This window comes from Crotalus tigris, unplaced genomic scaffold (genome assembly GCF_016545835.1).
Source record: "Crotalus tigris isolate CLP2741 ecotype Arizona unplaced genomic scaffold, ASM1654583v1 scf7180000019120.420415, whole genome shotgun sequence".
In the NCBI taxonomy this organism is placed as follows: Eukaryota; Metazoa; Chordata; class Lepidosauria; order Squamata; family Viperidae; genus Crotalus; species Crotalus tigris.
Window position 1 is genome coordinate 81,809 of NW_024097386.1, and position 108,490 is coordinate 190,298.

General features: G+C 37.5%; 2 protein-coding genes across 5 annotated transcripts; both read left to right on the plus strand.

Annotated features, from left to right (window-relative positions):
• The first annotated feature begins 21,618 nt into the window (after window positions 1-21,618).
• LOC120315438 lies at window positions 21,619-48,070 on the plus strand. 2 transcript variants are annotated; one of them, XM_039359767.1, is made up of 6 exons: window positions 21,619-21,942; window positions 25,827-26,009; window positions 29,605-29,844; window positions 42,844-42,981; window positions 45,055-45,174; window positions 45,762-48,070. In XM_039359767.1, the coding sequence occupies exons 1-6, from the start codon at window positions 21,873-21,875 to the stop codon at window positions 45,950-45,952; spliced, it is 942 nt and encodes a 313-aa protein (XP_039215701.1). In that variant the 5' UTR covers window positions 21,619-21,872; the 3' UTR covers window positions 45,953-48,070. The 2 variants fall into 2 exon arrangements, with proteins under 2 accessions (XP_039215701.1, XP_039215699.1); XM_039359765.1 differs by having other exon boundaries at window positions 21,626-21,942; window positions 42,841-42,981.
• Window positions 48,071-57,207: 9,137 nt separating this feature from the next.
• CD2 (CD2 molecule) lies at window positions 57,208-100,875 on the plus strand. 3 transcript variants are annotated; one of them, XM_039359762.1, is made up of 6 exons: window positions 57,208-57,341; window positions 57,475-57,550; window positions 67,025-67,333; window positions 69,383-69,640; window positions 70,116-70,244; window positions 72,331-74,347. In XM_039359762.1, the coding sequence occupies exons 2-6, from the start codon at window positions 57,493-57,495 to the stop codon at window positions 72,531-72,533; spliced, it is 957 nt and encodes a 318-aa protein (XP_039215696.1). In that variant the 5' UTR covers window positions 57,208-57,341; window positions 57,475-57,492; the 3' UTR covers window positions 72,534-74,347. The 3 variants fall into 3 exon arrangements, with proteins under 3 accessions (XP_039215696.1, XP_039215697.1, XP_039215698.1); XM_039359763.1 differs by lacking the exon at window positions 57,208-57,341 and adding an exon at window positions 99,802-100,875 and having other exon boundaries at window positions 57,414-57,550; window positions 72,331-72,533; XM_039359764.1 differs by lacking the exon at window positions 57,208-57,341 and adding an exon at window positions 59,225-59,344 and having other exon boundaries at window positions 57,451-57,550.
• The last annotated feature ends 7,615 nt before the right edge of the window (window positions 100,876-108,490 follow it).

The following is a 108,490-nucleotide window of genomic DNA, read 5'->3' on the forward strand; positions in this document are numbered from 1 at the left end:
ATGAGATTTCAAATCCAAGGTCAATTAGCATTTTGCTGGAACTCTAGAATTTTTAATTCATAATAATAGAAAGTCATCAGCTTGGGGTAATTCAGCTACCCACATATAAGCTTAGCCTATATAGTAGCTTTTTAGAGGTAAAAGACCTCTCTTAGTGGCTCTCTCTAAGTGACAGTTGTACTTTTTTTTATACTTGTATGGCTGTGTCCCATTCATGGTAAATGAAATTGCATAATCTATCAGCATAATTGACCTATTGACTAGGTTCATATATCGTAATAGACTAAGCTGACTATAATTGTGATTTGATGGACAAGTGAGAAGTTTTTATTGCCAACATACTATACATACTAATCCATAAATATACGAATTCATCAATCCATACATCTAACATACTAATCCATAAATCATAACATACAAATCATACATTGCACTAAGCCAACAATACATTATGCGGTATCATGATGTGAAAATAATTGATACAATATGAATATACCTTGAGAGCCCCAGGATAGTGTATCTTTTACTTAATGAAGTGATGAGGGTAATGGATGCCTGTTAGACCTAAATGCCCATTATACCCAAATAGGGTCTTACACATGCATATTTTTCATGTACATATTCAATATAAAATAGTGGATTTTGTCTTTTGCAGCTGAGGGCTGCTCAAGCTAAACCCAGTAAACTCAAGGTTTTATGTGCTATCATTTGCAAGGCTTCAAACCAGCAAGGCAATACATTTTTACACATCAGGTAGTTAACCTCATATTCAGAGTCTTATAGCAGAAGTTTCAAAGATACAGCATGGCTAAATAAATTGTTTTATTGTAGATAAAATGTTATATAAATGCAGAAGATCTGCTACTAATGAACCTAAAAATTAAACCCTGGGTATAAATGTCTTAATGTTTAACTTCTATCTTTCTATCCTGATTTTTTGAGTCAACAGACTTCGACCATTCTTTTTCTGGTCTTAAAAATTAGACTACTGTACTCCAATGAAATCTTGCTAGTTTCTGCTCTTACACCATTCCACTTGGTATCCCTTGGTTATAATGAAAAACAGGAAATACATTTTCTAAACAATCAAGCCATCACATACATATGTTCTGATCCTAATTAACCTGTAGGATCAGGCCTTATGGAAGGAAAGTAGCATATGCTCTCCTCAAGATAATTTCATATAGACTGATTCACCTCAATAAATCACTGCTGTTTGTAATTGCCACTTACTGTTGTAGCATATTCCATTCTTGAATGACAATATGGTATTTTTCTCAGAAGTGACCTAGTAATCAGAGAGGATACTCCTTGTGGATCACTCCAATGGACAGTTTCATTCGGCTGCCCCTTAGTTCTACCTTATTTTAAAGAAATGCTTTATACATTATTAAGGATTTTTCTAAAATAGGGTTGGTTCATGACTTCTCCATGATCCAATAATGACATTACTGGAGCTTCCCGTTCTCCAGCGTTTTGGCTGGGGGAATCCTTTGCCTGAATCAAGTCTTCACTATGCTATTTTTACTGATAACAGAGAAACATTTGTGCATTCTCAACAGGGGCTTCTACTACTGAGTTATCAGAGAACCCTGATAGGAAGTTGCCTTTGGGAGATGACTGCTGATAAACTCAGCTTGACACTGAAGGAAAAAAAACCAAGGTCTTTTCTTTAATCACATTCATTCTGGGATGTCCCTGTCCAGCATTAGGAAACCTGGTTCAATTCAAAACTAGCTAATCATTCCCAAATACTATTTTAGGCTTGAGGTGGGCAGCCTATATGGATTGTGATATATGTAAATTCATAAGGATTATATTTCTACTGCATTTAATAAAAATATAATATAATGTAATATAATAATGATGATGATGATGATGTTGGAAGGGACCTTGGAATTCATCTAGTCCAACCCCCTGTTCAGACAGGAAACCCTATACCATTTTAGACCAATGGCTATCCAGTCTCTTCTTAAAAACTTGCAGTGTTGGAGCATTCACAGCTTCTGGAGGCAGGTTGTTCCACTGATTAATTGTTCTAACTGTCAGGAAATTTCTGCTTAGTTCTAGGTTGCTTCTCTCTTTGGTTAGTTTCCATCTGTTCCTTCTTGTCTTGCCTTCAGTTGCTTTGGAGAATAGCTTGATTCCCTCTTCTTTATGGCAGCCCCTGAGATATTGGAATACTGCTATCACGTCACCCCTTGTCCTTCTCTTCATTAAACTAGACATACTCAATTCCATCAGCCATTCCTTATATGCTTTAGCCTCCAGTCCCCTAATCATCTTTGTTACTCTTCTCTGTACTCTTTCTAGAGTCTCAACATCTTTTTTACATTGTGGTGACCAAAACTTACCAAGGCATTTTAAAGTGGTATTAACACTTAATGTGATTTTGATTCTATCTCTCTATTAATGCAGCCTAGCACTGTGTTGGTTTTTTTGGGAGCTGCTGGCTCATATTTAAGTGATTGCCCATTAGGACTTTGAGATTCCTCTCACAGTTACTACTATTGAGCAAGGTACCACCTATACTTTACCTGTGCATTTGTTTTTTCTTGCCTAAATGTAGAACCTTACTTTTTTCACCATTGAATTTCATTTTGTTAGATAGCACCCAATGTTCAAGTCTGTCAAGATCCTTCTGTATCTTAAGCCTGTCTTCTGGAGCATTGGCTATTCCTGCCGGTTTGGTGTCATCTGCAAATATGTAGCCAACAACTTTAAGCTGAATATTATAAGCTGCATATTTAACTTAAAACATTTCAGAAAGTTTCAAAATAAATATATTTATCTGAATGCACGTGAGGACAATCTGGCTGCGACATCCTTCACTCCATTGACTGCCAGAATTCATTTGATATTTATCTGAAAAGATGGTCATCTGATACCACACGTAATTGTGCTGGATGGACTTGCATTAGAATACATTTACACTGACTCTGTTTTTGTCTCTTCAGTTCCTCAAAGTTGGCTTTGAGAACAAAAATAATCACTTCTTAACCTGGGCTGTGGAAAGTATTGGAAAAACAAACATCCCTTCACATGTATGGGGCACAAAAGAGAAACACATTAATTCTTACAAACATACATGCATATCATCCATGGATTTATTTTGTTTACATTTCTATGACCATATATTTACTACAGGGGTATCAAACTCGCAATGTCACGTGACATGTCACTATGTAGCGCAACTTCCCCCCCCCCATTGCTGGCAATGGAGTGGGCATAGTTTTGACATGACCATCCAGCCCGTGGGCCGACAGTTTGATACCCCTGTTCTACTATGTAGTCTTTCAAAACCATCAGAATAATTAAAAAAAATACCTAGGATGGCTGAAGCTCAAATCCTTCTAATGACAGATGGCTTGCTTATTCTCATTTAAAGGAATAGCATTGCAAAACAGACAAAACTCAACCATTTTCAGTCTCAAGCAAACAAACTTGGCTAATTTCTCAAAACCAGATGCCATTTTGCAGATCCAAAGCTAGTTTTAATTTTCAGACTGATCTTATGAAAATTCCTCAATTTACAGAGAGCACCGTTTGCTCTCTGTAAACTTGAGCGCATGCATTTTATAATATATTCTTAAGATTACAGCACCATCTTGTGGTCATACATTAGACATTTGCTTATGCTGTTGCCTGTTTGGAAGAGCAACCTTACTGACAAGTAGCAAGAAAATCCTGTTGAAATAAATAGGAAATACTTGGAATCAGTTAATAAATCAACATCTTTTTATTGCTTCCTAGAGGTAAAATGTGTAGCAAATTCCTACTTGTCATCAAAAGTCACAAAATTGTTAGTAAATACTGAGAAAATTGTTACATTTTCTAGTGTAGAGAATATGCATGGATGACTTTACTTAGTTTGGTAATGAAACATCTGTAAGAAAACAACCAAGCTCAGACAGCACCAGAAACCCACAGTGGTTTCAGTGCCAGGATAAGCATTCCCCTGTAAATTAGTTTAAATCATTATGTTTGGAAAGATATCAAGTGGGAAATAAAAAAAAACTAAGATTGACTATTGATATTCATAAATAATATTTTATATGATGTAGACAATCATCTTAGTTAATTGGCATCTTGCTGAGTTTTATACTCCTTCAATATTAATTCTTGTACCAGAAAATGTTTATCTCAGAATCTTTCAAATCCAAAGGTGATCCAGCTAAATTAATACACTCCTGTTGCATTAACAAGGATTGGAGGGTGGAAGCAGGGCTGTGATGCCAATTCCTACTTCATTTTTTTTTACTTTTAATTAATATGGGCTATAATGGGTCCTTTGGATTTGTGTAAGAGCAGTAGAACTGAACTTCTTTACCAAATGATACACCTTTGTATACATGAAAACTCTGCTCCATCTGCATGCAACTGAGTCTCAGCTATAAACCAATGCTTATCATAGAATGCAATATGATTCATGAATGTTGCCTTTTTACATCCATAGAGAATGTTTGAAGCATTGGGGGCTGATAATTTCAAAAGGTGATCTCCCATCTAGTATTACTGTGCAATCATATCTCTGTGGTCCTTATCAGGCTGGCACAAAAGTGAAATAGCAAAATCATAAAATAATGTGAGTAACCCATCTTTCCTTATGCATTGCGTGTGTTGTCTCTATAACATGAGGAAAGGCAAAACACAACTAAATCTTGGGAAATAGACTGCTTCCATCATGACTTCATCTGTTGAATAAATGATTTTATTCAATTTTCATTCAATACTCAATTTGGGTCATGAGAGATTGGAGTTAAGAGAAGGGCAAGCCTATTCCATTGTTACTCCTGACTGGTAGCATTTACTCACTCGCTGGTTCTGAGATAAAGAGGACAGGCAGCAAAGCTGGAGGTGCTTTGCTTATCACTTTGTTTATGGCAGGGTGCACATATCCCTGATCAGGGCAGTACTTTTCAGCAGTGACTTGGAACAGAGGTAATAATGAAGGACATAGATTTCTAAGGGGAGCTGCAATTTTCATGTAAGTTTTTTTTTTCTGCTGACTTGAGGATGGATGGATGGATAAGCATTTAAACTCAGAAGTGGGGTAAGGACCTATAATTCATCCAGAATTCATGCTGGGAAGACTCTAACCAGACTGTGTCTTGTCTGTTGGCCAAGCACTAAATACAGAGTGAGTGAGTGAGTGAGTGAGTGAGTGAGTGAGTGAGAGAGAGAGAGAGAGAGAGAGAGAGAGAGAGAGAGAGATCAGGCTAAGCTAAAATGTGATAATTTTCTCGGGATTTTAAATGTTCTGTGAATCTAATTACTGTAGTCTGTAAATTTTGATTTATGGTTTGTGTGTTTGGTAAACCTAGCAAATTATGTACTGCTCAACAGACCACAGTTAAAGAAACCATATATGAACTTAGATATTGAGTTAATCAACACAACATAAACCATATTATAACATATTAAAATATATGAACCCAATCATTGTGGCATAAGCTACTTAGGGAAAAAAATCTCCCTGTCTCTCTTTCTCCATGTCCACAGGGTATGATAAAAAACAATCAAGATGGCAATCACAAGAGTATAATCAAAGTTCACCAGTTTTTTTTTATATACATCGCACATGGAGACATCTGCATGCATCTTGCAAACACCTATGTTATCTATTATCTATTTTACAATCACAGAACTAGAGGAAATAGTAGAATCATGGTTTAACCCTTCTGATGCAAGAACACAACTGTTAATACCTCTGTGGTAAGAGACACTTGAGGGCCTTGTTGAATTCCAGATGTTTGCAGTTGGACAAATATTGTCTCTTGTTTTTTTTAAAAAAAGAGGACTCTGTCTGAGATGCTTTAATTTGGTTGAACCCAATAGCTTGAGTGTTCTGCTGAGCAATATGGTTCATCAGGTTTATACATTAAGAGAGCAACAAAGGAAGATAACTATATTGCCCAGGGCTACTAGTTAAGGAGATTTTATATGTTTAATCTTGCATCAGAAAAAATATGCCTTACAGTGAAGCAGATGTTAATGTGCTTGGAAAGTGGAAGATTATCTTTATAATTAATCACTGCGGTGCGATTATTGTATGTGCAAAAATGGTAAGACTGTGAAATAGCCACAATGCTTGGTGGAGATGACAGAAATAGGAGAGATGGCATAATAAACTTGTTTGCTTAGAGAAATATCACTAACTATAGATTTCACCACCAAGTTTTTGATTTCTTTTTGGTGGCTCCTAATCTCTTGAAATTTTACAACATAAATTCAGCAACTCTTTCCTTTCCTACAACTTGTTTTTAATACAAGTACGCTAAGCATAAGAGTCCTAAAAACAGACCAAAAGTAATTTATCTTAACTAATCTAATGGAGCATACACATATAAAGAAATAAAAATAATTAACTTTGAAACCACAACTAATTCTGTATGCAGCAGCTTGAGGTAAGAGATAGAAAGAGTCTATAAGCCATTCAGAGTTCTGTTGAACACCTTACCTGCTATATCTTCCACAGCCTTAACATGTGCTAATGGGCTAAATTATTCTTGCAAAAATGATTATCAGCCCAAGTGCTAGGGCTGTGTATTGTCTCTCAGCTCAAGGCTTTATTAATTGATTTGTTATTTGTTAATTTTTTACTGTTGAGGTAAAGTAATATTTCCTTTATGCGATCAGTTGATGAAAATATTAGGAGCAGAGTTCTTAATTTAAATTATTTCATTTAGTCTGTTGGGAACAATTTAAAATAATTATTTTCAGAATATGATTCTAATTCTAAAGAAGACAATAATTCTAATGAATATGATGACATCTTATTAGGCTTTTATTTTACAATATTTCTGATGGCCCTGAACTCATTTGTATATAATTTTGGAAAAGAGAAAAGGAAGACAGGTGATAAGAGTTGTGGATATCAGTGGAAACAAAAGTAGGTTGAATGGAATGAGGATTATTTAACTAAGGTTTGGATAAAATGAGATATCCTCAAGAACAAATGGATGTTGAATGATCATAGACTGAATGCAAAGGTAGTTAATAAAAAGCTTGGTCAGATGAAAACAAAGAGGATCAATTTGCACAATAAGTATGTAAGAAGAGTCAATGAGTTCTTAGGAACATGAATCCTGGGAAAGTCATGGTTTCATACAATTGATGAAATCCTCAGAAACAGAGAAACAAAAAAGCAATGTATGAAGTGTGTGAATATGCTAAAAGAAAGTATGGCTTGCAATATATTTATATGGGTTAAGGTCTCTGAAAACAAGCAAGACTGCATTATGGAAGTGGGAACAGAAAGTTTGTGTCACACAAACTGAAGGAAAATAAGTCAAATTGTGGTGGAGATCCAGCTCTAGGCTCCTATTACATGGGGTACCTCAGGGCTCAAATCTCTTTCTGCTCCTATTTAAGTCTATATGAAGCTGCTGGGACAGAGCTTCGGTATCACCAGTATGCTGATGATACCCAATTATATATCTTTTTACCAGCCAGGAAAGTAATACTGTTCAGGTGCTGGCTCAGTATCTGGGAACTATAAGGGTCTGAAGGGAGAGAAACTGTGATTCAATAGCAATGACACTTAGACTTATATATTACTTCACAGTGCTTTCCAGCTCTCTCTAAGCACTTTACAGAATCAGCATATTGCCCCCAATAATCTGGGTCCTCATTTTACCAACCTTGGAAGGATGGAAGGCTGAGTCAATCTTGAGCCATTCAGAATCAAACTTCTGTAGTGAGCAATGAGTTAGCCTGCAGTACTGCATTCTAACCACTGTGCCACCACTCTTAGAGTCAACCCTAGAAGATGGAGTGATTGTAGGTTTTTTGATTTCCCAGGATCAGGACAGTTGCCATCTCGGGCTCTGGACAGGGTAACATTCCCTTTTATAGTTCTGGTACAGAATTTGGGGGTTTTCTTAAAGTCGCAGCTCCTGCTAGAACAGCAAGTGGTGGCCATGACCAGAAGGGTCTTTCCAGAAATCTTCCTTGTGTACCAATTGTACCCATTCCTTTACTGGAATGTGAGCATCCATGCTTTAGTCATCTCCCATTGGATTATTGCAATGTGCTCTATATGGGACTGCTCTTAAAGACATATAGAAACTGCAGTGCAGCAGCACATTCTATTACAGGTCCTCTGTGACTCTCCCAATAATACTAGTGTTGTGTGAACTGTATTTGCTTTCCAGGTGCTGATTATACTTTTAAAGCCCTATATAGCATAGGCCAAGTTACTGTTGCAACGTTTCAAGTTTCAAATACACAGCAACTAAACCATAAATAAAACAGCTGCTTCTCAAATGTAGTTAAGATATCATAGTTTCATCACAAAAGTCTAGAGCCACTTTTGTACTGCACAAAAGTGCACAACAATTTTATGTAGCCCTTTTTATCTCTTTTCCAAAATGCCAATCCATTTTTCAACTTGTATAGATAACTTCTGCTTAATCAATTCTTGACTCAATTTCCTATCTCCTTTACTCAAGTTTTGGTCTTTTTCTAAGCTTCAAATAATTCTTCCCCTCATATCAAAATAATTCTACTTGGTCTTCCATCTATTTGTTCCTGGGCTTTTTGTCCTTTTGACATCATTATCTTTCTAGGGTCTCTTTCTTAAATCCCAGCTTGTGTCTATGTCCTTTTAATCTCAATCATATCATCCCCCCCACTTTTCCTTCCTAAAAATTGACTTGCCAACTGCTTTAGTTGCTGAGCAACTGAACTGTTTGTGTATTCCTTATATCAGTTCAGCTAGAAGTTTTATTCCCATCAAACAGAACAAGTAATTAGATGCTGACCTGACCTAAAACCTGTCAACAATTTTATCAGTTTCTATTCTACTGGTGAGTTCTACATTTTGTACTTGTTGAGATACATTTTATGCTTCATTTGATTAGGCTTTTCCTCTTTGATGTTCTTAAAAATGATTTTGGAAAGCCTTCTTCCGAATTCTGCTTCTACTCTGCTAAATATATAGTAATGCTAATTAGCACTCATATCAAGATTCTTTGACACTTGCAATTCTTTTACCACATTCAGCAGATATCATCCTAGAGACAAACAGTTAGAAAAAAGCCTAAAATGAAATGGAGAGACAGAATCACTGAATATTTTAAAGACTCATATTCCAGATTCATAAAAGAACATGAAAAAGCCTACATTTCTACAAGAACAGTTTTGGAAATGTTGAAAAATTTCCTGCTGGACTAAAAGAGAAAGGGATAACATAACATATTCACTGACTTTGTTAGTAATACTATTTTAAATTGAAAGCATATACCTTAATATTGAGGCATAAACAAAATAAATATAAGTAAAAAAAAGAAATATATATGTTCATTAATGAAATGGCTATTACTCTTTACAGTAACACATTTAAGGTTGATGAATTGAGCAAGATCTAAGTATCTCCCAGCTTTTTTTTCTATAGGTAATGCTTGCTTATCAGCCAGCTGCTTATCAGCCAAAATTAAAACGGAATCTCCCAAAAGATATCTATAACCTGATTTTGAAGTTCCGACAGCCACCCGCCTAGCTGCTCTCATGTGATCACATTTTGGGTGCTTGGCATCTGGATGATATTTATAGCCATGTGACTGAGATCTCCAGCATGTTTTGCTGGTTTCCAGTATTTACTTCCAGTTTTTGGCAAAAGAAAAGGCTACTGGATAAAATGGATTCCTTAACAACCGCAGCATTTAGTTAACAACTGTGACATTTGCTTAATGACCACCACAAAAAGGTTGGGCATTGGTGACCTGCTTAATGACTGACTTTAAACCATAATTCTGGATTCAGTTAAGGTTGTAAGTCAAGGACTACCTGAATTGCAGTCTTATTGCCACCAAATTGGAGACAATTAATTAGAGAAATAGTTATGGAAAGATTGCATCCCTTTTTTTCTGAATAAACTTTCCCAATCAAAATTTCAACTCCTGAAAGAGAAAAAAAAAGCATTAGAGATTTTTTTCCTCTTTTTGTTAATGATAACCATTGTCACATGGGACACATTTGGATTCATTTTGTTAAAAAAATTATTTTAAATACTTCCATATTTAGACGAAAAAGGCTTTTTTGTGCCTGGTTTAAAACTGAATTACATTTTTTTTAAAAAAGCAATTGCCGTTGAGGTTAATCTCCAAGCTTAAATTCATAAATGTGGTTGTGTGATTGTTGTAGTCAATGGTACTGTCTAATCTTTCTTGAGTAAGGGATCAAGGTTATGATTAAATCTACTATTAATAATATTCATTGCCCAGAGCCTTTAAACTTGTCTTCTGTAATCTGATTCATTTCTTGATTTTCAAGGCTATTAGTAATTACTGATAACAATAACTCTATAGTACAATAATCAGTAACACAGTGCCCAGAGACACCAAGGCTGTGCAATGTCACTAGATAGCAATATATGTAAAATATAAAAAATGACAAAGATCTTGCAAAACAAAAGTTTGAAAGATGTTTGTATTTTTTCATGAGATTTAGGTCACTTTTATTATTTTAATTAATTGCACTTCCAACATGGTGGGAGATGAAAAGATTGTTGATAATTGCTATGTTACCTTCACAGACAGAGGGACCATTTTTATCAATATCTGATGTTGGGGTACACAAGCAAGAATATGTTATTTCATCCACAATTTATTGGTTGGTTTCTTTAGAAAACAATGTTTTCTGAAGTTCTCAGTTCTCCCTTTATTCAGAAATAGTCACAAGTAGTTACTACTTAAAACAGACCAATAAGCACTCTGGGGACAAATCAACAAATGGGGTCTCGCACCCAGCAATCTGCAGAACATCACCTCTGATACTACCAGAGACTTTCAGATAACAATTACCATATCCCTGCCTTGGAATCTTAGTTATACTGTAGGGCAAATCTGAGAGAGGAAAGCCCCCCCTTTAAGCCCAGCCAGGTTTCAGTAATCCATGCCAGATCAACCCTATCATCCATGATCAAGTCACAGATGAGGAAGGCCATATTACAGATTGACCTGGAGTTCAAACTCCTGCAACTGAAAGACTGGGACTCTGAGGGTCTGTTGACTAGGAAATGTGTGCTTCAAGTTTGTGAAATATTTTTTTATCATTTGTCCTAATTTCTGAAGATAACAAAATAACTCCTTTTACAGTTTTCAGTGAACAGAGCGAACAGTAGAATATTAAATTTTTTAATCCATTTGGTCAGGAATACAAAACTGAATCCCAACTTCCATGCACCTTGAATGGGATATAGTAAAGCTCTGTAAATTAAAGACTTGGAAATAGAAAATTAAATGGAGTTGGAAATATCCAAACATACCACAACTGTCAAACCAGAATTCCTGGAGTTTATAGTAGAAGGGTAGTCTAAATTAAACTAAAATCTCATCCTTGGGCATATCTCCAGTTCTTCTACTCAGCATGGGATATGATCAGGCTAAATCACTCATTAAGAGCATGTAGTAGACATAGAGTACTAATTGGACTTAGCCAGGTTTATCTTTATTGCCAGTGAATCCAACAGGTACTTTGCCTTCCCTATGTCATGTTTAACTAAACTTGACATACCTAAACACTGGAGAACCTTTACTCTGGCACATTGTCATTCCTTCCCCTCAGCTGTTCCTGAAGGCCAATACAGGAAGATTCCTTACCCAGTGAAACAATGACCCATGACTCTGGACACACAGAAGCAACACAGCCTGTGCTTCCCCAGTGCCTACATTATAGAAACAGTCATACCAGCCTCCTCTTAGCATTACTGCACAAATACCCGTACAGGACAATTCTATACCTCCTTGCTGTTTTGAGATATCAAGCCTGCTTCAACATACAATGTTGCCAGCTCTGTGCAGCAGTGCTTAAATTTTTAATATGATGATTGATACCATAAATAGACTTAATGAGCACCTGCTTTACTATGCTAAATTTCTCTATAATTTGATATCGTTTTCCAAATACAGTACTAGCCTTTATGCTCCCCTACATTCATCTAAGATCCCCAATTCTCCTTTTAGACTTTTGTTTTTTATATATAATTTCTATTTTAATATACATATTTTTATATCTTTTAGTTTTTCATATTTTTTTAGATTCTTATGTATCTTCTATTCTTTTTAATTGACGGTACCCTGATCTATGACCATAATAAAGATTTGATTTAATCCTATGAGTATAATTGGAAATATCTCTTTAATAATAATTCAATATACTTCTAGAATAAGAATAGAATAGAGCTGAAAGGGACCTTGGAGGTGTTCTAGTCCAGCCCCCTGCTCAAGCAGGAGAACCTATACCATCTCAGAGAAGTGACTGTCTAGCCTCTTCTTAAAAATCTCCAGTGATGGAGCGCCCACAATTTCTGGAGGCAAGCTGTTCCATTGACTAATTGTTCTCACTGTCAGGAAGTTTCTCCTTAATTCCAGGTTACTTCTCTCTTTGTTCAGTTTCCAACCATTGTTTCTTGTCCTGCCCTCTGGTGTTTTGGTGAATAACATGACCCCCATCTTCTTTGTGGCAGCCCCTCAAGTACTGTAATACTGCTATCATGTCTCCCCTATTTCTTTTTTCTTTTTTAGATTAGCCAGACCCAAGTCCTGCAGTCGTTTTTTGTATATTTTAGTCTCCAGGCCTTTGATCATCTTAGTTGTTCTTCTCTGAATTTTTTCCAAACTCTCAACATCTTTTTGTGATATGGTGACCAAAATTGGCTGCAGTATTCCAGATGTGGTCTTACTAGGGTTTTATAAAGCAGTACTAATACTTCTCATCAGTGCTTTTTTTCTAAAAAAAAAAAAAAAAGGTGCCGGAACTCACACATGTCATACAACCGGCCTTGCCTACCCTACAAGGTTCCATCCCAAAAAGGTGCCGGAACTCCGTTCTGGGCGTTCTATGATTTAAAAAGCCCTGCTTCTCGTGATCTTGATTCTATGCTTCTGTTTACACAACCCAGGATTGTATTAACTTTTTTGGCTGCTGCTGCACACTGCTGGCTCATGGTCAAGTGATCATCCACTAGGACTCCAAGGTCTCTCTCACAGTTACTGTTTTTAAGCCAGGTCTTGCCCAGTCTATGCTTGTACCTTTGATTTTTCCTGCCTAAATGTTGTTGTTGTTAATTGCGAAGTCGTGTCCGACCCATCGCAACCCCATGGACAATGTTCTTCCAGGTCTTCCTGTCCTCTACCATCTTCTGGAGTACATTTAATTTCATACCTACTGCTTCAGTGACTCCATCCAGCCATCTCATTCTCTGTCGTCCCCTTCTTTCCCAGCATTAGGCTCTTCTCCAGTGAATCCTTCCTTCTCATTAGGTGGCCAAAGTATTTGAGTTTCAACTTCAGGATCTGGCCTTCTAAAGAGCAGTCGGGGTTGATCTCTTCTAGGACTGACCGGTTTGAACGCCTTGCAGTCCAAGGGACTCGCAGGAGTCTTCTCCAGCACCATAGTTCAAAGGCCTCAATTCTTTTGCGCTCAGCCTTTCTTATGGTCCAACTTTCACAGCCATATATTGCAACTGGGAAAACCATGGCCTGGACTATACGCACTTTTGTTGGCAGGGTGATGTCTCTGCTTTTTAGAATGCTGTCTAGATTTGCCATAGCTTTCCTCCCCAGGAGCAAGCGTCTTTTAATTTCTTGGCTGCAGTCCCCATCTGAGGTGATCTTGGAGCCCAGAAAAATAAAATCTGTCACTACCTCCATTTCTTCCCCATCTATTTGCCAGGAATTGAGAGGGCCGGATGCCATGATTTTGGTTTTCTTAATGTTGAGTTTCAAGCCAACTTTTGCACTCTCCTTCTTCACCCGCATCAAGAGGCTCTTTAGTTCCTCTTCACTTTCTGCCATTAGAGTGGTATCATCTGCATATCTTAGGTTGTTGATATTTCTCCCGGCAATCTTAATTCCAACTTTTGATTCATCTAGCCCTGCCTTTCTCATGATATGCTCTGCATATAAGTTAAATAGGCAGGGCGACAGTATACAGCCTTGCCGGACTCCTTTTCCAATTTTGAACCAATCAGTGGTTCCGTGTCCAGTTCTCACTGTTGCTTCTTGACCCGCATATAGGTTTCTCAAGAGACAAATGAGATGGTCTGGTACTCCCATCTCTTTAAGAACTTGCCACAATTTGTTGTGATCCACACAATCAAAGGCTTTTGCATAGTCAATGAAGCAGAAGTAGATGTTTTTCTGGAACTCCCTAGCTTTCTCCATGATCCAGCGTATGTTGGCAATTTGATCTCTAGTTCCTCTGCCTCTTCGAAATCCTGCCTGTACTTCTGGTAGTTCTCGATCCACATACTGCTGGAGTCTAGCTTGTAGGATTTTAAGCATAACTTTACTAGCATGTGAAATGAGTGCAATGGTGCGATAGTTTGAACATTCTTTGGCATTGCCTTTCTTTGGAATTGGAATGTAAACTGACCTTTTCCAATCCTGTGGCCACTGTTGAGTTTTCCAAATTTGCTGGCAAATTGAGTGTAGCACTTTTACTGCATCGTCTTTTAAGATTTTGAATAGCTCAGCTGGAATACTGTCACCTCCACTAGCTTTGTTGTTGCTCAGATTTTCTAAGGCCCATTTCACTTCACATTCTAGGATGTCTGGTTCGAGGTCAGTGACCATCTCATTGTGGTTATCTGGGATGTTAAGCTCATTCTTGTATAGTTCTTCTGTGTAGTTTTGCCATCTCTTCTTAATCTCTTCTGCCTCTGTTAGGTCTCTGCCATTTTGGTCCTTTATCATGCCCATCTTTGCATGAAACGTTCCCTTCATATCTCCAATTTTCTTGAAGAGATCTCTGGTCCTCCCTATTCTGTTGTTTTCTTCTATTTCTTTGCACTGTTCATTTAAGAAGGCATTCTTATCTCTTCTAGCTACTCTCTGGAATTCTGCATTCAACTGGGTGTATCTTTCTCTTTCTCCTTTGCCTTTCGCTTCCCTTCTTTCCTCAGCTATTTGCAAAGCTTCCTCAGACAGCCATTTTGCTTTCTTGCATTTCTTTTTCTTTGGGATGGTTTTAGTTGCTACCTCTTGTACAATGTTGCGAACTTCCATCCATAGTTCTTCAGGCACTCTGTCTATCAGATCCAGTTCCTTAAATCTATTTGTCACCTCTACTGTATATTCATCAGGAATATGATTTAGTTCATACCTGAGTGGCCTAGTGCTTTTCCCTACTTTTTTCAATTTAAGCCTAAATTTTGCAACGAGAAGCTCATGATCTGAGCCACAGTCAGCTCCTGGTCTTGTTTTTACTGACTGTATAGAGCTTCTCCATCTTTGGCTGCAGAGCACATAGTCAATCTGATTTCTATGTTGACCGTCTGGTGATGTCCATGTGTAGAGCCGTCTCTTGGGTTGTTGGAAAAGAGTGTTTGTTATGACCATCGTATTCTCTTGACAAAATTCTATTAGCCTGTGCCCTGCTTCATTTTGTACTCCAAGGCCAAACTTGCCTGTTATTCCGGTTATCTTTTGGCTTCCTACCTTAGCATTCCAATCCCCCATGATGATAAGGACATTATTTTTTGGTGTTAATTCTATAAGGTGCTGTAGGGCTTCATAGAACCGGTCAATTTCATCCTCTTCAGCACCAGTGGTTGGGGCATAGATTTGGACTACTGTGATATTGAATGGTTTGCCTTGGATTCGAATTGAAATCATTCTGTCATTTTGAGGATTGTATCCCAGTATTGCTTTTCCTATTCTTTTATTGACTATGAAGGCTACTCCATTTCTTCTGAGGGATTCTTGCCCACAGTAGTATACCTGATGGTCATCTGAGTTAAATTCACCCATTCCTGTCCATTTTAGTTTGCTGATTCCTAAGATGTTGATGTTCAGTCTTGTCATCTCTTTTTTGACTATGTCTGGCTTGCCTTGATTCATGGATCTTACATTCCTATGAAGAAAAAATCTTTACAGCATCGGACTTTCCTTTCACCACCATATATATCCACAGCTGAGCGTCCTTTCGGGTTTGGCCCAGTCGCTTCATTCTTTCTGGCGCTACTAGTACTAGCCCTCTGCTCTTCCCCAGTAGCATATTGGACACCTTCCGACCTGAGGGGCTCATCTTCCAGCGTCATATCTTTTTGCCTTTTAGTACTGTCCATGGGGTTTTCATGGCAAAGATACTGGAGTGGTTTGCCATTTCCTTCTCCAGTGTGGATCACATTTTGTCAGAACTCTCTGCTATAACCTGTCCATCTTGGGTGGCCCTGCACGGCATAGCTTATAGCTTCATTGAGTTACGCAAGCCCCTTTGCCACGACAAGGCAGTAATCCATAAAGGGGTGCCTAAATGTAAAACTTTGCTTTTCTCCACATTGAAACTCATTTTGTTGGATATGGCCCATTGTTCAAGTTTGTCAAGATCTTTTTGGATCCTGAGTTTGTCTTCTGGGGTGTTGGCTACTCCTGCCAGTTTGGTGTCATCTGTAAATTTGATGAGTTCTTCTTCAATTAGTTACTTAACTAACTAATCTTAACTAAATACTTATTACCTTTCTTCCAAACCAAATATTTATGCCCTGAATTTTGCCTGTGAGTTTATTATTTATTTATTCATTTTCTATAGCTGCCCAACTCAAATAAGTGACTCTAGATAGCTTATAATTCAAAAATTATAAAACAATTTAAAAGCATTAAAACAATAAAAACACCTACAAAATAAATAAGTATAAACAGCAGCGGTGATGCTTAATCAACTAACAGTAAAACCAAGTAATGGGGCCCTTAGCATATTCCAAATCCCAGGCCCAGGTACATAGCCAAGTTTTTAAAACTTCGTAAAAAGTCAATAGGGCTGAGGTCATTCTAATCTCAGGAGAGTATTCTGTAAGGCAGGGGCTACAAGAAAAAGCCCATCTTTTAGTTTCCCCTGGTTGACACATTTTGGCTGACAAGATTTGCAGCACATCCAATCTGTTGTAATAATGGTTTCTGTATTTGTAGAAATAAAACAGTAATTGTTCTTCACATTTATTCAATAGTGCTTATAGATATTTCACACATGACTTTTAATGAAATGGATGTATAGAATCAGGGAAAGTGAATGTAAAAGCCAGAATCTGCCAATGGGTAAAGATTATACAACAAAGTCTTTTCCATATTTCAGTTTTCAGCTGCCTGACTACAGTGCATAAAATGGCTGGAAATAATGCTATCTTAAGGTATCATTTTCTGAATTTCAGCCCCTTACTTTGCTTTGACCATGGCTGGCATAGTAACCAACTGAAATGGAGGGGTTTGCTTATAGGAAATGAAGCACAGCATGGAAGCAGGACCACACAATTTGAATAGCAAAATGAAAAATACTAACTTTGATATGCAGCCACACCGATGGGAATTTCATTAGCAATTGGCTATGAATAGGAATATAAGTGGGTTTAGGTCAACATTAGACATTCACGCCTTTAAGAAATTACCTTGTGCTAGGGAACCTGGAAATTCAGTTCTGAATGAGAAGGGACAGAATAAAACCTAACTATAATCCTACGTTATCTTAGATATAACTGAATTTGCCTTACATACTAAATATTTAGTTCAAGAAAAATCTTATTTTTTTTTGTTTGACATTTAAATAGTTTTTCTAAATTCTTCACCAAGTTTGTTGGATAGAAAAGAGAAAAAAGTAGCATTTCTCCAACAATTTCTCAAGAAAAGCATTCCACTGCAGGATGATGCTAATACCATTATTGAAAAAGGAGAAAGAATTATTCTGTTGGTCTTGGGAAATTAATTTATATGTAGAAAGTTAGGAAGGCTTTAGATCAGTGGTGGCGAACGTATGGCACGGGTGTCAGAGGTGGCACTCAGATCCCTCTATGTGGGCACGCGTGCCGTCGCCCCAGTCCTAGGCCTTCAGCTGGGTTTTATAAAACCTTTTCACTTTAGGCCTCCGCCGCCATGTACAAAAAAAAGAAAAGGTTCAATCAATCAGTCAATTTCAACTTCTCGCAGGAAAAAAAGATCTTGCAAAGTTGGAATTGATTGATTGAACTTTTTAGTCCCACCCAGTCTGCTGTTACCACTGCAGCCACTCCCACCCAATGGGCCACACCCACCTGGCACCCAACGATGCGTAAGTGGGTTTTGGGTTGCAGTTTGGGCACTCGGTTTCTAAAAGGTTCGCCATCACTGCTTTAGACTAACTAAGAGATGAACATGCAATATACTCATATACCCTTTGCCACCTGTTAAGTGCATTTGCACTTAACATAAGAATTATCTAGAAATTCTCTTCTCCCTTGAAAAAGCTTCCAAGACAATTCCTGTCATCAAAAGCAAATTATCTTCCATCAGAAGTAATTTCTCTTTTTGCCATACAAAAAAATGAACAAAAAAATGCTAAGAAAATACAGGAGGATTCCTCTGCCTTATTTTTTATTATCTTTACCTGAAATCAAGAGAAGGAGCTCAAAACTAAGTTTTGTTCTTACAGTATCAGAGCCCACCACCAATTTCATGCAACTCCCTCTTCAAAACTAATTTACATTCTAAAATTTTGAGCCCAGGTACTATATGAACTTCCAACAAGGTCTGTAATGTAGCATTACTCTATGACATTATAACAAATTAAGAAGGCAGCTATCAAGGATGAGGGCTGGTTAGAATGCTACTTCTATGTGCGATTGCTACTCAAGAGAGATAGGAGCTTCTTCCATAGTCCAAAATTTCTTTAGATATGAAGTCAACCTCACTGCAGTCTTCTCTTGAGTCCTTCTTTGATCACCTATATACAGTATTTTCACATTTATGCTTTGATTATTCTGAGAACATATATCACGAGAAGACCAGCAAGAATGGCCTAAAATAATTGCTATTTCTAAGAAATATAAAGAATGATTTGCTCTCAGCGACTTTTTTTAGGATTCTTGGAAGAAAGAATCTATATTCTTTTAATACTATAAAGGTTGAACCAGGTTGTACTTAATTAATCAGTTTCTAAGTCCACATGACATTGTAAATCAAAACATAACTACACATTTTGGGCTGTGCAATAACACAGGCTAAAATGGGATTGGCTCTTTTATAGTTCATGATGTTGCTGTGCAAATATAGGCACAATTGCAGGATCCCATTCTCTTCATCTACCTATTTTATTTAGGATGGGAGAAGAGGAGCAGCCTATTAGCATAGAGTTGGTGCAAATCCAAAATACAAAGGACAAGGGCATCCATGGGTACCTTTCTAATTGCAAATGTCTTTTCTCCCCTCTGTGCTGGCCTGCAGATGTCTGGAGATTCAGATGACTGCTTTTCTCACGGAAGGCTATTTTTGTCACATCTTAGATCACTGGATTTTTTTTAAAAGAGAGAGCAGTAGAGACAAAATTAAGTTATCATGACCTTCAGTCAGTTCTATTGCTTTTAGCAATAGAGTCTGACATTTTGGGGGTTATGTGGGGAATCCACCAACATGCTAACTGTAAACTTGACTCTGCCTAATTGTCTTGTAAAATAGAAGTTTTACCAGGAAATGGAACATATATTATATATAGTACATTGGGTCAAAATATATGCAAATATGGTGCATATTTATACCATACAGATCATTAATATTATATGCACAACAAATGTATATGCTATATTTCTTTGTTGGTCAAAATTACATATTTAATACAGCTGAAATATAAACAAGACTTAAGTTTGTATTAATATTAGAAAGACAATGCCGCTATTACTGTACTATGCTATTTTTCCTATATTAGATTTATCTGGTTGCCATGAAAGTGACAATCATGATAAAAAAGGTAGGTAGGATCTAGCAAAGAAAAAAAGCCATAGCATGATATCCCAAATCCACAACAAAGGGAACCAATTATGTTCTGATGCTAATGCTCCAATCCTTCATTTCTTCTTTGGCTTAATTCATTAATGTACACACACATATGCTCAGATTTTACATGAGGTTAGCAATAATTTGAAGGTAACTACCGTGAGAGATGGTGCCAACGGAGGGCGAGCTGGAGTGATGGACTACAGTGAAATGGCAGTTTCCTCGGAAGGATGGAGCACATTCCAGAAAAGAGAAAGAGAGAGACAAGAGGCAACAGAATTCCGATAGGAGACAGAGGAAGAGGGTAAGGATATCCATGTCCTAGAATCTCCTAGGATGTATTGCTAAGTTGGGAGTAGTAAGAGTTTCAAGATTCCGTGTACTATATATAAGCAAATAAAGAACTGAACACTGGCTAGAATGTTCCATTTTGATCTTAGACTTAGCCTGATAACTACTTTTGTAAAAAATTCTTTCTCTTTTCATATTTTGTCTACAATAATGTTTCTGTTTCAGTCTATAAGAGAGAATATTCATATTCTGTATGCTGGCAGTCCCAGCAGATGTTATAAAATAAACATAATTGTTCTGACATAGACCAATTATAGGTAATCCTGGTTTAATGACCACAATGGGAGACCGGTAACTTGGTCATCAAGTGATGCGGTTGCTAAGTGAAAAATCCAATGACTGCGATTTTATTTCAGCTTTCCTTTTCTCCCACTCTCCCACTCTTTGGAATGCTCACTCCAGTACAGGGATAATAAAAGAAGAGAATTCATGTTTTTATTTACATTCACTATGGAGAAAGAAATTTCAAGAGAGTAAGCAATTACCCAATAGAGAATATACATTGAAGGGAATGCAGGAGTGCTGCTGTTTGCCTAGAATGCTCATGGCTGTGAGTCCCAAGCTGCTTAGGAGGGAAAGAAACCTGTTGGTGTGAAAGTGTTTAAAGTCTGTCAGTTACAGGCAGCAGCTGCAAGCTAACTAATTAAGGACAGAATGCTGAGTTTGTTATCTTATGATTAATACATGTGGGAGAAGTGGCTCATTGTTGAGATTGTTTAAGCAATCTCTACGCATTGCAGGTAAAAAAAATGAGTCAGGTATACAATACATACTAACTGACTGTAATGGTGAGCACGTGACTGAGGGAGAGATGCTGTGAAAGTTGCAAAAACAAGCATTAGTTACAAAGTTACTTCTTCATCACTGACATAACCTCAAACAGTCACTACCTGAAGTTATTGCTAAGCAAGTTCTACCTCTACAAACCAGTCGTTATTTTTGTTCTCAGTTTGTTAGATTGCTAAAAGACAATAATAGATTAATTTTAATATTTCATAAGAAATATTGTTTCTTATGGATATATATATATGAAACCTCAGATGTGTGACATTTGCCATCTTCCTTTGTCATGATTTATGTTTGCTGGAGATGATAAGGAACTGGGGACCAACCACATTTGGAAGGCTATAGATTTCAGCTGTGACTAGTAATATTCTTTATAAATAACTTTATGCATTTTAACCTTTCCCTATTGGCTTCCTTTCTATAGATGTGGAACATAAATATCAGTTCTCCTTCATGTTTAGAATATATTGGCTGACCTCAGATGCAGTATAATATGGATAAGTAAATAGAATTTTGCACACAGTGTTTGCAACTAGCTTTATTCACTGTTTCTAGTCATTTAGTGACTTTAGCTGGATGATACTTTTTTTTTAAATCCATCATTATTCGCTTCATATATTTAAGAAGACTTAAAAACAGGAAACTGTTGTAATGTCATAATTTGCTTTGGTTTTCTTTTTCTTAGCTTTGACCTGTAGGCAAAGATGGTCGTGCTTAGATTACTATTTCATCTCATCTTCTGAATTTACTCCTACACACCCCACTTCCTGCGTATATGGCCATTGAAATAGATCATCTTGCTAATGTGGCTATAGCATGAGGTCAGTCAACCAAACAACCTTCCATTCTATTTTGATTCTACATTAATCTTGGATCCTTCCAGTATTCGTTCCTTTTTTTTTATTTCATTTTTTGTTACTGCTTCTGACATCATATCCTGAGTAGTACATTGGTTTAACAGCAAAGCTAGATCTTCTCAGCATACAGTGCAAGAAGATGTTTAAAATGGATTTCAGTTTTTCATTTTCCCTGCCATGCATGTTGATGATCCTGACCATTATTAGTGGTAAGTCAAACTTTATTTTATAAAATTAGCACGATGCCTATCTGAATGGAAATGGTGCTTTTGTATGGACCCTTACCCCTTTTTTAAAGGTATCAACAAATCTCAGCAAAATCTTGATCTCATCATCATCATCAAAGCATAAAAAGGATAATTAAATCTATTTTTTGTCATGAACTATATTTATCATGTTCTTTTACTTACTGCATTTATAATAAAAATAAAACTGATTGAAGGGCTTTGCATATAATACAGTGGGTAAAAAGGGAAGTTAAACACCTTAATGTTTAGGTTTCCTTCTCTTTTCTCAATATGTCCTGATTCAATATGCTAAAAAAAAAATCATCCCAAGTCACTTAGGCCAGTTGTAAGTAGTTTTGAAAATAGATTTCAAGGTTTTATCATACTGAATTTTTTTTTAATTTGAAACACCAGATCTATTTACATGCTCATTCATGATTCTAGAGTCAGTGGCTATATATTATAAAGAATATTACAAATTCAGATGTACATGTGTTGGTTATGTTCTTATTTATATTTTTATTAAATAATGGAAGTTATTTCTCTCACTGGTTTATTATGTCTGTTAGTGTAAAACTGTGAACAAACAGTTCCTAATTTTTAAAGTCACAATATAATTATATACACCTGTATTCAGTACAAATGACAATATAAGGCCTATTTAATTCCACAAATAAGCAGACAAATAATATATTTCAAATTTTAAATATTTACTCAGGTAAGAGTGATATATAGGTTATAGTTTTGTTTTTAGTAGTACATTAGCAAGTATTCTTGTTTAAATCTTAGATCTGTCAATTCATCTGCTGTAATTTATTAAAGTTTTCAGATATAGATATAGATGAATATATATATATATTCTAACAGTTAAACCCTGTTTCCCTGGATTTTGATGAGGTAAACATGTGAACTGAGAGAAGCAATATGAAGAAACTTTAAATCTGTTCTGAAAAGAATAAGACTATGAACTTTTATATTAGGAATCACAATGATACTTCTTTTCTCCACTGCCAATTTGTATGATATAAAGACAGTTGAGTTAATTAAATGTTTTTATAGCAAGCTTAAGCCCTCAGGATATCCTTGGCTATCTGGGACTATCCTTTGATGTTGATAGACTTAACCTATCAGGATTTTAACTATATAATTTGACTTTAGTTTTGATGTCTATTTGTTTTGGAATGATTGTAGAACCCACTCTGAAAGCAGCAGGAAAGATGTTTTAATGGAATACTTGGGTTAACTAAAGAATTGATGTTTTAAATCAGTTGGTTGCTAATATAGTAGTTGATTGAAAGATGTTGACAGATTGTGTGTTGAGTATGACTCACCTAACAACATTTGCTTGAGAATTAGATTAAAATTGATTATGTGTATATTTCATTAATATTTGTGTATATGTGCGTGTATATATATTATGTGAATTGTGAAGTGAAAAATGAGGATTTTGAGTTTTGGAGAATCAAGAGGTCTAGGCATGAATAAACATCAATTTACCAGAAAATACTCTTTCAAAACTCTCAAAGCAAGTTTAAAAAAGGTTGGATGCCAGATTTTCTGTATGTATGTATTCATGTTGTAAGAAATGTTTCTTAATTTATAATTTGATTGTGCCCAACTTCAGCCTTCTTTTGGTTTCAAATTATATGGCAAAATGTCAATTTGATGTTGAACTATATTCCTAAAACAGGGAGTCTGCCATCTCATTAAGAACCTTGAGTCTATCAAGCCTGAGTACCATTTTTATTTATTTTATTAAATTTGTTCGTTCCCCATCTCACTTTGAAGTGAATCTGGGTGGCTTACAATATTAAAAGCAATAAAAACATAAAAGATAAATATTTCTAAAAGCAATAAAAATATGATTACAATCCAGAGTAAAGGGTTATAGGAAAGGCAGGAGTGAGCAGGATGCATGGGAGGAGAAGAGGAGGGATCTTCTCTTAAATCATCAACCACCTCCAGTGTGATACTCTCCTGTTGGGGCCCCAAGACAATGGGCAGAGGCAGCTCTTCAGACCCTTATGGACAGTCAGAATGGTGGGAGCCAATCTTACCTCACGGGCCAAGATGTCCCAAAGAGCATGGGCCATGGCAGAGAAGGCTCTTCTCCTGCACCCACCAGCTGAAATTCCCTGACAGGCCCACAGCATGCCCCCTCTCTGTCAGCATGGGTGGACTTGATCCATCAGATGAGATGGTTCCTCAAGTCACCTGGACCAATGTGATGCAGGGCTTTAAAAGTAATAACCAACCCTTTAAATCAGGGCTTTTCAACCTTTTCACCCATTGTACCACTTTTAGGATATGGCAATATCTGAGTACCACCAGTCACCTAGCAAGGTGTCAAAAACTTGATGACCCCCCAAAAAAAGGAAAAAAGTGATAAAGTACAGGTAGTCCTTGACTTACAACAGTTTACTTAATGACTGTTTGAAGTTACAATGGCACTGAAAAAAGTGCCCTCTCAAGCCACAGCCGAGCAAGATACCTGCGTGTCCACCCGGTGGCGCTCTTCCTCTTGTCCGAGGTTTTCATTGTTGTGAACATTTCTGTTGAGGATTGGCAGCAGGAGGGGGGTTTGGTTTTTATTCCCCCCCATCTGCTGGGTGGTTGCAGCAGGTTTTGGTCACTTCACATAACCCTGGGACACTGTGACCATCATAAATATGAATCAGTTGCCAAGCATCTGAATGTAAATCACAAGACCCTGAAGATGCTGCAACATTCCAGCTGATCATCGCTTCTTTTGGGCTCAGCAGAAGCACCAGGATCAGTGCTGCTTTCCAGATGATTGGTACTTCTTCAGGGCTCAGCAGAAGCATCAGGATCAGTGCCAAGCTCCAGCTGGAGCCTGGCGCTAATCCTGGCGCTTCCTCTGAGCCTTGACAGCCCTGCAGCTCCAGCCATCTCTCACTCAGACTTGTGCAGTGCTGCCATCAGTTCAGCTCATTCCCCTCCCCCATTATTTTTTTAGGATGGTCGCGTACCACCTGCCAGGTGCCAATGTACCACAGCTGGTATCCATACCACTGGTTGAAAAGCCCTGCTTTAAATTGCACCCAGAAGCAAACTGGCAGTCAGTGCAGGTCACAGAGCAGTGGTATATCATGGGCCACCCAAGAACAGCCTGCACCTCTGCACTCTGGACCAGTTGTAGCTTACAAATGCTCTTCAAGGCCAGTCCCACTTAGAGCACATTGCTGTAGTCCAAACGTGAGAATGTGAGATGATCAGATCTTGAGTGAAAAATCTCTGTTCTAAAAATGGCCAGATGAGACAAAATGGTGATATATAAGAGCCAATTTGGTCTAGTGGTTAAAGTACCAAGCTAGAAATCAGGGGACCATAAGTTCAAGTCCCACTTAGCCATGAAAGCTATTTGGGCCAGTCTCTCTCAGTCCAACCCACCTCACAGAGTATTGTTATTGGGAAAATAAGAAGAGGAAGGTGTGTTGATATGTTTGTTGCTTTGGGTTATTTGTAAACATAATAAAGGTGGGATACAAACAAACAAACAAACAAATAGGATTTAAACATAAATGTTAGGATTAAATTAATGTTATGTTATTATGTTATTGATGCATCCTTTTCTGTAAGTGTTTTCTTTAATCATATTATTTTAATCATTATAATATTTCTAATATATTCACTATTTTTTCTCTGTTAGTGATGTAGATTTTTTTGTGCATTTCATTTTCATTCTCAGTTATAATACTACTTTTTCTAACAGTCTATTGATATACTCACCTCTGTGCCAAGGTTTTTTCTGTTTTCACCATTATAAAGCCAGATACATATACAATCCTCAAAACCAGAATATTGTAGTTCAGTGATGAATGTGTTTCGTTTTGTTTTTATCACAGGCAAGGTTTGTGCTGCCAATAATTTAACCTCTCAGAATAATTCCTCAGAACCACAAGAATCACAGTATGCTCAGCCAGTGAAAGGAGACCAAAATTGTGTGCACACCTGTGACAAACCAATATGCTTGAAGGATGAGGAAAGAAAGTGCCTTGGAAATGAGACTTCCTTTCTTTGTATATGTGGTAAGTATTCTGATTTTGGGGTCAACAATGGCAAAATCTAAGAACTTCATTGCAATTCCTAATGCACTGATGTCTTAAACTTGTTTACTTCAGTTAAGCATCTAATCTTAAGCCCTGATCTACAGTTAAACAAACCTGAATCTGAGTTTAATACAGTGGAGACTAAAGGCTAGAGGACAGAGAACATAGTTTGTATTGACCTAGCATTCATCATCACCTCATGTGGCATATTATTAGTAGGTCTTCTGAACATCAGTCACAACTTCAACTATCTTTATGTTCACCTACCAGATGCCATATAGACTTACTAAATAATGACTGGAGCATATTACTGACATTTCACATTATTGGTTTTACTATGAACCTAAAATAATTTGGACTGAAATTAAAAGTATATAGTTCATCCTAGAAAGATTATGGGGTTTTGTCATCCTAGTTTCTGTCTAACAAGCAACAAAAATGTTTTAGTCATTACACATTTCACTTGACTGTGAAATGGAGGGCATAGAACTTAAAATAAATAAATAATAAATAAATATTTTTTGGCACAAATCAACAGATTTGGAACAATGAAAATACTCTTTACTCATGCTATATTTATGAGTATACTATGTCTCCTCCAACTTTGTGAATATACAAGTCTAACCCTGGATTATTACAAATGATAACACTTCTTTCTTTAATTCAAGTATGATATAATATACTTTAAAGGAAGAAGAATTCTCAGAACAGCATTTACTTTTTAGAATTGCACAGAACAAGCATCACTCTTAACTCCTTCAACATAGGGATAGCACTGAATGTGCAATCTGGATACACAGTTGCACACATAGTGAAGATTTAAATTATAAAGATGAAATTTCTGTTGTCACCAAAATGCAATCTTCTTTCTCTAACCACACATTTGTATTTTTCAATGTTTTTTGCTCATATTTTTATTCTGCTCATATTTTTATTCGAACAGGAATCGAATGGAATGCTCCCATAAATATGCCCATCTTATTTACTAAACAAAACTAACACCGTACAAGAGAATTTTTGACAAAAGTATTCCTATGACAAGCGAGACAAAGAAATATTTGGAAAAAAATCCCTCAGGCATCTGGGAAACAAACTGTGAAAAGGAGAGGCTTTTTATTCAAGCACCATCTCTTCTGTTTCTGCTTACATAGTTCTTCCTTATGATTGTTTAAAAGGCCCATGCCATACCTTTGATTATTACATTTGAATGATGAGGTTCATTTCTTATGTCTCCCTAATATTGTCAAGAATATTTTTATCCATTTCTTTTATAAATATTTATATACATTTCCTCATAACATTGCCTTCATTCATCCTGAGCCCATAGTGATGCAGTTCAATTTATCTTTAGTTTCTCAGTAGTGTATTTCCTTCTGTCATGGCACAATTTCTGTTCTGTACACAATCCAGTGTGCTTCAATGAGCATGTGGTTGATGGAGGAGTTAAGGGAATTTGTCCCACTCCCCTTGGCCACTTTATGCTGCTTCAGTCATAGTCCCTTCTGTGCAGTGGCTGGCCATTGCCTTCTATGCTCATTTTGGCCTTGTGTACAGATGAGCTGGGACATCTGGCTTTTGAACCATCCACTTACAGTATGTAATGCCTGTCCAGGCTTCTTATATACATGCATTTTAGTGCTGTTTTGAGAAAGTGCTAGACCTGAACGGAGCAAAAATCAGTTTAAACCAGGAAAGACAGCCAGGTTCTATCACGAATGAGTGCTTTAGTTTTTGTATTAGTTCTGTTGACAAGGTGTTTCCTGTGGCCATACTTTTACTGTATTTATTACTTTGCTGGCGCGTGTGTGTCTTTTGTGCCAATTTAACCTGCTATTTCCAAATCCTGCAGGAATGGCCATTTGCTGGCAGCTCTGCCGTTCTCTGGCAGTCAAGAATAGACTCTACTCATTATTTATCTTTTCCCTTATGCTCTACCTTTATGTCTGTTAATTCAGTTGACAGTCACAGGCATGAAAGAGGGAGAAAGGAACACCCAGGGGCCTCTCACAATACTTCCTCCTTGTCTTTGACCTGTCAGTCAGGCTATTTCTGAACATGGGTCTATTGCTTAAAAAAAAAAAAAAAACCTGCTAACTTGTGTCCAAAAATAGCCTGGCTGACAAGTCAGAGATGCAGAGAACAGATGCAGGGTGAAGTAGGAGGAACATCACACACTCTTCAGTTTTCTCAACAATGCCTTCCTTGCAACACTCAGTGCTCCACCAATATAGGCGGGGCATAAAATTTAGTTTCCACATATCTCTCATTCCCCATCTCCCTTCAAATCTTTTTCAGTATCTCATTGTGTTTGTTTTCACTGGGAGGCAACATTGGTCATTTAATTTAAAAATGAATGAAATGGTGTTTAGGAGCCATAGTGCCTTGGCTTCAAGTGAGGCAGGATGATATGGGAAGTTCTCATCAACCAGAAACTGCTTACATCCCAGATCAAATAAAATTCTGCAGAATTGTTCTGAATTCGGTAGAGCTGCAGAAACCCAATGACTAGGAGAATGTTCGGTGTGGAGAGAACCTAATTACCCTTCTCTTCAGTGTTAGTGTATGAGCTGTGAACAGTTCAAGAATGTCATGGATATAATTTTAGGCATAAGTGTCTTTCAAAAACTCAATTTTGTATATTTTGCCATTTGGCTAACTGAGGTTCAATTACAGCTAGTTTACAATGGAAATGAGGATTGGAATTGCCATCCCTAAATAGTATGGGACCATGCAGCAGCCCTGGTTGATTTTGTTATACAAAGACCATGCAGGTCATTAAATGAGGACCTCATGTAGCCACAACATCTGACTTCCAGCCAGCTTCCCCATTAAATTTCCTTGTTAAAAGACAGCAGAGACACAGCTTACTGTAATATTGCAGTTGTGAGTGATCTCTGCAGAGATACTGTGATAGCTGAAAATCTGAGGACAGGTCATAAGTACCATTTCTTCAATGCAGTCATAATTTTCGAAGGTTACTGAACAAATTTTCATAACCTGGGGACTATCTGTATTATACCTTCATTGCAGTGTCATTTCATATTTAACTAAATACTATGGTATATTTGGAAATATTGTATTGAGTGATTTATTTTATGATGTTTCTAGATTTCATTTTTCCCCTAAATAACTTGTATAAAAAGAAATATTTTTATAAGCTACTTTTTTTCAGGAAGCAAAGAACAGAAAAGATCTATGGTGATTTACCAAGTAGTATATGTAATTGTTGTTTTTCCATCTGAAGAAGTTGATATAAGTTTTGTGAAAAGTGTAATAATTAGGTGTTGAGTGATTTTGAATAAAGAGATATACCACACATCAGGAGGCATGTCACATGTCAGGGGAAAATCGTACAACTTTTAAATATAAAAATGAATGTGGTAAAATTTTTGTTGGTACATAAGTTTCTTATTTGTAAAACTACCCAGAGTAAAGTTCTCATATATTTTCCTATGGACCCTAAACCAGACTGGTTTTTATTTATTTTATTATATTTTCTATATTTCACACAACATTATTGACATATCTTATTGATTTTTGTCTCCCTTCTGACTGTTGACATCCTACCACTTAGATGTGCTTCCAACTGTTCATATTCATTGTCTGCCTAGTGGAAAAATCAGTCTGTTCTGTGAAACAGGTGGACAATTCAATGACAATGTTCTCTGGACCCTGAATGGAAATCCTATAAGTGATGCTTGTATCAAGGATAATGGCACTATAATTACCTTGGAAAAAGATAAAGGTGGCAAGTACGTTTGCCAAAGAGGAAATCATTGTAAGAGTTCTCCTGTTGAAATAAGATGTGACAATGGTAAGTTATATTTTATCTAACTTCTCTTATTGGAGTTCAAAATGCTATATGGATAAATATAGCTATTTAGATAAACAGATTGTGCTCTCTTCTAATATATACTTCAGGAGGAAAAAAATACACAAATACAGTATATTCAATGCAGATGCAAAGTACATGAACCCATTAGATATGATCATGCCAGAATAATGATGTAATATCAATACCAGCAATCACTCCCTATCCCAGCTTTTCTAAACTCAAAATCCTCTAGCATGTAGTTCCTATGTAATTCATCCTTTATTCCAAACCTAAGGCTGGATCTGGCTACTGCAGTTTATGCATTTGTATTTATTTTCCGGAGTCATAGTTTGGATGTAAGAGAAGGGGAGGGGGAGAGAGAGAAGGAGGCTGCATCAATGGCTCTTTGGATCTGATGTGAATATGAGCAAATCCATTGCAATTTGGTTAGGTGCCAAATGCACTGAAATACCAGGAATCTGTATTATAAATTACAGAGCAATGATTATGCACACACTTTGCATATGGAAGGTCTAAGTTTCAATCCCTAAGAACTTCAAGAAAAGCTGGAGGAAAAAGACCTAAGATTGAGGAATTGAAATGAACTGATGTAGATTAAGCAAGCTACCTAGATCAAAGGTCAAATTTAGTATAAGGCAGCTTTCTGTACTCTTAAAATACATATTCTAGAACCTGAAAATTATGGATAATTGTAAAGATGATAATTATACATAATTCAGACAAAATAGTTTGCTTTTCATTGGTATATTCTATATCAGACTGTTTAAACAAACAGTTAATAATGCCTCGTGCCCTACCAAAACCTCCCAGCTGTAGCATGTGGACTCACTGATTGCTCTGAAACCTCATTTTTCAACATCTATAACAGAAAATAAAATACCTGGCTGTTAATGCAAATACACAGAAAGAGTGAGTCTGAACTGGTCTAATGGTTAAGGTACTTGGCTAGAAACTGGGAATCTAGGATATCTAGTCTTGCCTTAGGCATCAAAGCCAGCTGAGTGTCTTTGGGCCAGTCCCTGTCTCTCAGCCCAACCTACACCACAGGATTTTTGTTGTATAGAAAATAGGAAGAGGAAGGACTATTATGTATGTTCACTTTTGTATTTCGGGATTCAAGGCATTGAAGCATGACACATCATAATCAAGTTTCTTAACTCCACTCCAAGCAACTGCAAAACGGGCATGCAGGCCTTTTATAGTTTTCCAATGCCCAGGCAGTCCAGCCAATAGGAATCCTTCTTTCTTCGTGCCTTGCGCATGCACAATAGTCCGGCGCCAGCCAGTCTGGTCCCGGGCAGCTTTTAGATTGCCCAGGACCATTTGCAAAATTTCTGGGCCTGCTGAGTTTCCTCATCAGGCCCAGGACACAACATTCACCATCTTGGGTTATGTATAAAAATAGTCAAGCAGGTATGGCTGTATTTGAACTAACACTGAGTGATTTCTATAGTTTATGCTATATCACTATAAGTTTGCCAGGTCCAAAAGAGCAAAATAATTGTTTATGAGGGTATTGTGCAGCTGTTACTGAATCATAAATATCAAAGCCACGCACAACTATTTGCAGATAGCAGCTCTGACAAAACATTGACAGAAATTAATCCAAACGCAAAAAACAAACCCAAAGCCACACCGATGATGAGGCACGACCACAAACCAGAAGCCAGACCACAGCTGCATCATTAGCCACTTTAAACCCCTCCAATCCAAACATGAAGCAAACTGACACCCTCCATGAAGAGGAGGCACAACCACGAACGCGAAGCCAAAAAAATAGCAAGGCAGCTCAAAATCTTAAACCCCTCTGCAACTCAGACTAACCTGAGCACAACCAAACAGAACACTCCCCCAGCCAATCAGAGCACAGCCAAGCCCCCCCAGCCAGCCAATCAGAGCACAGCCAACCCCCCCAATCAGAGCACAGCCACGCCCCTAACCAATCAGAACACACCTCCACCCAATCAGAACACAGCCAAGCTCCCACCCAATCAGTTCATACCCCCACTGGCAGTTAAAAGGAAGAAACAGCTAAGACCACACATTGCTGCTCGAAGCACGAAGCTGAAGACACCAGCCTGAAGATGACGAATGGGACTTCGTCGAAACGTCGCCAAGACACTTCCAATTTTACGCGGGAGAAAACCCGAACAACCAAAGACCTACATACAAACACCCGCGAAAACCTCAGAATATATATATATATAAATTCATTAATTATATATAGGGTATAAACATTAAAGTATATTTTGTCTAACTATGCTTAAGGAGGTGTTTCTACAACTGCTAATATTTGCAGATATTTTATAAAAATAATATGTTAGAGCTAAGGAAATGATCATGCCTTGAACATTCAACTCAGTGCTGTTGAGCTGAAGGTATTCTGTCACATTATGATCATGACAACTTTATGATTCAAAGATCTGGAATACAGCATATCAGTCCTACCAAGGGAAATAGTTTCTGCCCTAATGCATACACATACACACAAGCATAGACACACATATGTGCATTCTTCCTACTCTTGCTAATCTTTGAAGACAAAGTTTATATCACAACTATGTATCATCCTCATCTGGTACCCGATTGGGAAGAATCCATACTCTGAAAGTCCTGTCCCAGTTTGGGCATCTAGGATCTGCCTCTCTGTCTGGGGAGGGGAGGTTTAGATCAGGGGTCCCCAACCTTGGCAACTTTAAGACTTGTGGACTTCAACTCCCAGAATTCCCCAGCCAGCCATGCCTCTCTAATGTGTGCTTCGCGGGTTCTGTCACTACCCACTTAGGTTCCATCTCCCCACCCAAGACTTGTACTGTTCTTATGCTGACAAGAAACTTACATACTCATCTAGGTGTTTAGGAGGGGGCTTAACTCGTTGAGACCTTTGCAGGATGAGGGAGGGTGCCTGGCCTGACAGCTCCCCTGCTCAACTGGACAGACCAGGACTTGACCTTAATGGCACCTGGCCTACCAGCCCGTCTGATGGGCTTGCTAGACCAGGACTTTTATGCACAGGTTTTGCAGGTGACCCCTGATAGGACATACCAGCAAAAATGCCAGAGTTTTCCCCAGGCTCTGTGAGAACAGCTGCACTCTCCCACCCTTCTGAGTTGGCTGAGGATTCCAGAACTACTCTGGATGGTTCCTGAGAACCTATGTCTTTGAGCCAGTGACCTTTTTCGGATGTGCCCTGTGAAAAAGGTGTGTGTAAGGGGCCCCAGTATTTGGTGGACCCCAAGGTCAGGCTTGAGGTGACAGAGTCAGGAGAGGCCTCTCTGCTTGCGCCCCTTACATAGGACCTCCTTTTGGAAGCAGTTGCAGAATTGAACCTGCTTCCTGGCTGGGTTGCCAGTTCTTGCGTGTTCTGTGAGTTCTGTGAATACCCCCAGTTATCCTCCTTGTCTGGAGTGTTACTGTTTCTGTATGGAATATGTGGATGCCCCTGGGGTGACTCCCTGGCTGGAGTGCGTCTTGGTGTGTAGCGTAGTTCTCTGCCCCATAAATTCTTGTTTGGAGCACTTGCGGAATCTCAGAATGGGGGATCAACGATCTCCTCAGCTGCCGGCACTGACTCTGACATTGATCTTCAGAATGTATTCTATAACCTTCCTCTCCCCTCAGAGCAGAGCCAGGAGGGGAAGGGTGAGACTCCAGCCTTTTATGCAGCTGATCTATGTGCCGCCGAAGAATGCGGCTGTCTTCCAGGGACACTTCATAGGACAGAGACCCAGAGATATTGCAGATGGCAGCAGATACCCACGGGTGACCAGGCCCGTAATTTCTGGTCCAAACAGGAGCACCCACTTGCAGACAACTTGGTGGCCGTGTATGCGACCCTTGAGATGCCACCTGGTCCGGGTGCAGTCTGTCCAACTTAGTAATGAGCCGGCAACCCCAACGAAGTTCAGCCAGGCTCTTTCCAGTGGCAGTGCAAGGTGTGGTGTGCTGTGCAAGAAGAAAGGCTGCTAACCTGTGATACCAGTCACCATAAGTCAGTTTCTTAAGGGCATCCTTGGTGGTGTGCACCATACGTTCAGCCATTCCGTTCAGCCTCCCCTGCGGCAGCAGGCCTCGCCGCAGCCGCCCACCTGGGCAATCCGGCCTGGCACTCAGCCAACCCTCACTGCCCCGTGTGTGGCTTCCTTTTCCTTCTTCTCCGCTATCATCGCCGCCGCCTCGTCGTTTTCCTCAGGCTCTGCGGCGGGACCTTCTCCGGTGACCTGGGCTCCCTGCGTGACTTCGCCCGCTGTCTTGGCGGCAACTGCCGCCGCTGCGGTAACGGCCAACAACAAGAGGAAGCGTGACAACAAGGCTAGCACCTTCAGCTTCAATTGTACGCTGTTGCTGGGTCCCACCGCGTTGGGGAACGGGCCCTTGGGGAGGCTGTCGAGCAGGCCGGAGGAGCCGGCCTACACTGGCACCCCATGGAAGAAGACGAATTACAGTCCCGCCGTGGCTGGATTGACTTTACACAATTTTTGGATATCCGGAGAAGCTATTGATGAGCTGCACGAGAGGTACTTGGAGAAGTTGACCCAGCTCTTTGAGGAGCATAAGGCCAAGTACGGGCTGCCCCAAGACAAGTACCTAATGATCACCTAGCCGGCCACATTGGACCAGCATGGGACACAGAGGAGCAATATTTTTTAGAGAATGTTTGTTGTGGGTATGTGTATATATGTAGATGAATGGTGGCCCTATTATGTATAAATTTTATTATTGTATTTAGGGCGTGAATATTTTTATTTTTATGTATATAAATTGAGTGTGAATGTGTATTGAGTGTTTGGGGTATGAGAATGGTGGACTCGGGGGCGGAGCCTGGTACCCCCTCTGCTGAGTGCAATAGCAAAAGTGGGGGGGCAGGACTTACCCTTGGGCTTGGTCTGTATGGAAGCTAGTTCGGTCAGGAAGGGAGAAGGCTGGTGAGGGTGGGGGTACTCCAGGGAGGGGAGAAGGTCGGAGCATCCCAGTTATGACTGGGATGGGCAGATATGGCGGGAGCCGAGGGGCAGGCCATCTTTGGGGAACGAGGACTCGCTATATTAGAGAGATTCCTTGTTCCAGCACCTCAAAAGGCTCATCCTGTAGTACTGGTGACAGGGGAGTACAGGGCCCTAGTTGTAGGCTGCTGTTGCTTAATGCCAGGTCCGTTGTCAACAAAGCCCCCCTTGTCCGTGATTTAATATTGGACCTGGCATGTATAACCAAAACCTGGCTGGGCCCTAAGGGGGGTGTTTCCCTCTTGGAGATGTGCCCGGATGGGTTTGTGATGCTTCATCAGCCTCAACATCAGGGCAGGGGTGGGGGAGTGGCAGTCATCGCTCGGAAGTCCTTGAGTCCTCGTGGAATTCCTGCCCCGGAGGTTGTTGGGTGTGAGTCCCTCCTGTTGAAGTTGGGTTAACGGGTTCAGTTGGGCTTGCTGCTGACGTACCTACCTCCCAGCTGCGTTGCAACAGCCCTGCCTGCGTTGCTGGAGTCAGTAGCCGGGTTGGCGGTGGAGTTCCCCAGACTTATGGTACTGGGGGACTTTAACCTACCATCACTCGGCGAACGTTCAGAGGCAGCGCAGGAGTTCATGGCTTCCATGGCAACCATGGACCTGACCCAGGTAATCCAGGATCCGACTCATAGGAGTGGTCACACACTCGACCTTGTGTTTCTCTCGTGGCAATGGAGACATGATCTGGAATTAAGGGGAATAGAGATCTCGCCCTTGTCATGGACAGATCATTTCCTATTGAGGCTGGACTTCAGAGCATCACTCCCCCATTGCAGGGAGAGAGAGCCGACTAGGTGGTTCTGCCCCAGGCGCCTAATGGACCCAGATCGGTTCCAGGAGGAGCTTGGGGAAATACCTGACTCTCTTGTCCACAACTTGTCCGGGTCCCTGGTTGCGGCCTGGAATGAGGCAGCATCCGGGGCCCTGGATCGAATTGCGCCTTTGCGACCTCTCTGTAGTGGTGGTCCCTGGAGGGCACCTTGGTTTACTGAGGAGCTCTGGGAGATGAAGCGCCACAAGAGATGTCTAGAGTGATGTTGGAGGGCCAATAACTCTGAATCTGACCGATCACTATTAAGAGCCTATCTTAGGACTTATTTAGTGGTGATAAGGGCGGCAAAGCGTGTTCACTTTTCCGCACTTATTGCGTCCACAGAATCTCGCCCGGCCGCCTTGTTTAGGGTGACCCGCTCCCTTCTTAAAGTGGAGGAGGCGGAGGAACCGTTGCAGGGGAGAGCTGAGGAGTTTGTTCAGTTTCTTTCGGACAAAATCGCTCAGATTCAGAGAGACCTGGACTCCGATTGGGCAGTGCCAGCCGAGTTGCCAGGGGCTGGTCTTAGTCATGTTATCTGGAGCGAGTTTGAGCCTGTGACCCCTGATGAAGTGGACAAGGCCGTGAGGGCAATGAATGCCGCCACCTGTTTATTGGACCCGTGCCCCTCCTGGCTGGTTTCTGCCAGTAGGGAGGTGACACGAGGCTGGCTCCAGGCAATAATCAATGCCTCCTTGATGGAGGGGTCTTTCCCACAACCTTTAAAGGAAGCGGTGGTGAGGCCCCTCCTCAAGAAGCCTTCCCTGGACCCAGTTGTTTTGAAGAACTTTCGTCCTGTCTCCAACCTCCCCTTTGTGGGGAAGGTTGTAGAGAAGGTGGTGGCGTCCCAACTCTTGCGATCCTTGGATGAAACTAATTATCTGGACCCTTTTCAATCTGGTTTCAGGCCCGGCTACAGCACTGAGACTGCTTTGGTCGCACTGACCGATGACCTCTGGCGAGCCCGGGATAAGGGTCATTCCTCTATCCTGGTGCTTCTTGACCTCTCAGCGGCTTTCGATACCATCGACCATGGTATCCTTCTGCGTCGTCTCGGAGAGGTGGGGGTGGGCGGCACCGTATTGCGGTGGTTCTCCTCCTACCTCTCTGACAGGTCGCAGTCGGTGTTGGCGGGTGGACAGAGATCGACCCCTAGGCGCCTCGATCATGGGGTGCCTCAGGGCTCGGTCCTGTCCCCCCTCCTTTTTAACATCTACATGAAACCGCTGGGTGAGATCATTCGGCGACACGGGGTGAGGTATCATCAGTACGCGGATGATACCCAATTATATATCTCCACCCCGTGTCCTTTCAGTGAAGCAGTCGACGTGATGTGCCGGTGCCTGGAAGATGTGAGGGTCTGGATGGGGGTGAACAGGCTTAGACTCAACCCTGACAAGACCGAGTGGCTCTAGGTCTTGCCTCCCAAAGGTCAACTGGATGGTCCATCATTAGTCCTGGGGGAGGCAAATTTACCTCCCTCAGTGCAGGCACGCAACTTGGGTGTCCTCCTGGACTCACAGCTAAATTTGGAACAACATCTATCGGCTGTGGCCAGGGGGACCTTTGCCCAGGTTCGCCTGGTGCACCAGTTGCGGCCTTATCTGGACCGAGAGGCTTTACTCACAGTCACTCATGCCCTTGTCACCTCAAGACTGGATTACTGTAATGCGCTCTACATGGGGCTACCCTTGAAGAGAGTTCGGAGGCTGCAGTTGGTCCAGAATGCAGCCGCGAGAGCGATTGTGGGCGCGCCAAGGTACGCCCATGTGTCACCTATCCTCCACGAGCTGCACTGGCTTCCTGTGGGTCTCCGGATGCAATTCAAGGTGTTAGTTATCACCTTTAAAGCCCTTCATGGCATAGGGCCAGGTTACTTACAGGACCGCATACTGCCGCACAGTTCCCAGAGACCGGTGAGGTCCCATAGATTGGGCCTCCTTCAGGTTCCGTTGGCCAGACAATGTCGGCTGGCGGGCCCTCGGGGAAGGGCCTTTTCTGTGGTGGCTCCGACCTGGTGGAATCAACTTCCCCCTGAGGTTCGAACTACTCCCACCCTGCCGACCTTTAAGAAAGCCGTTAAAACTCTCCTGTTCCAGCAGGCCTGGGGCTGATGTCCCCGGGGGAGGCCGGGATATGATCGGACTTGCGGTATGATTGTATTATTTTATTGTTTTATTCTTAGATGATTGTTTTAACTTTGTACGCCACCCTGAGTCCTTTGGGATTGGGCGGCATATAAATAAAATTAAATAAATAAATAAAATAAATAAAGGAGCAGACGTTGCATGGCGGATCATGTTGGCCTGGAGGAAAACCTGGAACTCAGAAGAGGTGAATTGAGGACCATTGTCTGAAACGAGAACATCTGGAAGGCCATGAGTTGCAAAAATATTTCTCAGCACCTGGATAGTCTTGGCAGCAGTAGTGGAGGACACAGGAACAACCTCTAGCCACTTAGAATGGCTATCAACAACAACCAAGAAGAATTGCCCCTAAAAGGGCCCAGCGTAATCTATATGTACCCTGGACCATGAGGTGTGAGTTTCCTCCCATCTATGAACTGGGGCCTGAGGCATTTCAGGCTGGGACTGTTGGCACACATGGCACTCATGCACTTGAGCCTCAATGGTTTTATCGAGGCCAGGCCACCACAAAAGGCTGTGCGCAAGCACCTTCATCCTGACTATGCCAGAGTGTCCCTCATGTAAAGAATGCAGCATTCTAGTCCTCAGTGAGGTAGGGATTACTACCCTACTTCCCCATAGCAGACAACCCTTAAAACTGGACAACTCATGTCTTCTTTGCCAGAAACTCTGAAACTCAGTATCAGGACATCTGTCAGCCACGCGTGACAGAACGCGTGTGAGCGTGTGGTCCGTGGCAGTTTCAGCAGCCACATCCCTTGCATTGAGGGGAGACTCAGGCAGCTCTTGAATGGACAGAATATTAATGGCTGGAGCAGGATCAGGCTCCTCGTATGCTGCGTTGGTCCATTTTCCTGTCAGCATATGACTACTCTTTAATTTACAAGCCTGGAAAGGAAATGGGTCATGCTGATGCTCTGAGTAGATTACCCCTTCTAACACTTCTTAATGCCAGCCACAATAGCCAGCGCCTCCCTGTCAATCTGAGCATAGTTGCGCTCAGCAGAAGACAAGATTCTGGAGTAATATGCTACAGGGATCTGTGTCCCATCAGCCAACAGATGGCTAAGAACTGCCCCCACTCCATATGGAGAAGCATCGCAGGCAATGCAAACAGGCAATTGCTCATTGAAGTGAGCCAGTACAGCATTAGAAGTAAGCAAGGCCTTAACCTCATTGAAACTTTTTTTCATGGACCTTAGTCCACTGCCAACAGGCTTGTTTGTCTAAGAGCCTGTGCAATGGCTCAGCTATAGCAGCTTTGTTTGGCAGAAAGGCATGGTAAAAATTTAGTAGCCCCCAAAAGGCTTGTAGTTCCCCTTTAGACTTAGGGCTTGGGGCCTGCTGAATGGCCTTTAATTTAGCTTCAGAAGGGTGGATACCTTGAGCATCTATCCTGAATCCCCAAAAGTCAGTAGAATTGACTCCTTTCTTACACTTGTCCTTTTTTAATTTGAGACCTGCTTCCCTAAAATGAAGCAAGACAGCCCTTAATTTCTCAGCCAAGTTTTCAGGTGATTCTCCTGCAATGAGGACATCATCAAAATATGGACAGACTCCTGGAATACCTCTCAGTATGTTCTCCATAATACTCTGGAAAATGCCAGGGGCTACATTTACCCCAAATTGCAATCTCTTCACTTTAAAAGCTCCTCTATGAGTCACAATTGTCTGAGCCTCAGCAGCTGCCTCATCAACAGGCAACTGTTGACAGGCCTGTGCCAGGTCAAGCTTCGCAAAAATCTGCCCCCCCTTTAGGGAAGCCAGAATGTGACTTACTACAGGTACTGGATAAGCATGTTGCTGTAGTGCCTTGTTTAGTGTGCACTTGTAGTCCCCATTAGCTTGTAATGTCCCCATTAGCCTTTAATGTCCCCATTAGCCTTTAAAGGTGTTACTATGGGGGTTTCCCAAGGACTTGAATCTACAGGCTCTAGAATACCCTGCTGGAGCAATTTGTCCAGCATCAATCTTGTTTTTAAGTGCAAACGGAACTCTCCTAGGCTTGACCCCAATGGGTGCTATGCATGGATCTAATCGTAGTGAAACTGGAGGCCCCTTGTAGGTTCCAAACTCAGAGCTAAACACATCTGCAAATTCCTTGCAGACTTTTGCAAGGCTAGGCGTTTGCAAATGGTGTAGCCCCGTGACCTGGATTTCCAGAGCCTCAAACCAATTGAGTCCAATAAGACTTGCACGTTCACCCCCAACAACCAACATATCTAAAGGACCCTCAAAATCCTTGTACTGTACCTTAAGGGTGGCCTCCCCCTTAACACATACCTTAGAATTCTGAAAGTCTGTAAGTATCACAGTGGATGGCCTGAGTTTCACTTGAAGGCCACTGCTGCTGCAAATCTTCCTGAATGTGTTGAGGGAAATAATGGAGAGAGCAGAACCAGTGTCCAATTCCATGGATAAGGGAACCCCTTGCAACTTTACTTTAAGGGACAACTTCTTTTTTAGGGGTTTATGTGTGCCTGTCCTCAGAATACTTCTGCGTATTGCGCAGAAACCCACCCTATTTTGGCTGGGGACCTTGGTACCTTTCAGATGCAATTCTTCTTTAGGTTGTACCTTCTGACAACTCAGACATACAGCTGCAATGTGGCCTTGCCTTCCACATGCCCTGCAAATGGCGAACCGGAACCGGCAGTCTGCTCTTCTGTAGCGTCCTCTGCATCCGAAGCATTGTGAAGTTATTGAAGCCTTTTCTGTGCAATCTCTCTGTCTCCTTCCGGCTGCCTGGTAAAGCTTATTCACCTCATCTTCGGGAACCTCTTCCGAATCTTCATGCATGTTCTCCTGGTGGACAGCAACAGTCTCTGGATGGCTTCTGTTGGGCCGCATGTTTTTTACTGCTCCGCCTGTTGCTTCCTCTGCTGTAACTTCTCGTAGAGCATCTTGGAATGAAATGTCTTCTTTCGCGAAGATCTTTTGCTGTAAGTCTCTATTTCTCAGTCCACACACAAAACAATCACGCAGTCTTTCCTCTAAATCTTTAAATTCACACAGTCTAGTTGCTCGCCTCAATGCTGCGATAAAGCCCTTAGCAGATTCTCCTGCTCTCTGATCTCGTTGTTCAAACGTGTGCCTCCATGCAATGACGGACAGCTTGGGCTGAAAATGTTCTTTTAGAAGTTTCTTTAGGTCTGTGTACGTTACACCTTCCAGTGAAGCAGAAGCCATGAGGTTTTTAGCAATTTCAAAAGTCTCTTGGCCACATACACACAGCAACGTGGCAGCCTTCAGCCCATCTTCACAAACTTGATTAACCCTAAAATAGTTCTCTATTCTTGCAATGTATGATTCCCATCGTTCCGGGTGTGCGACGTCAAATTCTGACAAGTGGCCGATTTTCACCATTGTAGTACATGCTACACTACTTGCTTCTGCAGGGAAAGGGTCTCTCAGCCAAACTCACCCTCCAGCGACACTGTATTGGCAGGATAGCTGTTGAATTTAATGCCTTTTCCCTTCCAGGACTTCTTTTGGGTAAGTCTTAAAGCTTCCTTCTAGCTTTCCTTGTTAAATCCCACCTTTGTCACCAGTGTTAAGTCCTGGGAGCGATGGCGAATGAAGAATACATGTTTCTGGAACAGCTCTTTATTGTGCTTCTTTCAAACTCCAACAATGAGTAAAGGCACACAGGCCTCCTTTTATACGTCCCCACAACTCTTATAAATAAAATAAAATTAGTCCTATGGGTTAAGCATATAAATTAGAATATATACAATCCAAATCTCTAAAAAAACATTCTTCAAGTGGATTCAAGCAGTTCAAAGCTTACTCAGCTTTATAAAAAAGGTGAGTTTATTTAAGGACAAGGGAGGACATGATAGCAGTCTTCCACTATCTCAGGGGCTCCCACAAAGAAGAGGGAGTCAAGCTATTTTCCACAGCACCTGAAGGCAGGACAAGAAGCAATGGATGGAAACTAATCAAGGAGAGAAGCAACTTAGAACTAAGGAGAAACTTCCTGACACTTGGAACAATTAACCAGTGAACAACCTGCCTCCAGAAGCGGTGAATGCTCCAACACTGGAAGCTTTTAAGAAGAGACTTGACAGCCATTTGTCCGAAATGGTATAGAGTTTCCTGCCTGAGCAGGGGGTTGGATCTCCAAGGTCCCTTCCATTTGCAATTGACTAATAGCGAATTTATCAATGGCAATGGTGTTCAAGTGGTGCTCCAGTTGTTTTATTATTATTATTTAATTTGTTTGCTGGCTCACTTCCAGATGATTATAGGTCAGCAGGAAGGCAACTACAAAAGCAATATTCATGTCCATTATTATCTAATTGGTTTCCAAACATTTCACATATAATGAAAAATGCAGAAACATCTATAAAAAGCAGTGAGTTTCCAGTATAAAATTAATACGTGAAATAAAGGGAGTTGCTATAACACATGATTATATTATATCAAATATATATTTGTTGTCTGCCTGTTATATATAATTTTGTTTAATTTATTTAAATTTAATAAAAAAACTTGTTTTGAATATAATAGCATCTATTTAAGAAGAAATTGATAGATTTGACTACATTCTGAGTCCTCTCTTTTTCCAGAAAAGTATTTTACAGTCCAGAATTCCTTTTGGAAAACTAATAAAAAACTAGTTCTGTGTATATTCATATGTTTTATTCTGGCCACTAATTGTAAATCACCACCCAAAGTCCTTCTTTCATCACTCAGAGTCCCTCTTTGAGGGAGATGGCCAGTTCAGAAATGTGAAAAATAAAATAAATAAACAAATAGATCTCAGTGTTGTGGAACTTGGCATGAATAGGTACATAGCACTAATTTTTATTTAAGGCATAAGAGACATATGTTTTGTGAATCTTTTTCATTTTGTAATATTTCGATGTATATATTTAAACACTAAAAAAATAAAACTCTGCCTTTTTTAGTGTCAAGATGCATTTGACATCAGTTCTAGTTTGGATGTTTAGAAAACAAGCACTCATTTCTTCTACTTTTTCAACTGCTGAAGGCCATCTCTTTCTTTCTAGCAGGGGATCTGCTGCAGCATCCACTCTTCCTGTATGTCCTGACAGCCTGTGGAGGTGGAGCAGTTTTGCTAGCTATCACAGCCTCATTGATCACATGCTGCTGCATGAAAACCAAACACAACTTCGTTCGGGTCCCTGTGGGTAAGTAATGCATTTTCTCTTTGTTGTAGTGTTTCACAAGGAGCCCCATGTATGCTTACTTGAAAACAAGGATTTAAACAAAATCACGAACAAAATCAGAAAAGAAAAATAGAGGGAAAGAGTTTTTTCATTTATTTATTATTTATTATTATCCTTTGACAAATTGGCAAATAACTAGCAATAGCAATAGCAGTTAGACTTATATACTGCTTCACAGTGCTTTATAACCCTCTCTAAGCAGTTTACGGAGTCACCAAATTGCCCTCAGCAATCTGGGTCCCCATTTTACTGACCTCCGAAGGATGGAAGGCTGAGTCAAGGCCACTCAGAATCGAACTCCTGGAGCGAGCAGCGAGTTAGCCTGCAATACTGCATTCTAACCACTATACCACCATGGCTCTTAGCAGATATTTTTGTGGAAGACATTATCTTTGGTGAATGCTGCTGAACACATGTTGTTTACCTCCTCAGACCACTTACCAAGCTGTGTATTATAAACAGAGTGTCCTTCACAGCATTCACCAAAGGGTGATCTTCATCAAAGAAGTTGCCAAATAGTCTGGAAGAGGCGGCCGCAGCTGCAAACTCGTCAAAAACTGCCGTTTGGAATGTTCCTGCAGGCAGTTAGACCTCAGTGGCTGTTCAAAATGGCGGCCGAAGCTGCCTCAAAATGGCAGCTGCAACCATCTGTGCGCCAAAATGACCGTTGAGGAGGCCTGCGAGGTCTGAAGCCTCAGTTGCAATGAGCCCTCATTCCGAAGAAACGCTTGGGCTCCTAATGCGGCTGAGGGTAAATGAGACGATCAGCTAGGCAGCGCTGTTGAAATAGCCGGCAGTTTGCTGTAATACTCGGCCGAGGTCTCTAAATAAGGCCTCCAGGCCTGAGTGAGTTCTGTGCTCGTTTGCAGATCCCCCCTTGCTCATAACGTCTGCTGTGGCCGAGGGACCTTAAAATGATCCCTCCAGGCCTGACGACATGCGTCGCCGCTTGCGGATCCCCCCTGACGATCGGTAAGCTTACCCTCGTCTCCGGAGTCCTGGGAAGTCAGCGAGGCTTGTCTCGTGAAACGGATCCTCCGACGAACAGCTGACTGTGAGGGAGATCGTCTGGGCGGCAGTTTGAAATTCGGAGCCCTCCGACGAAGAGCTGGCTGGTGGGGATCGTGAAAACGGCTGTTTAAAGCTGTTTAATTCACGAAGTGAAAGTTCTAAATTGAGTTGAAAGGGAAGGGCACGTAGAAGGTGCCGAGCCTGTCAGCCCAGCCGGGCAGCCAGGCTTGAGGAGGAATGAACTCCAGATAATTGGAAAAACAGGTTAAAATATATAAAATAATCAATAATGAAATAATTAGTCTAAATCAAAGTGAATGAGAAATTACTGCAGTCTTCTGCTCCAGGAGCGAAGAAAAAACATATCTTTAGAGCAAAGAGACTAAGTCTAAAACTGGGGTGCAATTGGCACAGCAGGGGCGGTACTAAGATTCAGACTTAGTCTAATTGGAGCAGATAGATTAAGACAACCCATCCGTGGATTCTCCATCCAATCATGCTGGAGAACAAGCATTCTCATAGCTCGTCCAAGAATACTCAGGACCATTTGCCAAAAATAGAGGGAAAAAAAATCTCAGCTCTCCTCTGTGTTGTAGCATAATATTATGGGAAAAGCAGAGATTGTCTCTGAAACAGAGTGATATGTAAGAGTATGGTCACACTGTTTCACTTTTAGAAGCAAAGAAACTATTTTGCTTCACAAAACAGCTTCAGAGGATATTCATTTGAACCTTCATCAGCTCAAAGCATCCCTCAAAGGTTCATTAAACCCTGATATATAAAATACATACATATATCTTGATGTTGTAAGCCCCCAGAGTTGCCTTGCAGAGAGATGGTCAGTAAACAAATTTAGTAAATAAAATAAATAAGACAACAATATGGCTGTCATAAAACTCATTAAGGCTTCTTTCCATATACTGTAAGTAGGATATAGGACTGAAGCGTCTCTCTGTTCCACATTAAGAATGAAAGGACACATATGAATTGCAGTTTTCAGGTTCTGATTGTGCTTTTCTACAGAAGATGAAAAGGATGAGGGCATAACCATGTCTGCCATTTCTAGTGAAAGGCCAAATCCTCCTCCTAATGGAGACCATTGTGAAGTTACAGATGTCCTTATTGATAGTACCGCCAATACTAGTAAGTACAGAGACATAATGTTGTTATTATATAACAGAAAGCTAAATGTACCTGTGTTGTTTCTAAAAGCTGTTTTCCCTATTGTCTACTTTGGCATTGAGAAGAGATATGGTAATGAACCATGGAAATGCATCTCTTTCCAATATCCTTTGAAGTAAGCCAATCTTTTACACTTATTACAAGTGCAATAAGAAATCTTGGAACAGTTTCTATGTAGTGATTGTTCTATATGTACCTGTATTGTTTTAAACAATTGTTGGTATAAAGCAAACTTGCCAAAACTTATCAAATGCTTACTCACAACATCAGGTCAAGTAAAACTGATATAGATTTTCCTTGTTAATAATAACAGTTATCTCCTATGATTTCCTGAAGACTTCCTCAGAGAAATGGACTTTAACTAATCCATAAACAGCTTCACCAGAAATAAGCACATTTAAGTTCAAGAACTCAGTTCTTACATTTTAATGTTAGTGTCATTACAAGAATGAAAAGCAAGGTGACGTGAAGATTTGATTAAAGATTTAAGCAAATGTACACAATACTAAATTATATACTTTATGAATTTTCCTGACATTCTTTTAAAGGTGCACAAATCTGTGAAAGTTTCAAACCAGACCATAAGGAAGATCCAAATCCTTCAGTGGGACCCGAGGTGAAGACAGAATGCAGAAGAGAGGAGAAAGTTGGGACAGAAACAGAGTTCCAAGATGATACAATTGACAACGCAGCTCAGGAAGTTATAGATGACTGTTTTCCTGATCCCATTGATGCTTGATGTCCTCCTTTTGCCTTCTCCAGGTCCGGGGAACTGGGTCTTCTTCATTCCAAGCTTTCTCAGAATAATATAATGTCCTTTATAAATTACTTACCTGCTAATAGCATAAGCCTACAAATAATTTAAAATTAGCCCAAATGTGGTTTTCTGCTGTGTTCCTACTTCTAAGGGCATTTATAGAATTAAATATGAGAAATCTAAATATCATATGCCCTTTCCCCCAAACTGGAATAATTTCTCTTCCAAGTCAACATTTGTCCTTCAATCCCCAAGATTCCTGGTTCAACCTAAGTAGACATACAAACGACGAAATTCTTTTGAGGAATTCTAGCTCTTTTTACACTGAAATCACAATCAAGAATTCTGTAGAAAATTCTAGAGCAAGTTTTAAGCTTCCTTGCTGAAATGTTTAGTTGTTGCAGATTTTTGTGATTAAACATAATGTCTATTTACTTCTGTGCTAAGTGTTTACATGACCCAAAACTGGTTCCAGGAGTTAGCAGCAGACTCCTATAGCTATGTTACACAGGATGTTCTCAAACTGCCTATGACATTTTGGGTCTTCTGGAAAGTGGTCTGTTTCAACAGTAGACCATGTACCAGTGTTTGGGATCCAGAGATTTGCCTCAGCCCATAACTTTCAAAAATTATCTGTATTATGAACAAAAAACCTTTCACCACAGTTTTGTAATGCTGAGAGTGAGGATTCTGATCATATATTTCTCTTGGACATTTGAAGAGAATTAGGCAAAAGTATTTTTCTATACATACTCTCGCTCTTAACGTGTGAGTAACAGATAGAGAATAACAGAGCATTTCCCTCATCACCATTTTTACAGATGGTGTTATCATTTTAAGCCGACTGTTTTTCAGCAATATTTTCATAATTTTGCTCATCTTTATTTAAATGAAGAACAGATATCTTTTAAGTTTATCTGTCTTGTGAATCTTGTTGAATGTGAGAAATGTTTATAGAAGGTGCCCTATTGTGGAACTTTGTGAACATGTTTATATAAGATAGGACTTCTAATTACAGTAGCTACAAACTGCTTAAAAGGCCAGTGCTTCATGCTTCTAAAACCATTTTCCATTTTCTGAAGGACAAAACCAGGAGAAGTGTTTGCTCCCATATTGTCTTGTGTATTTCCTGTAAGCATCAGCTCAACCATTTTGGGAACTATGATGCTGAACATGCTTGGCTATTGGTCTAAATCAGCAACAATTTTATGCTGACCTTGCCATAGGGAAAAAAAGAATAAAACTTTTATTTTTTAAATGACATAGACCTTAATTTAATGAAAAACTGAAACGAAGGCTTAAAACTCTTTCTTTTGGGGAAGAAAATTTTTCCAACTGCTTAGCCTGCTATAAAAAAAATAAATACACTTTGCAGGAGTGTATACTATAATATGAACTGGTTGTAGGTGTATCCAGTGCACTTAAAAAAAAGAAAACAAGCAAACAATTTGGTGATGACAAATACAGCTTTGGCATCTATTATAAATGCCCTTTAAAGTATTGTACTCTGAAAGGTTTTAAGAATAATAAACAAGAGGTGGAGAAAAAGCTGTTTTTTTCTTCTACTTTATTGCCATCCAAACCTTGCTTTTTCTTTTTCAGAGAAATGTGGTTTATAAACATGGCATATAATAATAGTTACCTTGATTGTAAAGTATTTTGTACCACTTGCATATAGTTGCAGGATTTTCTTTTTCATCTTCCTAAATGCTTTAAGGTAGATTTGACCAGGCTGATTGGGGATTATACAATAAAAATAGCAATTAGGAAAAAGTAACAAATCAAAATGATAGTAATCTGGTGATAGCCATATCTAGAGAAGCCCCTTGGACAATAAAACAGATGCTTCCTGCTTTTTGAATGAGCATCTTTACCACACTAGAGAAGATGCAAGGAAAACCCAGGCATGAGGTAGCTTTGTCTATTCTGTTGAACAGCTAGAGCTTGCCGCTTTGCTTAATTTTTTTTCCCCTTTACATTGCAATAATACAATGTCTGAAAAACCATTCTTCTGTAATGCTTTGAGCTGTATTCACACTGTGGTGATTTTTTTATGATGCTGTCCCTCATTAATAAAGAGATTGTTTTATATACCTAGAATGAGGAATTGGATTCTTTCTATTACCTGCTTATTCTTCAACGTGGGCTAAAATTCTTACCTGGCAGCATATTCAGCAATCTTGGCATTTCTCTAAACCAGGAGTGACCTTTATCCTCCAGCAATTCAAAGCTGGTTCTCTTGCCAGTCTAATTTTACTATTCCATTTCCCAGAGAAGAGAAAAAATCCTGGGAATTAAGTATAGACAACAATCCTATTCCTGCTTATTCCCTGTTACTGTATGTGTTAACTTTAAATTCTGTCTTCCATCTGGAAATTCAGGGCAGCACATATATAAAAGTCCTTTCACCAATTCTTTCCCCACAAGCATTAGACAGTAGGTTGAGTTAAAAGAGTCTCAATATTACCCAGGGGCTGATGATGAACTTGAATTGGGGTCCTTTCAGTCCTAGTCCAACACCTTAACAAATACTCTACACTAACTTTCATTGTTAAATACACCGGCACCTAATTTCTATTTTAAAACAAGGGGACATACTGATATTTAATCCTTTGCTTGCTTCTCTTTAACTGGCAGAATTGTACTGCCTGCTCAATAAATGAATCAGAAGCTAAATGTACTTAAGCACAGTGAATAAAACTCTGATTGTACCATGATTAATCTTCAGTCTTGGCCCCATGAAACAGCCTTATGTTATTATTAATTGTACCAGTGTTAAATTAGACTAAATTAGACTATTCTATCACAGCTTCATAATGTTTAAAATTGTCCTGCTTTATCGCTTTTTACTTTGAAAATGAAGTCAGGTGATTGTTTGTGTATAATTGTAGGTACAGGTATGGGACTTTGGAAAAATGTAGGCATGCCCTCTTTCTTCTGCTTGTTCTGGCTTCTTCATGGTGGAAGTAAGGACTTAGGTCCAGGTCACTGTCAGTATCTTTTTATGGGAAGTGAAACTGCCCATAATCTTGAAGAAGGCTGACCTGTGCCCCATTCTGAAAGGGCCATTTCTTTTTTTTTTCTTTTTTTAAATTATTTTTTATTTTTCCAAACTCTCCCCCATACATATACCGTGATACTTATCAGATGTTAACATACATTCTTTTTTCATTCATATATAAGATACTTTTAATAAAATGAAATAAATACATACACATGACTTTTGGTGTTGCTTGCCCATTTTCCCTTTCTCTGTATCCACACTCCTTCTTCTCTACCTTCTTTCTCCCTTTCTTCTCTTCTCTACTTCCCTCTTCGTCCTCTCCTCTTCTCTTTTCTTCACCACTTCTCTCTTCTCCTCCAATCTTCCTACTTCCTTCTCCCCTCCTTTACTCTTTTCTCTCTCCTCTCCTTTCTTCCCTCTCATTCCTCTTCAGATACAATTCAGGGGTAATGTCCGAGCAACTCCTCTCTCCAAATTTCTCAAAGGGCCATTTCTGAATTTGGGGGCTTTACATAATCATGAGCTAGTCTCAAACCTCCCATTGGAAAACACTCTAGACAATTCTCTATCCATTTCCCCAGCATTCCCAAGCTAGAAGGAGTCCCAAATAACATTATAGAACAGTACTCTAGTCAATGTTAAAGACGATGTCCATGAAAGCTCAAGACTTTGGTGAATCTGAGTGACCTTATCTGTTCAATAAAGCCTGTGCAAATTAGCCACTAAGCCATATAGGAAAATTCAATAATGATTGCTTCCTAAAAGGGAATTTCTAACTTTAAATAAGCCTCTGGACATAGCCCATCAATGCAATAAAAGAGAAGTGAGAATCTTTTGCATTCCTTATTGCCATAGAAAATGTCGGAATATGAGTAAGTTATGATTGAATTATTTTTCATATTTTTCCAGTAGCATTTCAGGTGTCATTTCCAATACTTCATTTTCTGAAGTATGTTAATGAACCAAGATACCAGATGGGATCAGCCCACAGAAGGAGGGTGCTAGGGGCAATTGTATCCAGTGGTCTGCTTGACTGTTATTGCCAGTAACTCACCAAGCACTAGATTGATCTGCAATCCATTAGCTACTTAGAGTCAATGGTTTAAATAAAGCACATCCTGTGGAGGTTGTGAGTAGCTACCGGTCACATCTAGATCGGGGTATAATTTGGCCATGGCAACATAGTGATGGCAATCTCAATCTCCAAATCATGCAAAGTTTACCCAAGACAAATCCATATGTGCATGGAGACCATTAATTTGCAAACTGTCCAAGAGCTGACTCTTAAAGCAGGAAGGTTGAAATCTTCTATACCAGGAGTGTCAAACTGCCGGCCTATCAACCGGATGCATCATGCCGAAACCACACCCACCCCATTGCCGGCAATGGAAAAAAAGTCACGATACAGTGCGACATGTCACGTGACGTTGGAAGGTTGACACCCCTGTTCTATACTAACATGCATTCAGGCAGCTATATCAAGCATTGCATAGCTGTGCAATTTGGCAATGATGCCACCAGGTGACAGCAAAGGGCAAACTTCAGCATTGAAAGTTGGTTGTTTCCAGGACCTGTTACTTTTTCAAGGACCTCACAAAAGAGAGGGCAGTTTTCTTCCTCCATTCTCCTTCTGCTTCTTTCTTCTCTACCCAAATTACTTGCTGCAGGGGGGAGAGGGGGGGAGAAGGAGAGGGAGGGAGGGAGAGAGGGAGGGAGGGAGGGAGGGAGAGGGAGGGAGGGAGGGAGGGAGAGAGAGAGAGAGAGAGAGAGAGAGAGAGAGAGAATCTAATGGAACCATATTGTTTGATAATTTTAGGAAAAGAAATAATGTTTATAAACAAGTTCCAGACAAGCAATGTCTTGAATTAATTCTTCCGGAATAGGCTAGCATATGTTATTTGATAAGTCTCTATCATGTCATTGAAACCTCAGTGCAAAAATGTGTAATTTGGAAACTTCCTCTCCCCTGTCAGCTAAATGCCACAATGATAGAGCAAAAAAACAAAAAAAACAAAAACAAAAAACCAGTACTCTGGTTCTACCTAAAAATAAAGGATGGATAAAAATGTGAAAATCAAAATATCTCCACAAAGCTCAGAATTATTGGTATACAAAGCAGTTGTGCTAGTCTACAATTCTCACTAACCCAACCAGCATGCCAAATATTGATGTTCATCAGGCTGTTGGGAGTTATAGTTGAAAAGTGCCAAGTTGAGGAGAAGCATAATTAAAGTGTAAAAAATTGAAATGATGCCTCATTGTAAATATTACATAACTTACATGTAGTTTTATAAATTTAACTAGGAAAAGATAAATATTTCTGTAAACATGAAGCCTAAATTCAAAGAAGACTTACGGAACATTTCTACAATGACCTTGACTTCTTTAATTCCATTATTATGAATTACATCAGCCATTACTAACTACCACACTCCTGCAAAGATGCTGAAAACAACAACACACTTTGGGAAAATAACCATTCGTTAGCAAGTAATATTTTGGGTAAAAAAGATTAATACAAGAGGAGCGAATTAAAAAACTGAGCAAGTTTGGAATGCAAACTGCTTTGTCACTTTCAAAATGCTTAATCCATTAGAAGCCAGCTTAGAGCTTAGTAAATATGGAACTAGATTATTGGCCCTTATCCTTTGTTTTATCCAGCCTTTCTGCAAGATCCATTTCAAAGCAAATAATACAAAAAAATACCACAAAGCAGATGGACTACCAATAAGGAAAGTGTAGGGCTTTCTCAACAAATGCCTAATCACAGCATGTATGTTGCTCTTTTTGTGTCTCTATGACATTGCCTTCATCTTGCCCAAGAATAAGTCAGAGTTATGTTATTCTTAATTGTTCTGGTATTGAAGTAGAATTTATTTCATTATTCCTACACAGCCCAGAGGCAACCTCCGCTTGTGTAAAATCTGCTTTACTTTCTTGCTCATTATCTAGGCTGGAGCATGAGTGGCACAGTGGCCTAGAGGTGAAGACACTCACGTCCCACTCAGAAGGTTAAGAGTTCAATCATAGGCAATGGCACACATTTCTCTATCAGAGTGAAAAGACAAAGTATCTGCTGTGGACTCCATGTAAGTGTCAGGAAGTGCATCCAGCCAGTAAATGCTCGGCTCCATTCGGTCACCCTGACTCCACCCGAATAAAGGAACTAAGGGGTCATAAGAAGAAAAAGAAAAATCTCGGCTGGAGAAAAATCAGACTGTGCCTAGGAGCAGAGGCAATACAGGCTGGATAAAGGTCAGCACTGGGAATAGCAATGTCATGCTTCTTTAGGCTTTGTTCACCCAAGGTTGGAGGGATACCATGGGAAAAGGTTTCAGACAGAAGAGGATTCTTCTTTAACAGAAAAGAATACTAAGTACGGAATGGCAACTATTCAGTGGTAGCCTTGTCTATCTTTCAGCCTAACTGTCCTATAAGATTGTTGTAAAGATAAAATGGGGAGAAAGAAAGAAAAAAGGAAGGAGGAAAGAAAATAATACTTAAGGCTAATTTGTTTTTTTGCCCAATGTACTTATACCAGGAATAGGCAATCTGTGGCACTCTAGATGCTGTTCCATTAAATGCAACTCTCAATGGTCCCAAGCAGTTTAGCCAATGGGGAAGATGCTGAGATTTGTATTCAGCAGCATTTGAAATGCCACAGAGGTTATCATTTGCAGGTGATTTAGCCTGCTAAGGTATGAGCTAGTGTAGCTCATACACTGAATTACAGAGGCTAAAATAATAACTAATTATCATTGTCTGGGATGGACATTCTGCATTGAGAATAACCTAGGTAAAAGAGGTTCAGACTGAAGAAGGTAGTTGGATTAGCAGCGAAACATTTCAAACTAAAAAGAAAAAAAGTTCAGTCACGAAGATTCAACTTTCACAAAAATAGTTTGCTATTGCAAGGCTTACAGAGTTTTTCCATAGAATGTTGTTTTGCAACTGCACATTTTTAAAATCTTGATTTTGTTTTACACTTTTGATATACTTTATGAAAATAAAAAAACAACCTTTAGTTTTGTTTCCACTATGCATGTGGAAACACTAGAATGTTGTTTTTTACTACCTTCCTGTTCTTGTAAGTGAAAGACTGCTGAGATTCACAGAATTTGTTCATTTTGAGAAGCCCTTTATGGTTATCAGGAGAACAACTCTGCAACTACGCACTGCATTTATGTTGAGATAAAGCAGAGTAGAATGATAACCAAAACTCAACAACACCTGGATCTTGATAACTACATTTTTAGCTATTTTATCATGCTTCTGACTCATATTTGCCTTGTATCTATTAAAACCACAAGACGGAATATGCAGTTTTCTCATTGGTCAGAGTTACCTATCTGTTTCTGGAAATTTTCAGTCATTTAGGTCATAGTTGTCCCAAAGGTGCTTTTTCCTAGAAAGTTGCCTTTTGAAAAACCACCTTTGGGACAGTTACCTATCCTAAATTTGTGCAGCCTAAATGCATATATTTCACTTTATTTCCAGTCACTTTTTTCCTACCTGTGAAAACTTGCAATATTAGGCTAATTGCTACTACCTGTTACTTATTGTAATGGTACCTGTGGTGGGATTCAGCCAATTCGCACCACTTCGGCAGAACCGATAGCTAATTTTTTGTTGCCCAGGCCCAGAATGGACTTCCGGAAGCGGCATCCACACAGAGAACCGGCTGTTCACATATTTGAATCCCACCACTGAATTATACACATTATTTCTAACTACTTACTTCCACTTTCTGCAATTCAACTGCTTGGTTTATAATAACTGGGAGAATTGTGAACTATTATCCTGATTTCTTACCCACACTGATGTTTTAGTAACTCATTTTTATAAAGATGATGTAAACTTTGAGCTCCCTCATAATATAGTGGAGAATGCAGTGGTTAAAAAAAAATAGCTGGGGTCTCTTTAACTCCCAGCCAAAGGATTGCTAAAGTAACTCTCCAACCCAATGGAGTATGAATTGCACAAAGGACACAGCTCTGTGAATACAGACTTTTGTTGCATAATGCTATTGTCTGAAGCAGTTCCAAAAATTATATAGACATGATTGCCAACTTCCTTTTCCAGCAGGATAATTGTAACTTCGGGAGTAACCTGATGGAACCTGAATAATACAGCTTTCCTCCAGATATAAATAGTGTTTTACTTATATTACAATAGCAAGGCAGTTTGCAAAGATACAAAATCCTTCTGCAACTAAAATATGCACGTGGTAAGAGCTGGAACCACATTTATTATAACTGGTCTTACCTCTTTCTTTCTGTCTCACCTTCTTCCTTTCTTCTGCTCTCCTCTACACCAGGTTCCACTCACTAATATGTCAAATAAGCAAACAGAGTAATTGGCTGTATGTCAACAGTGACTGAATGGAGATCTATCTCTGTTCAAAGATGTATGTAAAAATTTTGTGAGAGAAGGGTTACATTGAAAAACAAAAACTAACAGGTAATGACAAGAAGAGCAAGGCAATACTGAAATTAATTCACAGGAAGTGGCTGGGCAAGGAATGTTTTTTTAGTGCTTTTTCATCTTGTGCATCTTGTTTCATCTTTTTAAATAGCATATAGGGCTGAACATGCCTCTTTTATTTTATTTTCCACTGAAAGTCAGTGAAAAAAAATCTCACTAGACATTTTGGGAAATGCAATCTTGCATAGTTCACAATGCTAGAAGAAAGAAACTTCTTGCCCAATTCTTGCCCAAAATAAAAGATCCCACTTCCCTACATCAATGCCAGCCTTGGTTTTATCGTTTGATCACATAAGGTTAACCTTTTCTTATGCATGCTCATATTTCTATAGAATTACAGAAGTGGAAGGGACTTGGAGATCAACTAGTCGAACTCACTGCCCAATATAGAAATCTTCATACCATCTTGGAGAAATTTCTGTCCAATCTTTTCTTGAAGAGCTCCAGTGTTTCAGAAGGCAGGTTATTCCACTCTTATTTAGCATTAATAGATTCTAATCTGTTTGACACTGATTCATGACATTCTTTAAAGTAACAAGCTTTTTCTCCAAAGTCTAACACTGAGCAATGGCATGAAATCTGGTGTGTAATATTATGCCATTGACAAAACTGAGGCCAAGTTGTGAGCAAGTAGTTTATTTGCCCATTGTTCTCTGAAATTATTCTTTAAAAAAAAAATCTATTGCCATCTTCATCTCCATATGGAGAAAGATAAAAATGAATACAGTTATGAGGAAAGTAATGTGGCCTTCCTTGTAACGTCCTTCTCAACCTAAGATGATAGCTGGTCTCCTACAGTTGGAATAGCTACCCTCATGCCTTCAGAGCAATATCTGCATTCGTCGCTGATTTGGATAATTTTTAATCATTCCTTCCCTTTCATGTTTACTAGCAAAGGAGTTTTTATAAAGGAGTTTTTATAAAAAGTTCCAGTGCTCTGGATTGATACAATCCTTCCTTTGTACCTGTGACATGTCACTTGTGCTATTTCTGAACACAGCACTAGCATCCAAAAAAGTGCTAAACGTTTATCCCAAAATACCTCATTTGATAGATAAAAATATCAGAGGACTGGTGCAGAATGAAATGGGAGGTCATGATAATTTGAATAAACTCTGTCTTGAGTATTGCTGCAATGAGTGACCAAGGAGTACAGTTTTGACTTTGTGGCTGATAGTACCTGGAAATAGCTAATTGATAGCCATAGCAAATCTGCTCTTACATGGATTACACATATCCCAAAGATGCTTTTTCATGAGGCAATTGGAATTTCTTATTTTTCTTTGAAGACATTTTGCTTTTCATCCAAGAAGTTTCTTCAGATCTGACTGGATGATGGGGAATGGAAAGATTTATATTCCTGCAGATAGCTGTTCATTTGCATTCTTTTAGTGAGTTCCTGGAGGATTTGAGTAGTGCAAAGGGGTGTGAAGCCTTCTTGGAACTGTTGAAAGTATAAATCTTTCCATTCCTCACCATCCAGTCAGAGCTGAAGAAGCTTCTTAGATGAGAAGCAAAATGTCTTCAAAGAAAAATAAGAAACTTTCATAGTTGCATCTTTGGAATAACTATGACCTGGATTACTGAGAAACTCCATAGACATGGGTTACACACAGCAACAACAGTTATCATGGGATGTGTGTGTGTTCTTGAGGCTTTCTGAGCTTGGTTGTTTTCTTGCAGACATTTCATTACCAAATTAGATAACATCATCAGTGCTACTAGGGAGTGGAATTTGCTCTCATTGTATATTCTAGTGCTACTCCTATTATTGGTGGGCTCTTTCTTTTTTTGTGATAACTTACTTTTGTATTCAGTGCAAAATCTACTCTTTATTTTAGCTGTATTTATCATACAGGTCATTCCCATGTAATTCAATTTCTTTTTATCTTCTGCATGACAATTCTAACTCTCACTTTCCTATAACAAAATAATTAAAGGCACACCATCATATGCAGGTTTTTTTGCTTCTCTCATTAAAATTCATTTTTACAACAAATCATATCCAGCTCATTTCCTTTTTGTTCTTATTTGCATTTGCATCCATTTTCCTGTCTTCAGTCAATATTCTACCAAGTATATTTATTCATCTCTTTCTCTCATTTTTTTTAAAATTATCTAGCATAACTGGCATTTTTCCTATTAAATACAACTGTTTTGGTATTCAGCACATTTCACATTTTTTCAGATCCATCCTTCTTATAGCTGAAAATTTATGTAGTATTTGTTTCATGTGGATTCACTAACAACAAATTTTTGTCCCAAACCAGCACATCTCATCTGGCCACAACCATTTCTTATCAATATCTTCATCAATATTTTAAATAAGAACACATCACAAAGAATTGACGTACTTCCTATGCAAAAATTGAATAATTTGCTAAGCAATAATTTATTTTACTGCATATTTTGCTTTTGTCATATATTATTTTATTGAATTAAGCAGCAAATCTACAATTGTCACATCATACAATTCAAGGCTATTTGCTTACATATTGACATATACAATAAACTTTTTTTAATTTATACATTTTGCTGAAGAGCAAAAATTTGTTCAGCATAAAGCATCTACTTAATGTTAAATCAAACCCTCTCTCCTTTGATGTGTTGGATCATGATTTTAATAATTTGACAGAAATATATATGTGACCCTTATAGAAAATTGATGAATTATGTAACATTCCAGAGTTGCATATTGATACTTACCAATAAACCTTGTTCATTTTTTCTTTGAAATCATAAAAGGAAATAAAGATTTTGAAAGGAAAGGAAAAGAAAACATCAGTTTTTCAACAGCTGCTTATAAAAATACTGATACCCACCACAACTGGCTCTGCCATTTTCATTTCTTCAAGTTAGAGAAAGAAAAGCTGCAAAGTGCAGGTAGGTAATAGGAGGGGGAGAGAGAGAGAGAGAGAGAGAGAGAGAGAGAGAGAGAGAGAGAATGAATGATGTGGTATATGTGTGTCAGAAACTGCAGGCTTTGTCACAAGAATATACTTCCTTGCCTCCCTAGATAAATACAGCCTTGAACATGAATTTGGGCAACCCACTCCTAATTACATTCCTAATTATCTTGTTCAGCTTGGAAGGTGAGTTTAAAGTTACAATATTCTTTGAATTTCTTTGAAAATGAGAAGAACACTGTTAAGTGATTACAGTTTAGTATTTTGATTCACAAAACAATTTTTTAAAATAAAAAAAAATTGAAATTGAAAGGCGATTATTCAGTGGCTAAGATGTTGGACCTGGACCCAGGTGTCAGTGAAAAGTCAATGAATGTCCTTAGGTCAGTCTCTCGAACATTGGGCTGAGAAAAAAATATAGTTTCAAAATCTTCCAATTAATCGCTGCAACTGAAACTGGATTAAACCTGGATCCTCTTGGTCCAAGTCTAACATCTTAATCACTACTCTAGATTTACAGCTATTAAGATTGGAAATAAGTCTGCTAGGATTTAGTAGAGTTTGAGTTTTGTAAAATTTTATTGAAGTTTATAAAAGTCAGCTATGGACATTCTAGAAGTTATGGAACATACTGTATGATGCAGTATTGTGAATACTTATTACCCTCAGCAGTTTAATACTAACATTTACAAAAAAGTGATCAGAGGAAAATAGTATTGTTATGCAAAGACTAAAAAATAATAAATCTGAAATAGTTTAGAATCAGCTGAATTGCTTTCTTAAAATTTATATTTGTGATAGATAATAAAAAATAGAACACTTCTATAAAAATTACTGTACAGTACTCTTTTCAGATAGGATTTTATTATCTGGAAAATATTAAATATCATACTGAACCCCAATGGAAATAAAATAGAAACCATTTATTTAACATCTTTACTGTCAAGGAAATGTAGCTTTTACAGCTTTCCTAAATATTAGTAGTTAGGAGCTATCTTGAACTCAGCAACCCAAAGATTAGGGGAACAAGGGTCTCACTAGTTAGAGGCTCTTGTTCCTCTAATCCTTTGGTTATATATGCCACACTGCTGAATCCCAACTGGCCTATACTGGGTGGGTAGATTTCACCTGGAGCTAACAGTCCCCAAATTAAATAGGTTTGAACCAAAAATGGATTATGATTATCTATAATGGACTGTTGAAGTTGGGAGAAATGTTTGAGAAAATGTCAAATATGAAATAATTGTTGATAGACCTTTGGACTACCCTGAAGTGGTGCAATGAAAAATATAACTGCCATTCAGAATTTTATGAGCAAAACAAATTAGGAATTTTTTTCTCCTTGTAATGAAAATTCCTGCAGAATTTGCTTTAACTTAAAAAAAACTTCTTCCCAAATGTAATACCTTTCTGATACTTTGGAATTTAAACTAAGATAATAAAGGACTAAAAATCCAGTGCATCTGACTGGCAGTAGGCTGAGAAAAGCTGCCTTAACTCTTTGGCAGCCAAATAACCACTATACACTAATATTGTAGTCTCTTGGCTAATTGTGCCATCTCCATACTCTAAATAAATAAATTAGCTGCCTTAAATCTCTGGGCAACAAAATATTAACATGAGAAAGAAGAAACCTTTTTAATATTATGTTTCTGCAGTCAAAAATGTTCTTTTCATTTCTGAATGTTCCTTTTTAATTGTAAATTGTGTGGAGCAAAATTTACAGTTCAGTAGAAATCGTAAACATATCCACAGGTCCAATTATCTTTGTGTTTCGTTCAGTTTAATCACAACTGGAAGTGAGGGGAACATGTGTTACTAGCTTTTCCTTCTCCTCCTCCTCCTAACCCTATTGCACAGCTTAAACTAAAGATCACAGCTCAGAAGGGGCAGTTTTCTCAGTGAAGAGAAGAAAGAAGTAGACTTCTTCAAGGATCTGTGTTTAGACCAATATTTTTAATCTACTCATTAAAGATAAGGGTAAGCAGTTTGTAGAAAATACTAAACTATTCAGGAGGCTAAAAAAACAAAAGTAGTTATAAAAAGGATTTTATTAAATTGGACTTATGACCGTTTTTCAAACTTACAGCCATTGTAACATCTCCATGGTCATGTGATCAGGATTCAGATGCTTGACAACTGGTTCACACTTATGATGGTTGCAGTGTCCAGGGATCATGTGATCCCCTTTTTGAGACCTTCTGACAAGCAAAGTCAATGGGGAAGCCAGATTCACTTAACAACTATATTACTAACTTAATAACTGCAGTGATTCATTTACCAAATGTAGCAAGAAAGATCGTAAAATGGGACAAACCTCACTTGACAAATGTTTCACTTAGCAACAGAAATTTTGGGCTCAATTATGGTCATAAGTCAAGGACTACCTGTAGTCAACTAAATGGCAAATTGGGCATTTATGAGAAACGGAATGCTAGACTAAGAAAGACCATGAACTAATCCAAAGGCTTTTTTTGAATTCCTCAAAGCATTTGTAATGATTTTGGGGACTTTGTGAAATGGCTATGAGAATACAGGTAGTCTGTGCTTATGACCAGTTGCTTAGCAACCATTTAACCATACAAGTATCCAAAAAAGCTACTTACAAAATTCTGATGTCTGGGGACCTGCCATGGTCATATGACTGCATTTTAAATGCTTGTTAACCACTCGCATTTACTATTTGCAGCACCCCATGGTCACATGACTGCAATTTTTGATATTTTTACCAGAAACCAATGTTTATTTCCACTTTCTGGCAAAATCCCCCCCTGTAGTGAACAATGGATTCACTTAATGACTATGGCTTTCAGTTATCAACTGTGACATTTGCTTTACGACAACATGTTTGTTTAATCACAGCCACAAAAAAGAGTCATAAAAGGTTGAGATTTGATTTTAATGTCTGGTTTTACTGCAACAGAGAGAGTTGGAAGTCAATGCCTTTTTTTCTCCCCCACCTTTCTTCACACCTTTTTTGTTTTCCCTTTTTCAACTGTTGTCCCCTACTATTTGCTTTTGTATTTTCACATTTTATGTTATAAATGAATAAAACTTAATTTAAAAAAAGGTCATAAAATCATGTCTGGTCACTTGGTGACCCGCTTTATACAGTACCTGTTCTGTTTTCAATGTAAAGGCATTGAGACGAGGCAGGAGTAACAACAATCTTCTCTTTATTTACTCTCCAACAGAACCAATACAAAATGGCGCAGATTCCTTTTATACCTCTTTTCAGGGACAGTGTCAACCAATCAACGCAATGGATTCTCCCGCCTTGCGCATGCGCAAAAGGCTGGAGACAGCCTGTCTGGTCCTGGGTATCCACGTGGTCTGCTCGGGCCTCTCTGCAGCTTCCTGCACTTGCTGAGTCACTCAGCAGGCCCAGGACATAACAGTACCTATTACAATTTATGGTTAAAATTGGGGGCTCAATTTCTGTTGTGACAATCTATATTCTGATTTTTCAACATAATTCTTCCCACAGAAATTGCTTTAGCCAAATAAAATAAATAGTAAATCCATGGAAATAACTCAAATCCACATGGAACAAAACATTTAGAGAGAGCCCAGTTTTCTATAGCATATTTTTATTTATTTATTAAATAAATTTATGTGGCCATCCAATTCACACATGATGACTTCAGGGACATACAGCAATAAAAACACCACAGTTTAAAACTCCCCCCCCCCATCCCTCAAGGGCTACAAACACCATCAAAAAGCAATTTGATCAGCTGTGAAACAACCTGAGATCTTCAGGGCCTTTGAAAAAGTAACATTGTGTTGGCCAATCATATCCCTTTTTTAAAAAATTAAGGCCAGTGTGTCCCATGTATTGGCCACATGAGATAAACCAATTAGTAATGGCAACCGGATGACCTACTTCTACTTTATTATAAAGCTAGATTGATAACATTTTGCTTGAAAGTACAATTCCACCTTTTTCTCCTTTACAACCTGAGAAACTATGGAGGGTCTCTTTTGAACTTCTTGTCCTGGCCAGGATCCAGTTGTGAATTATGCTGCCTTTTATTTCACCAGTCCTTTGGTAGCATCTCTTTGTCATCTCCCAAGGTCATGTTCTCTGTGTCCAGAATCCCAGGAGCATTGCCCTTCTGGGTAGGGAATTTTCCTGTTCCAGCCTTCACAGATAGCTGAGGAGATGGCATAATGCTGTTCCAGAGTATAGGCCCTCTGATGGTTAGGTACTTTAGTGTGAATTAAATATGTCATAAGGGAGACAAAATACCTGTTGGATTCACTGGCAATAAAAGTTGGGGCCTGGCTAGGTCTAATTATTGCTCTATGTCTACTACAGGCTATTTAATGAGTGCTTTTGGGCTGATCATATCCATGCTGAAGAGACAACCTGGACAGAAGGCCAAAGATGAGATTTTAGTTGCCCCTGTCTTTTGCCATGTGAATTAAAACAATTAATGGAGCAAAACTAAGGAGAAAATGAATAGTTTGAGTCAATAGTTGAGTATGATCACCCATATTCTAGCCTCCATTTTCATGAGACCTGTCTCCAAGTCTCGTGATGCTATCAGATATACCTTTTGGGACTTAAAGTGCCAATATTAAAAAATTGGATTGAACAAGTTCTAATGGTGTAGAATTGAAAATGGGACTCAGCTGGGCACCATAAAGAAGTTGTACTATTTGCTCAGCTTTCAATAGTTTGAATGCTGTGGGTGTATAGTGGCCTCTTCTTGTCTTAAAATTTAAGGAGGGCAGATGAGCGCCTCTCTGCACATAATTCCCATGAAGTTTCCTACTGTTGGCAGAATGAAAGATTATTTCAGGTATTTGAAACTGGAGGCCATCTATCCTCCAGGAGTGGTTCTTGGGTCTTTTGGCAAATGCCATGATTTTGGTTTTCTGATTTTGGTTTTCTTCCTTGCAATACCATGTTAGTCTCTCAATGCCCTTCTAAGGCCAATAGATGTTTTTTAATGCTGATAATCTGCATTATCAGCATAGAGTAGAACAGAGAAATGTCTTATAATTTCAGGACTGGATGAGTGAAAGTTTGTATTGAGGAGATTACGCACCCTGGAGTTGAATAAGAACTGGGCCAATATGCAGCCTTGCTTGACATCTTTCTCAGTTTCAATAGCACTGATGAGGTAGTCCTGAGGATTACATTTAAAATTCTAAATTCTAGTCCTGCCTTAGAATGTCAGCTGAATGACTTTGGCCAGTCATTCTTTTAGAACCTTGGGGAAAAGGCAAATGGAAAACTAATCCCCAAAATGTCACCAATAAAAGTGCATGAATATAATTCGTGTAGTCACCAAGAGTAAAAAGTGACTTGAGTTTATCATATGTTTTTACAAAATATCAGAATTTTTACAAAATTGGTGTATTATATGTTCAAGAAAGGAAAAAGAAAGAAAGAAAAAAAAAGGAAAATTGAAGCAAAGGGATTTTAAAGACCCATGCCTCTACTTAAACCAACATCTAATATAGCAAACAATTAAAAAATGTGTTAGATATGATTAATATTTGGATGGAGACCATCAAAAATCTCAGTGCACTAGACTAACTTGGAAAGTTAAAGAAAATATTCTGAAAAAGAAAGTATGTTTCTGTATAGTTGCCAGAGAAAACAATTTACTATATTTATATATAGTAGTTACAGTTCCTTCAGGGAAGATGTTATCTTTAACTGGGTATATATGTGAGTAAAAGGGAAGTTGGTTTGGCTAAGTTAATTTTTTTAAGTAAAATTCTACTGTACATGTGCATGTTGGCACATGAACATAAGAAGCAATGGACGGAAACTAATCAAGGAGAGAAACAACATAGAACTAAGGAGAAATTTTCTGACAGTGAGAACAATTAATCAGTGGAATGACTTGCCTTCAGAGGTTGTGGCTAACACTGGGGTTTTTAAAGAAGAGATTAGACAACAATTTGAAATGGTATAGGGTTTCCTGTTTGAGCAAGGGTTTGGGCTAGAAGGCCTCCAAGATTCATTCCAATTCTGTTATTCTGTTATAACAGGCTCTTCTGGAAGCCAATCATTATCTGAAATGGTATATGGTTTCCTGCCTGAGCAGGGAGTTGGACTAGATGACCTCCAAGATCCCTTCCAATATTTTTATTATTATTATTATTCATCGCACAGTCAGCCAGATGTTCAGACTGGATTTGGCATTTTTGTCTACCTATCAAGTCCTTACTAAGGACCTTGGATAGGCAGATGTGGATGTTTGATGGTATTATAGATATTGTCGCAGGATGGAAGCAGTTCCTAGTAAGGCCGCCTTTTGCAATTGACTAATGGTGAATTTGTCAATGCCAATGGTATTCAAGTGGTGCTCCAGTTGTTTTGGGATTGCACACAAGGCACCTATTACTATTGGTACTACCCTTGCTTGCCTTTGCCACAGTTTTTCTATTTCTATTTGTAGGTCTTTGTATTTTGTTATCTTCTCCGGTTCTTTCTCATCTATTCTGCTGTCTCCAGTCACTGCCACGTCCACTATCCAGACTTTTTTATCTTTCTTATTGACAATTGCTAAGTCTGGGGTGTTATGTTGCAGGTGCTTGTCTGTTTGAATTCTGAAGTCCCAGAGCAGTTTAATTTTATCATTTTCTATGACTTTCTCTATTTTATGATCCCACCAGTTCTTGCTTACAGGCAAATTATATTTCTTGCAGATCTTCCAATGTACCATTGTTGCTACTTTGTCATGCTGCTGCTTGTAGTCAGTCTGTGTGATCTTCTTGCAGCAGCTTACCAGGTGGTCCACTGTTTCTTCAGCTTCTTTGCATAGGTGGCACTTACTGTCTTGCTGTCTTCTCAATTTTGACTTTGTATGCATTTGTCCTTAAGGCTTGGTCTTGTGCAGCCAGAATTAGTCTCTCGGTCTCTTTCTTCAATTTTCCTGCTCTTAGCCATTGCCAGGTTTTATTATTATCTGCTTTCCCAGCTATTTTTTTAATGTACTGGCCATGTAGTGCTTTGTCTTCCCATGCCTCTATTCTGTTCTTCATTTGGTCTTTCTTGTAGGCCAGTGTGGTCTCTCCAATAGTCAGTAAGCCTTCCTGATATACTAATTTCAGTGCATCTTCGTCATTGTCCTTCAAATATTCTTCCATTTTTTCTTCTTCAACCATCTGATGTACTTGCAGCATTCCATGCCTATCTTTTTGCCTTGGTAGATAGAGTCTGTCAATGTCAATGTCACTGTGTGGATGAAAGGCATGATTCATTGTCATTATTTTTCTGGTGTTCCTATCCATTGCTTTTAGTTCTGCTTGAGTCCAGTCCACTATTCCAGCTGTGTATCTAATGACTGGAATTGCCCAGGTGTTGATTGTCTTCAGGATATTTCCTCCATTGAGTTTGGATTTTAAGATTTTCACTCTCTTCATGTATTCACCTCTAATCTTTTTCTTGACTTCAGTGTGCTTGATGTTGTCAGCTTGAAAGATACCCAAATATTTGTAGTAATCTTCCTTATCCAGACTCTTAATGTTATTTTTGTGGGGCATCTTGATTCCTTCAGTTTTCACTATTTTTCCTTGTTTGATAGTAAGTGTGGCACATTTGTCCAAGCCAAACTCCATTACAATATCTTGGCTATATATATGGACAGTGTTGAGCAGCGATTCTATTTCAGCTGATGTTTTCCCATACAGCTGCAGATCATCCATGTAAAGGAGGTGGGATAGTCTGGCAGATGTTTTTGATGTTTGATAGCCATGTCCTGAGTTATTCAGTATTGTTGACAGAGGAAACAGTGCAATAACAAATAGTAGTGGTGATAATGAATCTCCTTGAAATATTCCTCTCTTGATATTAATCTCTCCTAATCAATCACCATTGACCTACAACTGTGTCTTACATTGTACCATCGATCTTTGCACAAATTTTCTGATGTTTTTACTGACTCCTGTTATTTCTAGGCACTTGATTATCCAGTCATGTGACAGAGAGTCAAATGACTTTTTGTAGTCAATCCATGCCATATTGAGGTTGCTCTTCCTTTTCTTGCAGTTTTCCAAGACCATTTTGTCTATTAGGAGTTGATCTTTTGTTCCTCTGCTATTGGGGTGGTTTCCTTTCTGCTCGGGTGGAAAGAAATTGTTTCAACTAGATGCTGTTGTACTGCATCAGCTACCACACTAGTTAGCAATTTGAAAGTTGTTGGCAAGCCACCAAACACAGGAAGACACACACATCTTGAGCCGCCTCTGGCTGCAAGGAGTTTCACATATAGTCTGATTAGGAGAGGAATGTATTCAAGGCCACAATGATAATAAGGAATGACATATACATCATAAACCTAACAACTCTGTGTAAATACACTCTTGCCTGAGCAGATTCAAAAGGGAAGCCAAAATACAGTCCAAGATCTTTATTCAAGCAACCTTGTCAGCCAGTCCAATGGTCAGAGTTTCCGAGTTTCCAAGCAGACATCACAGAACAAGACATCACACCCAAAACTCCAAGGAATTAGCATTTGTTCCTGACAAATGCCTCTCCTCACAGCATCTTCTTAAATCTCCAGGTGTGCCTTGTGGAGAGGGGCGGGACACTCTCCTCCTGAGTAGTTGAGCCTGCCTACGTTGTTCCCTCCTTCTCTCCACTCTCCATGCTCTAGGATCAGGTGGGGGTGGCCCTTGCTCATTGCCTGAACTCTGTCTCTCCTGTTCCTTCTGTCCCACTCAGCCTGCTCTTTCCCACATTCCTCTGAAACCACAGACATCTCTCCTCCGACCTCTATAAGGTCCCGTTCCAGCTCATTTTCCTCCGCAGATTCAGGCTCTGAGGGAGGATGACAGTTTCTTCCTTGTCAGGTACTGACTGATTCATTGCAGTTTCTCCATTGATGGATTGGTAGAAACATTTCCGATTGGATTGAAATTGGAGGTTCTGCCTTCGTATCTACTTATTTTCCTGGCTATAGTTGTTATTTGCTGCTTTATTATTTCCAGTGCTTCCTTGATCTTCCTTGTTTCTAAGTGGTATTTCTTGATTAGGTATTCTTTGGTCTTCTTGTTCTTCAGCTTCTTTTCTTTCATCTGTTCTAGCTTGCTTGCATGTGATCTTAACTTGCTGATCTTATTTTCTAGTCTAACCTTCCATTTTTGTGGTGCACTGTTTGTTTGTTTTTCTTCTTTGTTGATTTTGCATCCCAGGTATTCAGTTATAACTGCAGCTTTGCTGTACATTAGTTGGTTTGTTTCTTGCAGTGAATTGGTGCTTATACTTGATATTGCAGTATTTGCATCTTTTAATGCTTGTGCTAGCTGTTTCTTTGGAACAAGCTTCAATGCAGGCAGCCTTATTCTGTTGTTTTTGTGCTGTTCTAGATGCTCAGTTGTTATTATTATTATTATTATTATTATTATTATTATTATTATTATTATTATTATTATTATTAAACTTGTCCAGAAAAACACAAAACACCACCGATTTTAATATAATTGCTTCTATAGGGACCAAACACTTTCTATACTTACCATTGTTATATCTACAAATTACTTTAGATAAAGGTAATGTGTTTAACACTGAGGTTAATTTCTTTGGAAGATTAAATCTTGCATAAGATATGTAGGAAAATAATGAATTTTAAAAAGCAGCAAGCAGATATTTTTTCCATTTATAATTTAAGAACAAAATTTGTACATTTTTTGTAGGTTCTGTATCCATGAATGACAAGGTTCACGTTCATTTGGGAAGCCAAATTATTCTTTCCGGACCCAGACACACTTACAGACCACCTCATTTAAGGTGGACAAAGGACTCTGCATTTATTGCAGAGTATATAGATAATGATACTGATATAACAAAAAATCAACCAGAACCAAACAAATATCAGTTATTTCTTAATGGAAGTCTGAAAATAAATAGATTGAAGAAAATAGATGCTGGAAATTACAAATTAGAAGCATTTGAGGAAGATGGCATACATTTATTTGATGGATTAATTACTTTGCAAGTTGATGGTGAGTTTTTGAATACTATATATCTACCATTCAACCTGTGAGCACCTTTGTTTTACTTCTTTTCTCCTTCTATAAACAGGTACTTTGGATTGGCGATAGCTGGATTTATGTGGGTAGTGATATTCCCATATGGTCTTTACTGTAAATTTTTAAAAAGTGGTAAGCATTCAAAAGATAGACAGCCCTCAGAATGTCTTAGATTCCCAAGTCTCCACAAATGCCAATAGATCGGAGTAAGCCAAGAAAACCTGTCTGCCAATGGAAAACATTCAACATTGACATAACATGATCACAATACCATAGTTCAGTTAGTAGGCAAGTGCCTGCAATTTGAGAAAAACTAGTAAAATTTTCCAGAGGATCAGAAATGAAAGCCTCACTTGACCTTTGTTGAAGTATTGAAACCATAAAATGATATTTCCTAACAGTCTCATGTTGATGTTAGATGTTGTATGGGAATGAAAAGGTATGGAACATTATAAAGTAGGGGTAGAAACCGGTAGCTTTCTAGATGTTGTTGAATAACAACTTCCAACAATTCCAGATAGCTTGGCAAATAAAAAAGCCAGGCTTTATAGTTTAGCAACATCCGGAGAACCAACAATTTCCTCTCCTGCCTTGGGACAAAAAATAATCATGCAGCACAAGTACATGGATACGATCCCCCCCCCCAAAAAAAGAATTAAAACAATGCATAACCTTGTTGCAGAATGTCAGAATATCCAAAAAGATATCATATACAGAATATTGTTCTACAGTGGGACAACAGTGAAAACAAAAGATTAAAATCCCTCAAGCAGGCTGCACATAGGCAAATTATTTTTAGATAAAAGAAAATGAGTCAGATGGAACTCATTCATGAATCTATGTATTATATTTTATTACAATGTATTTTACTCTACTCTATATCAGGGCTTTTCAACCATGGTACACGTGCCACCTATGGTATTTTGCCACATCACAGGTGGTACTTGACTGTCCTAGAGAAGTGTAGCGGGGGAGGGGAATGAGCCAAAGTGACCCAAGCCTGAGGGAGAGGCAGTTGCACTGCAGGACTGGGGCTTGGCAGAAGCCCCAGGAGCTGGCAGGGCTCCAGCTGATTGGCTCCAGCTGATTGGCGCTTCCGGAAGCAGCTCTGAACTGGAGGTGAACTGAAGAAAAAGGGAGGGGAGGAGAGGAGAGGCTATAAAAGGAGGTGGTTTGGGCAGGAAAGGGAAAAAATACAACAGGGAAAGGTTTAACCCCTTTAAACAAATGTAATTACTATATTTTTCCATCTATAAGATGCACCCTTGTATAAGGCGCTCTGGCATGTGGGTTTATCCACGCCGATCAGCTGTTCAACGGAGCACTGAACAGCTGAGCTGGCAAATCTGGAAGTTCGGCCAGCCAACAATCTTGCCCCCTCCCCCTCCCTTTAGTGGCAAGCCCACAGGGGCTTGACACCTGCACCAGGTGGCATGGCAACTCACACAGGCATGATCTGGGCTGTGGAGGTTACCATTATTTTTCGGTATATAAGAGGCTGCATTTGTATAAAACGCACCTAATTTTTGAACAGGGTGTTTGCAGGAAAAACTAGTGTTTTATACATGGAAAAATATGGTAGTTTTACCCCCTTTAATTGAATCTGTCTATGGCTTTTAGAAAGTTTTCTTTGAAGGTAAACAGGCTTAATTTAAAGCTAAAGCTTTTCACAATTGCCGGACCCTTTCAGTCTCGGGTTGCAACGTTGTGACACGTGACACGCTTGAGGCAGCTTAAAGGGAAAAAAAATCTGGATGTTATGTGTTTCTTTAGTTTGTGAGCCTTTCTTGCTTTGCACTTATTCCTGTGTCTTTAAGGGTACAGTGAAGGGATTGGGGTGTGTGTGCATTCTTATTACACTGTAGAAAGAGCTCAGAAGGGAGAGAGGAAGTAGGGTCGCCCAGCTAGCTCAGGGGTCTACAAACTTAGCAACTTTAAACTTTTGAAATTCTTGGATTTTTTAAAATAATAGTGTATTTAAACCAGAATTATATTGATCAGAGCCTATTTCTTTTCTTTCAGATCTTCAACCAAAACTTACTGAGCTTTGTTCCCAAAGAACATTGGCATGTGAGGTGCAAGCTTCTGAAGAACCAAAACCCAGATTTAAATTGTTTCAAGATACTAAAGAAATTAAAATCTTTGAACAGCCAATATATGAAAATGTGACATGGAAGCTGACATTGCAATTAAAAGTCCTTTCTGGAAAATTCAGATGTGAGATTGATATTAATTCTGAGAAGAATCATACTGAGAAACAAATAACATGTCCGGCAGGAGGTATTAACTTAGTTTCATAACACACTTCTGAATGTTAGACTGTATAGGCTGGAATATTACATGCATAAACCATAATATAGTTTGTTTAGTTTCTGGCTTAATGTGTAAATTCAGACTGAGTGGTTTGTAATTTGTAATTTTTAACATGAATCAAATCAATTGTGAGATATTCCATATATCTAAATATATACAGTACCTGTAATTGTGACAGAGCCAATCAGTTACATGAATAAATGCTAAATGAAATTGTGATTTGATTGTTTATGCTTACTGTGATATATTCAAGAAACCATTTTTAAGGAAGCCGTGAATAAAAGCTTTGTGTTTTTTCCCTTATTTTTATCATGTTAGGAGGGCAGAAAAAATAATAGACTGTTTTTGTCTCCTTTGTATATGCTTCCTTCCCCTTCTCTATGTGCATGAATGTATAAGTATCCACATACAATATTTTCTTATGAGTTTTTCTGTGTTTTAGATTCCCTTAATTTGGGACTTATTTTCTTCATCCTGATCATCATGGGAAGTGTAGTCATAATGATCATCTTTTTGGCTCTGGTTATTTACTGCATCAGAAGGAAGAAAGCAAAAAGATATGAAAGGGAAGGTAAGTGGCATTCCTTCCATTTAAAATTGAACAAGATTCTCTCTTTCTAACAAGAAATCAGGCTAAATGTATTAGTCATTTTGAAATTATATATATTTTAGATATATTTTAATGAAAATTAATGTTCAGGCCTAGCCCATGAAGGAAGGGGACAAAGGGAACACAGAAAATACAGCATTTTACTTAATGTGTCCAAAAAAGCCTGATTTTTATAAAAGCCTGTGATTTTCTTTTGATTTTTTTTAGCCTGGTTTCTACATTAAAAAATAAAATATGTGATCTGTGATTGAAAATTGTATTAGTTCCTCAAAGATGAAAATCATTAAAATGTGCTGAGGATGCATGTTTTTTTTCTTTTCCCTGACCAAGCACAAATTTTTAGAAAACCCCACTGAGTCTTAAATGGTCTGCCATGGGACATATTCCAAAGATTAGCACAGAGTGACAAAAACTAGATTTGATCTTGTTAAATTAACCTTTAAATAGTATTAAACTTGGGTTAGCATGATTATGCTTAAGTCATGTATTTCATAAATTTCTCCTGTCAAGTTACACAATAAAATTTAATATTGCCATTTTTTTTCTCATAAACTTCACAATCCTGTCCTGGCTTCTAATTAGGTATAGATACCACTAGAAAATCTCTTTCAGTCTCTGGGGTAATACAGTATGGTACCTCTCCCTATCTTCAATGTTGAGCAGGTACAACCCAACAAAATCTACTCAGTCAACTTCTTTGGGCTCTTTTGGCAATCCCCACTACTCCAACAGGAAAGTCAAGGCTGAGAGTCTTTCAGAATTAGTCCCATTAGTTTGGAATTGACTTTTTATCTTTGGATGACTGATGACTTTCTTGTTTATCAATTTCTTTAGTTTGATTTTATGGAATAGGAGTAATCCTCTGATTGGTCTCTATGGCTTCTGACTAGCCTTGGTAGTAGACTTCCCTGCCTTTTATATTATATTGTTTAATTTTATCTGATTTATTTACATATATTTTGTTAATAGGTCTTTGATCTAGCTTTTTAATGTTTTTTATGATAAAGACCTATTTTGTATTTGTGTATTTTTGTACAGTAATCTATTTTGTACTTTTGTATATTTTAATTAATTGATATTCTTTATTTCTGACCCATGTTTACTTTTTAAAGTGGATGATGATGATAATGATTTACCCAGGGCTTTTGGAGACTCCATGTGTCCTGAAATTTTTTTTTTTAAAGTGATATCAAGTACATATGACTGGAGATGATAAGAGAAAAAAGGCAGCCTAGTGAAAAGAGCAACAAAGATGATTAGAGGTCTGGAGGCTAAAACATATAAGGAACGGTTGCTGGAATTGGGTATGTCTAGTTTAACGAAGAGAAGGACGAGGGGGGGGGGCATGATAGCAGTGTTCCAATATCTCAGGGGCTGCCACAAAGAAGAGGGTGTCAAGCTATTCTCCAAGGCATCTGAAGGCAGGACGAGAAGCAATGGATGGAAACTGATCAGGGAGAGAAGTAACTTAGAACTAATTTCCTGACAGTTAGAACAATTAACCAATGGAACAAGCTGCCTCCAGAAGTGGTGAATGCTCCAACACTGGAAGTTTTTAAAAAGAGACTGGACAGCCATTTGTCTCAAATGGTGTAGGGTTCCTGCCTGAGCAGGGGGTTGGATTCGATGACCTCCAAGGTCCCTTCTGACATCATCTTCTTCATCATCATCATCATCATCATTATTATTACTATTATTATGCAAATTTCCCCCAACCAGTAGCCTCCAAATATATTGGATTACAATTCTTCATTTTGATGCTGGCTACAGTAAGCACATGTAATATTATCAGGTTGGGAAAGGATGATTTAAATCTTGGTGCTGGATTGGAAACTTTGACATGGCAATCTTCATTTCAGAGACTGTCTATCTTAGTCCAAATTTGAATTGGTATTAGAAATTGAGTACTTGACAATAATCCTATGTTACTTCACCCTTGTGATATTCTGCATAAAATTCATGCTATCCAGAACTGATTTTGTACTGCTGTTCTTCAGTTAGGTCAATCAGTATTACTCAGAGTTTTTGTTGTTTGTCCTTATTGCAGCTGAGGAGTACGCCCTGCAACTCCAGATTAAAAATCATATGAAACAAAGGAAACTTCCTGAGATTCCTGTTTCTTCTGGCTCTAATCCACCACCTCAAAAAAGCATGTCTCCCCCACCCCCTTCTGAATTGAAACAACAGACTGGTTCTTCCAAATCATGCCCTCATCCGAAACCACCCCGGCGGGTAAAAGAAAGACCTTAGGTATTTTTGTGTTGCATACTTACCTCTGAGGAAGTACTTTTGCTTTCCATATTACCATTGCGATTTCTGTGAACTCATGATTAGCCAGCCGACTCTGAGTAGGCTTAAAGTGTGGCTGTTAGATTAGTTAAGAACCAAAACCAGGAAATCAGAAGATTCAGAGTAACTTATTATTCCCGCACAAAAAGCTATATAGGTCTTCATGACTACTGATAGAATAGATTTGACCTAGTTTAATGATTGTATGACTGCTGTTGTTTTCAAACAATTTAAATATTTTTCTGTATGGCTTATTGTTTTGTATTTTGTTCCTAATCATTATATATGTATATATTAATGTTTTTACTATATCTTTGTAGCTTTGCAATATATTTTTGTAAGAATTTAAAGCAATAAAAAGAAGAAATTTGAATAGAAATAAGACCAGAATATGCACTTATGAAAATGGATATGTTTTTCAATGAGAAAAGTCTACTAGAAAATTGAGGACATTACTGATACAGTCCCTGCCAAATGAAAAGTTTATGACTATTGATATGTGCTGTTTTGAAGAAATGGACGTAAAATTTTTTTCTCGGGATGAGGTAGGAATATTGATGCTTTTTTAAAAAAACAAACATTAAGTTTCAAAAAAAGATAAAATATAAATTAACAAAAAGAAAGAAGATTAAAAGAAGCAGTAAGGGATCAAAAAAAAAAACCCTAGAAAAATTAGAAAGTGACAAGTGGAAAAAATACTGAAAAATGACTTCCAATTTTTTTTTTGTACCTGTGTTGAGGAACATTGTTTAGGAATGTGGATATTTTTTTAAAAAAAAGAATTATCTACTTTTTCATTACAAAAATAAAATGATTTTCCCATTTCCAAGGTGGTCACACAGAGAAATTTGAAAGTTCACCTGCAGATCAGAGTTATATCTAAACATTAAAAAAATGCTTAATATCAATTATAATTACCAAACAAGCCAGATTCAAACTGCAGAGAAAAAGATGGCTTGTTTTTAATAAAATAAATAAGATCCACAATTTGTGTTTTATATTTTATATGAAACTGTAGTCAATGAAATATAGAAGTTCAGACTTCAAGCCACTTTGCAGCTGCACAGTAGGAGAGGGAGAGAAACAAGTGCAAAATACATTGTTAGTCTTACTCTTTGTACATTAAACTATAGCTTAGCACAGAGTCAGCAGGGGTGCTCCCCATCTTTGCCTTTCCCAAGAGTTTATTGATCAACTTGGGCAGTATCACCAAGCCCTTTATCAAAAAATCCTTGGGAATCCCATGTTCGGCCATGGGAACCTTGTGATCTGAAGCATGATGAATGGAGTACAGGAGACAAGCCACTTGTGCAAATGTCACTGTACATGAAATTAATGGTGGGAATGGACGCTCTTGCTCTATTCTTTGCTCTTATTGTGAGTTTTGCTCAATTTATATATTTCACTTTTGTATTCATAGTTCGTCTTCTAGAGACACTTAATCAAAAGCATCTTCAGTTAGAATCTGAAAAATAAAATAAACAATAATAAGAAGAGTATGAACAAAAGACAATTGTAAAATATATTTATTTCAAACATTCATTTCCTGTTTTTCAACTTAAAAAGCATTTGGAGTAGGCTGATAATTTGAAAGAGAATTAAACATGCAGCTAATATTAAACAAAAAATACCAGTTTATCATAAAGGTGATAAAGGAAGCATTTTCACAAAGTCTCTGAGCTTCTTAGTCACAAGAACAAAAGCTTTGCTATAAATGTTCAGCAACATTTTTCACAGGAAACTATTGAACTTCCTTTCAGCCTGTGGTTCAGTGTTTCTTCCACATGTGACATAATTGAGATGCTTCAGTATTTGAAAAGCTTTACCAAGAGACAGAAGGAAAAAAATGTGCACTCAGCATTTTAAAATCCAGGGGTCTCTGTTCTACTGCCATCACATACATGGAATGTTGGAATGTAAAGTATGTCAGTAATGAAATGAAGTTATTGTCCAACATCTGTCCAATTACCAGCAAGCCTTAAAATGGTAATATCAAAGATTTGGGGGGGGGGGCAAAGAGGGAATGGAAAGAGAGAAGGGAAATGATAGTTAATTCAATCCTGTGCATCTTTATTCAGAAATCCAGCATAGTCTAATATTTCTCAACCTCAGCAATTTTAAGATGAGTTTACTTCAGTTCTCAAAAGGCCCAGACATCTTAAAAACTGCTGCAGTTGAGAAACATTGCCCTAGTCATTATTCATGGGATTAAAGACTTAATATAGGACAAAGATAGGCAACAACAACTCCAGAATCAAAAGCAGCCCTCCAGGTTTTCCTGTGCGGCTCCCAGAGCCCAATGCAAACCAAAATAATGGTGCAATTTCCAAACATTTTGAGGAAAAAGTACATAAAATAAACATACTACACTCAAAATAATGGCAAACCTATTTCCAAAAGTCTTTGGAAATCTCAGAAAATCCCATCCCTTGCCTACTCTGCTTCATAGATTCTGCTTCCAATCTTTGCTTACTAAGAATAGTCTCACTTGGTCCTTTTTGATGTATGTGTTTGCCTGCGAATATGTTTAGTCATCTTTCAGTGGAAAAATAAACATATACATATTGAAATTATATGGATAATGAGATGCAAATGTACTAGCTTAGGGTGCCAGAACGTGTCTGTGTTGCCTCTTATTCCAAATCATTCTAAAATGCAAATCACTTCAGCAGGAGGTGACACTATCAATTTATGTGGTGTCATATATTCATGATCTGACATTAGCTTTATTAAGAAAAAAAAAATCTAACTCAAATATTCTAATTTTCAGTGGCCATCTTGTAAATCAAAAAATTCCCAGCTTGGATCTATTGTACTCCCACATAAAGATTCTGCATTAGTTTAAAATGTGCTTCAAACATCTATAATTTCCCAAGAGTTATAGTTTGAGAACTGGATCTATTTTTGACTTTCTGGATTACATTTGAAGCAATAACAAAATTAGCATTTACGGTATCCTGCAGCATTTTGCTCCCAGCAGTCCATTTTTCACATTAGTAGAAACTCTCACTTCATCCCATTGTCTAACTCCTAAATTTAATCCATTGATTAAAGCCTCCCCCCACCCCCAAAATTTAGTTTAGACCTAAGCAGCAGTTTCTGGTTGCCTGCCAAATAGAAAAGGAAAGCAGAACTCCAATTTGACCCCCTGCTTGTTTTTTCTGAGCTACTTTTTACTGTGGGAAAAGTTTCACGTTTCTAAATAAAAACAAAAACAGCCCAGATCAGTCTCAGTCACATTCTCCCACTACTGCTACCATAGTAACAAAGTACTATAGTTTGGGCAATTGTTAGAAGTGGCTGGTTGCTACAGGCTAACATACATTTCAGTGGCTTCACTAGTCTTCATGGTTCTATATAGAAGTAGAATAAAATAGAAACATATTCCCCTTATATCAATTTCTCAGCATTTCAGGCAAATAGTAAGACAAAAGCATACAATGGAGAATGGTAACATTTTAAAAAAATCTATTTTGAGTGAAGCAGTTCAGAGAATAGGACAGTGATTGAATGCCAGACTTTATACTGTATGGAGCACTAATTTGTTCATGGTGTCCTTTGCCTAATTTCAACAAGCTAGCAGATGTGAAAGTGATTAGAATTTGGCTTTAATATGCTTTGAAAGATTCAGAAGGGCAGATGGTCCCAATATGTAAGTGTTCTCAAGGAAAAGAAACAATGATTAAACTAATAAAAATGTTGGGGATCAAGAAGCCTAGGCAATTCAGATGACTGGTTTTCTAGTCCATTTATAAATAGCTAACATTTGTACAGAACACTTTTCAAGCAGTCATATCATTCAGATACATAATACTGATATACCAATATCCCAGCATTTTCTTTTAAAGTTAAAGTTTTTAAAGTTCAAAATCACTACACAGATGGTCAGCTTACAGTATAATCAGCCTTCTTCAAGTGATGTTTTTGAGATGTCTTCAAAAGACTAGTTGCACTATTAGCAATGCAAGTGGTGTTTCTGGCAATGACGAACTTTCTATCCAGATGAAGAGGTCAAAATTAATTAACTGGAATTGAATTACAAGCTCAACAACAACCATTGCAAAATCTTAACCAACTAAATTAGGCTGTGAGAAAATAAAAGTTTACAGCTATTGTTGAAGTGCATGTCCCAGCATAACCAATGTGGAGGGGAGATGCTGGAAGATGTAATTTACCATTATCTCCTAACTTATATTGGGGGCATATGCTTGTCCTCACCCCCATCACATGCTCCCTTCTTCATAAGGATGTGCTGTAAAAGCATGCAGAGCACTTGAATGACTTGCTCAGTGTGGATATGGATTTATTGATTTGGAAATATATAAAAAAGTGATCTCCCGCTTTCATTGCAACAAGTATAAACATATTTAGACTTTATTGTGATGATTTATAACTGCCTTATCCCATCCCTTATCTATGGATATGTTCATAAAACATAATCTTCTTACACCTGGTATTAGCAGAAAGTCCATAAAGGATTGCTGGAAGTAGCTTGCATTAAACTTGATCAAATAAATCAATTCTGTATTTCTTCCTTTTGCTTTTAACAATCTTAATATTTAGTTCATTCAAATATTGTCATAGGATTTGATTTCTCTTCATTTCTTCTTTGTCCCACAGAGTTCTTCAAACTTTAACAAGCTTATTTTGTACATCAGGAAAATATTGTTCAGATCATGGGCTTGTATATTTTTCTCTTCATAAAATATTTAGTTCTCTCTAGTGTCAATTTTTAAATTATGAAATTGCTTATCTTTGTAATATCTCTGAGACACCAGAACAGGTCTATTTCTTATGAGAAACTACATGTTCTTTGTAAGTAATTCCAAATCTTATTCTAACAGTTTTGATATTCCAAATTTATCTGGACCCTTAATTCATTTATAACTTTCTAAGATCAAAATCTTATTTAGCTTTATGTTGGTTATTTCAGATTCTTTAAGTTCTTAAGCTTATAATTTTTTTTCTCCTTCTCAGAGTTGAAGTTTAATTCACCTGATGAAGATTTTCAAACTTATTGTTCCAAAGGTCTCTAATAGCTTTAAAATGGCTAATAGGCAATTTGCAAAAGTTATTAGAAAGTTAGCTTCTTTAAAAAGGTTCCACTGTAGTTGCGAGCAAGATGACTCATCCCTTGGTCTCACAGCGCTCAAAGCCACAGAAAACCACTCTCATGCAGTCTCCTTGGAAGAAGCAGCCATCTGGAGGAAATAGAGCAGTCCTTTCCTTATCCAGAGAATTTCCATGGAACCAGCTACTCACTGGTTTCTTGATCTTTGCTGTGGTCATCAACTTCATTTTTGCCGAGTCATTTTAGGTTCCCCATAACTCTTCCAGATGTCATGCTTCTCATATTTTTCAGAGAGATCAAACCATCAGACCACAAGACAGCTATAAAGGTTCTTAGTAGCCAAGACACCTCACGTTTCCCTTTTTATTCTTGCTGCGTGTCACTGTACTTGGGATTCTATTTGATGGTCAAGTGATAACATCCATTAGCAGAGTTTTTTCATTCAATGTGAAGGAAATAAACTGAGATATCATTTAATATCATAATAACAAAAACAAGAGAAAATTGTTTTTCAGTTTCCACACCAACTACACCAGCATTGAGATCTTTCAGTTGTTTTATTAGCTAGGATGACATCTACTATCATCTTATCTAGGATGTACTACTTTTTTTTAATATTCCAGCATCATGTAAAGATTAACTTTATTTATTTATTTATTTTTTAAAGACAAATTTTATTGTTTTTTTCTTTTTACAAACAGGTGCTTGAGAAACAACGTGGTGACAGGGTAGTCAATTATCCAAGAACAAAATTATACATATGACTCATTTATTAATACCATTTCTTCTTTTATCAAAAATCCCTCTTATTTTCCTTCCATTACAAATTAACTATCCTTTCTAAAAGACAAGAATATTATGCCAAAAAATGTATTTCTACTTTATTTTAAATCTATGATCTATCAATCAATATCTATATAAAACTCCTTTAACCCACTCAGTAAAAATTTAAATCCAGTCCAAATAATTATTATATCCACAACAAAGATATTAATACAAAAACAAACATCTTCATACTAAGTTCACATATTTAATTAATCTTTATTCAATCTAACGTCTTATTCACCAATCTTAAACCTTGAGTCAATCCACGTCTAAAAAGCCTTTTAAACCCATTGTGTACAGTTTTAGAACGCACTCTTAAATCTTATTCTAGCTTTCTTTTTGTGCCAAGTAGGTTTCCATAACAAAGCCTCTATATCAGTGGTTCTCAACCTTTTTAATGCCACGACCCCCAACCGGTCGTAAGTCGAGGACTATTCAACCAGTTGTAAGTCAAGGACTACTCAACTGGTGCAGCACCGTTTGCAGAATGGGACTCAGTAGGGCAGAGACAGCCTGGACAATTCCTATTGGCTTTTGAAAGCCAATAGAATTAGACTCTATTCAAGAGAGTCTATTCTATTGGCTTTCAAAAGCCAGTAGAATAAAAGGGAGAAGCACAACTAAGGAAAAGGGGAAAAAATGGCAGACTGCGTTGTTTGGCGACCCCCGTGAAATGGTCATTCAACCCCAAATGGGGTCCCGACCCACAGGCTGAGAACCACTGCTCTATATCAACAAATAAATCTCTCTGTTCCTTGTAGTATAATTTGAGTTAAAGAACAGCATCCCCTCCTCTGTTTTAGAGACCTGACTCCTTTATAGATAGTCTCTTGTTGTTTTAAAAATTCAAGTCTCAACATTTGGATCTGCTGAGTAAGACACTCAATTATGTCCAATTTTGTAGTTAGTAGTTGATTATCAAAGTTACCATGGTTCTCAATTAGTTGTATTTGCACATCCATTTCTGTTAGTTTTAAGATTGTGGGTGGTTTATTTACAATCATTTTTTGTTAATCAGGAATCTCAGTAGGTTGTATATAAGATGAAATAGAATCTTCTTTAATGTTGATTAATTCCTCTTCTGTTGTTTTTTGGTCTGTAGAATAGTCAGTAGAATCTGAAGGTCCATTTGTAGGTTCAAAGAAGAATTTCTGTTTTTTATTTCTGTAGTACTCTCTTTTATTTGCAGACATATTTGCTCAGTGGCTTCATAGTTTTTTTCCAATATAAGTTTATAGTTGAGTTGTAAATAGGGCTTCTCCATTTCAATAGTGACTAGAAACAGTCCTGTTATCTTTTAGTGGAGGCTATATTCAAAAACATTTAGCCAGTGTCCACCCCCACAAATTTAACAGCTGTTAAACTTCTTCATCTTTTCCCTTTTATCATGATCTGAAAGTCAAAACCAATCAGAGAGAAAAAAGACAGTTGCAATTTTAATTACTCCACAGGGTGTCCCCAGTAAACTGTAAAATCTCTTCCCGGACATCAAAAATAAAGTGACAAAAGAAAAAAAAGAAAAAAATAATATTCTTCACATATATACTAAATCCAGTAATAAAATTCAATAATAAGAGTTTTTTCAAGACCCCCAAAGTAGATGAAAATGAAAAATAGTCAATTAAAGTTAATTTTCATTCCATTTTCAAAGCTTCTGATCCCACACTCACAAACGCCGCTCTCTTAAAGCAGGGAGGTAATTCCAATGGTGCTTTTTACAGGAAACAAAAAAGAAAAAAAAAGAACTAAGAGAGTAGTAAAGAAAAAGAAACATCTCACCCGGATCAACCACGGTGGTTCTATATGCTTAGATGTTCTTCTGACTTCTGATTACAGCAGCAAAGTAATCGGCCATTTTACTGGCTGATCTTTTCTCTGTCAGCCCTAAGGAGCAATCTCAGACCATGGAAGGAGCTGCTACCCTTCCACAGTCGACGAGGGCCTGCTCAATGGTAGTCGCCCCCCAGGGTGACTTTTTGACCCAATTAAGGGTCTACTGACAGAGGGAAAGCAGCCGGCGAAGAGAGCAGTCTCTTTCCATGGCTGCAAACGCCGCAATCTGGAACCAGAACAAGATAAACTTTATCTTATGAATACTTGTGCTCATCATAACCAGGAAGCCATTGTGCCAACACAGTGGAATTAGGCATCTCTTATTTTGCTTTGAATTTGGTAACTTCTTTTTCTTGTTGCTGTTCTCTTTGGGAATAAACTGCGTCTTATAAACTAGAAGTCAGAAAGTTTTCTTATTTTCAATAAAATAGGAGAATTCTTTTTCCCAGCTTAATGAAAATTATGATTATGATAGTAAAATATGTCTTTGTTTTGAATGCTGTCATTCCTGACATAATCTTATTAATTAACTTGACATGAGGTTCTTAGTTCAATGCAATTTTGCAAATGCAAAGTACTGGTATTTAAACAGGTCAATTTAATGCTAATCAAAAGTGGATTTGAGCATAAGTTAAACAAACTGTGGTTGAGAACCGCACATCAAAAGAAGTATGTCAAAATTTCAGATTTTGCTTCATTTATTACAGTTTTACTATAATTTCATATATGAAAGTAAATTAAAATTTCCTGTAAGGGTTATGTAACCTTCATTAGTTAAGATATGTTTTGTTTCCATATGTATTCATAACATCTGTTCAAAGAAGACCCTTCCCCCACTGTGCCCAGGAGTTCATTATGCATATTAGCAGCATGCTTTCCAAGTTCACTTGTGACACAGCTTTATTCACTGTTAGCACTTGCCCAACAGGGCCTCTATGTTTCCCATAGTTTAAGGCTTCATCATACCTAAATCCAGTTCTGACGTTAATGATAATTTTAAAAATCAAAAAAATATTAATATTGCCATCTAGTGGAAAATGTTTCTTCACATTTTTAGATATGTGATCTACATTTTTCCTATACATATATCAAGCAGTTACTAATCATGTATAGAAATGTATTCCTTTCTAAACACTTTTGAGTAAAATACATAATCTAGTGATTGTATAAACAGTGGTTGTGGAAGTATTATGCCTTATAATTGATGCATTAGGCATAATTTCATCAGGAGCATATCTATCAAAGAATTAGGAAACCTATATCTTTTAATTTTCTTTCTGAACATTCCCTACAAGGAGATTTAAAAAAATAAAAAAACCAGCAAAAGAAATATATAAAAACCTATATGAATATCTTACCGTAGATACTGGAAACTTGAGAGAATGTCTCTGTTTGCAAGATTCCCTCTGCCTACAGAAATTCTCAGTCATCTAAGTTAGGGGTGTCAAACTGCCGGCCCATGGGCCAGATGCGTCACATGGAAGCCGCGCCCACTCCATTGCCGGCAATGGCAAAACTGTCCTGATACGTTGCGCGACTTCTTGTGACATCGCAAGTTTGACATGTCTGATCTAGGTCATAGTTATCCCAAAGATGCTCTTTCACCAGGCAACTAGACTTTCTTGTTTTTCTTTGAAGACGTTTCGCTTCTCATCCAAGAAGCTTCTTCAGCTCTGACTGGATGGTGGGGAATGGAAAGATTTATACTCCTTGCAGGTCATTTGCATTCTTTTAGCAAGTTGTTAGTGCTATCTGGAGGCTTATCTGTGTCTTCAGGGTAACCTGAGTTGTGCAAATGTGTTTGGTGCCTTCTTGGAACTGTTGAAAGGACTGTGTTGTAGACTGGAGATATATGTTGTTGTATTCCCCCCCCCCGTTGAGAGAGGACTGTTCAATTTTGACTTAGTTGGCCTCTATGACTCCTGTTTCAAATCAGTGCCCTCTCTGTCCAAAATGTGGACTTTGCTGTTTTTGAAAGAGTGACCTTTGTCTTTGAAATGCAGATAGATTGTTGAATCGTGTCCTGATGGGTTTGTTCTCCTATGTTGTGCCATATGTTTATGAAGTTGTTGTTTTGTTTCTCCAATGCAGATCTGTACATTGGGGAAACAAAACAACAACCTCATAAATGTATGGCACAACACAGGAGAACAAACCAATCAGGACAAGATTCAGCAGTTTAATGGTTTCTTAGACATTTTAAAAATAATTTTAAGAAGATGAAACGAAGATGGTAGGAATATGCTGAAATATTAGTACAATAGAGATGCCACTATCCAAGATACATTAGAAGATACAAAAACCTCTAAAACTAGAAGATAAAGTTAAATCAGCATTCTAATTATTACCAAACTATTAGGCAACGCTCTTAATTTAGTTATTATCAAACTATTATACAATAACCTTAATTTCCACATGCTAGCAAAACAATGATTATGATCATTCAACAGAGATTAGAACCCTATATGGAAAAACAGATGCCAAATATTTACGCCCTATCAGCCATATTTAGTAGATCAGACTAAGAAAAAAGCCACTGTATAGATCTAAAGCTACTTTTATTAGAATAGCTATAGTAACAGAATATATTGGAAATCTGAATGCTTCTTTCTCCCCTAACCTTAACCCTAATCCTAACCCTAACCCTCAGACTCTGAATCTGTGGAATGTCAGCTTCAAGAGACACAAAGCAAAGATATTCTATGAGGTCTTTGTCAAGCAAGAGACTAAATCTCTTGATTAAATACAGCATGATTTAAGAGGCTGCTTTGACCCATGTTCCTTTACTGGAAACAACCATTTGAATTCCTGCTCTGGTATCTCATTCCTATGAATTTTGATCATCAGGCCATAGACTGATTGACCAACTGACTTGCCTATCTGACTTTCTCACTGGATTTGTCCTCTGTTCTGTGTATTCCTACTAAAAATAAATCTACCCAGGGAATTTTTCTTCCTCAGAGAGAATTGTTTGGTTTACATTCCTTGTCTGCTGTTACCGCCTAATCTTGCATAAATTGCTAATCCCCATAGCAACTGTATTTGTAATTGCAAATGTAATTGAAACCTGAAGCAAGAAAGTCATGTGATGTTGCACTTTTCAGCCATGTCGCTTAGTGACAGACATTCTGGTCTCAATTACCATTGATCAGTGAGAACTACCTGTCTGCTGGAAGTAATGCATGGTCAGTATGGGTTGGAATCTTTGGCATTTATATTCTATGAAACCCTAATAGGCTCTGAAATCAAACCATTAAAAACTATAATATTAAAAGAGTATATAACATTTAAAATAAATTTTTTGAATTAAAATGTGGCTGGCAACTTTGTGATTTAACATGCTGCATAAAACCAACTGGTGTGATTGTTATATAGTACAATGTTCTCTAAGAAACAAGACACTATCTCATTGCACCTGTTCTTTTGGATGTATTTATAATATGAAGGCTGTAAATGCAAACCATTCCCATTATCTACCTTCTTAAAAAAACCCAATTTTTTCACAAAGGCAAAATTGTGCCATCAAAATTCAGTAGCACAATCAAGGAGTGATGAAGGGTTGCAAATAATGCTCATTGTTATCTTATTGTGATACTTTGATGTTTGTTGTTTTATTTACAGGTAGTCCTTGGTTAATGACAACATTTGGGATATAGAATTGCTGTTGTTAATTGACAAAGTCATAAAGCATGGCATCATGTAACTGTCCCTTTTAGCTAAGGTGACCAATTTTTTTACAATGAAAAGGAGGACACAAATAAATTGAAGAAAAAAATATCGTAAATAAAAGAAACATTTTATTCATTGCAACAATAATACAGAATACACAATAATATGATAAATGCATAATAAAAACCATTTGTAACAATAACATTTTATATTTTAATTATGCTTACATGCCGTGCCCCCGCCCACAGCCGCCCCACCAGCACTGTGGCCCTGCCATGTAGAGCAGGCCCTGTGGCTCCCAGAGCACCAGCTGTGCCGGCTCTGGTCCCGGGGGGCACCCGCTGTCAACACACCCCACCTGCAGTCACCCCGCCCACCCTGCACAGCCCTGTGTAGAGCAGGCCCCACAGCTCCCACAGTAGAACAGGCCACACGGCTCCCACAGCACGGGTGGCAGCCTGCCACCGCTGCTCCTCATACCCCCATCCGCAGCAGCCCCACTGCCTCTGCCTCTTGCGCCCACAGTCATTATTGCCCTAGCAGGGCCAAAGATCAAGAGAAAGTTACTGTGGCGTCACCGCTCCAGTCTCCTCCAGGTATCTTTGGGACTAACTAGGAGATGGTGTAGTTGGAAAGCAGGGAGGGGTGCAAGTTCCTGCCAATTTGCCTTTGCTGCAGACAACTTACATGTGCAAAGTTTGCTGGCCGGGTGTTTTGGCGCGCTCAGCAGCAATTCCTATTGGCTTTCAAAAGCCAATAGGGGGAGTAGCACAGCTCATGCAAAAGTTGAAAAAAAAAACCATCAAAAAAAGGTGCCGGAATGCCGTTCTGAGCGTTGTATGAGAAAAAAAAAGCTGTGCAGGTTAGTCTTCAAATATCAAAAAGGAGGACATGTAGGAGGACACTTTTCAAGGGAGGAGAACTTAAAAAAGGAGGAGTGTCCTCCCTAAAGGAGGACGGTTGGTCACCTTATTTTAGCAACAGCAATTCTGGCCTTCCTGGTTGCTGTTATTAACCAAATTACTGTGGGTTGTTAAGCGACGACATCATATAATTGCCATTTGCAGTCTCCTGCCAGCTTCCCCACTGATTTTGCTTTTCAGAAGCTGGCAAAGGAGGTTATATATGGCAACCATGTGACCATGGGACCCTGCAATGTCATGACTGCAACCTGGGAGCCAGGGGCTCTGATTATGATCACATGACTTCAATGATGCTGCAGTGGCTGGAACTCCAAGTATTGGTCATAAGTATCACTCATGTATTCAGCACTGTTGCAACTTCAGATGGTTGCTGAACAATTGATCATTAAGCGAGGACCACCTGTATTTAAGTGAAAAAAAAATATCATTGGAATCAGGTTACACTTTCCTTCTGTTTTATTTTCAGCTGTTAGAAAAAAGCCCCACTTTTTCATTACAAGGCTATGCTGACTTGGAAATATACAGTATGCACTATCTAAGCACTAAATACAAATGAGTATATCTTCCCTTGAAAATGATTAAATGGAAAGGCCATTTCTATTTTCCTTAGTTCGTGATATGATGTCCTAAATATCAAGATAATTAGATAAAAAATATCTAGAAGTGAACACTAGAGGGGGCACAAGAATAAGGCAACTGCTTTCTGTTGCAAATTTTTGAAGAGATTTTTTATTTCTAGATATTAAAACAACTGGATTATAGAATATTAGAAATCTGTTTTTTCATTAATAGGTTCTTTCCCCAGGCCTCCATATGATTTTCATATGATGCATGATCACTGGCAATTTTATTTGAATGCTTTGTTTATACAATTAGTGTTGTCTTTGCAGGGCAATTAACAGCAAACACATTCTTCTTTTCATGCATACATCCCTGTACTTATCTGTCCCAACATACATAACATAAAAATATACAGAACTGTTTTCATCTGTGATGCATGTATGGTTGAAGAGAATGCGTGAATCCTGAACGTAGAGAAAATAAACACAAAATGGATTAGGCAATTATTTGTTCATTTATTAATTTTAATTTGAGTCAGACAAATATCTGATAGGTCATTTTCTAGAATATGTTTAAGTTAATATGCAATCTATTTGTAGGCTCATTCCTAGCAGTAGGCATAGTGAAATGGCCAGATAAAATATTTGGGGTGTCACATTATAGCAAATCATAAGTTATTTATATTTTCTTATTGACCTTCATGACAGATTGAAAAGGAATGCTACTTGAAGCAGCAAAAAATCTTCAGCAGTTTATATTAATTCGGAGAACAACATTTCTTAGAAGTAACTATTGGTCAGCTGCTAGAATCTTATCTCAGCTAATTTTCCTGGCCCATCATCAACTTTCAGCTCCTTGTTATATTTATTACCAGTTTTAAAAGAACAGGTGCATTATCATTGATCTATAATCTATCCAGTAAATTATTTCCATTATGACACTTCACAAGAGTTCAAAAAGAATATTACCTTGATACTACATATCATTAATCTGATTTTTCCATTTCATCCAATTTTTGCCCCTCCCTGCCCTGTCATTCAAATTTGAAAGAAAACCCGGTAATATTGGGGTGGAAGGGGTGATGAATATCCTTTATAGATGCAGATAGTGTTGGGCCAATGTAAAAGATTATCACTGGACTTTTTAAATTCCATTGACCTCAATCACATTTTTGCTGCTAAAGGTCAGTGAAAAGATAGCACTGTCATCTCTTTCAGGAGCCATTATGTTGACAATTAACTTGAAATACTACTAAACTGCAATCCAGAAAGCAGAGCTAACATGATGAAGGATGTGTTAGTTGTAGTTCACTCTGTTCTAGGTCATGTATCCATCCATGTATCTAGCAAAAGAGCATTCAATAATCGAAGATAACTTAGTTATGACACATAGACATTAAAAGACTATTGAGCTGTAACATTTCTAAAATTCTTTCTATTCCTTAGATAATAAGAAACATGAATTCTGCTACTGATTTTTAAAAGAAAATCCAAATCCACAACAGGGCGCCTCTTTTGTAGCTCAAAGGTTTTAAGCTTCAGCTTATGGCAGTTTCTGTTAAAGTAAGTAAGCTGGAAGTATTCTGAATGATCCCTTCCCACATCAGTTTCTTGGATAGTTGTTCAAATAGGTATGAGCTAATAGCTTGGAATAATCAGATCACAGATTTGGAAAGATTCATTAAAACCATAAAGTCTAATTCCCTTGCTAAGTAACAGAATCCAAAATAAGCCTCCTTGTAAAATGACTGTCTAGCTTCTGCATGAATATTCCCTGAAAAGGAGATCAACACTTCTCTTGCAGTTACTAATTTTTTTCTAGTATTCAAGAAGTATATTCCTTCTTGTAAGTTAAGTCCATGTCCTATGGTCTTGGATAAATTGGAAACAGGTATTGATCTTTTATATGACATCTCTTTAGGTATTGAAAAACATTGTCATAGTCTCTGCCTCTGATGCTTTCTTCTTTCTCTAAATCAGACTGGGCAATACATTTTCTCAAGGGGCCACATGAGAAACTGGGACTGTTGCAGAGGACTGATGCTGCTAATGCCCTGCTGACACCCATTCCTTGTGACTGATGTCCCACACTTTGATGATTATGCCCAGTTCCCTGCCACCAATGACATTCCATCCCCAGTTGCCATCACCTGGTCTTGCAGGCTGGGCTGGGAGAACTCGTGGACTGGATGGGTCCACGGGCTGTAAAATGCCCACATCTGCTCTAAACTATTTTACATTCATTACAGAAACTAAATCTTTAAAATGTGGGGTGGGACTTTTAGTGAAGACAGACGATTGACCAGTCCAGAAAGTTCTTTCTAGGTTGAGGCTTTTTTAATTTACAAACTTTGGGAACTGAATTCTTTACTTTAATGACTCTGCTGGGTTAGTGAGAGTTCCAGAATCATCCCACAAAAGCTCCGTACTGCAGTGGTTTGCAAGGAGATTCTGAAGCAGCACTCCAAAGTAGCCAGGTGAGTCATCCATTAGCTGACAATCAGGCTACAATCACTTCATTGTTGAAAAAGCAGCCAATTTGGAATCTACTTTTGAAATGGACAATAATTCATGCCTTTTACTTCTTAAGCACTTTCTTTGATTTTTATCTTTAATAAGTTAAAACAGTCTCTCTTCAGTCATAGCCTATGACTTCTTTATGAAGATCTATGGCAGGGGTCTTCAAACTTGGCCCTTTTATGATTTGTGGACTTCAACTCCCAGAATTCCTCAGCCAGGCTGAGGAATTCTGGGTGTTGAAGTCCACAAGTCATAAAAGGGCCAAGTTTGAAGACCCTAATCTATGCCATTTTAGGACATTGCTCTTGTTGAAAAATGAAGAAGAGGGTTGTTGGAGGTGAGGAAACATAAATATATGATTTTAAAATTGTGATTTTATTTCCTCATTTTCATGAATTTGCCGTCTTTATTTGATGTTGGGAGTTGTAATTTTCATTTTTGTATTGTTTGATGTGGGAAGCTAAATCTTCTGACTTTAATGGATTGACAAGATACCAGATGATCTATTTTTTTAACAAAAAGATATTTCGTTGACCACAAGAGGGAGCTAAAGAACAGAAACAATACAGAAGGTTTTAATCCAGAACAGAAATTTCCAATATTATTTAAACAAAACAATTCATTTTGTAAATCAACTATGTTCCAAAGATATTGTGAAAGAGGAACAAGAGGAACAAATCACTTTAGTAATTGGAAGAAAGAAGAATAATCCAGAGGTGCAACCAAGTGCAGAAAGTTATCAAACCATCAGTATTTGACAATGCAAAAGATTTAACTCCAATTTTGGATATAAACCTGACACCAACTATGCCTATTATGAAGATGTTTAATTACACATTCCAGAGTGTAATTGAAAGGAGAGTTGCAAGTAAATAAATAATCCTCAAGAGAACAAGTTTGGGATTTCAACTTTAAAATCAAAATGGAAATTGATAATGTTGACATATTTGCTTAAAAATCATATTGGAGAACCCTTAGAGAAAAAGAGAGGTTTATATTCATTTAATAGGCATTCCAAAGAAGAAAAGCATTTTGTTTTATGACTACAAACTGGAAGGAGTGACTTAAATTTAATAAGTTAAATAAAGTTAGAATAGCTTTTCTATTGGTTTGACATATGTAATTGAAAGAAAGTTCCACTGTTTTGTGCTTATAAAGTGAATTTGAAAATGGGCTGCTTCTTTTCTTTTTTCTTTTCTTTTTATATAGAGTTTTCAGATAGTTTTTTTTCTTTTTCATATTGAGTAATTCTTAAAGTTTGCAAAATATTATTAAAAGTGAATTTGAAACAACAACAATAATAGTAATAGTAGTAGTAGTAGTAATAATAAAAATAAAAAGTTGGAAGGGACCTTGGAGGTCATCTAGTCCAACCCCTACTCAGGAAGGAAATCCTATACCAGGGGTGTCAAAACCCATAATGTCATGGCAATGGGATGGGCATGGTTTCGCTATGATGCACCCAGCCCGTGGGCCGGCAGTTTGATCCCCCTGCCCTATACCATTTTAGACAAATGGATGTCCAATTTCTTCTTAAAAACTTCCAGTGCTGGAGCATTCACAGCTTCTGGAGGCAGGTTGTTCCATTGATTAATTGTTCTAACTGTCAGGAAGTTTCTCCTTAGTTCTAGGCTGCTTCTCTCTTTGGTTAGTTTCCATCTGTTGCTTCTTGTCCTGCCCTCAGATGCTTTAGAGAATAGCTTGACTCCCTCTTCTTTGTGGCAATCCCTGAGATATTGGAGAACTGCTATCATGTCACCCCCTGGTCTTCTCTTCTCTTCTCTTCTCTTCTCTTCTCTTCTCTTCTCTTCTCTTCTCTTCTCTTCTCTTCTCTTCTCTTCTCTTCTCTTCTCTTCTCTTCTCTTCTCTTCATTAGATTAAACATACCCAATTCCAGCAACCATTCCTCATATATTTCAGCCTCCAGTTCCCTAATCATCTTTGTTGCTCTTCTCTGTACTGGGTATATGCAGTGTTATCTTCATTTTAGATGTCAAAAGGGTTTTGTGGCTCCCAATGTTTTCTTTTCTGTGAGAAACAAGTCCAAGTGGCTCTTTGAGTGTTTAAGGTTGCTGACCCCTGACCTATACTATACCTATGCATTTGGTTTTTCTTGCCTAAATATAGAACCTTACTTTTTTCACCATTCAATTTCATTTTGTTAGATAGTGCCCATTGTTCTTAAAAGGGAGTTTAAAATTAATTTGAATTAATTATTTTGGTTACAAAGATAATTTTTTAAAAAGAAATATTTAGAGTTTTAAAATGAATATAAAAGAGTTTCCCCTTTAAGATTCAAAAATTTGAAGCAGTATAGTGATTTTATTTAATATAAATGATGATTGTTTAGAAAGATTAATAAGTGTAACAACAGGGAAGAAAGGAAAAAAGTGGATTTGGTTAAGATGATGATGTAAATTGTTTCAAATACAGAGATTTTATTTGGTCTTGTTTCTATTGGGATATTACTTCTGATTTTTGTATTTGAGATAGAAAAATTGAAATTCAGAATTTAGATTGAATATTTAATAATTAAGTAATTAAATAATTAAATTTGTAATAATTATAGCCAATGTAAAAAGCTGCGGTCATAGTAGCTGTATTAGGATTGTACTACATTGCAAAGAGAAAGACAATACATTCTTTCTTTCTTTCTTTCTTTCTTTCTTTCTTTCTTTCTTTCTTTCTTTCTTTCTTTCTTTCTTATCCTGCACTTCTTTTTTATTAATCTTTACTTTCATTTTATTTTATGCTATAATAAATCTCAATAAAAATGTGGGGTAGATAAAGCAAAGGCAAGTGTCACTGGAGAAACTCTGACCCTTGGGAAAAAAAAGCAAAGTAATAGATAGAAATGCTGATAGAAAACAAGATTGCTAGATTTTATTTATTTATTTATTTGTATAGCCACCCATTTCACAAGAAGTGACTCTAGGCAGTGAACAGCACTTAATAAAATAAATATATACATACATAAACAATCTTTATTATATTATTAAAATGGAATGACTTCCCTTCCCCAAATACGTGCATCTATTCACTGGTGGATGTAATTATTAGTTGGGAGATTAATATGAAAATCCATTCTCAGGATTTTGATTCTTTGTTCTTATTAACTTTCTCAACCAGGCTTTTTCTAGGATGTTTTTATTTTGTTTTTCTTTGAAGGTGGCATAAATTATCATCATTGGTAATGATGTACATTATATGTCAGCAGGCTTGCTGAAGCTTTCAGAATTATGCTGGATCTGATTAAATGACACAGTACCAATTTCTATTTTGATCCATGCAGCCTATAGGATTAAACATGATGTAATCTCAGTTTCCTGGAACTAATTACAATACATACCAAAGCTGTTTTATGGTGACTGATAACCCTAACGGGATTAGAAAGATTGTCTTACAATGATAGGGTTGGACAGAGGGAAACAAGGTATGGTAGAGCAAGACTTCCTTATGGTAAATGTGCTCTTGCTCACATTACTCATGGAATGATGATAGATGGTATACAACAATATGAGAGAAAAGTAGGAAGAGAACTGAAAATAAAACTATGGAGCTCTTTATATGTACTTTAATACAATCTGTGGCATCACTTCAAAAGCAAAGCACTATTTAAGAAGGGCATGCATGCGAGTGTACATCTCTTCAATTTAGTTTTGATTGCCAGGACAAGTCTCTTGTCATTTTTTTTCAAAGCAGTTTTCCATTACTTTATTTCTAGGGTTGAGAGAAAGTAACTGACTAAACATCACCCAAATGGCTTTGCATCTAAAGCAAAACTAGAATTTACAGTCTTCTAGTTACTAGCATAATATCAACAATACCTACTACTACTACTATTACTACTACTATACACACACATACACACACAAACTTTTCTCTTAAAAATATCTTCTTATCTTAAAAAAATCAAATTAAGAGGTGACATACTTGAAGTGAATAAATTATGCATGACTGACAGTTGTGTGAGATGGTTCTTACACCACTCCCCACCACTGAAAATACTAAGAATTATTAATATCCATGAAAGTGACAGGTGGAAGAGTTAGCATTGACAACATGAAATACTTCTTTACATAGTATGTACTTAATCTGGGAATTTATTATCTCACAGGTTGATTTGGATGAAGCATAACTCTCTCACTGACTACCAACATTTATTTATATCCCACTTTTCATGCAACATTCTTCTATTATCCTCACAATAGCTTTGTAACAAAGGTTGCAGTGAGAGGTAGTGATGACTTAAAAAGCATCTGAGAAAGTAGGAGGACTTTGGTTTGAAAACCATAGAAGACAATGGTAAATCACTTTATTATTATTTCAAGGAAAACTTGGGGATTATTTCCATGTAGTCAATAAAGTCAAACTTGAATCAAAAACAAGAGAAGACCTGGAATTGGAAAGTTATATATGTCATTGAATCTTGTATGCACAGCTAATGGAAAAATTTAAATATGATAAAAGGAATTTCGAGTTTGAAAATGATAAGACTGAAGTTTATATGGACATATACACTAATAATAACCATATAATTGCTAAGAAATACAAACTTCTACCAAAAATGGAAACAGAGGATGAACAAGTTAAAGACCATGCTAAAATAGACAAAATATAATATACAGCTGGGTCAATATGGAAGAAAAGGCTGAAATTTAAACTATTTTATTATAATTTATAATTATAATAATTATAATTTTAAGGAGAACTTCTTTAAAATGATCTATTGATGGTTTTGACATCTCATAAATTGTAAAAACATAAAATAGAATTACAAATGTTTGTTGAACTGAGGGTAGAGTCTTTTATCTTTAGTGAACATGTAAATAAACTAGTAGATATTGGGATAAAGTATTTTTGATACATAAATTTTAAAAGTGAATGCACTACATATTTTTAATTTTGGACAGATTGAAAGATCTTATGGAACTTTGTTTTTAAATATGGATGAATGGATGATGAAGCTGATGCAGTTGACGGAGAAGGTAAAATTGACAACTTTGATTAAAGAAAAGACTTTGACCAATTTGACTTTGGAAACCAGATTTAGATTTTTTGTGACAGAAAGAAATAAAGTTTTTATTTTGGAAATTTATGATTAGAATTATATGCTATTATAGAAACAATGTAGACTATTTAATTTCAGAGTAAGAATCTGATTTATTTTTTTATTTATATCTGTACTAAAAAAAGTTGGAAGTGGTTCTTTTTCTATTTTCTTTACTTTGTTTCTTTTATCTTTTTGCACTTTTATTTTGTTTTCGTCTTGATTTTCTCTTTTTCCAATTTTTTTTGCTTGTTTGTGTATCTTTTATTCTTGTTTTTTGCAAATTCAGTAAACGACATCCATTAAGTCTGCTTTCACTTAAGAAAATGGCAGTATGCATATACACACACATTTACAGATAGGGAACTATGTTGATTTTGCCCAAGGACATTTTTGGTAGTAAAGAGAGAAGTCTTGCAATTCTGTCCTGAGGCAGGGTTTATTCCTGTTAAAATAAAGCAGAGGATGGTTTTTTTTTTTTTTTTTTGCAGTAGCAGAGTGCATTCTTGATAATATGACAGTTAAATGCTAATATTATTCTTTCACTTTTGCTGTATTTTCAGAACTAGGTTTGGGATTAGCATCCACTGGCATCATGAGATAGAGCTTTTTTTTCCCCGAGTCAGCTGCTTCTAGGTTATACGAAATGCATAATCTTAAATACATTATAATTTCCCACCGACAGATTTCATTCTGAGCTTACCATATTTTGAAGCCCTGCAAAAATTGGCCACAGATGAGCTGAATTCATAGCTCTTGCTCATCTTAAAACATTTACAGCATCTTGGTATCCCTCTGTTGTGCCTGGGAATTCTGGTAGTCCCAACACATATGGAAGACACCGTGTTTCTTTACTGCAAGCTAAATTGCAAAGGATTGACTTGGAATATTCTGTTATTGTTAGGTATTTGATCTGTGCAAGATTAATAATACCAAGTAGAAGAAATATACTCAAAAAACAGAAATAATAAAACCACTGGAAGCAAATACTAAGCAAATAAAAATATAGCAGTAATTACATATTTTTATGTGCAATCCATTTACTTCAGGGACAGTGGATGGAAAGTGGCCAATTGATCACGTTTTAAAGACCTGCATCTAAACCTTAAAATATACTTAGAAAGAAACTGAAAACCATTGGATTCATTGACTATTGGAAAAGTATTTTGGAATAGCATAAAGATCAATGAGGAAACAGCAGGGGTACGGGATCAAGTGAATATTCTGCCTCTGACAGTTCAAAATTATAAAAAGGCGGGATGATATAAATGATGTATATATTTTCATTTTTCATATATAAATGTTCTCATATTGATATAATATGGCTCAACTGATAGTTTATAGTGTACCAAGTTGTGTGAATCCAGTGTTAATACAGTAAATCCAGGATTTTGTTAACTAATAATTCAAAATCGGACTATAGTTACATGGTCTAATCCAGGGGTTCTGCCAAATAATTTTACAGAAATTATTAATCTTTCCTGTGGTGTGGCCTACAATATTTTTTTCAGCAAGACACTTTAGAGAAGCTTACACAGATCTATGCCTTGCTGAATTTCTACCCAAAATATTTCTAGAAGATGATTGCTCTTTCCATTTCTCTTATGTCATCAGAGTCACAGATTTGCCTTCCTACTGAGGTTGAGAGCAGGGTATCTCTAGGCTACATGTGGGAACAAATGATGAAATAAACACTTTAATATCATGATGTCTCTTGTTTAAGCTACATATTGGGGGACAAAGATCATCACAAGCTTGGATTGTCATTTTGACAAAACTATCAGATTCTGCAGGTGCCTCTGTTGGCAGACTTCCATTAAACTGGGGAATGTTTTACTCAACATGAGTAAAGACATCAAATTTTGGTGATTACATTCATGTGTTTTTAGGGCAACATTACAAGAAGGATTTGTTTTAGTTTGAATTATGTTTCTTTTTTAAAGTTCTCATCATTATCCTGAAATTCCCATGCAGTTCTCCATCTAGGTACTACCCAGGACCAAGTCTGCTTAGCTTCTGAGAATCAGCCAAGGTAATACCATCTGTTGAGGTTTTCCTATTTTGGCAAGGTTGAATGTTGAATTCCAATTCATGTATTTGAGCTTGCCAACCTAGTGCTACCAGATGACTTGGACTACAGTGCCAGGAATCCCTAAGTCTGTCCCTAGCTCAGGTGCAAAGTCATTAAGTCATGAATCTGAAGTGATTCCAAGGCTTTGGAGAGGCTTCAACTTTCTCTGTTTACTCAAAAACCAATTATCTTGTAGTTAAACACTGTTAAATACCACTCTGAATAAGCAGGATACAATTTCTACATAAGTTTTTTTTTTTAAAAAATAATTGTACAAAACCTTGAGAATTATGATGAGATTAAAGCATTCTTGTGCAACTTTCTTCTTTTGGTTGTTTTGAATGAGATCTTATGAACATTTGATGGTCTTATATGGTTTTGTTTATTGTTGTTATCCTTTTCTCTTTTTGAGAAGATAAGGAGTAATTCTCAGGGTCCTGCACCCAACTGAAGAGCTGCTGTTTTCTTTGACTTACAGTCACATATTTATAAGAATTGATGAAAATGACAATGATAATCCATTTATAAGAAGCAGCCAACATTCAAATCAAAATCTTAAGAAATGGATGAGGAATTTATCCTTAATTGGAATATCAATTCAGGGCATATTCAAAATAAAAGTCTGATTAAGGCAATAGACCCCAACATCATTGCTACTTCATGGTCTCCAAGCATTATTGGGAAGTAGAAGCTTCAGAACCCTCCAGTGATTCATAAAGGAAGAAACCTATTAAAACAAATAAGATTCTGGAGATCTTCTGCCTAACAGGCCTATCTTGCATTGAAAAATGAGAGGACCATCCCACAACTTTGCTCAGTTTTTAAAATTACTTTTTATTAAAAATTATAATGGTAAAATCTATAAATTAAAATTAAAGAAAGAAAAGAAAAGAGAGCGGGGTAAAAAGTTCAAAGATAATGGGAAAAAAGACAAAGACAAAAAATAAGAATATAATAAAGAAAAATGAAACATATAAAGAAGTTATTTCCACCTTTCCTCACAAGTACAGGCAAATTTGGTTACACTTCACCCTCTCTAAAGTTACAACCAATTATCTTTTCTACCCCATTTCTTATGTATAAAAAAATCCATAAAGCATCATATTTTTAGTCTTGGTATCAGCAAAAAGATCATAAAGGGTTGTCAGAAGTAACAATATATCTTGCTTTAACCTTAATTAAATAAATCAACTTTATATTATTTTCTTTTACCTTAACAGTCTTAATCTTCAATAAATTCAAATTTTGTCATAGAATTTGATTTCTCTTTATTTTGTCCTTGTCCTATTGCACAGAGTTCTTCAAGGCTTTAATAAGCTTCATTTGTAAATCCAGTAGGAAAAAACTATCTAGGTCACTGTCTTGGTGTGCCTATTTCTTTTTTAAATATTAAAATCTCAGCCAGTTTCTTTTCTAGATCCAATGAAATATATTTTTCCAAATATGTCAATCTCAAACCCAGAGATGACATAATGAAATTCAATTGAGTTCAATCCTTTATTTGCTTACACCTAGTGGACAGAAGTTACCCTGAGCATATTCCTCCCTCCCCCATCCAATTTGGGACTGTGCAATCTCTTCAACTGGGCCCTTCTCTGAGAAAGCTTTGGGTTGCCAAAACTCATATCCACTGGTTTTTCAGATGCACATGTCAGACAAAATTTGTCTATATCTGACTGATGTTCTTCTTTTGAGCATATAGTAGTCTATCCATAGAAGCAGAATTACTGACATTGTTGATATATTGTTGCTACTATTTTCTGATTCCGTATTTTTATTATCATAGCCATCTTGAAGGCATGTATATCTTTCCTGTACATAAATTATTTAGTTCTCTTAGTGTTCAGTTTTTGGAATTATGAAATTATTTATTAATCTATATTGCATTTTGTAAAATCCAAAACACAATTTATTTTATTCAGAAGCTCTTTGTACTTTATAATCCTAAAATCTTATTGTAAAAGTTTCAGTATTCCAATTTTATCTGAGCCCTTAGTCTGTTTATAACTTTCTAAAATAAAAATCTTATTTATATTTTTGTTGGTTATTTCAAATTCTTTATATTACTAAAGTTATAATTAAAGTTATGATTAAAAATGGGGATGATTAAAGGCAGACTTACGGAGCATTTTCAGACTTGTCGTTCTGAAGCTAGTAACTAAGAAATAGTTGACTAGTTTGCTTCAAGAAGAAAAACCACAATATAGCTGAATGTACATTATATAAAATATATATTTGTCATTACAGAGCTACAGAGCTCTTACTTAATTGATACCAATGTGGTATTGTAAGCAGCCAAGAGTTCTGCAACCAAGCATGAAAGCTCTGAGTGATACTGGTAAATCTCAGTGTTTCAGCAATAGCTTTTTTCTGTGTTATTTTGTTTTAGTTAGTAGCCCTCTGAGGATTCTCAGTGGTATCTACAATGATTGTCTTAATGAGAACTAGTAGAGGATAAAGGCATCTCTAGAGAAGATATCAGTGCAACACCATAATTTTGAAAAATACCTATGAAAAATGAATGTTCACCAGCAAAATATATTTTGTACTCTAAATGATGCTTCTAATTTTACAAATTATTTTCAGTGTTAATTTTGCTGGGATAAAATTAAGCAACATTTTTATGTGTTTCATTCTATCCCTTTATGTTGCCATGTGGTGAAACAAATAGTATTTTTGCTACCTGATGTGGATTATCATCGATTAAACTCTGTGTTCTATCATGGTTTTAATTTTTAAAAGCCACAATTTCTTTTTTGCTTCCAATGACTAACAGCAATCTGAATACTTCTGTCATGATGTAGCATCAGATTTGTCACAAAGAGATCAATTCATATATAACATCCATACTCAGAAATCATTCTATTATAATATGCTTTGTTTGATTTTGACAGCATGATATGTGAACTCAGCCAGTTTGTACACAGACAGACTGATGCAAAACTTTGCCATATGGTTGGGCCCCAGTGTGCTGTTGTAACATCTGTTAAATGAAACAAAAGCAAAAGGTCTGAGTCCATGGAGTAAAAGATTGGAGATCTCAAATGTCCTTTCCCAGGAGTCTTCTGGGTGTACATCTCCAGGCTCTGCTCTCTTGCATTGGTATAATTGTGTGGTAGTTCTGATTGCCACAATCTATCTGACAGTAGAAAACTTGTATCTGTTATTCTTCACTCCGATCTCTGCAACGGAGACAATTAGGTATCCCATAACTTGTACATTTCACTGGCATAAACAAAGGGGGGAAAATACAAATGAAATAAATTCAATAGAGCCACTCCTGGGTTTGTAGCACTAGGAGACAACTACAGTAGAGAAATCAATCCTCTTCCTTTGAGAAATAGATTAATTTTACATGATAAAAAAATAATACTATTCTTTATTAAAAAAAATAAGAAACATGTAAAATTTTCTTTCTAACTTAAAATGAAAGACGATGAGTGCTAAAGACATAACTCTGTAAAAATTACAAAGAAGCTTTCAAGAGAATCTACAGTGTAGAAAATACATAGAAGAAGAATGAAACTCTGAATGGACCATAAAATGGGATTGGTTTGTTTTTTAAGATGCATAATCACAAAGCCTTCACGGAGAGAATACACAGTAGACAATATATATTAGACACCATTAAGTAGTCTTGAATGTACATATTAAAATAAATGAAACGTCTAAGCACTAAAATATTGATGTACAATATATCTTAGAAACAAAGGATTACTTTACCAACAATGCCTACTTATTTCTCCTGGATTTTTTTTTTTTCATTGAAGTTGCATACTTCACACATCTTTTCTGACCTGTGTTGTTTCCTACACATCATCCCTGACTTGCACATCATCTCTTGCACATTTCCAAGCACCCTTCCCAACCTATGACACCACCCACTGCACCATTCCCAAACAATGTGGCATCTTTCATAGACACCCCTAACACCCCCCATACATTCTTCTTGACTTGCACCATTCACCCTCATGCAATCCCCAACCTCCACCTTATGTATCATTCCTGACCTGCATTCTTGGGTACCACTTGCTCCCTCAGCCCAGTAACAAGATGGAAGCAGGGAAGGATGGAAGGGGGATGAAAGAATGGAGAAAAGGGAGGGAGGGGGGGGAGGGAGGGAGGAAGGAAGGAAAGTAAATGGGGAAACTGGCAGGAAATCAGAAGTCACTCCTGCTCCAAGTGATTTTTTGGCCCATTTGTGGTCATTCTGTTTCTTTGATTAGGCAAGGAAATATCTCTAAAGTGATAACCCATTGGGCATGGGTTGTCTAGTAGTTATAGACAATATTATAATTTCCCTGGGTGCTTAGCCATGCTGTGTGATGAGCCCATCTTGATATTCTGTTGATATATCTGTTGAGTTTCTCTGGCAAATTGGGGCATTTAAATTGCTTTTAGTTTAATTTAATCTAATTTAGAATTGTATATTAAATAGATGACCATATACCTATAAATATAAAAACATACAAAATAATAAATAATAATGTTCATAAAAGTTCTACATCTGAATCAAACAACATACACTTTTAAATTATGAAAATATCTTCTTCAACTCATATAGATGTATACTGTATTTCCATTCTGGAAAATGCTAATAAATATAAAAAATAATTTTTAGAAGGATCAGGGCTTATAAAGTTCTTGGTTTTTTGGTTATGCAACCTAAGACATTTTCTGAAGTATATGCGTATGTTTTCATTTTAGGAATGATTATCTTGGAGGAATTGTCGATGTGTCTACAAGAGTGATCACATGTCAAGATTTACATCTCCGATTTTTTTTGAAGGATAGAACTTCCAGACAATGAAAAAATGACCACATATTTGAAACTAGAAATAGACCACTTTTGTGGCTTGTGAAATACCCTCAAGCCATTAGCAAATATAGCAGATTGAAGTTCTAACGGCTTCCTTTGTTTGCATTTCACAATTGACTTCTCCCTTGTCAAAGGTCAACTCAAAACCATTCTATTCTAAGACTCCTAACTACTTTCAGGGCAATAACTAAAAGCATATATATGGATGGAGGTTATCAGTCCCTCAAGATCTGTTCATCAAAGAGTGAACCCATAAATAAAATATCATAGGCTGTAAAATGGGTGCAGCCCTTACTTTGGTGTCTGAAAAGGCATTTGCCTTCCATCATTTAGGAATGTTATATTTGGGTAAAGTCTTTTTGAACTTAAACTTGGCTCCTGATTACTTTGTGGATACAGTTATACAATTTTCTTGACAACAGTATTAGAATGAATAGCTAGTGCTTTTATCTAAGGTAGAGATCCCCATTCCCTGAACCACAGACCCAGTTCTGGTCCATGGCCCTGTTAGGAACCAAGCTGCACAGCTGGAGGTGAGCAATGGGCAAATGAGCAAAACTAAAATCACCCCCCCCACACACCAGTCCATGGAAAAATTGTTTTCCAGGAAATCAGTCCCTGGTGCCAAAAAGGTTGGGAGCCGCTGATCCGAGATTATTTTTTTCAACATCCTAATGTAGGCTACATGTATTTATTATCTAGTGGTTACCTTTCCAAGTGCTAACCAGATCCAATGTTGCTTAATTTTTCAAAATCAGCTAAAGTCAGGTCATGTTTTTGCCAGACTCAACATCCAATAATGGAAAATATCACTCTTGGTTTCTTTGCCTCTGGGTCAGAGGCATCAGGTATGTATTACAGAGGTTCCATACCTATGCACACCAATGGCTATACAGTTTCTCACAAAGATGCAGGGCTTTTTTTGTCATAGACTGCCCAGAATGGAATTCCGACACCTTTTTGGGATGGAACCTTGTAGGGTAGGCAAGGCGGGTTGTATGACGTGTGTGAGTTCTGGCACTTTTTTTTTTTTTTTTTTTTTTTTACAAAAAAAGCACTGCAAAGATGGAATGTGTATCAGAGGCTTAATAATATATTTTCCACGGACCTCTCACACAGTCCTATTCACATACATTAGTTAAATGGACATTGGCTAATTAAATTGTTTTAAAGATAAATGTGGTAGACTGATGTTATATTAGGCTGATACCAAAAAGATCTAGGTTTGAAACGTCACAACTGTATGATTATATCATATCTCTATGCATTCACATACATGTCATAGTTTATTTAATTATAGTTTGTTGAAAAAATACAATGTTTGTTTGTCAATATTTTTTAATTTTGCATTGGTAGAATTCTTTTTTATCCATAAAACAGTCATTGCTTACCTGACTTCTATTGATCTTGAGAAATAAATGAAAGAATGAATGAATGAATGGGTTTATGTAGACTTTTAAATCAGTTCATACCAACAATAATGTAATTTTTCACATTTTCCCTCTATATTGCAGCCTAAAAATTATTGCTCTCTGTTTTTGTTTCATCAAAGTTAGTGGCAGTAAACATTTGACAAAATTACATGCATATTAAATGTCATTTTGATGGTAGAATATGACAGTAGTGGCAAAATGAACTGCTGGCTCTCATGTACAATGCCTAGTTTCATTAACTGTGGAATATGTCTTTTCAGAAAACTGGGTTTATGGAGAGGTATAGTATATAATAAGGTGAGCATTAGGCTCATAGTACCATCTTTGAGAAAAACAATATTGCAAAAGGATTTTGTTAGCTGCTTTACTTTTTTCTGTAATAGGGAAATGAAGGGTGGGGTTGGTCTACTCTTTTTCTAAATGCAAAAAATATAATATGACAGCCTGCATTTTTGCTGTTTTTTCCCCATGAAATGGAAGATGAATGTGTAGGAATCTCAGAATGACATTCTCCTTTCAGAGGGTGGATGCCAATTAGGATGCAAGAAAACATACACTCGGCAGCAACGGAGTTTAGTTGAAATGTGTTTGTTTATTTTCACCTAGGCACATGTCTGGTTAGCATGTTGTTACTGGAGTTCCAGTATTAGTGAAAAATGACAAAACAGGAAGTAATTCAAAATGGATTAACTGACCCATCAGAAAACACCAGTCAATATTCCCAAATCTAGTTGCAGCATAGTAACTCTAAACTTGATCAGGGCACCATGGATTGCCATAAGATTATAGATAACTGGGTTAGCTATATTGCATGACTTTGGATAATACTTTTGACCACTGCTAATAAAATAAATTTGCATAATAAATACAAAACTGATATTTTCACAGTGCTAGAGATATAGTAATATAAACACTTGTGACTGATTTTGTTTTTGCTAAAAGCACGCTATATAGATATATTTTTTTTGAGAGGGTTTCTTGGAGTCCTTTGACTTTGGCATTTTTATGCAGATGTTTCATTATCATCTTTGTAACGTAGAGAAGTAAGATTTATTGGTCTGATATATACAACAGCTTGTAACACCAGCTGGGATTGTTTCCTATTTGATTCTCCTTGTTTATCTGCTGTTGGTTTCTTCTTATCTGGGGCTTAATTGAAGGGTGATAAAGGAGGATCTGTTCGGGGCTATTTGCTTTAACTTTGACTTTTGACCATTCTTTTTTGTTATTTAGAGTATTGATGGCTAATTTGTTACAGCATTAAACTGCTAAGAATTTAAATGCATTCTTAAACTTAGATTGGTCTACAATATGTACTGCTTCCCATACAATTGTGGTTGAACCTTTCTGGGAAATTTAGGAATTTACATCTTCAAACTTGATGAAAAATGTAGGAACATATTGAGAAAAAGAGCTCATAGAAAAGGGGAAAGACATTAGGAAAACAATAGAGAATATCTCTTTAAATGCATGTTAAACCTTATTTTGTCACTCAGATAGGTTTTTATAAACAATATTTTTGCATTTTGCATTACTATACTCTCCAGATGCTTCTCCACCAAAATGAATATTTGAACCTGCCATAGCTTAATTGTTTAATCAGAAAAAGCATTGATGAGTCATATAAGCCTAATAAATCATTTGTTCCAGACATTAAAAATCAAAGATACTAAAGCAAGTTCTCTAAATTCTGGTTAATCTCATTATTTTATCACAATTACATCACAAGCATACTTTAATCTTTGTGCACGCAGCTTACTTTTTTTTTATTATATTCAGAAACTGGAGACTGAACCAGACCATTGGATTGTTTAGTTCAGTATTAACTTTCAGAAAAATCATAAACCTCCAATGTATAAGTTTCCCAGAAGTGTAAAATAAGACCTGCTTACAGACTATGAACGTGTCATGTTTATTGAATAATATATAATTGACTGGATTTGAATGAGTTGCTACGCTATAAACAAAATTTTAGAAACCAAAACAGCATGTTGTGCAATAGGTAGGACCTTTATTTGATAGGAAAGCCATGGGGGAAGGTGTCACTTGGAGTCCCCTGCCTGTCATGTGATTTGATCATCTTGCAGGCCACCAATAAAGATATTGGGAGAAAGGAAAAGAGAAACCTGCACAGATTGTACAATAGGAGTTGGACAAGAATTTATTTCAAAAACTGAGGGCAGATGTGCATATGAAAAATACATTGTGGATTGTGCCCTATAGTATTCAGTTGGAGGGAAAATAATATGATTGGCTTTTGTTGTTTAGCAGTTAAAATACCTTATTATCAACTATTTTTGAGTGAGGCATAGCAGCACTAATAATTCCCAAAAAGCAATCAGTATGTAATAACTATAACAAAACACTAATCGTATCATCCTCTACTAATGGATTACATTTCAATTTTCCCAATGCAATAGATCTAATGTATGACCCAGAGCATGAATCAAGACTTCAATAACTTGGGGAAAGATTCATGGTTAGAAGGATAGCCATGAACTCCTAAGCTGTCTTTGACTTTACAACAGTTGGAGCAGAGTGAAGTCCCCAAAGACTATTAAACTTGTGACTCTACTGTCAATCTGGTGATGGGTTCAGCAGCTCAGGCAAAGATGTTGCCAGCATCAGGAAAGCCAACAAAACATCAAGACACTCAGCTATTCCTTAGCATTTAGTTTCAGCAGAAGGATATCCTGTTATCTGCAAAAATTTCTATGGTGTAATAAACTAAAAGTGGTATGGACACATTGTTAGGAACAATTAAGTCTAACTGGAGCTCAGTGCAATTTAGGCGTTATGAAAATCCATTTCTCTCTATGAGTCACTTCCTTATTTTGTAATTCTGAAATACATTTTTATTTGCACATACCAATAAAACATATTTTCTTTCTCATATATGCACACTGTAAGTCTCAAAGCTATGGGAGCTTATGAAAGGTTACCAGTGATTGTTTGATGTCCCTTTTGCTGTTTAAAAATGTTTGAATATGCTATATATTTCATATAAAAATAGTAGCAAGCATCTCTGAAGACAGATTCGTAGAAGAGACAGGTAAAGGTTCCTGTTCTTGGGTTTCTACCTGTTAAGTCCTTCGAACAATGGCGAATGATGAAGACACATCTTGCACTAAACAACTCTTTATTTCATTTTCAGCCAATACACCAACAACGAGCAAAGGCACATAGCCTCTTTTTATATGGCCAGATCCCTGGACACAATGGCAACAATCAGAGCGCTTTCGCACCTTGCGCATGCGCACAAAGCTGGCACCACTCAGTCTGGTCCTGGGCAGCTTCTGGAACGCCTGGGACCATTGCAACGTCCCGAGCCTGCTTGTGCAGGCTCAGGACACAAGACTACCCAAGACTCCAATCAGGGAGATTGTCTGCCTTTAAAAACAGACCTGACACGTGTTTACAAATTTCTAATGGCTCTGCCTGACAGATGACACCCTCACCTCTTTCAATCCTGGAGTGATATGTGGAGATTTGTTTACTTAGGTGTATCGAATGTGGAGATTTGTTTACTTAGGTGTATCTAATATTTTAAGCTCAGTTTCTCTTTCCTGCTTCCCTTAATTCTTGGCTATTCCTTTCATTTTTGCCTGAAAATCCAATGAGTATCTTTTCTTCCCCTGAGATAAGTGCATGTTCTTCTGCAAATATTGGCAGAGACTGCTACTTGTGGCAATAAAGTTTGCTCTTTGGATACTTCCCCACCACCTTTTTCTAACACATAACGCATACAACTCCCAGTCCCCAAATGGCTTGCTGTGCTGCAAGCAGAGGAATCATTTGTAAGCACAGAAATTAGTTTTTACTGCTGCTAGTGTTAATGACTACCACATCAATTACGTTTAATTTTGTTCTTTCCTTCTATTACTCTGTAGCCTTTTTATATTATCTTATTGTGGTAATATGAGTTTTATTTTTCATACATATTTATTTGGGGATAAATGCTTTAACCTTTTCCAAGCATTTATAAACAAGCATGGTTCGCTAATCCAATACAAAAATCATCCAAATATTCTCTATTAGAGGTATTCTCAGTTAGATTACCTCCATTACAAAGAGTGACTACTACTGAGATAAAATAATGGGAGATCACAAGGTTAATTACACTGAGCTTTTGGAAAAAAGACATGCTATGTATCTAACAAATAAATAAATATATCCTTATGGTAACGTTTATTAATTTACCTTTCTTTTTCTCTCTTCACCTCTTTTTTCTGTGGACATAATTCTACCCCCTCCAATTTTATTGTCTGTTTCAATTTGATAAATAAGATAATTGAGAAAGGAGAGAGGGGAGTTGAATGCAACTGATGTCAAGATAGTATGAAGATTTGGAATAATTATAACTCAGAATTCTTGCCTATACACCTGAACTACCAAGTATTCATAAAGATGAAGCAGGAATAATCATATATGTACAATCAGTTCTGAATCTAAATAGGAATGGCTGATATCTTCTGAATTTCCTACGAAACTATAAGAAAAAAGATCAAAATTCATGTTTTGAGTTCTCCAGGTTGTGTGCCTCTACATAGCATGCCATATAGACCTGTTCAAAATGATATACTGAAATAATGCAAAACTTTGGTGATTTCCAATCACCAAAATTATATTCAAAATTGAATGAGGATGCGGATGGAGTTGTGCAAAAATTCACTTTGATAAACATTCAGATGAAGAATATCAAGTTGCTTTAAGCAATGACTTTACTGCAATCAGCACCTCAAGCTTCTAAGAATGAATAACCTGTATTACATTGCAAAATAGCTTCTGAGGTCTCTTGCAACTGCTCCAATACCTAAAGCAGAAGATGTTTTTGGACAGAAGATCTTTATGCTACTGGAACTGCCATAGGATACCTCCGAAGTAACTCAAAACATGTAGTTAGACAGACTGCAGGGCCTCTTTGATGTAAAGGCTCTTCCTAAGGTAAAGCATAGCTGTTTTGTACTTCCTTAAAACAACAACAAAAATAAAAACATATTTTTTTAAAAAAAAAAAACCACTAGTGCACCTAGATATTTCAAAGACTTTTGCACAAACTTCATATTTGTTACTGCAAAAATGGTTGGTTTTTTTCCACCCATGTTTTTCTCCAAAGGTTGGACATTGTTATAATTTTAATAATGAGGCTTTAGCCATTGTTAATTGTTACAGCTGTCCTTTTGTACTTTGCTTTACTTTGCTTTAGAAAGATCCTGAGTAAGGATAATTCTCCAAAACTGAGTATTCGGCAAGGAGCCTTGGCTTTTTGCCAGCCTTCTTGTAGCACTCACTTCTGGAAAGGTAACAGTTGTTGGGGCCTCCTCATGACCAAAGCCCAAATCATCATCCAAAATAAATGCGAACCTTCAGACCTCTTTGTCCAAAGCTTTATTCACAGCCAGAATATATACAGTAGCAGTTAGCATTAACCAGATTTCTTGTGAAATTTCTGAGAAAATAAAATGGACTATGCAGAGTTTATTTCAAGTAAAGCATTCCAAATTAAGATATAAAACTTCCTTGACATAAACTAATATTCATTGTTCATTTGCTAAAAACATTCATCAGATTATGCTTAAGGTCACTTAAAAATTATGACCACTTGCAAGTAATGCAGAAGTAAGAGAATGAATTCTTTCATTGGGTCTTCATTTTCTGGAAAAGCCAAACACTATCACACCAGATTGGATGACAACTTCTCCAGTGCTGATAGCTATTTATGGGAGAGCTCCCAAAGAATAAAAAATCAAGAATTATAGTCTCCTGTGGGATAATTTATTCTAGCATAAACTTCATCAAATGCAAATTCCTAGCAAATAAGCAGTGGAATAAATAATAAATATGTAAGTAAAGTGTGAGCTGCATATACTCATGTACAACCTGCTAATAGGAGGAAACTAAAATTGCCATATAAATGATCATTCTGCAACTACAACTACTTCTAATGATTTGTGATAGCAATTTAGAGAATAAAAATCCAGACAATGAATTTGAATTAATTCCTTCTGTCAAGTGACAAGTCTATCATTTCTCATTAGAATGTAATTCAGAAATGGTCAGAGTTTCTTCTTTCATTAGCATTGTCATTTTTCTTACTTTTATGACTTTGTAATATACTGTAATAGTCTCTATGTAAAACAGACAGGCAGAAGACCAACAAAGCTCATCCATGAACACTAACTAGCAGACAAAAACTCCTTAATCTCATGGAATACAGATACTCAACCAGAGTTTCAGTTGGGAAACTGTGAGCACCTAGACCAGGGGATGGCTCAGGAATTCTGGGAGTTGAAGTCCACAAGTCATAAGAGAGCCAGGGTTCCCCACCCCTGACCTAGACCAAACTAAATCCCAAAGTGCTAGGGAATTCCTGGAAACTTGATATTCAGACAAATCAGTCATCAATAGACACATCAATAGAAATAAACCATATTTACACACTATTGAAAAGAGACAAAAAAAGTTAAGAAGACAACAAATGGACCAGAACATGAAGCCATCACCCAGATAAGTAGAGATTAACATTAGAGAAACAATGATGCAGAAAATAATACTGTAATCTAGGAACTAGCAAGGAGAAAACCACAGCTCCACCAAAACAGTGGGCATGTTACTCTGTATACAGTAAACAGGGAACAAACCCCACACTGATGATTTACTTGAGCAAGTATCCAAACTCAGGCAGCAATAAGGATACCACATATCCTTTGTAACTTGTATTTTTTTGATTATGGATAATTCAAGTGAAAAACATTCATTTTCAGCATTATCTTCTATTATAGGTTAAGAGCCATGTTTAGAGTTCACCTTTCAAAAATCCTTAGTTTTGTTATTCCAACTCTTTTAAACCTTCATCATTAGGCTTGGTTTTCAGACTCACTGTGATTGCTCTCATCTAAACCCACTTATACTTGTATATGTTCATTTTAAAATATGGGATTGGATTTGGCACTTGAAATAAGATCTAACCTATGCAAAATAAAATGGAGTAAGTAAGTAATGCACCCTGACTTTCATAGAAGATCTGTATATTGCGTAGGTCAGAAGGAGGGCTGTGAATATAACTACAGATCCCTCACAGCTCATCTCCTCAGGGAGCTGCTATAGGGCATTATATGCCAAAACAATTAGATTCAGGGACAGA

Coding starts and splice junctions, on each gene's coding strand:
- LOC120315438 (XM_039359765.1), top strand. CDS start 21,873: ATGTTTAAAATGGATTTCAGTTTTTCATTTTCCCTGCCATGCATGTTG. Junction 26,010..29,604: donor TTCCTTTCTTTGTATATGTG/GTAAGTATTCTG, acceptor CCTACCACTTAG/ATGTGCTTCCAACTGTTCAT. Junction 42,982..45,054: donor CTTCGTTCGGGTCCCTGTGG/GTAAGTAATGCA, acceptor GCTTTTCTACAG/AAGATGAAAAGGATGAGGGC.
- CD2 (XM_039359762.1), top strand. CDS start 57,493: ATGAATTTGGGCAACCCACTCCTAATTACATTCCTAATTATCTTGTTC. Junction 67,334..69,382: donor AATTACTTTGCAAGTTGATG/GTGAGTTTTTGA, acceptor CTTTTCTTTCAG/ATCTTCAACCAAAACTTACT. Junction 69,641..70,115: donor AATAACATGTCCGGCAGGAG/GTATTAACTTAG, acceptor TCTGTGTTTTAG/ATTCCCTTAATTTGGGACTT.